We start from the raw sequence: 114,343 nt of genomic DNA on the forward strand, positions 1-114,343 counted from the left end.
GCTGAACAGCAAATTGCAAATATCCTGCTTCTGACTAACTTAGCTCTGCTTTGAGTTACTGAATCTCCTGGGAACATATCAGGATTTTTTTTGGATGCTAAATGCTCCTCTATGTTCACCATCTTGCATCTAAATATGTGAGTGAGCTTGATGTTGGGCAGGATTCAGATCATTTTAAGTTCTTTTTGCTTGAAAACTGCCTCCAGGAATAATGCTAATGAGAACAGTGAGAGTGACAGAAAACAGTAAAGTTAGCGTACAGCCAAAGCAATTAGCTGCACGCTGCTGAAGAGCTCCATAGATCAGAGGAAAACTGCTTTCGTTTGTGATAATTCTCTGTGGGTCTGACACAACAAGCAGCTCCTTTTCACATAAGACATTTTCATTTGATTTACTATTCATTTTGGATGATTCTTTAGAGCTGCTTTAAAGCCATAACTACCAATGTGGGACCAGCTGAACCTTTAACTTCAATCAAAGTAAGGAGCATACTGTAAAATCTACAGCTCTTAAATGAGATGGATGACTGGAGAGATCCAATTAAGCCGGTCAGAGACAGAATAGACGAGGGGCACGGCAAAAGCATGAAGGACAGAAGAGAGGAAAGAATGACAAACATGAAATGAACCACAGAGGGGGGGGGGGGGGGTGAGAAAAAAAGAGAGAAACAGAAGGAGGAGAGGGGGCTTCGTGCCCTGGGGTCGCAACATCCAGCAGCACTAATTTAATTGGCTCGTCAGGAGAGATTGTGGGATGCTTCCTCCCGATTGGTTGAGTAAGCAGATGATGCCTGCAGAGACAAGAAACGCAGGAGGGGGCGTTTAAACTTTTAACACACACACACACACACACACACACACACACACGCACGCACACACACACACACACACACACACACACACACACACACACACACACACACACACACACAAGCACATACACACAGTCAGTTGTACTTGTCCGTAATGGAGGTGCAGAACATTTGCCCACAGTTCATCCACAGAATGCATTTGTGAGTGTGTGTGAGTGTGTGAGTGTGTGTGTGTTGTTATTATCATAGTTTGTGCACAAAGCCATTAGAGCGCAATCGAAGACAACAGAAACAAGCACAAATTCATACACACAGCAAGAACACACACTCATTTTTTTTCCACACAGATTAGCTTATTCATGCATGCACTCTAGTTTATTAATGAGGCCAAAGACCAACATCAGTTGTGTCTGCATTGTTAGTGTGCTGCACGCAACAGTTTACTTATAGTATGTACACTGTGTGCCTGAAGAAATGTGGAAATAAATGCTTTTTGTTTGCTGACACTTTGGAGTCAATTTAGTCAATTTAGCTATACTCTGAGTGCACAAACACGCATACAAAGCAAATGGCTAGTTGTGTGACCTCTCTGTCAGTCCACCCACGCTCGCTCACTAGCCGCCCATGGATTCGTCCATCCACAAACCTACAGATTGTCTTAATTTCCCATGGGTCTTTGGTCCTCCCTGTTTATCTGTCAGCTCTTACTTTCCCCCACATTTAAAGATTTTCACCTGCAGATATTTGAATATCTAATGCAATCAAATGTATTACTATTTCTGTCCCTAATCATTTAATATTTGTACTCATGTATGCTCCATTAACACTGATTAGTGTTTACACAAACAACTCCTTGGTGACCTCAACATTAACGCTATCTGCAGAGCACGTCTCAATGTACCAAAACATTTCTATTATGCACAAATATCCAATGAAGTCTCTGATTCAACTGATTACATTTCTGCTTATATTAATCTGGAATGAAATTAGAAACAAACATCTGCCGTCAAAAATGTAATCCACAAAGTTAATTTTACATTTAATTAAAATGATTACATAATGTAGTTAAATGTCATGATATCACACATGTCCATCATATTAATACTGTACTTATATAAGATGGTAGAGATGATAAATGTTAGATGGCTCATAAACAGGAAAATGTGTTTAATCAGTGGTTTCGTCCCCGTTCATAGCCAGATAGTAACTTCATCTGGGTTCTGCATTCAGAAATTAATATTTAATCATGGATGTGAGTATCTACAACTGCTATCAATAAACATTTTTTTGTCATCTTGTTTACTGTAAATTGCTCTCAGTCTGTGAAATTAAATTGGCAGAAATTGAAGTTTAGCCCATGGTCAGGGGGGGAAATACTGATGAGTTGGATGTTAAATTTTTTATTTTGCTGGGGAAATATGTGAATATTTTTCCCAGTGGTGGAAAGAGATCGAGTTCTGAGTCCGTCAAACTTGTTGGCCAAGATTCTCCCCTAAGAAATAGAGCTTTATTTTTTGTGTTCTGGTATGTATTTATGCTCAGATTTGCCATGAACTGTTTCTATTTTTGTGGAGGTAAACTTATTTTACTTAAATAATAAATATCTGGTCAGGCATGAAAGTATAATTTCACATTCTGGACATCACTCCTATCACTCACACAGTGTAATGATGCTCATGAAAGCTGAACTCGTATATTACAGATCTATTATTTATTCAGATTGTACACAATAACAATTTTCACTTTTTTTTATTACACTTGGAAACACAGTTTTTGTTTTGATCTGCTATAAAATACACCATCCAAAGACCTGGAAAACCGATTTTTTAAAAATGTTTAAGCTGTTTCAATGACCGGTTGACAGAATCCTAACTGTTCAATTTTGAACTTTGACCTCTCTCTCTCTCTCTGTCTCAGTCATTATTTGAGAGAAACCTGTGTTGACCTGTTCAACTCTCAGGTCTTTCAGTGAAGTTAATGCAATATCTGCAGTCTGAAGTGCTTGGTTGTTAACAGAGACAAACTTACAGCTGTTCTTTGGGGGGGGGGGGCTTTTTGTGCCTTTATTGAAGAGATAGGACAGTGGAAATTGTTAGAAATCAGGGAGCAAGAGAGTTGGGCAATGACTTGCGGGAAAGGAGCCACAGGTCGGATTCGAACCTGTGTCACCCGCTTGGAGGACTACAGCCTCCAGACATGGGGTGGCAAACTAACCACTTGCGCCATCAGTGCCCCGTCTGCAGCCTCCGCAGAGAGAAGATGTGACAAACACCATCGAGCGAGTCATCGAACTATCCAAAAACATGAACGGGCTGCATCGAACTGACACAAGAATCTGTTCTGGTGAAGACTGTATTGACTTGAGGAGTCTTTGCTGTTTTTATTTGTAAGTGGGTAACGTTGATATTCCTCCTACTCCTTGAGCAAATCTCCACTCTCTGACTCTGGCTTCAAATGTCAGCGCTAGTGCAAGATGGAATTGATATTTTGGCTTTACCTTTCTACAGAAAGAGGAGGCAGAGATGCGTTGTCCATCTTTATATGGTCCTGGGGTTATGGTGGAACTTGATGGATGTCTAAAAATGTCCCTTAAGATATCATCAAGGCCATCTCAGATTAGATTCAGAGCTTACATTTTACAAACTGGAGTTTAAAATAAATTTGCCTTTACTTGTCGAGACTGGTTAAAGAAAAGGTGTTGTTGAAATGTCTGATGGGTAATGTGGTATGCAGTACTTTTGGATTTACTAGTCATTCCCCCTTTTACCAGATGAGCTATTCACATTCAAACAACATTTTAATCACAAATTTAATTTGGGTCTTTATTTGCTTTGATAATATATTGCTTATATCATTTTTGGGACGAGAGCTCCAACTGCGACAGAAAAACAAGAAAGTTCAAAATCATGAGCAATTCATAATTGAGCTAGCGCTGCTCTGGCAGTTTTATCTGTTTCTCTCATTTGAACCATTGTAATCTCATAACGGTTCTCTCATTAGCAGCTCTCTCTGCACCTGCGTGTCAGAGCAACACTCACTGTGAAATATTAACACAGCCTGCCTTGTAGCTCACAGTTCATGTCAGAGCTCCCTCCTGTAATGTTCATACAAACGCAGAGAGACGGAGAGTACAGAGAGAGAGAGAGAGAGGGGAGGAGGAGGAGGAGGGGATTAGAGCAGTACAGTAGAGGAAGAAGAAGAGAGAAAATAAATCCAGGAGAATACGCGAACAGGGCAGAGACACAGAGGGCAGACAGTGCATGGAGAGAGGAAATAGTAATTGAAAGGCAGAGAGGAGGAGAGGAGATAAGATGATGAAGGTGGTGACAGAGCGTGGGGGAAACAGGAAGGAGAGAAAAGACCACGAAAGAGGAAAGAAACTGAGGGGCGGGCGAGAGGAAGACATAGACTGTATTTAGAAAGGAATATGGAGCAGATGTAAAATCCCACCGGTGACTCACCTGGTGCTGTCACTGTCAGTGTGTGTGTGTGTGTGTGTGTGTGTGTGTGTGTGTGTGTGTGTGTGTGTGTGTGTGTGTGTGTGTGTGTGTGTGTGTAAAATGAGCATCACTGCATTGGGTTCCCACAAAGTTCCATTAGAGTATTTTTACCAATCCCTCTATCACTGTCAAAATAATTTGATATAAAGAATATATATAAATAACTTTAAGTGCAGAAAGTAAAATACACAAGTGATTCATTATTAAAAAAATAACAATATTTATGGTTGCAACACTGAAGTATTTCACACCATCCTATCCAAACTCTTTCCATGTTATTGGTTCCTCAACTTCTTCAAGTGACCCAGAGCCAAGACTTGCTACAAGGATAGTTTTTATTTTCTTAAATAATCATGGACTGAAAATTTGACTACAAATAAAAGGATAATATGTTCGGTGCGCAAACTTTAATAACTGCAACAGCCACCTTTGAAAGAATATTCTCTGACACCTTGCACCTCAGTAAAGTTCAATGACAAACAGAGGCAACGTAAATATGTATTCAAAGGTCAAATGTGATGTAGCAGAGGCAGATCTATCCTGACGTTTTATTAAAAACATACAGGAGACGCAATGCAATGGCTCATAGGCAGGAGGAGGAGACAGTAGCTAAAAAGTGCAACTCAAGGAATGAGAGCAAAGTCAACACATCTTAAGGAGCAACTTAAAGGTTCTTTTTTTTAATCAATACAAAACCTTTTTTGATTGGTTGTTAAATTAGCTAGTTATGATTGTATTTGTTTTACAGCAAAAAAGGGCTCAAATTTAGAGGAAAAAGTGTTTGTTTTTGGTAAAACTGCTAAAACAAACCGCTTTTTTCCCCACAACACCCAGTATACATTTAAATAAATAAATAAATTCATTCTTCCAGTTGATATTAGTTGATGGTACAATAATGCGTTTCTGCCGGCTGCTCAAATTCTAGCTTGATAGGACATTAAGTCATTTTTTTTAACTTGAAAGGGAAAGGAGCCAGCCATGGTGCCTCGGTACGGTTTGTGCAGGTCTAGAGACAGAAACAGGGTTGGAAATAAGCAACCAACAAATGCGGGTGTTGTTGTACAGTGTCGGGTGAATTTGCAGCTCTGACTGCCTGGCTCAGTGGTCTGTGTTTGTGGGGCATAGCACTGAGTGTTAATGCGTCATCATATAATGGCTCCCACACTTTTGAGCAGCAACATATATGGCTGGCTGTGATGACCTTTCATTAAGACTTGTGTCATTTTAAAACAGTACAAAAAAAACACTATGAAATGTGGCACTCATTTTGGACAGGAGGATTATGTTCCTGGCGATATGATGGAGTTCAAGACCTTGCAAGACTGATGTACACTCTTGTCATACACACAGCATCAGGTTCACTCACTACTATTGAATATTTGTTAAAGCATTTTATATGTGATAGTCTTTACGATGTTGTGATATGAACACATTGTTTGATATCCCTAACTAAGGCTGGTAACTCACCACAACACCTCATTGGTTCTCATCCCAACGCAACTCAATATCTCTCCTGATGGCTTTATTTCTTCTAATCCTGACCTGTTCCTAGTCTCTTTGATGCATAGCAGGTTCATAATTATAAGGCTGAAACCGGGCGGCCCGTCTGGGGGACTGTAGCCCGCATACACAGGGCGCATGCACCAACCTCCAGGCCATGTGCCCCTAGTTATTTGTCTTTAATGTTGAAGTTAAAACAAGTGTACAGAAATCACTACAGGAGTCATTGTACTGTATTAATTCATTAATTCTGTAAGTTATTTTCCTATACATTGATTCACTGGGGTCTCCAAACTGCAAGTTGCTCTCTAACATTAAGAAATACAGCCACAGTATACATCCTGAGTACAGCACTTGACATTTACTGGCAACAACGAGACACACGTCATCTCAGGTTGATGTATTTCAGCTGGCAGCCAGTGTGCAGGCTTATGTAAAAAAACAATGGTAATGTTCTGTGTTGACCTTCTTCCAAAAATGTGGAAAGTTTGGAAATGGAAAAATAGAATGGAAGAGATAAGGAATAAGGAGTAAGAAATAAGTATTCTTACCTAAGCTCTGTAGCCCGTTCCTCGTATCTGGTAAAGCAGTGGATCTCAACTGGTGTAGCTTCAGGACCCACTGATACCTCCTAAATGAGAAAATTGCGACCCATATTTCTGAAAAGTTTCAACCATTAAAATGTTCTTAATAAAAAATGTTGCACACCTGTGTTTTTGTCCTGAGTTTAAAAAAACAGGTTTTGGTGTCATCCGGATGACATGCTGCTAAGGGACTGGACTGAAATTTGACCTTGAGACCACTGGGTTAAGGACCATAGACCTTGTACATGGGGTGCTCACTGGGCTCCACCAACAGAGCCAAACTGGGGCCCCCACAGAATATAGTATTAACCTATTTTCAAGCTGTGCTGTATTTCCTGAGCGATATCATTGATGATGATGATGGTTGTGACGATTGTTTTTGTTTGATAAACGATGACTTATAAGATGGTTTCTATACTGATTAGAGCTCTCAAGAACTGCCGTCAATGTTGTGCTTTGCCTCTGTGCAATGCCTGTCAGCACCTGTGTGTCCAATCGGACTCAAAGCTGATCGTTTGCTCTTACTGACATTGTTCCCCTTTTTTCTAGATCCTTGCTTGTGTTGTACTTACTCTCTGATGTACGTCGCTTTGGATAAAAGCGTCTGCTAAGTGAATTGTAGAATTGTAGATAAATATGAAAACTGAAATACTTCACTCCTGCAGTTACTTTTGAATGTTCTAAAATATGGAACATAAACTTTGCATCGTGAACAAACACAATATAATGATCCGTTTTCATTCGAAGTTTAGACACTAAAAGCCTTGAAGAAGAAGCTGTAAAGGTCAAACCCAGTTTTAAAACTTGAAAGCTGGAAGTAATACAACTGGCTTATTTCCATAATGCTGTTATCACTGAGGACATGACACTCTCTTCTGCGCTTCTGCTTCCAACATCATGTCGCCGCTCTGCCAGCAGAAGGAGACTTAAAGCTTTTTATTATTACCCTGTATCCTGCAGCAATACTTTCTCTAGAGACTCACAGCCTCACACAGCAGCTGTGTATTAGGTATGGGGAAGAGAGGATATTCTTCTTTGTCTACATTTAGAAGAGATAACATTTCTTTAATGCTCTTCTACAGTGCTTGTTTTTTTTGTTTTTTTTATCCCCCTGCAGCAGAGACCTGACCAAATCCAGGTCAAGTGCAGCAGATAAACAGTGCTGACCTTACCTGATCCGTGCATTATCACCACAGGACAGAAGAGCAGCCAATTAGATTAACCCCAGATTTGCAGCTCATTCATTTTATTAGTATTTTATCTTTTTGCAATGTCCAGTGGTTAGAGATTGTATTTTTTTTAAAATTGTAGTTCATGTGTGTGAATTGTAATTATGTGAGTAAGTGAGTTTCCTCTTCACGCAGGGGTCCAGAGCACATTTCATGCTGCTATGGCAACTAGGCTGGCACCCCCACTGCTGCCTCATGGCATGAACACACAGATAGACACACACACACATACACACTTACTGGAATTATCGCCACAAGGCCCTTTCAGTGACACACACATACTGGAAGGAAGCTAAGTATGTTTGCTTAATTACTCCGAAGGATTCAGCGCAGAGATGTGAGGGAAGACTGGGAGATGGATTATTGCAAGACACATCCAGTGGCTCAACCTTGTACTGTACCGCGTTTTGTAAAGAAATAACCAGACTATAAGAAATGGAGGTAGCCACTGTGATGTCATCCAATGAGTTTTTGACTGTTTTATTAAGGCTGAGTTCAGCATTGAGTCCTTGTCATTGTTGAATTTTCTGAAGCCAGAAGGGATCGAAGTTGAGTGAAGGACTGGAGTTAAGCCTGGATTATACATCTAAGTTGAATCTATGCCGTATAGTGGCCTATGCCGTTGTGAGCACTACATGTGAGTTTGTGTGTCTGCGTAGCTCTGCAATACTCAGCCTACAAACGCTAGTTGGCAGTGTGATTTCTTTAATAGTTATATCATGTTTGTTTGTGTACAGGAAACCATGGCGACTGAAACCGAACATATTATGTTGGAGTTGGAGATCATAAATATGAAACAACAGTTGATTAAAGAGCTACTATTGCAAAAAAAAAAAAAAAAAAAAAAAAAAAAAAGAGAGAGGAGACCTTGGAGGGGATGAAATGAACAGCAGTCAAATAAAAAGTTGAACTAGATTCGATGCAGAAGTAATTTATATATCAGGCTTTAGAGAGGAGCATGAGGTAAGCAAACATCAATTTAACAAAGCAAAACAGTCCACACCTGGCTAATGAGCTAGTCAATCCTTGTATTCCCAATCAAAAGAGTCATAAAATGTGCTTTCATACCAGGATGTAATCATGTGGAGGAACTGCAGTTTTAAGTACCTTTGTTTTGTTCAATTCTCAGCCCTAGACTGACTCTCGCCTGCCATTAGGGCTACTTAAATACTTTTTTTGGAAAATACTTTACACAGAATACTTTATAAAGTAATACAATATTATATTTAATAAAACAGTCATTTTCTGTTCTTTTTCTATGGAGAAAGGTAAATAATAGAGTATTAACAGCTCTAGAAAACAATATGTCACTGGATGACTCACTTCCATTATGAATTCAGCACTGCTCATCCCAAACCATGATGCATTATTACCCTCTGCAGCTGTGCTAATACAGTTCTCTCCCTCTTGGCAGCCATTCTCCTCGGCTAATCTGAACACCACTCAGTTTAGCCTCCAGATGTGTGTGTAATTAGTCTGTCCGCTGATTATGTAAGTAAACTGCCCACATCACTCAAAACATGCAACCTCCCTTCCTATAAACAGAAAGAAAAATAGCATCTGAAATCAAAGTCTTTTGTTACGGAGGGAGAACGGAATGAATGAATATATAAAAAAAGCAATCCTCTCTGTCTCCTCTGGGTGCTCACCTGTGCCTCAGGACTTCAAAGTAATTCCTTTCTATTGATGTGAATATAAATATGTGATCTAGAACGAGTCAGTGATGTCATTTTCATCTCTGAGTCTGTGTGTATGCTCATGCACATGTATGAGCCAGATTTCTTCATTACAGTCGAATATCTTCACTCACTTTTAATGATGAAATGATTTCAACACAAACTGTGTTGCTGCAATATTTTCTTTTGTGTGTCGTGTCTGTCCAGATCCAGACTGACATTTTTTTCCATTCTGTAATGTAGGCAGAGTTTCTGTAGATGGTTCTTTGTCTGTTCAGCCTTGGTGGCATTCACTACTCAGTGTATGACAATGTTCCTGTTGTGTTTCTGCCAAACTGCTATGACTGCTCCTGGAAATGCGAAGAGTCAGTCTGTATTAAAATGTTCTTAGAGAGAGAGAGAGAGCGAGGGAGACTCGAAAGCAGACAAAACAACATGTTTTAGCCGATTGGTGTTTCACAAATTATCACCGCTTTAGTCTACATTTGTCATTTAGCCGAAAACAGAACCAACAATGTATCTATCCATCTCTAGATATTTGCCAGCCTACGCTGTCTTTGGCATTCAGCTACCAGCTCAGTTCTTCTTTCTCCAGACATAAATCTTTAAAAAGTAGAAGCTTTTCAGAAAAGATAACAGTGTGGCTGTGTAGGTCTGTTGAAACAGGCGGCAATATCTCGACAACTATTAAAGTGTTTGCCATGATGACCATATGTTCTGCAAGATGAATAATACAGTGCCAGGCAATATCCTGCTTATCTGGTTGTTTGGTTGGTTAGCGTGCAACTCCCTCCAGCGAGCTCTGGGTCTACCTGGGGTCTCCTCCTAGTTGGGGCGTGCCCAGAAAACCTCCAAAGGGAGGCATTCTAATCAGATGCCCAAACCACATCACCTGGCTCCTTTCATATCGAAGGAGTAGCGTCTTTACATCTGAAATCGGTATGGAACAACGTCTGCAGTACTGCCAACGCTGAACCAATCTGCCCGTCAATCTCAGGGTCCATTTTACCCTCACTCTTGAACAAGACAATTCACCTTTTTCTAGCAAAGTACCATGGACTCGGACCACACACTGAGCTGCAAACCACCCCAGTGCCTGTGTTGGAGTTTAAAAGAGGTCCCAGCATGAGGAAGCCAACAAAACTACATTATCTAAATAAAGCATAGAGGAGATTTTGAGGCCCCCAAACTGGAAACCCTCCTCCCCCCGACTGCACCTTAAGATCCTGTCCATGAAAATCTCGAACAGAATTGGTGACAAGGGGCAACCCTGGCGGAGGCCCCCCACTCCAACAAGAAGCCCTGCGAGGTTGAAGAGCTGGTCCACTGTCCCACGGGCAGGACTTAATCCGCATTGTCCAAGGTTCAACAATTGGTCCAGCACACTAACGTAAACTTTCCCCAGGAGGCTGAGAAGTATAATACCCCAATAGTTGGAGCACATCCTCCAGTCCCCCCTTTTAAAAAAAAAATGGGAACCACCCCAGTCTGCCACTTAACAGGCACTGTCCAAGACCTTGAAGAGGCATGTCATCCAGGAACTTTGTCCAGAGCCTTAAGCATGTCAGGGTGAATCTTATCCACACTGAGGAGCTTTTTAACAACCTCAGTGACCTCTGCCAAGGTTAATATTAAGGCCTTTAACACGAATGCTAAATGCAGAGGGTTAATAATCAAAAAAAAAAATGCTGCAAATTTCTTCATAACTTCATTAGGCATCAAGCTAATACAGTGTGAAATGTCAAACCATATAGATGCTGTCAGTATATCTTCTCACTCATCCATGTCATGGTAATTTAAAGCTTGATCCAAAAGGCTGTTGTTCATTTGAAATGCCCCCCCCCCCATGAGGTGATCACTATGTTGGTCTTTCAAAGTATAACACAAGTCGGCATTTAAAAAATATATAAAAAAATGAAAGACGGTTTCTTAAACTACGCTTTAAGGCTTCGGACAAGCAGAAAAGACTTTGATGTCTTTGTTTTTATAATGTTTCCGATCAGAAATATATGTATCATCACCCCTTATTTGCCAACTAAAGATGTTACAGTCTTATCAATAGAACATTTGGAGATGTAGCCTCATGCATATCTTGTTAACTCACAGAAAACTGCAGACTGTGTGTGTCTTCCAAACAGACTCGCAGTCTCCCAGCTAACTGCAGTGTGTCACACATCCTTTGAGGTGAGAAGGAGCGAGCTGCCTCTTTATAACACATTGGCTGGGAGTGATACCCAGATGACACACAGTGATGGAGTGTGTTTGTGTTCCTGCTGTGTATGGTTTCCCTCTGGACAAGGAAACTAAGATTTGGATACATATCTTATTTCCAAGGATTTCCTAGAAGAGACGCTTACATTTCCATTATCTGGTTTTATTTCCGTGCTCACAGTAAAAAAACATTTGGAGAAATGGTTTCAGTTGCTTAAATTACCCAGCCATCTGTCACTGAGAGATTTGCTTAGCAACCAAAACGTAGTTACAGAAAGTTCTGTTTCCCAATTTTCAGGGAAACAATGCTTGTCTTTAATCAAAACTAGAAGGTCTGTAGCATTGTAGCAGCTCAGTTTAGTTTATCTATGCGAGACTGATGGACTTTATAAAAGGCACGTAAAGGTTTTATCCTAGCAAATAAATCAATAGTCAACTGCTGAATGCAGCTTGCAGCCTTCATAATCATCTAAACATCAAATTCCTGAACTAGGACGAAATAGGAAAGTCTCCCCAGGACTGTGTATACTTTTATTTTGTTTTTATGTTAACAGGATGCGACATCATTCCTCTCCGCTGTCTAAATATGTTTCTTGCCTTCAGAAAGGGTCAGGATTGTAATCTGTGCCCTCGGTCACACAGTGGATGAGACAACATCCTCAGCCATCTACTTTGAAATGCATTTCTGTTTGTGTGTGTGTCTGCGTTTGAAATTGGAGGAGGAATATGCTCTCATGCAAGTAAATGATTGGTCCTTGGGAGTGTGAGAGTGCATGTTTGTTTCTGTTTGTGTGTGTGTGTGTGTTATTCCCACCAAGCTGCAGAGCATATGGTAATTGACTATGACTCACTCAGACCTTTTGCGTATTTTATATGCAGGAGATGGAGAGAGAGGGAAGAAGAAAGAGAAAGAGAGAGGGATAAGCAATGTATTTGGGAAGTTGTGTTTAGAAGTGGGGTCAGTTTGTGTTGCTAAATGTCTGTGTGTGTGTTTGTGTATACCCAGGAGACACTGCTACCTCCCACTGACCCCTTAATAAGGCACTAGAGGAGTTGCTCTGTGTGAAACCCTGTGTAGGAATCAGCATTGGTTAAACACACCCATTAGGACAAAATCTGTTTCAGAGAAATGTTTGTTTATTTAAGGAAAAGGATAAAATTGGACATTGACTCATAAAACTGCTGGGAACCAGTTAATGAAACGCGCTGGCAAGATTCCCGCACCCACTGTCTGGCTCAACACATATGTGGTGCTGATGATTTATCGTTCATGTGTGTTGCCTTAAAAGTAGCACAGAATGTGTTATAATTGATTTATTAAAATGCTTTTAGGTCTGTTAAGGTAGCAAGCAGCCAAACCAAACCGGATACAGAGATTTTAAGCATAATGAAGGAGTCATATTTGCTCATGTAGTGTATGTCTTCACACCCTGTCAATATGTTAATAATAAATAATTGTGAGACTGTATTAGTATTTTGCTATTCTGCTGAAATTCTTAATTCAAGTAAAAAAATAAATGTTAGAGGTGTCTTTAAACGTTTACTGTAAAATTAAGCAGCATCACTTTTATTTTAAAGTCCTACTGAAATCACTTAATTGTCTCTTATTGTAGGTAAAAAGTTGAACGTGTTTTTTTTTAAAGGTATTTTTAATAGTGTTTCTGTAGATAAAAGGCCTCGGAGAAGTACTAGGTTTGTGATTTTGCAGATCAAGAACATCACCAGCATGTAACTGTACCAAAATGACATTAGCAGGTCTGTTTACATGCTGTTTAATGAGCTGCAGCTGAGCAGCTAATTAGCTCTGTAGCCTGCAAACTGACATTAGCGGAGCACTTTCCCCCCCCCCCCACACACAGAATGTTTTAGTCACTCTTTGAACAAGATAAGGTGCTGCATGAACATGTGTGTCCATGTCTGTAAGACAGATAAGAAGACCTAAGCAGAAGAGGTAATGTCAGATGTTGTTAATGAATAGAAGATGTGAATGCAGCCAAGCAAAGATTTAAGTTGGATTTAAAAGTCCCAGCGTCCTGGATGTATGCTTATATAATGTTGGCTTGATTGACAAGTCCTCCTTGTGTGATACCAATCATTTATCAAGCATTCGTCAAGAAGAAGTGCTTCAAGTTTGAGTATCGGCTTTAAAATGTAAATCATTTAGTGTTTTTTTTATGACTGAGAAATGTTTGGCAGCTTAAGACGGGTATACTTCGTTCCCTGGTGAAGATGTGCCTTCATTACTTGAAGCATTTAATTGGCAGTTAAGTGTTTAAATAAGCATCATGGATGAACTGTATAATCATTTGTTTAAGCCTCAGTTTGTCATACTTCTGGTCTTCTTCAAGTCCATAAATATTCAAATATGGGGGATTTGTCTTATAATGAAGTTTGTTTATATGTATATTTATGGGCATATCCTGAGATAACAGTGTCCAGTCTTTTCTACCAGAGTATGAACTTTAAACCCCTCAGGCAGAGCCATGGACAGACATTGTTACTTCTTTTTTTCATTAGCATAGTAAAACTTGTTTTACTCTAGCATTTGGTAAAGGGCAGCAATATTATGACTGCGAGGCAACATTGACTCTGTTATTGTATTTTGTAGTCTGGCGTCTTCATTTTAACTCGATTTGTTTGACTTTGGTCTTTGTGTGGATCTCTACATCTGTTACAATCTGAAGATCAGACACTCAAACAACAAACAAAACCCAACCTTAAAGCAAACACCACGTCTTATATTCATATCTTTTTAGAGCTTTTGGACTGTGTTTACTCTTGGAAAGTGTAATGTCTTGTTTTAGTCACTGCAGGTTTCTCTATGTGAGGTCCGAGCCAAACCATCATTTTTTAGTATTATACAGATACTAGATAACAGTAGCTACATTTTAAATAGGATCCATGCACTGCAATTTATTTTTAAAACTGAATTACTTGAAAATAAAACACCTTGCTAAAATGAGAGATTAAATACTAAAGAGCTTTTAATTGGAAACTAATTTAAAAAATATTACATTTGTATAAAAGGGTAATGCTGTAGCTGTGACAGGGCACATGGGAACAAGTCAAAATAAGGTCTTGCAAAGATGACCTACTATGTTGATCACAAAGCATCACCTGCATTATCCCATCACCCCCCATCCCATTTTCAAGCCTGCCGCAGTTTCGCCAGATGGCTGTTCATCATGAACCTGGTTGTGCACAAGATGTCTGCTTCTTAAAACGAAGTTTTTTCTTGCCGCTGTAACTTTGCTAAATGTTGCTAAAAGTGCTGTGCTCATGATGGCTTAACGTTTGGTCTTTGTAAAATAAAAAAGAGTAAGGTCTTTTACCTGCTTTTTAAAATGTCTCGAAATATTTGTTATGAATTGGCGCTCTACATATAAAGAGCTGATTTGATTGATAAAGATTGATATTGCAAATTAGAATAGAAGGCCTGACTCGAATTCAAGCCTGAGTAAAAATAAAGGCCTGGTACTTTCTGCAGAGAACTGAAGAGTTCTAAAAAGTCCTGGTCACTATTTAAGGAAATACTGTATTTGTTTTTGTGTCAAGATCAGTCGTTTAGTGGAAGAGAAAAAAGATAATTATCAGCCTCAGTCTCTTTATAAAGCCTCATTGCACACTTTATTTTCATCTCTGGTGCCCTCCAAGCAAAGATTGTTAATATAACTATTTTTGAGCTTCTTCTCCTCTGATATTAAACCGACCGTGCTCGTTCCTCAGTTTTTTACCCTCTACCTTGTTTTAAAAGATTCACCTTGGTGTCTCTGTTTCCCACTCAGAAAGGAACTTGCTCAAAGCAATGACGGTGTGTCCTTGATTTCACCAGCAGCTTTTCAAGTAAAAACCTTGAAACACTTCACCAAAAGCAATTTTCAAAACCTGTTATAAGGAAACAGCATCAGCCTATACTGACTGTCAAGGCTTGAGATCATGTTAAATCTTTATTAGAACTACGTTTGTATAAAGCAGACGGGTGATGTAATGTCATTTATTTATTGATCCCTGTAGGAAACTTGTCTTTCCACTTGCCTCACTCAACAGAGGTCAGGGTCAGGTCTGGACCTGCTGCTGTAGCCATTTAGTGTCTCAGCATAGATCGTCCGACACTCACTACTGTCCTTCCTTCAGTTCAGGAAAAAAAAACTTTGAAGCAACATTTGAGTGTTTCTGGTAAAAGAGTGGAGCTGTTTAAGTCATGAATTTAAAGAAAAAGAGGAAACCACCATACAACCATTGGTCCATGACCTCAGAATCGAGTCTCTGAGCTTCCCCTCTTCAGCGTGCTGCTGTTAAACTCGTCGTGCTCAAAGCTCAGATTATTATGCGACCTCGATATCATCAGTAGCTTCTCCCGCTTGCTGTAGTCGCGCCTTGCAGTCACATCCAACTCCAACAGCCGCTCCCCCCCTTGCTCCTCCCTGTCCTCCAGCCGTGTGTAGCCTTTACTGCTGTTACTGCGACTGCTATTGCTGCGGTCGAGGCGGGGCCAGCTGGGGTGCTTCCGTTGCTCCGGGTTCACACTGAGCATGCTCGGCCGACGCTCCAGGTCCAGAGATTTGGAGTGGCTGCTGAGCATGTGCAGTGAAGAGTTGGAGCCAAAGTCAGTCCTCGCTGCTCCAGGGGAGAGCCAGCAGCCTGAGGGAGCAGGGGAGAGGGAGGAAGAGGAGGAGCAATGGGAGGATGAGGAGGCGGAGTTACTCCGGTGGAGGCCTGGAGGTTTGGATGCCTTGGCAACAGATGCTACAGGAACCACCAGAGACTCCATCGAGCTCAGAGGCTGTGACCTTTCCCTGTCTCTCCTCTCACCTCCTCTTTCCTCCTCAGTAATCGCCTCCATCTCCGGCTCGTCAATAACACAGTTGTTGAGTTTGATGACAGGGAGCGTAAATGCAGAAATTGAGGAGGAGACAATAGAGCGAGCATGGTGTCCTCCTCTCTCACCATCTCCATCCACTGACCACTGGTGACGCACAGAATCCGAGTGAACCAACCCAAGTCCGTGATTGTAAAAGGGGCGATCTTTGTAGAGCGGTGCCAGTAACCCAGCAAAACTACAATCCAACTTCACCTGGGACCTGTTTCTGTGAAGCTCCTCATCCCCTAACAGCACCTCCTCCTCCTCGGTTGAGCCCCCAACCCCTCCGGCGATGCTTCCGGCCCGAGAGGAGAAAGCGAGGAGGGAGTTGCTGGCTAACCGTGCTGCGCTATCACCTCCAAATCCTCGAAGATCCCCGACGTCTCTCGAGTAGATGCTGTTGCGGTGATAGTGTTGCTTTTGCTCCTTCTGCCTGAGGCGATGGATGTCAATGACGGTGGAGTACATGTCTCTCATATGGATTATCTAAAGCCAAAGAGAATAGGTTTAGTAGAAGCAAAAGTGTTTACCTTTGGATTACCCGAGTGTGTTGAATGTGTTCAATAATACATTTCATTACATGGCTGTGGTGTTGAATACTCCACTCTGTTTGGTTATTAAAGGTCTATTATTTTATATCAGACCTCTTTTTTAAAAAAACAGATTGTTTTTAGGGACTCAGTTCTTACCCAGCCTCATCAGAACCACATTTAATCATATTTGTTTGAAGAAAAAGTCTTGAGCTTGAACTCCAACTTATGAGTCAACAACTTTGCAGATGACATAAATGAAATAAAAGACAGAACACAGTTTGGACTGTTCACGTTTTTCAGGATTTGTTAATAGAAAAGAAAAAGACCACAGATGACTTTACAGTCATAGGGATGAAAACCTAAATCAGTTATCACGCTAATTTGTGCGGCCCCATTTAGCTCACTTGTTCAACAATGGAAATATTTGCCTGAAGGTCTAACAGCGAAATGGACTATTTTTAAGTTAACCCTTGCCATGGAAGACGTTCTAACTGAGTGAGTTTAGGGTTGGGACAAAATATCAATATGGCAGTATATTTTCATCCTGACTCATCATGTAATGCAATTATCAAATTTCTAGGTTTCAAGTATCAATATTTTCATTAAGAAAAGTATGACGCTCTAAAGATTTTTCCTGCCAGTTTGACAAATCGTATGACTGTACGGTGGGGTTTACGACATGACTGAGGGTAATGTGTAAAGAAGCTGACAGCAGAGTAAGAGAAGACGAAGAAGAAGCAGGATAATGTCAGACAGCAGTGAAAAGAAGTTAAAGCATGATAAGAGGTTAAAGTTGCTGTAAATATATATTTATCCAGCACTTTACCTTTTAATGGGCATTTTTTATTTGTCAATTAACCCAATATCACGATGCATCATTATATTTTTGTCTTGCAAATATTAGTTATCGAAGAATTGCTATATTGTGATATTGTTATCGTGGGCTACGCATCGTATCTTATGATGATATACCTTGAGATTAGCAACCCTAAGCAACCCTAAGGGACTATTTCTTTTGGCACAAGAAACGTCAATAAAGCCATTACATGGTATAACATTTTGTGTAGTTTGAAGATCATTTTCAAAGAGTATTTCTTTTGAAACTTGCTTTATATTAAGCTGGATAGTTAACACTTAGTTTTATTGTAGAATTGAACCCAAACAGGGTCATGTAGGACCCAACGCAAAGCAAAAACAAACTGTATATTTTCCCCTTAAATAACCATTCTTACTCCATTGTTGGGTATCTGTATGTGTGTTTTCTGGATGGATTTGACCTTGGAATACATGGATTACCTGAAAGTGGAGAAGGGAGGAGGAGGAGGAGAGGTGTAATCGAATCAAAGAAGAGGGCATGAGAGTAGAGGAAATGTGATCAGGGGAAAATTGCAGAGATAAGACGGGCTGGAGGTTGGCAGAAATATGATTTGCATGTTAGTTATGCAGGGATGATGAATAAAGATGACTGTCTGCTGTGTGCATGCCTCTCATTTTGTAGGGATTGGAGGAGGAACAGAATGAGAATACAGGGTGGGGTAAGAATATAAACTACTTACTGTAATTGACTCAAGGTTAGTTTCTGTATAATTGAAAAATGTGTTCGAAATATTTTTCATAACTTTTTTAACTCTGTGTTCTTCAAACACAAGATTCTTAAACCCTGCAGGCAATACTAATTCTGTTAAGTGTTATCTTTTTGGTAAGAAGACTCAAAAATGATTGGAAACTCGAGCATTCAGTTATTGGACACCTCATTTGAGCCCTACCTTAGTTTCTCTGTCTCTGTTTTCGTGGAGAATGGCGTTGGCACAGATGAAGATGAAAATCCCAATGCCCATGGTGAAAGGCCCGAACATCTTCATCCTCTCAGAGTGACGATGCTGTTCCAGAAACCGCATCAGAGCCCCCCCTGTCTGCTTGGAAGGCGTATCTACATGCAAAAGTAATAGAATGTGTGAGCAGTTTAAGGTCATCACTTTGAGACTATGACTATGGAAGCAGAAAGAAAAGGAATTCCATCTCAACTCAATCTGGAAAGTTTTTTTATTTCAATGTAGGATTGTCACCTTTGAGATGAATGGAATAAGATGACCCCATTTCACACTTCTCTCACGTCTCTTACCCTGCACATGACTAGCATTGGAGTTAGCTACATCTCCGTCCATCACGGCCATATTGGCTCCATTTCCTTCAGATGTTCCTCCCGCTCCTCCAGCAGTTGCTGTCTTAGATCCTCCTCCAGTTGGGGATTTCGGAATGGTTTGACTGTGCGGCCAGTAACCGAGTGTGGCCATCCCGATCCCCACCGCCAAGATGACCAGTCCCAGGAGAAGGAAAAACCCAGAGGCAGAGTAGAGACGGAGCCTACCGCGTACCACAACAACATCAGTGCGTCGTTTCCGCTTCCTAAAAAATGAGTACAGTATTGAAGGAAAGCAATACCAACACATGGTAAATTAAAAAATGTTGGCGTACAATGGCATACAACTTAAGAATTCTCATAAACCTTAACACACATTTAAGCTAGTGTTTCTTGTAAATCAGTTTGAGACTTCAACCAGCTTCCTGTTGCCCAAAGTAGGTAACAGTTGTAGGTGAAGCTGATTTTGGATTTTATTTCTAGATAATTAATATTTGCAAAAATAAATCACCTTGGGGCAGACTCTGTTGCAGGGTTCCCCAGCCCTGGCGATGATGGTATGGGCCGGTGCTGGGAGCGGGCAGAGTCCTGGCGTTTAAGCTTAGCCAAGCCTGTTAGCACGCCTGCTGCTGCAGTCATTCTTTACCTGCAGATACATATGCAGAAATAATCGAGCAATGCGTTTAACATTCATTTTGTGTTCAGCATCTGTTGGCGTTCTGTGTGTACTGCCAAGTCACTAAACTACAAGAGCTTCTGAGCGGGTTCTTGCCGTTTTGTTTGGTCGTTTGTTCACACATTCAACAAGAAACAACTCTCAAACAGCTGCAGACATCCATTCGGTAGAGGCTGATTTGCACATAAAACATTTTAAACAACATTTTTAAAATCAGGATAGGGAGGCACATCTTCACTTTAGTATAAACAAAGTCTCTCAGGAGCTCTGAATACAGGAGGTGTAAGTCAGATAATATTCTACATCACTCACAAATGAGCAGATTGAAGCAGTTCCAGAGATCACAGCTCTATTTGTCTCAATTTACACAGACGTGCCACCTCGTTCTTTTTTTGTACAGGGAAAGTGTGTCAGACTTCTGGATGTTTCTACTGCTTGTTTGAGAAAGGGCTGTTTACAATACAGCATTGATGAGGATCTGAGCACAACAACAACAAAAATGTACACACTGTACAACATCTCTGTTTACTGGTGATGTTTTGTTGTTACCTGTCAGCCCTTCAGGGCCACGAGGCGTGTGTGGATGTGTGTGCACACTGCACATAGTCATACATTCAGCCCAGCAGAGTGTTTGTTTACTGAGTTCTTCCTGTGTGCAGGGGAGAGAAACTCAGGAAATAGGGATGATGAGAAATGTAGGAATAGAAGCAAACAGACACAGAGACAAACACGCACGACTTGGGCTTATTTTCAGTCTTTTATAGATTTGATTGCATGTCTGTTGTAATTTATGCAGTTTTGGTTGTTGTGTACATCATTGATATTAATATGGAAATATAGTGCTGCTATTCTGACATAATACTAAAATGAATCATAGTCTCTGCTCACCAGCTGCTTAGATGTCTATAAATAGTTATTAAGATGAAGAGGGCTTAAACAAACACAGGCTTATTTCAGGAGCCTCATTTATGTTTAAATGCCTGTTAATCTGGGCTCACATGAACATTAGCATTGTCCTGTTGAGCACTAAGAGGATTAAAATGACTGTGTTTGATGCTGAATACCCAAGGTACATTGTTTGAATGGAATTTAAAGTATCCCTCTGCGGAGTTATTACCGTCAAAGTAAAGTTCTCTTAGGGTCAGGGGAAAGACAGTAGAACACAAAACGAACAGCCAATGGAGCAACAGTGTGTTGAAACTGTAAAACTTCTTGCTCCCTATAACATTTGACCCACTGCTGTCACTAGACACACTACAAGCAATGTCTTGTTATCTTGAGTGAACATAGAAAGTTTCAATTTGAAGTAGACGAATGAAGAAAATCACAACTCTGTCTTATCAAATCGAACGATATTAAGACTCAAGTGGGAAGTTTTCTCCCAGATAATTGCCTGCTAAGACACTAGTTTCACAGCTGCATGAATTTTCGTAAGAATGAGATTGCAATGTAATAGTGATAATAGATAATAGTTTCAGTTAGAAGCAAATTAATGCAGTTATTGTGATGTGTCATTTTCTGTTGAAACAATTCATCTTATTTTCATCGTCTGGTGGCTCGATAAACACGTTGATAAAAAAGTGTCTGAGAAGCAGTAACAGGGGAAAAACACCTGTAGGTTAAATGCAAACACCTCATCATAGAAACCTTCGATCTTTCAGATTGAGCCATTAGGAATGGGCCTTATATTCACAACATTTGGCCAGTCAGATGAAGCTTTAGCTTCAGCTAGCATGCTACCCTCAGATTACTGGATGTCAATTTGTTTGCAACTAAACTATTTGAGCTTGATTATTCACTTCTGCAGCACTTTATTTGACTTAATGACCTTATCTGTGTTGTCTCTGAACTGTTTCAGCCGCTCATGGCTCAGTGTTGAAGTTCCTTTGATTTTCACTTGAGCTGTGGATTCTCAGTGTCTATATTTCGGACATTTTCCTTTGTGTATCTGTAGCGTCTTAATGCCTGCTATATATACTTATTTTAATATTTGTAGCTGCTTATTGTCCCCCCCCCCCCCCCCCCCCCAACTTTGTAAGTTAATCACTTATCGTAAGTGTTGAAGGGAAATAAAAACTACAAGGATGTGCAGATTGATGTCGACCTCTGAAAATAGGTAACAGGTGGCTTAAGTGTGATATGTTTTTTTTTCTTCAATCAAGCTATGCACTGACATGGAGCTAGATAAAACATATTCATTAGGAGAATTTTGATGAATGCTCATTTGCATTGCTTCCATTAAGGAATCAGTTTCATCATTTGTCTTCGCTTTCTCTTCTCTTGGCAAACAAAATAAAGCGGTTGTATGTTTGGATATCACTCTGGCAGCATATTCTCAACACAGCTTTATTAATTAAAGAATATTTATTTGGTAAACAGTGAACGTAACAGGATAAAACAGATTCAGCATGGGAACGAGAACACACCCATGACCTTCCTCTTTCTGTTTTTACATTTCTCTCTCCCTCCTTGCTCCCGCCTCTCACTCTCTCTCTCTCTCTCTGTGTCTCTCTCTCTCTCTGTCTCTCTCACTCTCTCTGTCTCACCCTCAGTCTGTGGGCTAATACATTCTGGTTGTGACCCTGAATAATTTTATCTTGCCTTCACTTCCTTCTTCTCCAGCTTTCTTTGTCATCTTATCTCTCTCTGTTTGTCTTCTTCCTCCGCCTTCCCTCCATCCTCCCAGATCTATTTTTAATTTGTCTCTAATTTTAATTTTCTTTTACTTGGTCACTCGCCTCTCTCTCTTGCTTCCTTCTTCTATTTTCTTCCACATATCTCAAAGCAATAAAGCCTACTTTAAGATTCAGAGTGAGACAAAGCTTTTAGTAATCAAAGTAAGTCTGAATCACACACACACAGCCAGACGCCCTCTCCTCCCACCCTCTTTTCTCCCTCTCACGTCTTAATGTATTTTTCATGTCAATCATCTTTTTTCGGTAATACCACTGCAGAAAAGTGCTCGACCACAGATGGTGAATCACACAGGGACAAACACAAGCAGACACTTTTTCTCGGGCTTTCTCAGCGTTCCCTCTCGATCTGTCTCTCGCTGCTCTGTGTGCGTCAAACAGGAACCCACACAATGTTCGAGAGCAGGGGGGAGAGAGTTCCTCCGTTTACTAAGAGGGATGGATGGAGGATAGAGGCAGGGAGGAGAATAAAATGAGAGGAAAGGATGACAGAATTTACATTATTGCACCTACCTGGGCGCAACACTCAGTCATCAGCAGATATTTAAAAGTCTACAGAGTTAAAAACAAGTGGTAGATGGAAATAAGATGAAAAAGACCCCACAATAAATACGTTTACAGCGCTATTTCTGTCAAACAAGACGGGATAGAAGGCGTAAACAAGCCAAGTGCATCTGTACTTTTAACAATGGGAGAAAGACTACAAACACCTGCATTAACAGACGCCCCAGCAGCCCCTAATGAGACAGCACTCAGGCTCTGAAATGACAAGGCTTTCTACTTAGGAGACCGTTACTATTCTGTAACCCTGCTCCACATCCAATCAGTGGGTCTGAACTGGGTGTGAGCCAGGCCTGTATGATATAGGGAGAACTTGTGACCTGAGAAACGATGTTCAAAAACTGAGATGACAATAAGTTGTGCAAAAACAAACATACAAGAAAACATTGAAGTGCATGTGCACATTAGCTATCAAGTTACAGTGCTTGTGTCTGACTGCAGTTCTGCATGATTAACATTATGTTTGTGACCTTCATACTTAATCCAAAATAATGCCAAATAAAACAGTATAGTTTTTTATTTGATTTATATTCAAACAATCTTTTGTAATGTCTTCACTGCACAGTCAGTCGGTTATTGCATGATGATGAGATTGTGGTTTCTAAGTGCAGCACTTGCAGCAAATCTCTGCTCTTGCATGCTGAACATGTTCAAAAAGAGATCATTCCGAATCAAATTTGTGCATTGTCTTTTAATCTGTTAAAACATCACTGTGATCATGCACAGATTGTTGAAATATTAATGATTCCCTTTCCTCCTCAAATCAGATAAAACTTATAAATAATGCGACATCCTCTGCTCCATTTTCCCTGTTGCTGCTTTAATGAGCAGTCTTCTAAATGAGTGTTTAATGATTTATGAATTAGCCTCCATGTGATCACCTTAATGTTGTAATGACTAAACTGCTTTCGCTGTTAAACATTACAGCAGGAAAGCTTTTAAAACGATTAAATGTAACTGTCCCCCACAGGGATTACATTTATTCTGTTACTGAAGAATTTGAACATTCAGAGCAGCTCTGAAAAATGAATTTCCTTTTTTCAAAAACATCACATCTTTGCAGCAGAGATTCCCCCCTCGCTGCACTGTAACACCTCCTCTGTGATTTCCTCTGAATGTGTTGCATCTTTCAGAGAGGAGATGCCTTTTGTAGCACGATAACGACAAGTTACCTATCTATAGGCGACATCATGTGATGCATTGTCCCTATAGCAACTACTGTACATGTGCTGCTGCTAGGTGACATGTTTCTATAGCAACTACCAGCTGTGTGCAGAGGAATGTCAGGTATATCATTCAACACAAAATTTGAATAACAAAGGGGCGTTTCTCATGTGTGTTTTCAGATTATTTTGTCCTTTTTTAAGTGCAGATATTGGGTAAAACAAAAACACCTTTAGGCCAAATTTTAAGGTTTAACTCGGCCTCTACATCAGCTAACGGAGGTGTCACTGTGGGGGATGGGGAGAAAGGAGGAGGAGAAAGCAGAGGATGCCAGAGTAGGATTGATAGGACACTGGCAAGAAGAGGCGATGGACGAGGGAAGACAACATGGAAGAAGTGAGAGGGTTAGAGCAACAGAGGGTTTGGCAAGAAAGGTGTTTGCGAAGAAAAAAAAAAACTACATTTTATGCACTTTCAAAATGAATGCGTTAGCACCGTGTTCAGGGTGTTAATTACACCATTTTCTGCAATTTCTGTAAAAGCTCTATTATTGTCTTTTAGAGAAATGATGGAGAATGTGGATAAGGAAAGCGATCAGGACAGGTGAGGCTTAAAGGATAAAAAGAGGAGCATAGTCAGGGGATGCTCAAAGAGGAAATAAGTGACAAATCAGGACCAGAGGAAGTCAGCAGGTGGGGCAAGACAAGGAGGAAGAAGAGAGAAAGTGCTTTTATCCACATGGAACAAACTCTAGAGGCTTTAGAAAAACACTGAAAAAAGTCAACTCAAATGACTCACTTCAGTGAACTGCATGCCAACACGTCATGGAGATAGGCGTCTAGCATGGACTGAAATGTAAAGCAGTTTTTAAGCAGACATATAAGAGAGGAATGAGAAGGAAGAGCAGGAAGGAGCTGGATAGAGTACAGTAACATCAGGTCATGTGTTTTTCTTTGCGTCATGAGCTGCTCAGTTAAGGTTAGCTGAGGCCAAAGAGCTCGTATTAATGAGAAAAAATGTACGGGAGAGCGAAAGCCCCCACCACCCCCAGCCCCCCTGCTGCTGCAGTTAAGGTCAGCTGCGATATTGTGAAGAATGAAATACCACGCTCAAAAAAACCTCTCTTAAATTATTTTTTATTTTTATTTTCTTCTTCGGAAGTTTTCATTGTTTTCCAATTATTTATAGTTTACAAAACACTTAAACACACTCTACATTCTGCCATATCAAAAACTGACAGAGATAATCAAGGATTGGGCACACAGTGAACATCACTCAGCATTGGTACATCCTGTTCTTGACACTGTTTCTAACCTGTTATGCTGAAACAAAGAGACCGTCAAGTGTTTTAATGCCCGGGTCAAACGTAAGTATACTTCACTTCAAAGTACACCTACACATCTGTCAAGCACTATGTAACAGACAGAGTGCAGGCTGGTGGAAAAGAGCAATAAGGGCAATATTTGACATTTTATTTCATTTTTTTATTCAAGTCAAACCTCACATCGCAATCATTCTTGGCAACAGATGCCATATCTGCCATGTCAAGAGAGTTCATGAATGTTTGTGTGCATTACAAAGCTGTGCAGTATACTTAGTATATTTCATTATCTAATATGGTTTATGAACTGTATGTTTTGCATGGTTAAAGTACAATGTAGAGCTTGACTGATATCAAAATGAGCTGATATATTTTTATTAAAGTTTAAAATATGGCAGACTTATAACACCCCCCTAAAAAGGTGTCATTGCATGCCTTGTACAGCAAAGTGAACTCCATCATCTCCATGCTCTAAGTGCTGTCTCCAGTGCAAGTAATAGAGCACTGCAGCTGAACAGAAGGTGGTCTATATTTACATTCATTGATGTTGTGTTGTAATGTTAAACATTCTTTAGTAAAGTTATTTAAAGCAACAGCATGCAACGCGATTTAATCATATTTAGAGATAGTTTAAAAAACAAACATCTTGGTCTGAGTCAAACAACCATTCAGGGTTAGCTTTCACATGACTACTAGCCATTCAAAGCAATGACTTGTGACAGGATTTCTCTCGCGCGCTCTCCTCGCCTCTGTGGTGCTAAGAGCAAAACAGCAAAGCGGCACGCACCTGTTGCTACTTTTTCATTTTTCTGAGATGTTTATTGATTGGCTGTTAGTGTTTCTAACCTTTGAGCCTGACACAACCAGCTGAGTGGTTTGCAGTGAAAACGGCTGGCATGCATGCTTGTTGCATCATTTGGTTGGAGGGACGGCGTGCTAAGAGCGAGAGGTGGAAGATTTTTTAACGTTCCTTTCTGCCACTTTAAGAAAGAAATGATGTATGAACTATTATAGGAGGCTACAGCAAAATGCATAGTTTAAGATTTGACAGAATAGTGGACTTAGTACTTAAAGATAGTTTTTGAATGTTTGTGATAATGGCCTACACGGTTGTTTTTGCAGGTCTCAGCCCATTGAACACAAATTGTGTACAATTTGTTACTTTGATCAGTCATTCACTTTATCTAATGAGTTCTAAGAGGAAATGCAGTCCTAATGACAGCCAGTTTGAGGAAATCCTTTTAAAGTGTGCTCCAAAAAAGCCACAAGACCAACGAATTTAAATAGAAAAAGTTGACACGATCTTGTGAAATGTGTTTCTCCTTTCGGCCCTTCTGGGTTTTATTTTTCAGATGAAATAGCTAACAAATGTGATGCTTTTGGCAGCAGAATCTGGATCATGGAAGAGTATTCCAAACTCACACTGTTGTAATTATATTACCACGCAATGATATCTCAACTAGGACAAACATTAACAGCTTCTGCAAAGGATAATCTTCCCCAGAAATGTCAACAGGAAGTGAAGATATGAGGCCCATATGGAAGAACTTCACTTGATCCTTCAAAGATCATTTTTCTGCTTCACACAGCCATATGTGACAAGAAATCTATAATTAAGAGATGAGATGATCTGTGACACAAAGCATGGACATGGATCATGACATGCCTTACAGCAGGAACTGTTTCTTTTTAGATCACACTACTGATTTACTCTGTTGACCCCTGAAGTGAAATTCTGTTTGCTGTAGCAAAAAGGTCAGAGGTCAGAGTCAGCTGCAGGGAAACAACCCACAGTGTCTTGATGAAACAAGACAATGGATAACTCTACTGTCCAAATGAATCCTCCAGTAGAAGCTGATTGTTTTTCTTTTTGTACTCCTTATGTAACACCGAGGTGCATTGAGTTGAGGGTGTAATTAATGTATGCAGAGGTTGATGCTGTGTTCCCCAACAGATCCCAGCCCACATGCAGCCACCTTCACAAACCAGTACATGAATCCTGACATGCTCCTCACTGACCACAATTTAATATATTGGGCAGGAATCTCCATCTTGGATTAACCTTGAGGTCTGCATTGAACATTCATGTTTGCTGGAGGAAAATAATTCTTACTGGGATCATTTTGAGTAAAAAGAAAAACTCTGTGAATAAGACTAAACAAGAATGCAACATTACTGCTTTCCTACATACATTCCATAGACGGCAGCCTGGCATGTGTTGATCTGTGTCATTTTGTTGTGAAGGGTTTTGTAGGAAATAACATGTCTATCATGCTGCTCGCTTACAAAACAGCGACAAAAACGGCTCCTCCTTACTTTAACTCTCTCATCCAGGTCTACACTCCCTCCCGCCCACTACGCTCTGCCAGTGAAAGGCGTCTGATCCAACCTTCACAACAGGGTCCTAAGTCTCTGACTAGACTCTTCTCCTCTGTCGCCCCCCGGTGGTGGAATGAACTTCCAAACTCCATCCGATCTGCAGAGTCCCTCTGCACCTTTAAGAAAAAGCTAAAGACCCAGCTCTTTATGAACACCTACTAACTTAATGATGATGGTCTCAATATTATTGATGATGATGATGGTTGTGACGATTGTTTTTGTTTGATAACGATGACTTATAAGATGGTTTCTATACTGATTAGAGCTCTCAAGAACTGCCGTCAATGTTGTGCTTTGCCTCTGTGTAATGCCTGTCAGCACCTGTGTGTCCAATCAGACTCAAAGCTGATCGTTTGCTCTTACTGACATTGTTCCCCTTTTTTCTAGATCCTTGCTTGTGTTGTACTTACTCTCTGATGTACGTCGCTTTGGATAAAAGCGTTTGCTAAGTGAATTGTAGAATTGTGGAATTGTAGATCATTGAATTAACTGTAGATACACTTAACAGAGATGATCAATAACACTATAGGGAGTTACAGTATTTACGACGACTGCTTTCAGCACAATTCAGAGCCTCGGTACGCTTCTTTTAATCATCTTGGACTTAGGACAAGCGAGTCATCAGTTGAAACACACCTTTAAGCAGCAGATGCGGTAAACACAGACACCAGCTCTGACACGAGGAGCGGGCTGTGCTGTTTGTTCAGTGAGCGTGTAGGTCTGCCTGGCTCTGCTAAGCGGCAGAGTGAACCGTGCAGAAGAACAGGAATCAATCTGAGCTGATGTCTGTCACAAGTCACTCTGTTACTACTTCTATTTACATTGCTACCGCAGCGGATTGAGCTATCGGTGGCATCAGTGTTGCCTTGTGCATGAATTACAATCAAACTTGTGTGTAAACCAGTATTAACGGTAAGGCATAAATCAATGTTGTGTCCGAGACTAATACCAGTGACAGTATTTGAAGCCAGTTTACCGCCCACCACTACAATACGACACCCTAATGAGTGCAACAGAGCACACAGGAAAGTGAGTTCAGTCAGGGGACACCCACCCGAAAGAGGCTTTATCAGGAAAATCACATCTATCTAGTTTGGTATTTTTTTTATGCATTCTCCAGTGTCCACAGTGTTCAGAGTATTGTCTCCTCTAAATGAACCTGATACAGCATCTTGACTGAAGTTATTTTTACGCACAAGACTGCAAGCTGTTTTTTTTTCATTTATTTAAAAAAAAAAAATGTTGATTTTATAATTTGATCACAGGCTCTTCAGCTATCGGAGAAGACCTGAGGAATGGAAGGATCGCTGAGAAAGAGAAAAAGAAGCAGCAGGTCTAATCAACAGATAAACAGATAGTGAGCAGTGTTCGTGCATTACTTCACTCCTGCAGGCTCTCAGTTAGGAGTGAGTCATCTGTCTGCAGAATATGTCACTTTTATGTTTTCTCGCTGACCTTTATACAACACTTTTTTTTGATGCGATCACTCAAGTGTTAAATCCTTTACCATCTTGTTTTTTTTTTTTATCCCCTCATTATTCTGATGATACATACTGTTCTTCTTTTCTTAAGTCTCGCATCCTTCACGCCTCCTGTGATCAATCCAGCCTTACTCAACCTTATTAAGTTTTGAATTGAATCATCGGATGCTCATGCCAGGACTGTGTGCATGTTTGTGTGCGCTCCTCTGCGTGTGTGTGTCTGTGTGTGTGTTTACTGGAGTTAGCCCCCTTTTGATTCTCACTAAATGACTCACTTCATCTTCCCTGCAGTCATTGTTTTTCAGTCAGTCACCCACACTCATCCTGTGCTATGTGTCCCCAACTACTCTGAGGATCTTGTGCCCAAACTGGGGACCTGGGACCATTTTAGGGTCCATGTTTGGATTCTAGGGGCCCTTTTTCACACCCAAGTAGATTCCATTTATATTTTATATTCCATAATGGTTCTTTTTCAATTTGGCCTTGAAAAACAGTCTCAGTTGAAGCAGGAATTCTGTCACAAACTGATCACTGTATGTTCCTCACATGTGGTTCTCTGGGATTAAATCGAGTCAGTGGTTTGCAAGCTCTCTCTAAGGGAGTGACAAAGTAAAGGAACTGCTGACCTAGAGGGGGTTCTAACAGGATTATCCATTTAGAGGTTATCTGTGAGGGATTAGCTCATACATTCCCTGACTTCTTAATGATTCCAAAATTAAACTCTGATAATTTCTGTGAAGATGTTTGGCAGCGACACATGTCTCACTACCAGCCATTTGGCTCAGAGACTTCCTCGTTCTTCAAACAGCTCTCAAGGTGAGAGTTACTCCTCGTTCACTAACATTAGACAAGAGACAGAGTATCTGTACTAAAAACTGCCTCCACTCACATAATGTGTTTGGCTTGTTCTATCTTTAATGTGATGTTTGACCTTCACATGTGCACGGTTTAACACTAGAGGGCTGTTTTTCACATTTAGCATGTTTCTGTGTGTTCACATTATATCTTCAGCTTCAAAGGGTTTTTGTACAACCCACAAATTTGTTACAACCCAACTTGACACCAAGCATGGTTTATTATGTGATTGCAGATAAGGGGAGAAATAATATAACAGGCCAAGACATTTCCATGAGAAGAACTGAGGTTGAGGTTTTACAAATTCAGAAATGTCTTCAATTTAGATAAGACATTTGAAATGAAAGAAAAACACTTCCTGCTAAAAATCATAGTAGTAATACATTAACACTGCAAAATTGCTGACAATAAAGTCAGAATTTCTCCTAAATAACAAATGCAACCGAAAAGCATTGCAACATATCCAGTTATCACAACAGAAAGGCTCCGGGCCTGTAGGGGGAGTGTCGTGTGAAACTGCTTAATTAACGACTGAAGAGAAAGAGGGAGTAAGCAATGCAGTCATTTTGATACTTTGACTTTTTATAGCATCACAAAACTAAAGATGACTCCCAGCAGAGAGTTCTGAGGGTCTGACCTCAGCGACAACTTTTATAATCTAAATCTATGATATTGTTCAAATTTGGTCAATTCCACTGAACTGACTGTTTCTACAGCTAGTGTTACTTTAAGTTGACTCTTGGTTTGGAAGCTTTTGGCTTTTAGGTTTCAATAGCTAAGATAATTATTTCTCCAGGATGTGGACTCTGTGAATTGCAGACATGACGTGCATGGAAGAGGAGCAGGTACACTGACCTATACCTCTGTTGGTCTGTGAGCTGCGTTCACTGTCAAACAGCACACTTCCATTCCTCTAATGGAAATCCTTTTAAACCATGTTTGCCCTTGTTGGCAACTATAAAGTTACACAATATGGAAAGTTGAAGCTCTCAGTGCCCACACACACTAAAAATAGACTTTACAATTAAGTTAGAGAGTCTGGAATTTTTGGATTATTCATTGAAACTTAAAAAAGTATTCTATCAATTGCAGTTTTTTAATGTGCTACGAAACTTCTCGGTGGTATTTTTGAAGCATTGTTAGCATAGATTTGCCAAAGAGATTATTGACTTTTAATAAGTGAAATTCGACCATATAGTTAAAGGCATTAATGTAAAGAAGTCATGCCTCATGGGGCTGCTAAGGTCACCATAACACAGAGAAAGAAAGCAGGCTGACAGAAGTGATCACCTCAAACTAGGCACAGTCCAAAATCAATGTTAATAACACACACACACACACACACACACACACACACACACACACACACACACACACACACACACACACACAGCATAGTGGCTTAACCTATCTACTAAACATTACATTTAGCAGATTAAAAATACATGTCACCCTCTAGTTAAACTTCTTCGTTGATCAATTATTAAACAAAACCTCATGATTTATAGATGAATATAAAGCGACTGTCGAGCTGTCAGCTTGGATTGTTTCATAGAGACTGTTGGTAGAGTTTGATAGGAGGTCACAGACTAGCCTACTTCTTACCTTCGGAAAAAGCCGACTTTCACTGTCACTGTCCCATTAGGCATACAGGGGGATTTGGCTGTAACCCGGGGAGAGAGAAAAAGCCATCCTCCAATTTGAAGGCTACTTCCATAGAGATGCCATGCCAGAGAAAATTAGGATGACAGGAGACAGCTCAGGTCCCATGCAGTGCTTCGTAACAACAACACAGTTCCTTCTTACAGCCAAGATCCTTAATGGAGACCTTGTAATGTCATTAGAACAGTTAGTCTGGATCAAACTGCGACTCTTTAAGTGTCCACTGCGCCGACTTTGGTCCGTGTTAAGCACGTTTTACGCCTTTTGGAGAGTATGCGCGCACAGGGCAACGACGGCTGAGAAACACGCTCCCGATTACGACTGAAGGGAAATCCTTTCACACATTCGGCCTTTTTAATTTACAAAACGCTCAAGATCTTACTCTCCAGCTGAAATTATTCCACATCATCGGGGGGAAATAGACAACAATAGTCGCTGCTCTGATCTCCCTCGTGGCTGTAATGCGTAAAACTGTCGCTTATTCGCGACAAAAAAAAAAACAAAGAGAGAAAAAAACTTGGTTTCCCTTTAAAGAAAAGAGTCAAAAATCAATTAAAAACAACTCATCAGGACTTTGTTCTGATATAATAACATTGGTAGAAGCGCAAAGCGAAATAAAGCGGGATTTTAAGTCCTGTGCGCTGGAGAGAGAGCGAAGCGCCTCCATCCAATTCCTCCAAAGCGCTTCTACGCTTGTGGGAATGTGAGAGGCTTTCACTGAAATGTGTGTGTATGTTTGTGTGAGAGAGACGGGGCGGGGGAGGGGAGGGGGTGGGGGCCTTGTGCGCTCAAGACAAGATGTATGCATGCCTGTTTATTGAGGGAAACAAGGCATCGTGCCATGCTTTTCTTGCGTTTGCAGGGCGCGGACGATAAGAGGGTGCCTGGTTTTAAGAAGGGGGAGGAAGAAGCCTCGTGATGCTTTCTACAGTGGGAAAGAAAAACTGATAATAATCTTGAACACATCTCAGTGGGAGCAGCAGGATGCTGTATTCAGTATCAACTTAAAAAAAAAACCTCAGGACATAACATTCCTGCAGCCCCAAAAGCAGTTTAAAAAAGTCTGTTTTGCTGTTATATTGGCAAGAGGAACTGTTTTTATGTTTATGTAAGATATGCAAGAAAAGGCCCAGATGTTCAGAGTTATCAACATGCACAGGGTGATGTGTTTGATGTGCCAAGAGAAAGAAAGAAAGAAAGAAAGAAAGAAAGAGAGGGGCAGCAAAAACATTGCAGATGTTGGCATGCTGATCATTTCCTGTATTTACATGCTGGGATTGATTCTGTGAAATATGCCAGCTGGGGAAAAGTGAAGACGGAGATTAGGGCAGATATTTTGAACATTAAGACTTAAGTGTGTGAGAGCAAAAAGAGAGAGTTTTATTTGTTCAGGTGGCTGAGATTACGTTAGAAATACAACACCCCTTAGGGTAAAGCTCAACAGCTGAACATACACACAGTCATAACGGCGTTCTTCTAGCGCCATCCTCAACCTTAGACCTGACCATGGCATGCCTGACCTCTGACTCTCCTGACTCCTATTTTAATGCTGCCTCTGTTCATACTGGCACTATACAATACAATAAAAAATTACCAAAAATGACATCAAGCATCACAACTCCGCCCCCCCTCTCCACCATGTGCAGAAATCTGGAGCCCGTTAGATCATAAAAATCCTTATCTTGTTCACACCCAAACCCTGCGTTCTTCTCTCAAGCTCATAGCTCACTTGGGAGTCACTTCCCAATGGTCGGTCAGCTGATGTATTTAACATTCCCTAAAAGCAGAAAGAAAACAAGCTGTAGAGGGCCAGAGAGAGCAGATGCGTGCGAAAATGGGGAGAGGACAACCAAACAAAGCCTTACATTGTTGACTGCTGCATTTTGTGTTTATGAGTCCACCTGGGATTATGGGATTTACAAAATGTGTCGACTTTTTGTGTTATTCTTATTGTAAGCAGCTGTGGACAGGAGTCTCCAGCTCGATAATTAAGGGGGGGCTGTAATTTAATTGAGGAAAGCGTTGCACAGTGAGGAGGTGGAGGAAGGGAGGAGGTGAGGGTAAAAGGTGGAAAGAAGAGAGAGAATTTGTAATTCTGTCCATTTTGATTTCTTTAAATGAGAAAATCATTTGGAAAATGGAAATTTTGATGGAATGGTGGAAACCTTCAGGGGCTATTTTAGGCTCAATGATTGGGTATTTGGACAAAAGTGGGAGGGACACATTTGAAAACTGGGGAATAACTGGGAGCAAGCATTACATATTAATATATTTTTTTAGAAAAAAAGGGAAAAACAAAAGACCATCACAAATCCCAGAAGCAGAAGGATTTCCTCATGTTCCTTAATGTCGTCCAACCAACATTTTGCAATTTAACAATTACTCAATTCGCTGTGATATGGAGCGGAGAAACCCAGTAATCACATTCAGATGCCTTCGTTTGTCTGGAACATGGCTGCAATTATTAACAGAACACTTCTTATCCTTTCTGTCTCCCCTCATTTGTCATGCAAATCTCTTCCTTTTTGTCTGTGCGTTTGTGTGACGTCAAAATCTTCACCACAGACACATTCATGTACACACTCAATGATTATTACAGCCTCTCCGCTGCTAGAAGACGCCTTGTTACCATTTAGGTCAATGAGCCTCAGTGTCGTCATGAGTGTCTCTGTCTCTCTCTGTGAGCTGAATTGATTTTTTAAACAATGTTATTCAGATCAGGAGAAAGACTGGTTTGGTTTTCATGACTCTCTGGACGCAGCAGAGTGTGTTTTAACTCGCTCACTTTCACGAGATAAGAAAGTTCTTTCTTGAATGTTCTCCATCGGCCCCATTTTTCATACTCGCTTATATCAGGTCTGGAAATGATAACATGCTACAGTATATGCTGATATCAAAATGTGCTGCAGCTGTTTCTTTTGTTATAACTGTACAAAAAAAGCTTTCCAGAAATATAGCTTGTCTTATCTTCACTGTGCTCCTTGCGAGATATATGTCTTTGTTGTTTGTGGTTTATTTTGGACTTAATATTTCATAGTGCCTTGAAATCCATCTGACATACTTTGAAGCTTCAAACGTTTTGCAGTTCTTGTCATTTTCAACTCTGCTAAGCTGTTTCTGGGTTTGGCTGAAACAAAGATTTAAGGTCCCCTCTGTGGAGTGGTAAATGGTGAGTTGTTAAATTAATTATGGTCACTTAATTGTTCTTTGTCTAAGTTATTCATATAGCTCAAATAAAAAAGATTAAAACATTTACTTTATCTAAACAATTGACATAAACATTGTGACATTACCTATTAGTTTCTGGACTTCCCTCTTTGGCAGTTACCATCTAGTTTTTGGACTCTACATGGTGGACACAAAGACTGTAAATATTAATGGACGAAGCCTGAGTGACGTTAACCACTCCGGCTTCTAAGGCTGAGGCTCATCGGAACCGAACCGACTATAACTAATCAGACCTATTTTGTTTTTTGTACAAAGCTTTAAACATGTTTATTTATGCTGTAAAATCTGCTTTTTTTTTTACCAGTCGTGTGTTTGTGACTTCTGGTGTTCCTGGAGCCAGCCTCAAGTGGACACTCGACAAACTGCAGGATTTTGCACTTCCACATTGGCTACATTTTTCAAGAACGGAGGTTGCCGCTTGGGTGGACATGGCTTTTGTCCTGATTGACATGAGACCAAATAATGCTACATCCTTAACAATACCCTCTCGAAACCAGAAATCTTGACTGTAAACAGACTGAGATAATACAGGCAGAAGTAGTATTGTTGGATAGGTAGTCTCCCCCTGCTGGCCTTTAGAAAGAATGCAAGTTTAATGTTTGCATTAGCTACAACTATCAGACCTAGACGCTACGTGCACCTCTTTTATAGAGCCTCATGTGGCGCTGCTGGAGTTTGTAACCGTCGGACAAAGAGCTTGGCTAGCTGTTTCCAACTTTTTTATTCTGTAACCATGAGTTTAGTTCATAGGCTGCGTGCTTTAGCTAAATGAAAAATGTTCTAGTCTTTGTCCGCCTGTTTGAAAGCATATGTAGAAATATTCCTTTAATCCCTTGTGGCGATTGTGTGCAATTGTTTTAATGTTATTTGCTTTTCGATATAATTGCAATTTTCACAAATAACAAATAACGGAAACTTTAAATGCAATTCATCATATATGAAGCATGAAGAAATGAAAAGAGAGATCTGTATGATTAGTTTTGTTGTAATAAAAATGTACTACCACACCACACACACACACAGACACACACACACACACACACACACACACACACACACACACACACACACACACACACACACACGCACACACACACAATGGGGGATGAATGGTTATGATGCCTACCTTCTCAAAATGCACCCTACCTCCCACTCCCCCACTCTCCATTGCCATGGTTACAATGATGCAGGTTACCGTGGCAGCCAAGTAAACCCCACGCTCACTCAAAGGCGCACGTGCATCTGCTACACAGACACACAGACGGACATACGCAGGCTGTGACGTTGATGGTTTGAATGAACAGTATCTTCAGATATCAATCTGGAGGGAGGAGGGGAAAGTTGAACTGTCGTCATTCCTGCATTCGCCCCAACTTCAATCTTAACATTTCTATTTTTGATCTGCCTCTAGATGAATAGATACAATGTCAGGGTGGAAAAACAGGAAAAAACGATCCATGACACAATTAGGCCTTACACAAATCTATAAATAGACATGTTGCATCAAGAAGCATCTTGTCTTCTGCTTTTAGTCCTCTGCATGTGGCTCTTATCTCTTCTTTCTGTACTGGTTCTTCATCGGTGGATTGAGTGCTTTGTGCGTTTGAGGCTCTGCTGCCACCTAGTGTTCATATCGTAAGAATCCAGCCAAGATGTCTCTTGTTAAATATTTATTTCCAGGATGAGTCAGGTATCATAAGTGGGATATTTTTTTAACAGACCATATGATCTAGATTCACGAGCAATACAATTAAAACTCAGACCAACAAAAAACAATAAATAAACATGTTTATTGTTTTTTGTGTGTGTTAGAATCAGGAACCCAGTCTGCTCATTTCACTGTAATGGTTTTTATTATTTATTATTATGTGATTATTTTGTCTATAAGATAATGTGAAAATAGTGATAAATCAAATCAGATCAGATCCCTGTAAGTGCCTTGAGACTTTTCCAAAATGCATATTTTTGTCACACTTGCAGACTGAAGCCTAAAGATGCGATGTTCTCCCTCACAAAAGACGAAGAAAGGAAGGAAAATCCTTGATCCAGAAGTCGAAGCCAGCAAATATTGAAAAATGTCATTCGAGTGAGGAGAAGCAACAATAAAACATGAAAGGGAGAGGAGAAATGCAGAATGTGAAGAGGGGATGAGAGAAAACAAAATAGGTTAAATGGGAAAATGGAAAGAAGGATAAAGAACATAGATATTGGTAAAAAGCTTATAGGGGACGCTAACTGGTAAAAAAAAAAAAAAAAGAGGGAAAAGGAACAACAATACAGAATTAAGACAGTTGTGTTTTTTTAGACTAATCAGCACAAGAGAAAGGAAGAAGAGATAACTTAAAGTAATAAAAAATAAACATTGTGCCTCAACTTCAAGTCCAAATATCAAAGAGTCCTTCCAGTGATTTTGCGTTAGTTACCTGTCTTTACTATGGTACGCACTATATGTTCTTATTAACCTATATCCCTTTTAGGATTTACTCAGACTTCTTAGTAGTAATCTCATTTCTCTCTAATCCCACCCGTTCGTCCCTCCCTCCTCCCTTCCTAACATGCTCTCTCTCACACACAAACACTCACATGTAGCCTACATTCTCACATTTAGACCAGCGGCCATTCATGTTGTTGGACTACTGCTGTCGTTGTTGTGGATTCACACTCATAAAACGCCATGGACCCCTTTCCCTCAAGGCTACACCCAGTGACACCTGGGTAAGGAAGCTGTGTGATGTATGGTGTGCTCGAATAGAGAGCTAAGGGCTGTCTGAAAGAAATCTAGGTGTAATGTGTACAGTATGTCAAGAGAGCTTTTCTGACTATTTGTTTTGTCATTTCAATTATAGCATCCTCGTTACAGTCTTAATTGTTGTCTGACTTAATAGTTTTTTGAGGTGTTTAATGTCTCAATAAAATATCAAGCATCTTCTCTGTAATTAAAGCTTTGCAGACAGAAGGGATTCATTTGAAGTCTCTAATCTGATTTCTGGAGCAGTTTTATGTTTTTTACAGCACAGTCTTGTCTGAATGTGACAAACAAACCAGCAGCTAGACAAGGTGTTTAGCCTCTGAGAGTATTAGCAAAAGCTCAGCCAGCCACTTCCCTACCTTCAGACACACCTTCGTTCTCATTTCTGTGTGAACAACAATAAAATACACATGGGAGGTTACAGTAAAGTACATGTGGCCCATGACTACATTAGGCTTTTTACAATTATCCTTTAAATGTGTACACTCAGAGCATAGACCTGAATCTTCCCTACTTTTAAATGTCACTTTTATCTGATGCTGTGGAGAAAATAAGGTGGAAGAGATAGCCTAAAGAACAACAGGAGGTTAAACTAGGGCAGTTATTGCACTGTCACGCCATCAACTAAATCTCCACTAATGACAAAGTCATGCAAACAGACAACCCTCTAAATATGTTAGAGACTTATTGTAGTTAATTACTTGTTTAAATCATTAGTCAAGCAATAAGACAATGCTAGCTGCTCTGTAAGGCTAATGTAGGCTAATTAAAATGTGCAGCATTAAGCTACAGTTAACTTGAGAATATTAGCATGCTTACATTAGGGGGCAGCTTAAGGCTAATGTAGCATGCTAACATTATTTTAATAATGACAGCACTTTTGATATCTGGTGTGTACACACAGTTTTGTTCCCTAAAAATAGTTCTGTCATACTTCTAACCTCAATGTTGCGTTAAGGCCTTGCGTTTTCTTACCTAAACCTTAAACTTTACATAAACTAATCTATGTTGGTGCTTAGACCGAACTAACTCTATTTTAAAACTTAAACAAAATACTTGGTAATGTAAGGCACCAAAACTTTGCCATGTTCATGTTGTTAATGTAGTATTAGCATGCTAACAGTCCTCAATAAGTTCTAAAAACAACATTTAAAGCTGATGGAGGGTTATTAGTTTGGCATTATTATTCATAAGTGAAAGTATTTGCAGGTATGTGTCTGCACAAAACATTTTGGCAAACTGCTGAATCGGGATCAACATGATTAAATAACCATTAACGATGCTAGCCAGCTTGCTCGCTTGGCTATAAAATGCCAAGGTGTCTGTGATTCCAGCTCTTACAATTTGAGGATAAGCCACTTTTCTCGGTTTTATAGTGCAATGAATTCAATATTCTTTATTTTGGACTCAAAGGGCAATCACAAAAATTGAAACAGACATAGGTTTATCTTTAAGATAATTGTTAGTAAGTTGTAGTTCCCTCTGTATCAGAAAAAAACACTCAGACCAATAAATATTACTTTGACCGAACTGTGCAGTAACAGTAGATGTATGTAATAGTAGATGTTTGGATTGTCACATCAGGTACAGTACAGGTGTAACTTTTATTAAAGATAACTCCATTTCAATAAGGTGTACAGTTAGCCATCATGCAAGGCTCTGGAAGCGGCGCACCTCACTGGGCCACAGCCTTATATTAGTGTAATTAGTTTCACCTGTGTTTGACAAGTCTCAATGTCAGCTGTAGAAAGGACCTTTTTATTTCTCTTCAGAGGTGTGTCTTGTAACCCATTTTTCTGTATGTACTGCAGTTAATCATCTATGAATAGAGACTTTAGCAAGAATCTGTCTGCTGCTATCCTATGTCATCACGAGCACTTATTTTCTGGATCATGAAGGAGAAAGCGGAGAAGGGGAGCGGAGATTTTCTGCTGCTTTGGGAGGCACACAAGGCATTAAATAATGATGATGCTTTCCAGTAAATATCTCCACCCTTAGTGTTTCCTTGTCATATTGAAAGGTTTATGTTTCTCTTGGTATTTATAGTCTTGCCTGGTTCTTTACTCCCGCAGTGTGTCGATGGAATACTTTGAAGAGGATGCAAACATAGAATTGCATGCACTCATTGATTATGGCTCCCATATACTTAATTGATTTTGTTGCTTAAAATTGGCTTTTGGTTGTAATTTAAGCTTTTCCCCAGCAGTCTTATAAAGGAAGAAAAATGAAATGACTATGTTAAAATGCTTTAAGAAAAGTTCTGCATACACACTAGTATTTTATTCAGCTGAAACTACAAGAGCAGATCAGACTCTTTCTCCTCCTTCTGTCCTCCTCAGGTTGTCCTGCAGAATCTGTTGATGTGTATGGTGTGCTTCTACTCTCTCTACTACATCGCGGTCAGTCTCTGCATCGGACTGCTCAGGTACACACACCTTCAAGAGTTACATATTGTGAAGTCAGATTTTCCTTACAATGTTTTGCTTTTGCTGTCATTTTCTTTGCACATCTTTATCATCCTCTCGCTTCTCTCTAGGGTTCATGAGATCAACAGCTTGTTGACGCCGTTCGACTACACAGCACAACCGTCATGGCAGAACCCCAAATACCTAGGTGAGTAATAGTGGAATTTAACAAGTACCTGTAATCCAAGTTCTGAAGTAGGATTTCAATGTAGATATTTTTTTGTATTCAATTTTAGGTTTTATGCTACTTTTCATGCATTCTACTTTGCACCTCTGAATGTTTTTAATTTTTTCATCACTCCACTAATTTGATAGTTATAAACTGTATTCCAGTAGATTTACACAAAACATGCCAAGTTTATTTAAAATGAGCCACTGGTATAAATAAATCTGTAGTAACTGAAATATTTAAAGGAAGGAAAAGACAATGAAAATAACATGTTGGGCTTTTAAAAAAAATATTTTTCATGTGAGATTAATAAAAACATTTAAGTCAATTTAACATTGGCATAAACATAACCAATATGTAAAGAAAACTATAATCTCCTTTTTTGTGTCCAATCTCTCTTTCTTTCTGCAATACAGAACGATTAGATGTGATACCAATGAGTGTGAATGTACTCAGGCCCTCAAGAAAAAAAAGGAAGATACAAATGGTTGCAGATTTCACATGTTAAATGTTCTGTGTCCCTCCCTCCAGTTGGTGTAATCTCTACAGAAGTCACCTATGTTTTGGGAGGGCTGGTATTCGCCTGGATCGTAGAGGAGTGGGTTTGGGATTACGCCATAACTGTCACACTGCTGCATGTCGCCATGACTGTAGCAGGTAAACACACACACACACACACACGCACACACATTACATTAAACACAAAGTAGATTGATAGAGCAGAACTCCTGATTGGATTTGGAGGCCTGGTTATATAACTGGATAGTGCCTTCAGTTCAATGATGTATAGGCACTCTTACACAGACTTTATCCATCAATTGCTTTAGAATGAAGAGGACCAGCATTCATTTCTGGCTGCTAAATTGACCCGAGCTAAGAAAAAAACATCCTTAACAGGCTTCTTTTTGTCTTCTAACTTGTACATTTGTTCTGGTGGGTTTTCTGTCTTTTTGCAGTGATGTCAGATTTCCCTTCAGCTGAACAGTGGTGGATTGCTCTGGGTAAGATTTACTTTCTTTGTGTTCAACTTTCTCTCAATCTCTCGTGTTTGGAGTTGTTGACAATGTCACTCTATTCCTCCTTGTCTCCTTTTCTTTCCAAGCCAAGACATTCCTTTTTCCCTTGAGGCCTCACTATAACTCACTCTCTTCATTCCTCCCTTGTGTTCAAACGTTTGATTGATCTCTTTTGTTCATATTTGTTGGCTCTGTCTCTCTGCAGCTTCAGGCCTGGTGATGATGATATTCGGAGGACAGCTCCTGGCCTACAAACTCTTCAGAAGCAACTTTGTTTATCCTACTGAACTACAGAACTTCTAACAAACACAACGAGGAAAGCTTTTAAATGGCTTAACTGTTAATCTCATAAAACCCGCTGGATTCACTTTCAAAGATTGCACAGCTAGGTTCATCATAACTATTAGCATGAGCAACTTCATTCTATCTATAAAGTGTATATTTTCTATAAAAACAGTTTCTCTGCTAGATAACTCTATTAATCAGCCCATAGTCAGGTCTCTCCTTGTACAAATGACCCAAATCTGTCTGTATAACTCCAATGTTTTATAAATCTGTACAGTTTTAATATCGTTTTGTATTGTTTCTTTACAAACTTCACGCTGTAAGCCAAAGATAATTCTACAACAGATGACACCTGTAGCTCTCTGTAAGACTGTATGCACGGCTGCTTAATATGACCAAGTAAAAAGACAACTATGGTGTTTATATTTAAGTTGAGTTGAATGTTTTTAGTTTCAGTGTTAGCTTGAAATTTAATGTGCTTAGTGTACAGTGCAGTTTGATAAATAGAAATAACTTATTGAGACAAAAAGAAAAATATGTGCTGTGTTGTGACAAAAATGTTCTTCCAAATCTTTATCCTTTTGGAGCTTTACCTGAATAGATAGATTCTTCAGGTTTCATGTTTAGATGCAACGAAGAAACTTGACAAATCCATGATGATTTGAATACCTGTTGTATATATTAGTTAAAATTATATCTACATTAAATACTTTAAGCAAAGTTATTTTTGTACTTGTGTATTTTAAATGTGTATGCTGTGTCAGTGGCTTTTTCCCCTGGAAAGCTTGTCTTATTTTCCAGAGGAGACACATTCAAATGAACATGTTGGTCAAGTAATAGAAAAATCTGTAGTATGATCCTCAGATCCTTTCATCCACATGTTGCAGTGTCCTTGGGTAAGACACTGAACCTTGAGTTTCCCTGGAGGCATAGCCATCGGTGTGTGCAGGTGTGTGAATACAGATGTGTAAATTGGCATAATGTATGGTAGCATCAGAAAATCGCTCTTTTAATGCAAACATTTACCTTTAACATCACCATTTACAATCAAAACACTTGTTCCAATATCTCACAAAGTCATGTATGAAAAACAGAATTTGACATATCCATGTTTTTGATCAAGACTTGCTTCATGCAAAAAAGGCTGATCAAACTGGGTGCATCTTAATGTATGATGAGTTCAGTGTTAGTCAGTAAACAGGAGTACTTGGTAAGCAAATATAACATTTAAACAAAACACTATCAATAATTATATATTAGATATCCATAAAAGCATTTCTCCTTGTCAAAACTGTACTCTGACTATTACAAACACATTCAAATTAACATTCTTACTATTATAAAATTGTATTTCAAGATTTTGAAGACTTTTTTTCGCCAAGTCAAAATTCAATTGAAGATTTAATCATCAAAAGGTTTTAGTTGCCCTTTTTTTTTTTTTTTTTTACATTTAATAGCTATATTTGATTTAGCCTGTAAAAAAAAAAATCTATAAGAATTTCAGATATTCTTCCTATCCATAATTGTGCCTTCAGATATCAACAACGTCATAAAATAAGTCCTGGGAAGACTCCTAGGACAGACCTACTATTTTAGATATCTACAGTTAAATTGATATCAGCTGTAGGCCTAGTTCAAATTTTAGATATCCAAAATTACATGAAGGTTAGAATGATTTATAACTTTAGATATAAGGAGAATATACTTGGTTAGCCCATGGGCCTGCAAAATACAATTTCTTACAAGAGAGAATATAGTCTTATAAGGAGAAATGCTTATAAAATGTAGGCCCACTGATACGTGTGTTTGCTCTGGTCTAAATGTTCACACTGCTTGCCATAGCAGTGTTTTCTGGCCGCCCACGTTGCCTCACTCGTCATCAAAGTCAACTATCTGACTTTCAATTGAGCGACACAAACTGTGCGCCAAAAAAAAAATCGAAAGGCAACATATTTAATTTCAGTTACCGTACAAGAAAATAAAACGGTCGTGTACGTCAAAAAAAAAAAATGTCTGGAAACGGGTTGATATCCAGCATCAGGAGGTTAATACACGCCGACGAGCGGCTGGGCGCTCCGGTAAGTTTACATGGTGGATAGCTTATTGTGCTAACATGCTAACTCAACTAGGATTGTTAGTGAGTGAGTGTTAATGCCTTGTTAAACTTTGCATGTTAAATTTTACACTTTAATGTATTCACTGTATGTTGAAATGATTCATGATCAACAGACATTAATTACATTTTGCACTAACTCCATTAACATAAAATATTCCTGATTTTAGTCAAATATAATTAAGATTTCAAATGTAGTAATCCATGTTGCACTGTTGTATTAATTATTATGGGATGCATACAACAGGAAAACCCATGGCAGTTTCTGACAACTTCTAAAAAAGCCCCAGGAGAGGGAAACTAGCATTCCTCTGGACATTTAGTTTATCTTTATTCTTGTGTTTTAATTAAGGATAACAGATGTACATAACAAATGAATTGATTTATTATTCATAGGAATTTACTAACAAGTTGAATTGATTGAAATGTCTTCAAGGATATTTCTTGTTCCTTAATCCATAGAGTCCTTTTGAACAGCTTCGACAGCAGATGGAGGATGTTTTGGGAGACGGAGGGATCCTTAAAGAAGTGATCCAGCATGGAGATGGCCCACCAGTTCCCCGCAATGCTTCAGTATTGAGTATATTTAACTGCATTTTTTTGCTCTAAAAACCCCTGCTGCAGTAATTATTTGTGCATTTTTTTGTTCTGCCGTAACTTCTCCTTATTTTCTTCGTCCCACAGTCCATTACTCTGGTTTTCTGGAGTATTCCGACCACCCTTTTGAAACTACCACGCACCTCAAGTACCCCCAGATGATGAAGCTAGGGAGAGGTCTGTGATTCAATCTTGACTTGCCCGTTGCCCTTTTTAAGTACTTTTGCCTCTATATATATCTGTTCACCTGTAATGATTGTTCAAACAGATGTGACACTGGCGGGCCTGGAGCTGGGTCTGTTGACCATGAAGAAAGGGGAGTTCTCTCGTTTCCTCTTCCAGCCTCAGTATGCATACGGGGACATGGGCTGTCCCCCCTTCATTCCCACCGCTGCCACAGTTCTGTATGAGGTTCATATCCTCGATTTCCTCGACTCAGGACAAGTGGACGACTTCATTTCAATGAGTCCAGTATGTGCACTGTTGTTATTTAGTACTACTACAGGAGCACTTTAATACTTCAGAAGCTACAACCAATACATTATATTCATTTTATAGCCTTATTGACATGCATTCAGGAACACTTTTGACAGCATCAAGATACCAGTCCTGAAATATTTAGAATAAAGAAAGTATTATGGAAATATAAAAAATATAACCAAAACAAAATTGAGACATATAACATAAATGTAAAATACTTTTAACTGTGTGTTTGTTATGATTTTGTTTTATGCCATTGTTTGTTTTTTTGTTTATGTTAAGTCCTGTTTCTCCTCTCTCTTTAGGAGGAGCAGAACACAGTGCCTCTGTCCACTCTTCTTGAAGTTGTCAACACTGTCCGCAGTTTTGGCAACCGTTACTTCAACATGAGACGCTACGACAATGCCAAAGATCGCTATAAACAGGTAAACAGTCAATAAAATAAAATAAAATTTCATGGTTTACATTTTTTATATCAGTTTACTAGCTGATAAGACGAGTCATTTCTGTGAATAAGTGTACAGGTAAAGGTGAAGATGTGTTTTTACCAGATTTTGTGTTTTGGCAAACAGGGAATGATGCTGCTGGGGAACAGGGACGCACAGAGCGATGCAGAGACGGAGAGGATAGATAAAGCTCTGCTTCTTTTCTATCTGAACCTTTCTCTCACTGAGCTTCGCTTGGACAGCCCCCACAAAGCCCTGAAATACGGCAACAAAGCCCTGGAGATAGACTCCAACAACACAAAGGCTCTTTTCCGATGTGGACAGGTCAGATTTTGCTTATGTGTTCCCAAACTGACAGAAAAAGCTCTACAGAACTATTAAGTGCATGATTCAAACGGCACTTTAAAGTATTTTCATTAGCTCACTATAGAGAGATGATGCCAGAAACAAAGGGTGATAGAGATAACAGCACAGTTGGAGCCAGATGCAAAGGTTTGACACTTCTTCTAGCTTGAGTTCACTGAACATAAGGAGTGTTTAAGAAGTACATTTTGGTTCAGCATTTAGCTACAGTATACTTCTTTAACTTTATACACCCTGTAAGCCACTCTGTAGTCAGCTTTTCCTTCCCCTCCCGGGTTAAATATGTTTGTAATTGTTCACACTCAAGAGAACAATTAGTCCATTATTTGAAATGATGCAATCTCCATCCCGTCAGGCGTATCTGGAGCTGCATGAGTACGACAGCGCTCAGGATTGCCTCATTACTGCCCAAGCAAAGAAACCCTTTGACAGTGATATCAACAACCTGCTGAGGAAAGTGGCAACGTAAGAACAACTTTGGTTTCACACATTTAAGAAGTTTAAAATGAATCGAGTCAGTTTACTGCAGTCTGGGCTTTTTAATCTGTGTTCTTACTTTGTTTCAGTGTAACTTAGCAGAGCTACCACAGGACACAATCACTCAGTGTTTTTCATGTTTCAGGTGCTACAAAGAAAGCTTGGACAAACAAAAGGACTTGTACTCTAAGATGTTCAGACACCTGAGGAGTAAGTGAAGCTGCAAATATGAGTAAAAAGGTAAGAACTAGCCTGCTCACCAACTTTCCCCCGCCTTTAATATCTGATCATTTCTACATCTGTCTGCGGTATACCCATCCAGTTTACTAATATGTTACTTTCATGAAAATGTTCATGTTGTACGTCTAAGCTTTTCAGACAGACTGATCTTATTCATACAATGTTTGTGTGTTGCAGATAAAGGAGAAAAGAGCATGTTTCTCTCAATGTTAATCCTTTGGCGTTTTTGCAATGTGATGAGAGGAATAATGTAAAAAAAAAAAAGAGTTCTTTAAAATTGGTTCGAGGTTTTGGTAATAATGACACTCAGCAGTTGTGTTTTTGTTTGGAGATGCTTTGCAGATTTGCATTAACAGTGTTGGATATTGACACAGGGTCACATCACTTTGGTAATGAAAATAAAAAAAGATGGTACACTTTCAATATATTTTGTCTTTGTTGTTGATGATTTAGATTTGATGAGTTCTCATCAGGGTTAAGCTTTAAGGTCAAATGAGCCACGTTGAGCTGGCTATTTTTAAACGTTATACTAACATAATAATTAAGTAGATGATCCGATTTGTGTTTTTGCATGTTTTTTTCTGTGTTGATTCAGAGTGAAATAAATGACCTTCTGCTTCACACTGAACAAACACCAGGTGGCGGGCTTGTACAATCTCAGCCTCTAGAACAGCAAACTGCTCTTTAAGAAAATATCATTTAAATTTACCTAAAAGTTTAAACATTTAAGTCAAGTGTTCAAAAGCAGAAAAGACTCCAAATACAGCTTTAACATAGATTTGACTATTGACAATACAACAATAATAAAACCTAGATAGTTGGAAGTCTAGAGGCTTAGAGGTAACATCACATGCACCATAAATTGCTCGTATGTTGTAAGTGGAGCCGAATTTAAGCTAAGTGCAGCAGCAGGCGGGACAAACAGTGATGAGTAGTAACTGGACAGACAGAGGTATTTGGAGGAGGGGGGTAAGATGATGGAGGATCAAAGGTGGGGAGGGGCAGATGGAAGAGCACCAGAATCTGATTGACCTCTTTGGCTAATCCACTTTTCACAGTGTGTGAGTGTTATAGCATCATCTCCCAGCAGCACATGGCCAGCAGGTCGTGCTCTGTTAAAGACCGCTTAGCTGCACGAAGGCAAACACAGACACAATGGTCTCCAGACTCGTCTACTACCTTCATCTCAGGTGAGGAAACGAGAGAGTAAGGCGACAATCTGTGTGCTCTAATACTGATCCCTTCATAACCCCGCTCATTTCTGTGCGTATGGCTGCTCTGCTGACATACCTATGTTGCTGTTTGAGTGTTTGTGTGTTTTACCGTTGGCATCCGTTCAGCATTCAAGTAGCAGAACTTTTGGAGCATTTTTAACATCTTTGTCAGAAACACCTGAATGTTTGTTAATTAAAATGTGTCAATTTCATGTAATGCTGGTTCATATATCAACTTTTAGAAATATTGTAAATGATGGTTTTTGGGTCAAGGTATGATATTCCCTAAAGGGCTAATGTTCAAACTATCCAGAGCTGTGGTTTCATAAAAGGAGTTCAATCAAGCGCTAAATATCTTCAGGTGTGTACACATTGAAATTTATGTTGTTGAGGCAAAAAAATGTACAGGTTTGAAGGTTTCCTTTTTGTACTTTTAAGGCAATTATTTTTATTAAATGTGCATCATACCTGCAAGATACACTCAAAGTACATGATCCATGGATATATGTTTAGGCCCAAAGCAAATAAAGTAGTTGTGCCAAGATCCACATTGACCATCTTTTAAAAGAACATAATGCACAACAATGCGAGTGTAAGACTTTAAAAACAAAGACTTTTTCATTTGAAGGGGACTTCCATTTTATTTCTAATGCAGCAAGGACCAATGTCATTTTTTTTTATATTGTTGTCTTAAAGATGTATTTCTTAGAAAGGCACATGCTGTTATTTGGATTCAAATAAAACATGGTTTGGAGTCAGTATCAAATGAACTAAATTGGGAGAACAACAGTAGTTTGATATTTCAGTTTACAGCACATACATTTTTCATCCACATACAGCCTAAAGTATTTGGCCTTTAGATCTCAGATCTGTTCCTGTTGAGGCTTATGCTTGTGTTTTTTGTTTTTGTCTTCAGTCTGACCTTCACTTATTGTTGTCTAATGTAGTCAATGATCATTTGGATTGACCTGGCCGAGCAGTCACGAAGATTACTTTGTCTCCTTGGGTGTTTTGGCTGTGTGTTTGTGGTGACTGTCCAAAATGTTCCTTATCTCATCAACTATAGGCCCCTTAGAGCAGCTAGCCTTAAGGCCATAGTTACATGTAAAATATGTCACAGATAAAAACAATATGTACTACTTTCAATAAAGTGTAGGCTCATTTAAAGAGATATAGGCTATTGTGTTAAAGTTACAAGTAAAATAAGATACATTTTTGAAATATCCTCCAAAAAAACTATTATGAATATTTTTTATAGCCTCCATTGTAATGATGCACCAAGGAGTATTCAGTACCCATTTCAAGCAGAAGGGGGCGCTACTATCTATGAAACTTTGCCCTGTGTTTCAGCCAATCCCCGTGCTGTTTTGTGTATGTGGTCCAGCCCCTGTCCGGCTGCAGTACTTCAGATAAACACTCACACAAGTTGTAGAGAAAGACGAGAAGAACAGAGAGTCGGAGGGAGAGAAAGGAGGAGGAGAGTTTGTCAGAATGAGTCGGCAACACAATGGCTGTTATGGCGATGGAAAGCATAGATAGGGTAAATAGGTGAACATCGTTGTGGTTGAAAGTCAGCTGTGTGTGGAGCACAAGAAGGAAGAAATAAGAACCGGAGCAGAAACATGAGTCGGCAGCAGCAGGAGTCACAGGGAGTGGTTTTAACGGGTTACCACAGCAACGCCGAACTACTGCCGAAAACTGGACCGTGTGCCTCGAGCTGTCCGTCAGCCCAGGACCACGAGCCCAACTCGCACAGGTGGGACATATCAGTGTTATCACTTTAAATGAGGGCAACAACAACAACAACGGCTCAAGGTTTCTGCTGAGTGTGTGTGTGAGCAAAGGTCACTGTGTTATTCTTCATTGTATAAACGTGAGGAGTGTGGAGCTCATGAACAGAACATTATAGCTGAATGAAACCTAACTAGCCTACTTGTGTTATGTGCATGTTCCAAAAGATACAGCCTAGTACCCATCAGTCAGTCTACTTCCAAGTAGAACCTGGTTAATTGCATCCAGGCTGGTTCCTTTTTTTTTTTTTTTCTTTAGCTCAGTGGAAAAGACGAGCTCTGTCCTTGGCCTTGGGTTACGTTTTTCCTTTATGCACATTCCTCATCAGCAGGTTCACCATGACTTAGTTACACTGGCCCAGATTTTACAACAGTGTAAACATTGTTGCATATCTAACACTTAAGTCAATCAAGCTCTAACGTAAATATTAAATATACCAAAACATTACGCTGAAACACTGTCAAAATTAGATAGACAGCTATAGTCCTTTTACTTGCACAATTAATATAATATATTCAAAAACATTAACAGCTTTTTTTGGAGAATTGATCAGTCGTCAAGACTTGTTTTAAAGGGGACATGTTATGAAAAATCTACTTTTACAGTGTTTTTGAACATATATTTGGGTAACCTGAGTGTCTACCGACCTACAAAATGTGAAATAAACCCATCTGGTCTGCAAAAGTCTGACAACACCGAGAAAAGGGCTGGTTCAATTTTGCTCAACTTGGGATGTTACAAGTTGGATTCTGGTAAAAAAAAAAAAAAAAAAAAAAAAATCCTGCTTTTCATATAACTGTCTCAATGTAGGAAAGTTATTCTTTAGCCTATGACATGTCAAAAGACTATTAAAGGCCTGTGAATGTTCTCACAGCCAATAAGAAGCCTTGAAGTGTAATATGTTGTCACTAACAATCCAAAAGTTAAAGATTTTCAGTATACAGAGAGAACAAAACTTGAAAAAACATGAATTTATTTAGTCTGTTTTGCTTTATTAACACGGTGATACATTTCTGTATGCCTGTCGTGAACATGTTAAGTGTGGGCACAAATGAAAGGAAACAGCAAAAGAAAGCATTTTAATAATTTTTTATAACTTTATGATGCTGGGCCACTTCAAGTCTAAAGGACAGCATACAATCTTCGCATTACATCTCAACCTTCCCTATAGCTTCTTACAGTACCATTGGGGAAACTACAGATTTTGAGTCACTGTCACAGGGGAAATGTTGAACATGAACTGTGCTCAAATACACAGTCACAGTCTTTTATTTATAACACATCACATTTTTGAATTCCTCCACGCCGAGCTGTCTGTGTATCCAGTTCATGTTTAGTTCTGCAAACTACTGCTGTCAACAACCACGGTGTGCTGAAAGTAAATAACCTAGGGCTGCTGGCATTTAGATGGACACACCTGCCTGTGTGTGTTCCAGATGGCTCGTCCAGTTTGCTGGAGAAAAACAGCATCACATTACAGCCTGCCTTTGTCTCACCTCCTACAGCAGAGTGTGTATGTCCTGTCTAAGCTGACGTTAAGGCTTCGTTTTATGCTCATTGTTTCCCCTGGTCAGGAAATGAGAGACAGTGAGAGACAGACAGACATACAAAGAGACAGACAGGAAGCTGCTGGACTTTTTCCAGCAGTGGCCATCCAAGCTGAAGAGCCTTACGATTAGGGTTACGTGTCCGCTGGGAGCTGTGCACATAGATACCTTTTTTTTATTTTGTGTTTTGATGCTAGGAGTAGAAGTTTGAGCATTTCTGTGGTGTGACTGGGCAAAGAAGTAGTCATTGGACACATGTGGTTTGGATTAATTCTCTCTGTGATGCAACTAAGATGCAGCAGAAATACAATGCCTCACAGGAAATGACATCTGCAGAAAGGAAGACAAGCTGTGAAAGGTAACAAGATGTCAGACTGGCAGCAAAAGAATTAACTCTGTGTGAGTGCGACTCAGATTAGATTATTCTTCATTATCATGACATGTATCAGACAGGCTTGGGGAAAAAAAAGAGACCTAACGCGGAGGAGAAGATGTAGAAGATGGACAAACAATTAAACAATTTAAGACAGCAGATATATGGTCCCAGTCAGAGAAGGAGTGGCAGACAAGCAGGCTCTCATTTCGCTATAGCAATAAAATATAGAGAAACAAGAACATATAGTGTAGTTCAATCAGTGCTAAAGAGGTGTGATTTGTGAGCCACTGTGTCATTGCTGAGACCAGTTACTGTGTGTGAGGAAGAAGAACACAGTCAACCTCTGTTTTCCTCACAGGGCAGCTGGCACCTGTTGATGTGAATGGGAATACCACTCACACAATTGTTACCCTCCTTCCCCCTCTTGTGCTGGTTGCAAAACATCCTCAGCTGTTCATTGATAAACTACATCCACCTCTAGGGGATGAAGTACTCACATCCTTAAAAAGTTATGTCACACTTAGGAAGTGCATTTTTTTTTTTGTGCCTGGTGTTGGAGATTGATACAATCTCGTGTTTTTAAACTAAATACAGAAATAAGAACACAAGCATATCTTTAATGACTTTTAAAAAAACAGATTTGGCTTAATTTCTTTTCCAGACTTTGTGCTTAGCTAGGCCAGGCTAGCTTGGCTGTCACTTCATATTTACTGCACAGATTCCAGAGAGGTGTCCATCTTAATGTGACACTCAACGAGAAATCAAAAGTGTGTCACACAAACTTCTCAAGAATTTAAGAAGTAGTAAGTGACGTCTTCATATTGATGTTTTTGTCAACAGCTCAAAACTGAATGATATTTGATATATACACAACGACAAAATGTTTGCGAATTGTTCTTTTTAAGAAGCAAATAATTGACAATTTCTGATTGAAATGAAACTCAATTTGGACAGCAAAATATTTGGTGCTTCATTTTCTGTTGATCAACTGATCAAAATATTAATTGTTGCAGCTCTAATGGAGTGATATCGCCCTCCATAAAAAAGACCTTTATGTCAAGAGTGACATAACATAGAAATGCTCTTGTCAACTCCAAGTACTTCATATTTCTGTCTGTTGAAAACTATTCTTTCCTTTCCCGCTCTTGCCATCTCTCCAATATAACATCTGTCATAGTTCATATAAATCATGCAGAGGTTAATGCTGCTCTTAGTTTGGAGCTGAACATTTAAAACCACTCAGGTCTTCTATCTAAAAGACTCGCGTTGAGTCAACTTCCTGAGATGTGAACTCATCAGTGCTGAAGTTTCTCTTTGCTGTTTCCTTCTATTCCTGTTTGCACCTCTCAGTGTGGATTTACTTCTGTAAGCTTTTTTTCTGTCCACACACACACACACACACACACACACACCTACCTACATGTCGACAGCTCTGTGCAGGTGATGAAAAGGTGTGTGGATAACCATACAAAGAGTACAATGATAACACACACGGCTGGAGCACTCTTTTTCCTTTAAAGGTCGGGCCACAGATGTATGAACGTGTGAAAATGTGTTTGTTTTACTCACAAAGGCAGCCCACCTGACATCAGTGAATGTGTGTGTAAGAGAGCAAAGCCATGTGTGCTATTGTTTGTGCAACTTTAAACAAGTTGTTTGCATTATTAGGGGTGTTTTTCTGCCTTTACACATATTATGAACTGGGATAGCCCCACTTCAAATGACAGGAAAAAGTTTATCTGTATCTTTAAATAAAAACCTCAGTATCATGGCTTATTCTCTAAGAGGAGCATTCCTGTCATACTTTTCCTTTGCACATCTCAAGTGTTCACCTGTGGAAGCTATAAAATTTAATTTTTAACATGTTGTTAATATGTTACCTGAACTACAGGATCATTTAATTGTGATTGAGATATGAGCATTTGCAATAAACACAGTGCAAATGTCATCGCAATAAATCAAAAAACAACAAACATAAAGAAAGCAATGCTTTCTCTCTCATCATGCATACTGTTTTATATATTGGAGAGAGGTTTAGGTATAATGGCCATGCCATGCTTTCACACTCTTTTGAAACGGGTAGATGAATCCAAGGTAGATGAATCCAAGCTAGCCATCAACTACCCTCTAATGAACTAAATCTAAATTTAGTACTCATCCCTAGACCTGAGCAGAACAGACAACACAGAAAAGGTAGCAGCTCTGGAAGTGAATGTTCAGACACAGTAGTGCTGTGAGGTAATGCTAAAGCCAGTAGGCCTAACATTCCTGCAATGGAAATGCTAATATGCTGCAGTTGCAATGCTCACTATGTTCACCATTGTAGTTCAGCATTTTTGCATGCTTGTATTTGTGAAGTACTGGCAAAAAAAGGTGGATTAGGTGGATCATTCAAACATTATATTTGTCCTCTGGAGATGAGGAATGTCTGGAAAAAAAACTCCCCAGCAATCTATCAAGTAACTGTCTAGATATTTGTGTTTGGACCAAAGTGATGGAGCTTCACTAGCATGGCTAAACATATGACTGAAGTAAAGTAAGTGTGAAACCCTCAGCTACAAGTATCATATTAGGAACTGAAGCCAGTATGTACAGATGGATACATTGTTGAATGTATAAACCATAGTTTAACAACTGTGAAAAACTAATATGAGTGTTGTAAATATGTTTGTATGTGTGTTTGCTAATGTCTAATCTCTGGTCTTGTTGTTGTGCATGAAGGTCAATGATTAACTCCTCCTCTGAGTCCATGTGTGCTCCCAGGATAAACAAATCATCCCAACAGCTTGTGAAAACAAGAACATTTCTGCCATACCTTATGAATGAAAACATTTCAGCTTGGTGAAGTAATGAAGAAGACCAACCTGCTGAGTGTGCTGTGATCTCCAGTAAACAAAGAGGAGTTGGACTGCATGTATTGGCTTGTGTTATCATTCAGTGTTTGGACTCAATCTTACGGAGAGGAGGAGAGAAATTTCAGACAAGTAGGAGGAATGCATGGGGAAAAACATGAGGTAGAGTTAAAATGCAGAGGTGAGACACAAAGTCCCAAGTGGGCAGGAAGTAAAGTCACAAACCATGTGGTGTATGAGGAGAGGAAATAGGGGACAAGAGGAGGATGAGAGAAAAGAGATTGTTTGTTGGAGGAAGTAAGATGTTAGTGAAATACCTGCTGTTTGTTGAAACCTGATCAATGCTTTGTGCCTTTCCTTGTTGCTGTGTGTGTGTGTGTGTGTGTGTGTGTGTGTGTGTGTGTGTGTCAGGAAGTCTGCTGTGGTATGTGGCCTTAGCTCAGCAGGATCCCTCAGGTTAATACTCTGGTGTTAATTCCAAATTAATTAAATCAGCACACTTACTCCATGCTGTTCAGTCTGACTGCACAGTTGGCTAAACCGTTACCTGAAATTTGTCGTGGTTATGTTTGGGATTATTTACTTTAAGTTATTTATATTTGACATTTTGCCTCACAGTAACCCTTCATGTTATCTTGTTTCCCTTTTCATAAATCTTCCCTGCTTTCATCCTACTTTCACATGTCTTGACTTGAACCTTGTTTTGCCCTCACAGTAACTGTTCACACAGCCTGTTTCCACTGTTACTGTGGTAAAGTTATCAACAGTCGGACCCGCAAATATACAACTCTGTTGTTTTTTACCCCACAGTGTGTTTGTGCGAGTGAGAGCAGACTGATGATTGGAACAAGAGGCAGAAACGACAGTCAGATATGTTTTATATCTCAGTCATGATAACTCCACAGCTTGTACTGGGGGATAAACTGAGAGAGAATGTGCTGAGTTGGATGTTGCCACTTCCTGTCTCAACAAAGCCAACATTCAGTCAGATATTGTCCAAGCTAAAGAAAGGGAGCCTTGTTTTAAAAGACATGTAAATGTTGATGTTGAGATTTATCAGCAGCTATTTATTGATCACAATTACCAATATCTGTTACAACCATGCGAAATGCCCTGGGGGTTATATATTATCGTGAGATGATGCAGAATCATGTCATAATCGAGCTGAAAGACCACGCTCCTGAACAATGACTGGAAAATAAAACATTAACAATCATAAGACAAGAAGGAGAAGATAAAATAAGCCTTTTCGGCCATGTCCTTTTGATGAGTGTGCATATTTGTGGAGTTAATGTAATTTTTAATTAAATAGACTTTTTATACAGCAAATATGAAAGGCGTGGCATTTGTGTCACACTTAAATACAGCTCATAAGGCCATTCATCCTATATATTAAAAGAACACAGAACAAACAAATAGGCATGTTGTGTTAAGTGATCATAACTGGAAAAAAACAAATAAAGATATTCAATCACCTGTCAGAATCAGTTGTTCAACTGACTCTACTTCTTGTTTAATAGGATGTTTGTTTTTCTTTTTACATTTATGATAGATTGTACCTTTAAGTTAGCATTTTATTAGACAACATGTTCTTATTTTTTCCCTTTTAAAGGGGACACGTTATGAAAAATCGTCTTTTACAGGGTTTTTGAAGATATATGTGGGTAACCTGAGTGTCTACTGACTCACAAAATGTGAAATAAGTCCTTTGATTGTGGTCAGCATAAGTCTTACAACACAGAAAAAAAAGTGCTCCGTTTCAAATTTGGTCAACTTGTGATGTCACAAGCTGGATTCTGGTTAAAAAAAAAAAACCCTCCCCTCCCCTGATATCTCCACCCATGGACTCCACCCCCAGTCTGGAGCACAACTTTTACGCAGGTCTGCTATTTTTATTCTCTCTACAGAGGAGTGATTTCTACTGGGAAAGCTCAGGGGGAGCTCAATTTAAAGAGACACACACCAAAACGGAGCGTTCTGAGAGAGCTGGTTTATACAGGGTCGCAAACCTCCTCTGGTGCTTGATTCATGTTATATTTTGACCAAAGCACAGCACAGATGTTTCATTTAGACAACAGGGGACTATTTGAAAAGGTAGAAAAGGGCTATAATATGTCCTCTTTAAATCTCAGGAGAGAATCCCAGTTGTTAATGTCCAAGTTTCAGTTCTTTACCACACGTCATAGTTGCACATACTGTAACATAATTTGTGGTTGCAATAGGAGTCACTGTGTGCCTGTTTATGAAATAAATATGACTTTACAACCATATAATGATTAAAACCTGTATGAGGTCATTCTTACTATAAGACGCCCTCAATCTTAACTAGGCTATAGGCCAAACAGCACCGTAATAAAACTTCATGCTGAGATGAGCTAGCTAACAGAAGTCCAGGCTGAGTGAGGGAAGCTATTCTTAGTCTCTGGCTGGAAATTCAACACACTACTGTCTCTCCCTTACTGACCGACTTCTGTCCATCTGACTCACTGTCGGCCAAGAGTCACGAGCTATCTGTGTCTTCAGTTGTGCCATAAAGTCAACACTTTAACTCACCTTTTATACAGAACACAACACACATTGATCACAGGTTCTCAGAAGAGCCCAAGTGTTAAATTACAGTATAAGTTTATAGATGACTGAGAGAGAGAATCACTCAAAACTTGTGAGCAGCGCTTGCAAATAAAGGATGTCGGACGTGTTTTAACATGTTTTAGGAATCGTGGAAACCTTTCACAGGATTTTACATCTTTCTTTTTTGTCATCAAATTTTTGTTTTTATTTTTGGGGGTTGCTGGTGGCCTAGCGGTAAGGTTGCGCCCCATGTACCGAAACTATAGCCCTCTAAGCAGGCGGCCCGGGTTCAAGTCTGACCTGCGGCTCTATACATGCAAGTAATTTCCCACTCTCTCTCTCTCTCTCTCTCTCAGATTTCCTACGCTATCCAGTGTCCTCTAAATATCTTAATATATCTTTTAAAAGAAGAGATTTGGTTACAAATTCTCTTTTAGTAAAGTATAAAAAAATATAATACTAATTTAGATGATACGTCCCTACTACGTATTTATGAAAACATACAAACCCTCATGCATACAAATATAAACATTATATACTTTACAAAAGGGTGCAAATCATAATTTCAGACTTTCATAACTTTCAAACTGTCCGACTCACCTGTCTCCATCTGTCTGTGTCTCTTAAGCCGCAGAACAGGCCACTATGCAGTTCAGCAGAGCCAGAACCATGGAGACAGATATGGACCTTCCACTGCTGCCTCCTGTACAAAAACCACAGGTCCAGAGCCATCGTCACAACCAAACCCAAATGCAGCTGCCTGCCCCAGATCTCAGCACTCCTCCAGTCCTAAACCAGGCTCCAGCCCCAGACACAGCCCCATCTCCAGGTCAAGAGCAAAGCCTCCATGCCAGCGCTGCAACTCTCAGGTAGGCTGACATGCTGAAAATTGTCAGTGCAGTAGAAGTTTTCTTCTTAATTCATTTCATTTCAGGGCAAAGAAATTAAAGTTTTGTCACCTTTAATTTCTTCAGATTTTTAAACAATTGATGCCCAGGGATGATTAATATTTCAATTTACTCACTAAACAAACTTGTAGATAGATACAGTACGTCTCAGAAATCTTGTCAAAAAGAAAAAAAACAGGAACTAATTGAATGAGTCAGACTTCAAAAAAAAGATCCTCAGCTTGTTTTTAGTATAATTAAATATTCAATTTTTACCACTTATGCTAGCATTAGTTATCAGCCAAGTATTGTGGAAGTTCAGTTAACATGCAATAACCTTTTTCTACTTCTGTGCAGGCTCAGATTAAGACTGTCTGCTGTAAATGTCTAAACTGTTAAAATGTTTGATGGGGTTTGGTTGGCCAGCACACAGTATGTGTTCCTCATTTGTTTTAAAGTAATCTCAGCTCTCAGAGAGGATGTCTTTCAGTCACTGGGGACACTGTGTGTGTGTGTGTGTGTGTGTGTGTGTGTGTGTGTGTGTGTGTGTGTGTGAGAGACCTGTGCAGCCATTTGTGACCACTTTGGAGACGTGTTCAGACTGGTTATGAATTCTTCGTGTGTTAAGAAATGCAGCTTCAACCTTTTAAATGTTGAAGTCCTGATCTCTGTGTTGCTGTTGGGCACATTTTGCAGGACTCTCTGGATGAGCTGGAGATGGATGACTACTGGAAGGAGGTGGAGAATATCACTCGCACGGGTGGAGGAGCAGGGAGGGGAGAAGGTGGAGGAGAAGGAGAAATGCCAGAGGAGGAGCAGCAGAAAATTTCTGAAGGTGAGATACGATGTTTCCATGGATAGACCTGAAAGCGACATATGAAGAGTCGACTCATGGTGTGTATTTAAATACAGGATTCAGAGGGTACTAACAAAAGAGAGAATGAAGTGTCAAATTTGATCACAGACTAGTTTGAATATTTGTTAAGTTATGAGACAATCCACCCCACAGCACAGACTTGTCACTTATCCTACATAGGAAAGAGACACCACAAACAAAAGTACTTGTCTTTTTTTTCCTGTTAGTACTACTTTGCATCTCCTCTAATTCATTTCTGCATCTTTTTGTAGTAGTTCAGCACCTTGTGCTCATTTTGTGTTTCTTTATCATAGTTTTTGCTTCTCTTTGTAGTGTAGCGTGTCTCTCTTTAGTATATTTGCTTTATTGTGTGGGTCTTTTTGTCTCTTTATGCTAATGTTGCATTTCTTTTAGTCCTTTTTGAATGTCTTTGTCGTTTTGTAACTTCTATTTGTGGTTGTTCAATTGACTTTCAAACAACAAATGCAACCTTTCCCTTTGTAAAAAAAAATAAAATTGTAAAATTGAGGACTCAACCACTTGTATTTCTTAAATGATTACGGTTCAAAATGAAGCTTTGCGCTCATGCAGGACACATTGATCACTTTTCACCGTAGATGTTTTTACTTTTTCTGGCATACATGCAATCAGCTGTTTGTTTGATCTTTGTGTCTTTAATGTCAGTATTTAAGTGTCACATGTTATGGAGCAGAATGATTTTGTGTATCTGTAAGTAATTGTAAGCTGTTGATCAGAATCACAATGCCTGCTCAGACTTACACCAACCGAAATAAGAGGTAGTCAGGTCTGGTGTTTATTTCTGTGTGTCTCATTGAGCATGTTTAGGAAGGCTATTGTTCTCTTCGGTAAACACAATCTTCCTGTGTTACAGTGTGTACAGTTTGTCAGAGGTTACTCCTTTCCCTTTCCTCCACCTGGAAAATTGCCCCGAGTGTCTGTTACAGGGAAACATTAATGCTTCTGTATCCATTTTTTTCAATTCATTAAAAATCTAATCTCATTTTCTCTCTTAGAAGGCGAACAGGAGGAAGCATGGCTAACAGAGGCGGGGCTGGCACGGCTGTTTGATGATTCACTGGCAGCTGACCAGGATCAGGTGTCATTCATCTTTCCCTAAATTCAAACACTTAGTCATAGTTTAGCAGCTTTATGTTTACAGTTCGGTGTTCCGGTGCATGCACTCTGTATTGTTTGTGTGTGTCATGCTTTACAAAAAAATCTTATACGAGTGAGAATGTGTTTATTTAAGACTGACTGAAGAAGGCACCAGATGTATGATGAAGTCTGTATAAATATCATTGATTATGCTTGTCTCTGATTGGTTGATTGACAGGAAGAAGACAGTGCTGTGTTCCTGTCCACACTGACAAGAACTCAGGCGGCCGCTGTCGAGCGACGTGTTGCATCTCTACAGCAGACGCTACGACGGCGCAATCGGCAGCACGTCCCTGACGTCAGAGACATTTTCCGACCTCCTGAAAAGGTTAGCAGATGTATAAACAGACACACTCAGCACAAAGTCATTCTATTGTATTGACATAAAAGAGACAGAGTTAACTTGAAAAACAAATAACATTGGACACAGGATACAATATATTTAGCAAATTAATTTTTTCTATTGAACATTTCGAGCATTATCGAAGCAATCTGTGTAGTCTGTGGTTACTTTTAACTTAACTTCTGCTTCCTCTCTTACAATTCCTATCAGCAGAATAAACCGCTTTGAACCAACAAATCACGATGACGCACGCACGCACGCACACACACACACACACACACACACTGTCCATTAATTAACAGACAAGATAATATGTAACATGAAGAATGTTACAAGGAGGAGGCGGTGTGTTTTAATTTGTGACAAGTTGAACATTACACTTTGTGCAGTCCAGTTACGTGTCTCTGTGTTGCAGGATGATGATCTCAGTAAACTCAAAGGGGGAAGTGAGAACGGACAAAAAGATGTCACTTCATCTGGTATGTGCCTCACACTCCTACAGACTCACACACACACACACACACACACAGTTTGAGTCAGAATGCTGAACCGAGGCCCAAATAAACTTCTGCCTAGCAACCCATACAAACATCAGAAAAATAATAGCGCAGAAAAATAAATCGAGACCGAAATGCAGTAGAATTTATAAATATATTGTGCGTTCCTGTTAAATCGATAAAAACAAAACAGATAAAACATCAGGTGTGTGTTCATTCATCCAAAGATAAGTTAGAGTTAGCAGCCCCTCTCTCTTTCTCCCCCCTTTAAGTTCAGTGACTAAAACGTTTGAGCATTAATGAGAGAAAAGCACTTTGAACTTTCCATCGCTGTGTTTATAAAACTGCACTTTACCTACATAAACACACTCGTCCTGCACTACTGGTGCGACTGTATCTCTTATTTCCTTTTATGTCTGTGTCTCAACAGAAACAGAGACCGAGCTCAACGTTGAAGTGGCTTTTTCAGAGCAGGCGCTCACTTACAGGGACAACCACCAAAGGTTAAAGGTCAACACAGGCCCCAGCTCACCTGACGACAAACTACCGGTGAGTCACGTACCTGTAAACACACACACACACACACACACACACACACACACACACACACACAAACATTAAATGCAGACTTACTTCCTCATCTGTATTTTTTTCACAGGGGAACAACGTATGTTGTTGTCAATAAAAAGATAAATGCATTGGTTTAAAATATTGCCTGTATGCATATACAATACAAATGCTATACTATACACTTTACAAAGCCACTCTGTTGCTGCATGTGTTGTGTTAAATCAGCGCTCGTATTGATTAATGATTAATTATTGTGGGTCAATGATTACCAGAGATAGAGATCTGACAACAGAATTAAAAGAATATACTGCACACAGATGTTTTTTGCTGCTCGCTGTGCATGCAAGTGTGACAAAATGTTTGCCTTGCATCTTTACAAGAACAGAAGTATTTACTTTATCACCCCAAATTTCAAATTATGGCAAGTTCTCAGTGTGTTTTTACAAGGAAATGAAAGATAATTCTTTTAAATCTTGCTTTTCATTTAAAAAAAAAAAAAACATTAAGATTTGAGACTCATTGAGCTTGATGTATGGCATCGACAGCGCTTTGAGAGCTGATCTGCAGTGCCACCTGGTGGTTAAAGTTGGCAACACAGGCAGTTTTCACTAGTGTTCATAAATAGGTCTCTTGTCACTTCTCCTACAAACCAATATATTTTCCATTACACCCTTGAAATTGATCATGCAGTGTGAATGTAAACACAGTCAGAAATGTGTTTACTGTACTGTCCTTGTCATTCAAGCCTGTCTGTCATCCTCTCTCTTCTTTCTTTTTCCCTTCAGAACTTTAAGCTGCTCCGGGATAAAACAGGTCAGACCAGAATAGGAGATCTGTCTCCTCTGGATATGAAAAAGGTAACATGGTTGGATGCCAATATCTGTTTGTTTAAGTCATGTTGGTTTAATGCTAAACCTCTAAAGAGTAATCGCCTGTCAGATGAGTAATGAGTGTTTGAGCGTGTAGTTACAACAAAATATTTTCTACATAAGGATAATAAAGAAGCACCTATTCTGATCCAATCCAACTTAAAGTTATTTATAAAGCACATTTAAAACATCTAGTCACATTCATTCATATATAAAAAGCAACACAATAGAAAGATTAAGACCAATTTAAAAAAACAACAGGAATTAAACTAATACAAATAAAGTCTACTAATAACAACATATTTCACTTATTTGTCTGTCTCTTTAATGTTTTGTCAGGTGCATAGAGTGGTGCTGGTGGAGATGACGGCACTATTTGACACAGCAGGGATCGACCTTAAGGCTCACAAAGCTGTCAAACTCAAGACTAAAGGTATAACGCATACACCAACAAGGTCTTACCACCGGCATATAGAAGTAGGAAAGTACTGCAGATGAAAAAAAACTGAAAGAGATTTTGCTAACACGCAGACAGGAGTACAGTATATTCCAACACCACAAGACACAATGGAGCAGTCAACATAGCTAAAAATAAGAACATGACAGTTTTGTTTCCAGGTAAATATGTGAACTTAGTGTCCTGTATTAGGCTATTTATGTTAAACTAAATATTTGTGTTTGTGTGTGCAGAAAGTGGTCTATTTGGAGTTCCCCTTGCCACTTTATTGGATCAGGACCAGAGGCGGGTTTCTGGGACCAAAGTGCCATTCATACTGCAGAGGGTGAGCACAGCAGCTTTTTATTTAACATTTACTATAAAGCAGTACAGCTATGATTAGAGGAAGTTTTACAATAGTTATTCAGTTTGTCTCGACGTTGGTGACCCCTGTTGACAGGCGTCCTCTTGTCTCTCTGCTGATCTTGTCCTGTACATGTGTAAGTTGTGTTAAACAATTTAAATCTCATCCTGCTTTCTTTAAACAGTCAAATGTTTTTACCCATTGAGAATCTTTACCTTGTGAAAAAAAAGGTTGTTTCTGCGGCCTGTTTTAAATGCCTTCATCTGACACCGTCCATGTGGCAGTATGTCTTGATTATAATGTAACTCAAACATCAATGGTTTGTAAAAGAAGAATGTACAGCAGCACTGTGTTCATCATCACTAGTATGTCCAACTTAAATAGTTGTCTGACACTTTCTACTTTTAACTTGACTGTGATCACTTTATTGCTTTTTCTAGCTGATGAGTCATATTGAGGAGGAGGGATTAAACACAGAGGGGCTGCTACGGATCCCTGGAGCTGCAACTCGAGTCAAGGTTAGTTTTAGCGAATTAGCATGATTGTTGATACCATTAATGACGTGATTTGCTATTAAAGTAGAGAAACAATCTGACCCCTGTCTATCTATCCCAAACCCAGTCGCTGTGTCAGGAGCTTGAGTCCTCGTTCTATGATGGGACGTTCCCATGGCAACAGTTGAAGCAGCATGATGCGGCTAGTCTTTTGAAGATGTTCATCAGGGAGTTACCCCATCCTTTACTCACTGTGGAGTACCTCAACGTGTTTCTTGCTGTCAACAGTATGTTAAGAACCTGTTCATGAAGCATTCTGCTGATTTGCTGGAAGTTTGCAGACAATTTATGTGATGGAAAAAAGGATCAACTTTGCATTAAGGATTGTTGTGTGTGTGCACGTGTGTGTGTGTGTTTACAGAGCTCCCTACAAAGAAGCAGCAGCTGCAGGCTTTGAACCTGCTGGTCCTTTTGTTACCTGAGGCCAATCGGGACACTTTAAAAGTACATGAGAGCTGCTTCCTGTTACATTTCTATTTCAATTTGAAAAAGTCTCAACTTTTTTTTTCTTTTTTTTTTTTTTTAGTATATCTGATTTTTTTATTTTTGTTTGCTTCCACAGGCTCTGGTGGAGTTTTTCCAGCATGTGATTGACCACCAGGCCAAGAATAAAATGACTCTCAACAATGTCTCTGTTGTCATGGCACCCAACATCTTCATGTTCAAAGGTTTCCGCTCCAAAGTTACAGAACAGCAGGAGTTCTCCATGGCAACCAGCACAGCCAACATCGTCCGGCTCCTTATTAGATACCAGAATCTTCTCTGGACTGTAAGGATGAAAAATACTCCTCTAGTTTGATATATTCTCCTTTGAATCCATGTGTTGCACAAAAACATCAATTTGTTCATGGAGTAGGGAGGATTGGGCAGTGTATAAACTGAGGCCATGAAATCTCCCTTTTGTGCCCCTCCAGATCCCGAAGTTCATTGTGACCCAGCTCAGACATCAAAACATGGAAAGTCAGCGGAAACAAAATAAAGAGAGAGCTGTAAGAAAACTCTTGAAGAAGATGACCACCGAAAAAACATCTGAAAAAGCTATCCCAGAGGTAAGAGATGAACTTAAATAAACAACAACAACTACTAAGGACTGTGCGAATGAGAAACTGTAAATCTACATTTCTTTAACTGTTTTATTATTATTATTATTATTACATGGTATTGCAAGAGCTCCTACTCCAGACTACAAATTGATATGTAATGAAGCCGAAGCAAAGATGTGCCTACATATTTGAACACTGAATATATATGGTAGTTAAATTTTGATACCAGCCTTTCATACAGTATAACTGTGTTGTGTTTATAATGTACACTGCTCCTCTGAAAAAAACCCAGAAGATACAGTATATTGAGAAACGGTGACATCTAGGGGTGTGGAAAAATAGCAGTTTTGTTCCTATGGGAGTATATTTTACCTTAACTGCAACTTGTAGGCATCAAGAGACAAATACTATTACTAATATTCGATCGTTAAGTTAATATTTCTGTCACAATGTATCTACTGCTTTACAGAATATTTATATTAATTTGATCTATTGATTATTTATAAGTATCTTATGACCACAAATTCAGATATTCTGAGAATTTGAAAAATCTCCCAAACTGTCTGTATCATTATTGGAGCTGCAAATTCTTGCCTACGTATGGACACTCTTGGTATTTTTTGTAAGTCAAGGGAATCTAGAGTAGCTTAGTACAACATCACATTTAAAAAATAGATTGTTTCTTTCTGATATGGTGATGGGCGGCTGTGGCTCAGTTGGTAGAGTCGCCTTTCATCCGAAAAGTTGAGGGTTCAATCCCCAGCTGGGCAACATGTCCGATGTGTCCTTGGGCAAGACACTTAACCCTGCATTGCTTCAAAGCGTCTGCTAAGTGAATAGTAACATTGTAACATTGTTAGTTACTACAGCAACCTTTGTCCATTCATGCTACGTGCTCCAAGGTCAGACAGTGTTTGTATCTTGTTTATCAAAAGACCAGGATTTTATCCAACACCACATTTTTGTTGTCTGAAGTCACGGTCACATCGAGTGTTTGTGTAGGATGCAGACAGTGTTTTGACCTTATTTTTGTGTGTGTGCTTATGGCTGTGTTGTTTGTCTCTGTGTTTATAACCAGGAGGGCTCACAGGGATTTATCCGAGTCCAAGCCCCACAGTTCAATAAAGTGTCCATGGCAGTTCAGCTGACCGAAGAGTTACTGGCTGTTGATGTGCTAACACGCTTCCTCAGCCAGGACTGGTAATGTGTACACCAACAGCTCCGTAAACAGTATTTTTCCAGACTACTTAAGGCCTATATTTATCATTTATTTTTTCCTCCTGCATCATTTTTGCTCTTTCTCTCTTTGCCGTCCCAGTTCAGTGGCAGTGAAAAAAGAAGAGCTGTGTCTCTATGAGATTGGTGGAAACATCAGTAAGTCCTGCACTACCTAAATATATTAATCAAAAGTTTAGATTTAGTTTTTCTGCAGATAATCCCGTAATTGAGCTGGAAGGCCTTACGATTATAACTCAAACCTGTTGTTGTGACTGTAGTTATCAATCAGAATGATCTCTTCCCTGTCTCTCATTTCTCTTCATCTTTTGTCCCTCAGAGGAGAGATGTCTAGATGGGGAAACGTTTATGAAGGACCTCTTCCAGCTGAACCCGACTGCAGAATGGGTCATCAAAGTTGCACAGAAATAGTCATTTGCACTTGCCGGATGCTGGGCTGCCCAACCCTGTGTCCTACTGAGAAGAGACATAACCTGAATCTGTGGTTTCTGCTGGTTCAGGACATTCTTGGACTCTTCATTTGTAGCAGAGATTTCTGAATACACACAATTTGCTTGCCCTGACCACAGCCTTAAAATACAAGTGGAAGTCCTCTGACTGAAAATACTGCTTGCGTTTCCCCCCACAGCCAGACTGTCAAACAAGAACAAAAATTGTGCTTTGACAGACGTTTCCATTTATTCTCCTCCTCGCCGTGTGATGCAAATTTGAGTTTCAGGCCTCAATAACCACTAACCTGAAGTTTCATTTGGGTAGATGAATGACGACTTATTTTTAGATGACCTAAGGTTATCTCTCGAGTTCTGACAGACTGCTGTTGAACTACAAGTTTGTTGAAGCACTTGAGCCACAATATTGTGATTTTAAACACTTAGTGATACTGAAAGTGTTGCAGTTGTAATCTTTGATTTATTGCCACTCATGTTTTTGCATCTGCAGTGAAATGTTGAGATAATATAGGGAGACCAAATATTAACATTCTCTTCCATCAACAAGAATCATTTGAGAATTTTGGCTTTTCTTATTTATATTTTTATTTAAAGCCCTTTAAAACACAAATGTGATTTTATTATTATATGTCAGTGTATTGAAGCACTTCACTGTAATCAACAGGGAATGAACGTTGGAATAAATTGATGTTTCGGGGGCTTAATGTGGAGTTCTAGTGTATGTGATGGAGTACTGTGAGGGAGGGGCCCCTATAGGTGGCACACCTCAACATTAATCAGAAATACATTCATAATGATGTTGTCACTGACAACTAACCTGGGCACGCAATGATGACATCACTGTTTTATGGTACATTAATAATGCTGTACTTTCTAACTGTATAAACCATTGATGTTTGAGTGTTTTTATGGGTTCATATATTTTTGAAAAACTGATTTACCAATTTGAACCAACACAGTCACGACTGTGAGTAAGCTCACATAAAAGTCACCAAGTCAGTTGCCTTACAAGTTTTGTACCAAAGACTCATTTTGAAGAACTGTTTGATTCTAAATTGACAAATTCAATAAATCAAAAGCTGACTGTATGATTGCCTTTTTCAATGACACACCCTAAAATCATGGGCTGCAGATGTATCTGAACACTTCTGGCTTTACCTGTTTTGATTTTTTTTTTTTTACTAATTACTATACAGTCTGAATATGAGTTTTTTTTATAGCCCACTGGTAAAGCAATGTTAGTCAAGAAATGGAAGAGAAGAAAAAGTATATCATCTGTTGCACACATACAGTATCTGTACTTTGCTTGACTTGTAACAAAACCTTATCTGATTATGTGTGATTCATTACATTTTGGGCGGCCTGTGGAGAATAAAACATTGCAGCTGTTCGTCTTGTGTTAAACTGAAAAAACTACAATTAATGTGACACTACCTGCCTTGTATTGTCTCGTTTTTACTGTGAATATTTTTTCTGAATACTGATTTGTCTTATTAATGTCCCTTAAATGACCACAAGACTGTAAATAAACACATAGCTATTAATTACCAAGTGTGTTGTTGAGAGTGCTGATTTATGCGTCCAGGTTACATTTGTTATAGGGTTTTATTATGAACCTATAATGACCACTGTTTAATATGCAGAGTGCTGCAGAGTAATTCCTTCCCTTCATCAGGCAGCCGACAGCCCTGACCAGGTGCTTGCTCTAATTTCCTTTGAGAAGTAATTGTCCTCAGTTAAGGTGTATGGTCACAATGCTAATGGAGTTAGTGGGTCTTAAAAGGCCTGAGCCAGACTTCATTGGTTTACCAGGGTCAGAGACTGACACAACATGTAACGGTAACCTTGTTTCTCCTCTCTAAGAGCAGACCTCGATCCTTACTGCAAAAGGATATGGTCGACACTAGTCTTTTTTTGTTTTAAATGAGAAGCAACAGTCGGAACCTCCCGAGGATCAAACAGTCAAATTAAAAAGGACAATTGATATATTTATTGAATCAATTTATTTTTAAACTAATGAAAAACACCTCCATATTTTTTTCTGATGCATGGCATTTAATGAAGAAAGTAGATGTTGTGATCTACCAATTTAAAATACTTAGAAAAATTAACTAGAAGCTACAATACTGTACTTATTATTTCATTATAACAGTTAATAGGAAATTGATTTCAAGACAAGATTTAAGCAGAATCCTCAGTATTGTGCATTACCCTAGGCAAATACCTCATAAAACAAGTGGTACAATTTTGAATTTTTTGTATGTATTAACCATAGACTGTAAGGCAGAGATGGGCAACTTTGGTCACAGCAAGGGCCACATTCATTTAATTCTCACTGCCAGGGGGCCAAATTGTAGAATACAAAACGATTACAGTCAATTATGGCTCAAATGTATCTCAACATATACCAGTGATCAAATATTATTATGGACATATTTCAGATTTTCACTATTTCATGGCAGATTTTGTCATCTTTTCTTCATGTTTCCAATTAATTGATATGTCAAAATTGACCTGAGGGCCACATTGAGGGTTGATGGGGGCCGCCAGTTGCCCACCCCTGCTGTAAGGTATGGTATTATGGTATTAACACATCTCCAATTCACTTGTGAGATCATGTAGTCAACAACTTTGTTGAAATGTCTGCGTTTAAACTTCAAAAAGCTCATATAAGTATTGCTACTATTTATGAGTTCAAAACATAGGCCTAGACTGTAAATATTAAAGCAACCACTACACCGTCCGCGACTATTATCTTCAGTGTTTTGATGTCGTGGACAAACCCATCAACGAGAAACATAACTGTGTACGCACCTGATTGGTTGACATCACTTTGGCCGCTTCTCATTGGTTACTGTCAAACCAGACGCGTTGTGATTGGTGGAAATGCGAGAATAGGAAGTGTCGATCAGTTGTAGAGGCTTAACATGGATAGCTGGTATTAGCTGGTTGATAACAATTTCAGGCAAAAATATTTTTCATTTCCCCGGTGTGTTATAGTTTCAGGAGGTGCAAGACAACCATTTTTAGACCGAGGAGCTGTGTCTCTTTAAAATACTGCGCTGATTGGAAGGTGTTTTACGTGGCTGTAGTAGCCTGTCAGCTAGCAGCGAAACGTCAATTCAGCCTGTTACTACTTAGCTAGCGTAGCTTTGAACTGAAATGTGTTAGCTCGTTGGACAGCTACAGTGACTAAATTAACCAGGTTGTTTCCCAGTGAGAGTGCCGTTTCGTGTTTCTTAGTGTGTGTGTGAGTTTATTTATGCTACGTGTAATAGTGTGACTCGACTGTAACTGGATGTTTAGTCATAGACACAGCAGCAGTCACAGCTAGCACATAGTTAGCTTGTCAACAATGGGCTATAAAAGGTATTTAAAGACGGCAAGATCGTTTTATTTGTTGATCATTCTGATACTAGTCGCTGCCAAAGGAATCACAGCTGGTAAGTGTGTCAGTTTTCGTAACAATTGCATGGATTGAAAGGGATACTTTGCAAGCAGCTGTTTATATTTGACAATGTCTGTGTGAAGTAAACACTGTTTTTACTTGTGTTTATACTTTACAGATGAAGAGCAACACGTAGATGACGGACCAGAGCTAAAGGTATTTCTATCAAACTCTGAGAATAGCTGGCTGGAGCTATACTTTTGAAATGAAGATCAATAATACCTTTTATAGTTTGGATCTGAAACATTTAACTTTCTAACCCTGTGTGAAGTTTTAAGCTTTTGTCTAGAATATATGTTGACATTGCAGCAGACAGAAACAAGTTAATACCTACCTGTCTGTGTTAAAGTAACAATTAACTATTTCAATAGTCTGTAGAACAGCTCTACATCATGCAGCTGATATTAAAATGCTGTACGACTCCCCATCCTTTGTAATAACTTCTTGATTGTGTCTCCAGTCTTACCATGACCCAGACTCTGATGAGGAGGATGTTCGTCTGACAGCAGAAATTGTAGCTGGCGCTTCAGTGACCTCTGGTCATGACGTCTCACAGCCAGAAGAGGAGAAACAATCACCTGAAGATGGACTGGAGGGAGAGGAGAAGGAGGATCTGCCTGAGCAGCCTCCTCCAGTTCTAGAGAAACCTAAAGAGGGTAAGGACTTTTATTCTAATCACAGTAAGTGCAGCCAGAAATATAAAAACACAGGACAAATAGCAAGTCATTTAGCTTACTTTAGGGCCTTCTTGGAGTCTAATCTGGTACTCAATATCCTTAAAATGCCTAATTTCTTATTTGATTTTCCTGAAGGCTAGGTATTTCGTTTTGAACTCCGGTTTATAGCCACATTCAAGCCCTTTTTTCTGGCTATGCATTGATTTTTTGGCTCATGTTTCTGTCCTTGCATGTCTGAGTGAGAAAGAGATGACGGATGGTCATATTTTATGACACTGAGCAAAGCGAGCTTTAGGTAATATTTTTAATTTAACAACTAAGGCTAGGAATGGAAGGAGTAAAGGAATAGAGCCAAGACAGCAGGAAATTTGGCTCTGGCCACATTGGCAATCCTGATCCTGAAATGAGCAGTTGCACATCCTAACCCACTAGGACACCACTTCCACTCAGCATATGGAAAGCCTATTGTTTGATTTTTTTAACATGTAAAGCTTCAAATAGACATTTGAACAAGGATAAGTGACACACCAGGCATCTGTTTCATGTTAGGTTTTATGATGATAAGACACATTTGAGATATTGAACTGAAGACCTTAAATCTGCGTTGGTGTGTTTAGTGTTTGGACATTTTAGTGGTATATTTAAAGAGTGTCTAGTCTGGACCTTGAAAGCATTTCTTGTTCATGCAGATTTTCTATGGGTTGTCTTTCAGTATCTCTATTGAGTCCTTGATGCGTTAAGGTATAAACTGTGTCTTGGACAACTCAGTTTTTTAGAGCTGAAAAAAAAACTACAGCAAATAAACTTTAAGCTTCGCTGAGTCTTGCGTGTTAACTGTTTTTCAGTTTAGCTGACTCTGAGCAAAGACGCGTGTGGTTTCAAGGCGGTGCCAGGCTGGATAAACGGTTAAACCCCCTGAGAAATTAACAGGGCTTTGCACCTGTGGCTCCTCTTGCCGTCAGTTACATCATTTTACTTGGGGACTGTTTTTAAAGAGTTAGCTGCTTCCTGCTGACCTGCTGCTGTTTTGCACAAGTATCATATCTGGATTCAATCAGAAAAGAGATGTAATAGTTGTTCTTTTTAAAACAACACTGAATGCTTTATTATTATAAGTTGTAAATCTGTAACTGTCACAGAACAAACAAGATCACGGTAGTGTAGCGTAATTAAATTATTAAGATGTTATGTCTTTATTTAACCTCGGATTAAAAGAAGGGGGCACCACTTCCTGTTAAAGGAAGAAAATAACTTTAATGGTATAAGTTAATTAATGAATCAGTCAGTTTCATATCTTGAAAGAAGTAAGTTCTGGAAATGTTAAACAAGAAAACACACAGACAAAGTCCTGAATTTTATGTGTAAAATTTAATATAAAAAGGGGTAAACAATAATGTATAGATGAAACAGATAAAGAATATGATTATTATGATCAGGATAATGCAATTATAATGTATGGTGACATTATATATTTAGTAACGAGATAAGACGCGGTATTGTTTGAATGACTTAATCAGAAAATGGTCAAAAAGAAAAAGTTGATAAAGGAATTTTGGGATTCTATTTGGATTTAAAGGAGGGCTCTGAATAGACGCGACTCAAGACTTAATCTTCCAACACCCCTTGCCACCAGCAGTCTTACTGTGAGATGTGTTCAATTGAACTCCGCCGACTGGTCCCACGTTTCAGTCTCTGGCAAGCGGTTCTTTTCAGGCCCAGAGAGGTCCACGGGCCAGATTAGATACCTTGACAACTTGGTCGGAGTATGCAGCTGGGATGGAGATTGTATGTCGGTTCAGCCGTCGTCTCAGAAGCTCCAAGAGGATCCAACAGGGAAAAAAGTATTAAAGAGTCTTTTGATACGTCGATTTCCAATTCAGATTAACCTGATGGCCATCTTGATGAATCCAAACTAAGGAATTGGCGTTCAAAATTGAAGAGCAAAGACTTTAGAGAAGAAAGTTCAAAAACCTTGCTTGAGCCAGAAAGAATTGATGTTTCCAAAAATTGTGCGTGAAAAGGAAAGTTTGGCTGAGACTCGTCTCTATGGCACAAACTTAAAAGAAGTGATTCGGACCGAAGTCCGAAGAGAAGAGAGCAAGAGCTGAAGCTCTAAACTTCAACAAACCAAAACTATAACTAAAACTACTAAAGATCTGAGCTGAGTATGAACTCTTATCAGCTGCGGGAGAAGGAGGGGGGCCTGCATGAGAAGGGTCACTCCCATTCTGACTGGAGGACAATTGTTTAAACTAAACCGAGTTTACTCAATAAGATTAAGAATAAGAATCTAAACATATATACGTCACCATACATTCATTTTGATATTATTTCTATTAGATCCACGTTGATGTACGTTCACGTCATATATTTAGACAAACATTTCTATCAGATTCATGTTGAGATGAAAATCACACCATCTGGGAACATCCTCAGTCAATCCCAGCCTGTAGGTGAACAAAAACATGTTATACAGTCAACATTCTTAATAAGACATATTAATAAAGTAGGAAAAGAAATTGGTGTCTTTAAATAACACCTTCTATAGCTAATATCAAAGAGTATGCTTTATAACACGTCTAAATGTATAATTATGAAGGTTACGTATTCATGGATATTCTAACACTAGATGGCAATAGCGCTCCACGTCAAATTCCTATGAAAACTATTATAACTCTTATTCCTATTCTGAAGATCAGATTTTGAGTTTAAAAAGATGATTATAATACATTCAATGTGACAATTACAAATATCTAGATGAAGAAAGACATAAATGTTCATTTGATGCAGAATTGAAAGCTGTGTATTGAATTCAGTTCTTCAGCAGTCCTTCAACAGATGGTCAATTTTACGACTTTGCAGAGACTGGTTTCAGTCACAGTTCATGTCTTTGGGGTCAATTCGTAAATAGCAGAGTTTTCTGTTTCCGCTCGATTGTTTATTCCAAGTGTTGTAAAAGTTCATAATATCCTGTCTTCCAGAGCCTGTCTGAGAGGGAGACTTAAATCATTGATCAGTTCCTTTGTTTCTTGGTAAAATAAACCCAGATGTTAATCCACAGTCCTGAGTCCTGCAGGAAGAGAGGTTGTAAAACGTGGCTGCTGATAATGGCTACAGTAGACAAGACATTTTTGATTACTTTCAAATGATTTGAGTTACTAAATAGCTCTAACAAAAACTCTCTTTTTCCTCTAATACAGTTCCTGTTGTAAATGGAGGTACAGCACATGGAGAGCCCTGCATCTTCCCTTTCCTCTTCCAGGGGCAGGAGTACTCAGACTGTTCCACTGATGGACGGGGGGATGGACGTTTGTGGTGCGCCACATCTTATGACTATGACCAAGATAAGAAGTGGGGATTCTGTGAAAGTAAGTCTTGAACCTAATACCTTGATTGGTATATACCGGTAGTAAACACTTTTTGAAAGCAAATGTAGCAGGATTGCAGTATAACAACATTAAAGATGGATTTGGTAGGATTTGTTTGTTGCAGATTGTAAACACTGCATTCAATCTGAGCCCCTCCTCCTGGGCTTACTACTCCCAGAATCACATACTCACTGCAGGACGTTGGTGTGTACATTTACTGCTTGCACCTACACTGCAAGCTAACACATGTTAGCACAAAGCTAACCGTCTGTGTTTGGCACCTGCCTGTCCAACAGGAAGCAGACCAACTTGGCATCTGCAGGTGAAAGCTAACCCAAGGTTCACCCTCGTTTTCTAACGAGCTTTTTCCACTTGGCGTTTAGCCTCACTATGATTCTATTTGCTCTTCTTTGCCTCTTCATCCACGTCTGTCAAATTGGTCAGTTTGAATCATGTCTAATTGCTGAATTGTATCTCACCTGCATGCTGTCATTGGCTGGGGGAAACAGACCAGCTCTCTGCCCAGAAACGTCCCTTGACAACCAACACAACACAGAACATCAAAATCCAGGCAGAGGACAGGGTCTCTGCAGACACAGTCTCCTGTACACATGTACAGCGCCCCTTTAAGGGATGATTGAACTGCATTACTTTTGAATAAGTCGATATTTTATTTTTTAAGAAAAAGCTGCTGACTCCATTTAAGTGTCAAATATTGAAATGCAGTCATTAGTTTTCATTAAATTGAAGTTTTACTAAACTGTCTAAAAACATTTACCTATATGATTGCTTTGGAAAAAGACCAACATAAATCATCATTATCATAATTATTATCATTATTTGAGTATCAAAGTAAAAGCCTTCAGAAGCTCCACAAACTAAAGATGAAAATTACCCTGAGGTCGCATCATGGTTTCATTTCCACACTTATCTACACTCACTCGCTGCTTCAACATTTAATCAACCATCACCTCTTTTTCAGCGGAGGAGCAAGCGCAGCTGAGATTGCAGGCGGAGGAGACAGAGGAGCAGTATCTGTCTATCCTGCGGGTGCTGAATGCCACGACCAGGAAGACGCAGAAGAGAGAGTGAGTTTCTCATATCGGATTTATATCATTGCTTTCAATCTTCTTTGTTGTTACACAAATACATTTGATTTGTTAATAACAAACGGTAGAGGTGGGGGGAAAAAACGATGTAAAAATTGAGATTCTTCTAAGATTTAAAATCGATTCATAACTTCCAAAAATTGATTAAAAAAAAAAAAATATATATATATATATATATATATATATATATACTGTATGCAGTGTTTCCCCTACCATTATATTAGGGATCAAGTGAACAATCAACAATTTTTTTTTTTGTCTGCCACCCCCCCAAAGCTTTAAACCTAGGGGAAACACTGGTATGTATAGATGTGTATATATATAGTAGAATGCCAAATAGAGCAGAACAAGAAATTCTGCCAGTCTCACAGATGACTGGAGTAGATCCTGAAGTATGTACTAATTAATAAATAGACTTTGAATCCACAATCGTTTTGAATCGAAAATCGATTCTGAAGCTAATTGTGACCCCAAGAATCGAAATCGAATCGTATTGTGAGGCACCCAAAGATTCCCAGCCCTAAAAAACGGTGTATTGGAAAAAAAAAATATAATTCTGGTTCTGTAAAAGAACGTGTTTATCTTTTATTAGGTATTAGCTTTTTTGAATATGTCTGTAAAGAAACTTCCCAATTCTCTCACAAACATTAAATGTAGTTTAGAGCCTTAAAACCTGACAAAAATGAAAACAAAAAAAAGATTACCAGATAAAGAAGACGGAATCAAAATGAAGATTCAACTCAGCTGAAAAAAATAAACATTTCTTCTTCATTTAGAAGCACAGTAAATCAAAACTTATGAAAAGCAATGAAGCCCTCGGTGCATGAACAGTCATTTATCATGTCGCCAAAAGCAGACATCCTAATTTCATCAGATTCAGTTTGAGCTGTCTTTTTTTTTTTACTGTGCTTAGTTTCCATGTAACTTTGTTCACCACATCCTTATTTGCTTAAGGTGTCATGTGGATGTTTTGTTGTGTAAGTGTAACTTTTTTTTAAACGTGTGTGCCGATCTGCTTGCCCACCTGCTTTTAGATTATACGAAAAGCTGCAGAAAGTGGCAGACAAAGGTCACCAGAAAGCCATGGAGAAAGTGGCGTACGCCATGTTGTTTGGAGACTACATGAACCAGAACGTCACCAAGGCCAAAGAAATGTTTGAGAAGCTTGCTGTGGAGGGCTCGCCTAAAGCTCAGACGGTAAAGATAGCACCCAAAGTGTTCACGTGTCACATAAGGGAGTGTTGAAACAATTTCACCTTATCAGAAATGCTGATAATTACATATGTTTACTCTTCCACAGGCTCTTGGCTTTTTGTATGCAGCAGGACTTGGTGTTAACTCAAGTCAGGCGAAGGTAATATCTTATTATGTATGACTTCTGTTTTGTCTTCCTGTTACTTGTTGTGAAAAAAATGTTGTGTCTTTTTTCTAAACAATTTCTCACATATCTTTCAGGCCTTGGTTTACTACACCTTTGGTGCCCTGGGTGGAAACTTGATCGCTCACATGATTCTGGTGAGTTGATTTGTCTGTCAGCAGTGCAATTTAACTGCAGTTTAATTTTAAAGCATGCACATTAATATGTCCTCCTGTTGGCCTTTAGGGATACAGATACTGGGGAGGTGTGGGAGTTCCCCAAAGCTGTGAGTCAGCACTAACACACTACAGGCTCGTGGCAAATCAGGGTGAGCATTTACTTCCGAGTCTTTCAATATGTATAACGTGTGATGTTTCAAATCCTCTTTGGCATTGAAGATTTTTTTTCTTCACTCTATCCTTCAGTGGCCAGTGACGTGTCCCTGACAGGGGGCTCAGCGGTGCAGAGGATCAGGCTGCTGGATGAGGTGGAGAACCCGGGATCAACCAGCGGGATGCTGGAGGAGGACCTGATCCAGTACTATCAGTTTCTAGCTGAGAAAGGAGACGTGCAAGCGCAGGTAAAGTAGCATCTGTATCAAACAGTGTGCACCACTCACATTTTTATTCTTTATTTCACAACAGTTTCTGCACTAATGATCAAAGCACTTCACCTTCAATACAAAACATCAACAGTCAAACACAAGTTAGTTAGTTAACCTGGTTATGTGTTTCCCCTGATAGGTGGGGTTAGGTCAACTACACCTGCATGGAGGACGTGGAGTTGAACAGAACCACCAGGTGACATATTTAAAAAATAGTAAAGTACTTACTACAATCACAGTGTTGTGTTCTTGTATTAATAAAATGCAGCATTAAAAATATTTGTGATGCTTTTTTTCTCCAACAGAGGGCGTATGACTACTTCAACCAGGCTGCAAATGCAGGAAATACACACGCCATGGCTTTCCTTGGAAAGGTAAATCAAATGTGTTTAAAGTCCTTTTCTCTCCATTTCTCCACAGGGAGCTGTGGTATTAGTTACAGGACAGCATCCAGTTGCAAAATACATTTTAACTTTTTAATTTCTACTTTGTTTAACCCAGACATTGCTTCTGCCGATGCATGTTGGAATATTCAAATGGGTTATTTTTTAATATCTGTTTCTTCTTGTGTTCGTATACTTAATCAACGTGTGTGCTATACTATGATAGGAATTGAGAGAAGCAGTATAAAAAGAATGCTAATAATCTGGCGTTGCTCTGTAACATAAGGCAGTGTAGTCTATTTTTTTATCTGAGCAAAATGCATCAGGTTTTTGATTTCTAAGACATTTCTCCGTCTGTCCTTCAGATGTACTCTGAAGGAAGCGAGTATCTCCCTCAGAACAACGAGACAGCCCTGCAGTACTTTAAGAAGGCCTCAGACCTGGTATGAAATAAACTGTACATTAATGTCTTTATCTCAAAGTGCACAACTGTTTATATGACCCTTCAGTTTTTGTGTCAATGTTTATAATCACAGTTATTCTTAAAAAGAAAGTGACACTTCTTTAACCTCATGAAAGGAGCAGTGCTGTCCGTTCTATTTATTTCTTAATGTTTTCATTCAGGGTAATCCAGTGGGACAGAGTGGCCTGGGCATGGCCTACCTATATGGAAGAGGCGTCCCAGTGGTAAGAAACCATGACTCATTATATAATCCTTCTTAAATCATGAATAAGTTTAAGATACATCCCTCTGAGTCTTACTTACATTTGCAGATTGCTCTGTGTTGCTAACATAGCAGTTAGAGTTTTCGGCATTTTAATTAAAATTTAGGTCTCAGGAAGGAGAATGAAAATCAAATTAAAACCTCAGACACCAGAGGGTCCCTCGTGCAGAATCCCAGCAGCAGTTTGAAATGTGTGTGTTTTGTGTCTTCAGAACTACGAGCTGGCACTTAAATACTTCCAGAAGGCAGCCGAGCAGGGCTGGGTAGACGGACAGCTCCAACTGGGAACGATGTATTACAGTGAGTGTGGAGGGATGAGTCTCTTTTTACACCTGCTTTTGAACACAACGTCTGCCTCCTGTGAACGTTTTTTTTTGTTCCTCCTTGTATCTGCTAGATCGTATCAATGTATCCAACTCTAATAATTCTCTTCACTAGCCTTCTCTCTTTATTTCTTCTCTAGACTTAATTATGTAATGTCCACTTAATGTGGTTCTCTTTTTTTTTTTCTCTCTCTTTCCTCAGATGGCATTGGTGTGAAGCGAGATTACAAGCAGGCTCTTAAATTCTTCAACCTGGCATCACAGGCGAGCCACATCCTGGCTTTCTACAACTTAGCCCAGATGCATGCAACTGGTACAGGAGTGATGCGCTCCTGCCACACCGCAGTGGAGGTGAGGCCCCCTGGAGCTGCTTCTTCTTTCCCTGTGTTGTGTTGAAGTCTTCCTGCTGTCAGTCAGCCATCACTCATGCGTTAAAGCCCATAATCTGCACACATGTTATGTAGCTCTTCATTCTAGTTAAACTAGTCATCATTCATTCCAGTTTTGCTCCAGTAATCTGTCTTTACTCTGCTGTTTTGTATTGTGAGTTTGAAAATGATCCTCTGTGTACCTCTGTCCTCACTGCAGCTTTTCAAGAACGTGTGTGAGCGCGGCCGCTGGTCAGAGCGCCTCATGACGGCCTACAGCAGCTTTAAGGAGGGGGACAGTGATGCCGCACTGGTCCAGTATCTGCTGTTGGCTGAGCAGGGCTACGAGGTTGCCCAGAGCAACGTGGCCTTCGTCCTAGACCAGAGTAAGAAAAACATCAGACTTTCATGTTCAAGTGAAAACCACATCAGCTTAAAATATCAATGAACAGTCTGAATTTACTCTCTGATCCTGTTGAGGATGTGTATGTTCGTCTAGTGTCCTGGTTCCAATAAATGATCCAGCAATTAAAAACTATATTACACTTATCTGCCTTAATTAATCAAATCAAAGTAAATCCCTTCATAATAGCAATTTGCCTTTGCCTCGGTTTGATCAGGGTTGGTTGACTTTCTTGGGAACAAGAGCCAAAATGTTTTAACCACACATTTGTTAAAATGTATTTATTTTTTGCTTTTCTGTGATGCAGTTAATTCAAAGAGCTGGTATAACCCACCAACTCTGGGAAAACTGAAAACCTAACTATTGAATGTTTTTTTTTTTTCTTCTGTCCTTGAACAAACAGAAGGAGCAAGGATCTTCAGTGATAATGAAACGTACCCGCGGGCTCTGCTCCATTGGACGAGAGCGGCAGCACAAGGTCAGTCTATTTTTAAACCTGTGCTAGATTTTATTAATGCATTACTTCTTTATATTAACCATTCATAAATGGATTACCCAGGTTACACCGTGGCTAGAATAAAACTCGGAGACTATCACTTCTATGGCTATGGGACAGATGTGGACTACGAGACGGCTGTCATCCACTACAGACTGGCGTCAGAGCAGCAGCACAGCGCCCAGGCCATGTTTAACCTGGGTTACATGCATGAGAAAGGCCTGGGCATCAAACAGGTGAGTTTTACTTATGAATACTGCTACAGTAAGGCTGGCCTCAGACTTCAGGAGGCTGATTTTGACCTGATTTGCCTCCTGCCCACAAACATATTTGATATTTGGATTTTTAAAGGAGGGTGACCTCTGGGGGAGCCCACAATAGCTAATGAGCCAGGTTAAACATTCAGCTATGAGACAAGAAAGGTTAAAGGTACCCAGCTAATGATTAGAGAAGAGAATATGGGTTTCGATTTGTAGTCTTGCCTAAGGTAATCTTTGGACTAAAATTCAAAAACTGATGTACGATATGGAATTGTTTCATTTCATTCTGCAGGACATCCATCTAGCCAAGCGTTTCTACGACATGGCTGCTGAGGCCAGCCCTGATGCCCAGGTTCCAGTTTTCCTGGCCCTGTGCAAGCTGGGTTTAATTTACACTCTGCAGTACCTGAAGGATCTTAACGTGAGTACTTCTCTCCTCAGCTCGAGCCATGACATTTTGGCTTTAAAGTAGAAAATCAGAATTGATTAGCATAAATTAAAATGACCTATCCCTGACTCTCCTCATTTGGTTTCCACTCCGTCAGTTGAAGGAGCTAATTTCTCAGGTGGACCTGGACCAGCTCCTGGGCCCAGAGTGGGACCTCTACCTCATGACCGTCATCGCACTGCTGTTGGGCACAGTCATCGCCTACAGGCAGCGCCAGCACCAAATCATAGTTCCCCCTCGCCCCCCTGCTCCTGCCCCCCAACCTGCTCCGGCCCCACCTCCGAGACCACCTCAGGAACAGACGCAAGCCCCCGCCGAGCCCCAGGGTCAGGGAGAAACACAAGCCCAGGGCCCGGCCCCAGAGGAGGAGGAGCAACAGTGAGATGGAGTTGGACCGAGGGACGTGCTAAAATATGACTGAGTAGGCTGCTGAACTGCAGTCTGACAATTCCCTTTCTTTAATTCAGATATGCTGGTCCTGTGGTGAAGACAGACAGGGGGGGACATGGACACGGACAATGTTACAGAACAGAGTGTAGAAAGGGAAACACAGACATGGACTCGCTAATCTGTGACTCAGGATACTGCCAGAATCCCCCCTTCCCCTCTCACCGTGGAATAACAGTAGTCTCACAGCTTCCAGATGAAAGGCTTTTTGGACTTCACAGATCAAAAAAGTCAACATGTTTGGAATCTGATATGTGCGTTAGTTTCTGCTCACGTTCCCTTCTTCTCATGAGAAAATCACACCCAGTCAAGCTGCTTCAATCCCAATCTTGATGTGTTCTCTCACTAATTTGCAGACTTGAATAGTTGGCACCTTTTGTTGATGACACTTTGAGTGAGCAAATTTTGCAATAATTTTTGCATTTATTAATGAGTTTGTTTAGTTGACATATCAGGTCTTCACCTTTTTGCATACCTGTAAAGAGAGTTAGATTTTTCAATTCAACATTAGTAACTTTACTTAACAGCTTCTGAGGCCATGCTGTGTCACTAGTAAAAGAACACCATACCTGTTTAGTGGTTAATGTTTAATAATAAAAAAAGAGGCTGGACTAGAGCGATAAATACATTTTAAACTCACAGGTTGATGTTTGTCCGACTTCCAACATTGCAGACACTTAAAGAAAACACGAGAGGTTGCTAAAGTCAAGAGCAATCTGTCAATGAAATCTCTGATGCTAATCCTGTTTGAAACATTTTCCATCAACAGTCTTTTTTGGGTCATTTTTGCGCTTGGATTTGGTCTTATCCCACAAATCCTGTGTTTTTTCTAAGCCGTGTGTTAGCTGAGGCAGAACTGGAGCAGCCTTAAATATAACAGGATCTCAAACTCTGGATTGTCTCTACATAAGAGGAAGTGAAATCTTTTTTTTTTTGTGTGTGTGTGTGTTGTCATTACGCAACTTCAGCTGTTCTTCCACTTCCACCCCCTCACCAAAAGTCCAAGTTGGAGCTGTTGAGCTCTGCCTACACTTTTCAGTTTAGATAGACTTAAATCAGAAAAAGTAGGTCTTGTTTTAGGCCAGACAGTATTTATGAAAACAATGATGATGAGAAATATCTGATTCTGCCACATGGAGACCATTTGTTCAGTTCCACAATATGTGCTCGTTCTATTAATTGAGAAGTCATCTGCTGATACATCTGCATGAAGTCAGAACAAACTGAAAAACTGTTATCTGTAGGAGGAGAAAAAGAAAATGTTTCCTGCTCAACATAATTTGTCTAAAATGAAACACTGGTGAAGATTGTCGAGCTGACTGCATTTTTACCATCGCAGATACAAGTTTATAAAGAAATTAATAAATGATATATGGATATTTAATGGCTGTTTTGTTGCTTTCTTATATTGTCAAGTTTTATTTGTTAATCACAAACAGTGTATTGTTCCAAACGTGAAATCTTGTTATTGTTCACACTTTGGGTTGCTGACATTCAGATTGGCTCCCCATTGGATCCACTGGGTGTCATTCAGCTTTAGAGGGTGTGTGACAGACAAAGCGACATTGCTGTAAAGCTGAGCATCACATTGTGCGGGTCTGTAGGGGGGACCCATTGAATGATCCGTACGCACTACTATGGAGTGGCTTTGGATCGCTGTGGCAACTTGTATGCTCACGTCCCCCTATGTCAAAGGTAAGTGCTAGAACAAGCAGGAGGGCAGAGCACATGTGAGCCTGTGTGCCTGTATTTGTTGTTACAACAGCCTCTGAAACTGGGCCTTTTTTACGCAGGTTGTTTTTGAGGCCTATAAGGTTAAATACTGGGAACATATTTCTATTGTCATGGAGGGAATTTTACAAATAGGATCAAAGTATAGACTAAATAGAGCTTTCAAAAGCGACTGCAGAGCCTACGATTTGCTTGAAATGACATTGTCAAAGAAAACTACCAGTTTAATTGATGCTCTTTTGAATAAGCGGCCAGTTGGGACATTTACTTTGGAAATAATCCTTCTCTTTAAGGCAACGACTGGTGGTGGGAGTATGAGGAAGGGATACGACACTACAGCCAGGAGGCCCTCAACAAGGTACTGCCTACACTGTCACCACTGGTCAACAAACTGTTTTAAACAAATACTTAAAAACAGTTCTCAAGACAGATCATGATCATGTAAACGTCAAACATGGTTTTTATTTTGTGCTAGAAAGAGGAAGGTACACCTAAGACTAACTACAGCCAAAATGCCTTGTTTGAAGAATTTCCCAGTTTTGTATTTTTATTGAGGGGATAGCTTATTTTGAGAAGCAAATCACCATAAGTGGAGGACAAACCACAACATGTGCCAACAGGCAGCTTGAAAATGTTTACTCTGTATCTAATTCAAGACATACAGAAAAACGAGATATTAAAGAAAAATAAAGAGAAGGAAAGGGAGAGTCTCCTTATCAAAGCTGTGTCTCTAACAAACTAGCTCTGTAACAGAAGACTGTCCTACATATTCAACCTATATCAACATTGTTTTTGTTTGAAAAATTTCCTGGCAGCTCTCTCTCTCTCTTGTTTCTTTCTCAGGAGTTTCCAGAGAAAACTCGACCAGTGAGCTTCAAACATCCTGAGTTTCAGTGCCCGGATATGAGTCCATCTCCCTCTGTCCCCTCCTCAGGTCTGTCAAGACCACATCAACACACACCCATAATCCATCTGGTGATAGGGTAGATAGAGTCTAAACATAATCTCTTTTATATCATCATCATCATCATCTTTCTTTCACCCTTTGCTGTAGTTGAATATGTGAAGGCGGCAGATATCAAAGTCATCGCAGCCTTAGGGGATTCACTGACAGTAGGATTTATTTTTTGTTTTTTATTCACCCTTTTTTCTCTGTGTGGAAAGCAAAAGTCTGACCTCCTATATGCCAGTTTATTAAAATTAATAACATTTCAAAAGGCTGAAATGACTGTAACTTACATGATAAAATGACCTCTTTAATTTAAACATACAATATTGAGTTTTTCTTATTTTCAAGAGGTCCAGATCAAATCTTCTTTGGATGTTGTGTCTTTCCTTTTTTCAGACAGCTATAGGAGCCAATGCCACCACTGTGCTCGGGATTCCTATTGAGTTTCGTCATGTGTCATGGAGGTGACAGAAATCATGTTATAAACCAGTCCTTGGTCTTTTGCACATATAATAACCCTGCTGCAAAAGTCTAGCATGTGTATACAGCTTATGATTTTATAAGCCTACACCATTTTCAACAATAAGGCACACTTTTTTTTCATCCATAATAACAGTCAAATTTGTTTTTATGAAAGACAAGAATGTCCTCTCCTCATCAACCTGTTTAAGACATTTCTATGTGTTTGTTTTATTAGTTTTGGCACTTAGACTCTCTTGTTTCAATTTCTTAATTTTTCAGCATTGGAGGCTACGGCTCATTTCAAGAAGTCATTACTTTGGCAAGTAAGATGTTTTAATCACTGAAGATAACTCAGCCATCCTATCACAAATATAATTTCCCCCAATGGTTCTTATTAACAGCATTTAAATTCAGAAATAACACAATCCATCATTCTTACACATTTCTTTCCCAATTGTGCTTTTTATTCTAGACATCATCAAGCTGTTCAATCCCAAACTGCTCGGTGCTGCTCCTGGAAAGACGGTCCACGGGATGCAGGCTCATATCAGTGAAACTGGCTTCAATCTGGCTGTGACTGGACACAACACCTTGTAAGTACTCATCCATGGGACATTACCTGTTTTTGGTTTAATTAAACATAAATAATTTTGAAAACGTTTTAGCAATATTTATGCTTTCTTTAAACGCATGCTTCGTCTATGTTAGTTATGTGTGATGCTTAGAAAGAAGTTCTTATTCTCTCTTTCTAGCAACCTCCCTGACCAGACAAGACATTTGATTGACACTCTGAGAGGTTATGAGGTACAGTGATGTCATAAAAGAGTTTATAGAGCTGTTTTTAAACCACACAACAGCAAATGCTGTCCTTGAGTCAGTTTTGACAGATTCACATTCTGACATTCTCTGGTGTCCCATCATTAAGGGTATAAACTTTGAGGAGGACTGGAAGCTCTTGACTATTCTCATGGGCATGAATGACATCTGTGACTACTGCAAAGATAAGGTCACTCTTTTAGTTTAAATAGCATCAGTTCAATAAAAACAGCTTTACACAGAATGAAAAGTATTTATTAATATGTGCAGTCTGCTTTTATCTCTAGGCTCTATTCTCAGTGGATAACTTCATTCACTATATGACCGTGGCCTTGGAAATGCTCATGAATGAGGTAGAGTAAAGGAATTGAGGACACGATTGTGGGAGTGAGCTTTCTGTCTGTTGATGGAATTTGCTATAGCCTTAGTGTCTCCTTCATGTTCTACAGGTTCCTCGTATGATCGTTAATGTGGTTCAGATCCTGCCCATGCACACTCTTAGAGAGGTGCAGAAACCCACCCCTGGATGTCTGCTCCAAAGGTGAGCCAAATTTAAGTAACTTTACATCAACATTAAAGAAATGTTATAGTCCCCATTTTTAATGACGAACGGGAGCATGTTCTGTTGTGTGTAAGCCAGCACAGCAATCAGTCTGCATTTTATTGAGCTAGCTGGGTAATCACTTGTAGTGCGAGAGATAGATGCATAGCATAGACGAAGGGCTCAAGTGTAAGGTTTGACCATGTCCAGGATGAAGGATGGGCCTGAGCTGCTTGCAGCATTGTACTGTAGGTAAGATTTAGATCTTAGGAGATATTGGTAGCAACAAATGTAAATTTCCCCATTGTGGGATAAATAAAGGATTATCTTATCTTATCTTATCTTAACAAGAGGAAAGACACATTTCAGTATCATCATCTTAATGTTGTAAGAAAATTAATTTAAATGAAAACATGACCACAAGACTTGATGTTGAGAGAATGAAGAGGACCCAAAACGGAACCCTGAGGGATCCCAGAAATAATGCCAATGTTCAGAAACAAATTTAATTTCAATTCAATTTAAAATGACTTTATTGGCCTGGAAAACATATGTATACATTACTAAAGTAAAAATAAAACACAAATTTAAATACAATAAAAGAATAACAATAATGAAATATTGAAGAAACAGAGCTGTGCATGATTGTAGTACATAATTATTATCCTTCTTTTATATTTTTCCTGCCAGAACAAGTTCACACCTTGATTGTTTGAAATTGTTTTCATGAAACATAAAAAGTGTAATCCCCCACCTGCTCTTTTTCTTTTGTTACTTTTATTCAGGTCTTTCTGTTCATGTCTGATTGAGCCAGTTCCCAGGTCTCCTGAACTGCAGGAGATGGTAGAAGTCAATTTGGAGTTCCAGGTATGGTTTAAACAACCCAATTTACAGAACATGCATGCTATCAATGAGGTAAGCAACATTATAAATCTTAATTATCATCCCCAGGAACTCTCTTTCTTAATGAAAATAAAAGTAACTGGTTCACAGACCCACAACATTACATTGGTTAAATGTTAAGAAATATTTTTCTTGACAATATAAATCAATAAAAATGGCACTTATATTGATTTTATTTTACATATGTCCACAGAAAAGACTTGAAAAGCTGCTGAACAGCGATCGCTTCTTCAGGGATGACTTTGCAGTCATTCTTCAGCCCTTTCTGAAACATGCTGACCCTCCCCGCCTCCCGGTAATCTATTGTCACTCCAAAGGCTACAACATTAACAACATGGCAGGAGATGAGTCAGTGTGAAATGACACAAAGTAACAATTGAATCATTTAGATCCTAGCGGTGACAGATGCAGCCTTTGGCTTTGTTAACACAAGGCTGAAAATGAGAGAGAAGTCACATTTCACCAACAACCTTTAGTAACGTTGCACTTGTGTATGTTTTCTCTCCCTGAGCAGAGTGGGAAGATAGATATGACCTTCTTCACTCACGACTGCTTCCACTTCACCATAAAGGGACACGAGGAGCTGGCCAAAGGGCTGTGGAACAACATGGTGAGTTAAATGCTTGTATTTAAGTGCACAGAAGGTCAAAGGTCAAAGGTCACCTCATTGACGCTCAGGAGGACTCATTGTGTATAGAAATGCCATGGCGCTTCGCTCTCTGGGGGCCTGATCTGACCTCACTCTTCACTGCTGTATAAATGCACTATTTGATATGTACTGGCATTATTACCACTTCTTACCATCTGTTAGCAGCTTCCTCAGTTAAAGAGACAGGAGGAAGGTTCTTTCATAGTCAGGCTAACAATGACTCTCAATGCAGGAGACATATGCTTAACTACACACAGGTTAAATAGAGCTGTCTTGATGAAATGCTTTGGTATTCTTATTTATGCTCAGAAATACAGGAAACATGCAAACAACATCCTGTATACACTGAAAAAAAGGGCATTTAAAAAACATAAACAATGAGCTTCACAAACAAAGTCATTGAGTCCAACACAAAGCATGATGGGAAATTATGCATGATTGGTTATCGCTAGAATATCTAATTTTAAACAATATTGTTTAATGTGTATTAAGTCATAAACACATTACCTTATTATCATTATTATAACAGTACTGCCTGGTATATAATGATAATTTTAATATTATATGTTTTTAATTGTATATTGTTGTTGTACAATAATCCTATACTCACACTTTAATTATAAGAAAATAGTTTTATTATTTTCATATAATCATAGTTATTTTATTAATTTGTTTTTATTACAACACCTTTTAATGTATTGATAACTTGAGTGACGTTATATCATTTTAAAGTGATTTATTCAATTGAAACTGATACATTCAATTATGCGCATACACACAATTATTATCACACATACCTGACTTCTATTTTTTCCATCCATCATCTCCTACATTAAAGTAACACCTCTATGTACATTTTTTTTGTCATCTTATCATGAAATCTTACTAGTAAAATAGAGGAAATGTCATGTCTATTCTTCCCATAGTGGGAAAATATGGATTACTCTAAAAGTTAAAAAAAAATCCAGAAATCAAATGCTTAGGAAAATAAATCAAACTACACTTTGAATATCTTTTATTCTCAAATAGAAGCACTATTTCTAAAACTCATGACCTGCATGTTTTAACGTGTTACACTAAAGACTGATAATAGTCTGTTTTGTTCTCTCAGTTTCAGCCTGAGGGAGGAAAAATGATTGTGAGCAGTTTCTCCGACCCCATCAGTCTCATCTGTCCTCCTATGGTAGGTTCATGCTTTTACTACACCAGAGCAGCACATATAGTGTGTTTGTTTTAGCCTTAAAGGTTTTATGTATCTCTGATCAAATATCTTCACCCAACAATAAAACGAGAGTTACGTATGTAACTACGGTTCTATGAATTCTGGATGACCGCCAGAGGCAGTTCTTAACACTGACGGAGAACCCTGGCGGTCAAGAAGAATGAAATAGAACAACCTTTCTAAAGAAAAAGTGTGACAATGAGGAAAAAAGGCTTTAAGGAAAGAACAGTGTTGATTTATTCAACCCATTTTTACCCCAAGGGAACACATTGATTCTTACACTTTTTGGTAAAAGAAATGTGTCTCATAGAGATTTAAATCTTTCTTAAGATAGTACAACATTTTAATTGTGTGCTAGTATCATGCTTCTTTTACTTTCTGAGTTCATATTTCCAGCTATAAATAAATCTGTAGTTTGAGGGGGTTCCAAATCAGTTTTCAGAATATCTAAAATACACTGACAAATACTTTTCAGAACTGTTCCCATTCAAATCCCCTGCAACTGCTTAACTATAAAATAATAATTTGGGTAGGAAAAAAATAAAAATAATGAAATATGAAGAAGAACATGAAATATAGATTTTGACCTAATTTAAAGTCTGCAAGTATATTTGTATTTAGTTTTTAAATGAATAAAGCAAAATATATAAAATATTAAAATCCACATAAGAATGATCCTTTACATGCTTTATAATTCACATAACTACGCTCTGCCAATGAAAGGCGTCTGATACAACCTTCACAACAGGGTCCTAAGTCTCTGACTAGACTCTTCTCCTCTGTCGCCCCCCGGTGGTGGAATGAACTTCCGAACGCCATTCGATCTGCAGAGTCCCTCTGCACCTTTAAGAAAAAGCTAAAGACCCAGCTCTTTCATGAATACCTACTAACTTAATGATGATGGTCTCAATATTATTGATGATGATGATGGTTGTGACGATTGTTTTTGTTTGATAACGATGACTTATAAGATGGTTTCTATACTGATTAGAGCTCTCAAGAACTGCCGTCAATGTTGTGCTTTGCCTCTCTGCAATGCCTGTCAGCACCTGTGTGTCCAATCGGACTCAAAGCTGATCGTTTGTTCTTACTGACATTGTTCCCTTTTTTCTAGATCCTTGCTTGTGTTGTACTTACTCTCTGATGTACGTCGCTTTGGATAAAAGCATCTGCTAAGTGAATTGTAGAATTGTAGAATTGTAGAATAACAGCACATACTCTCTGTGTGTCATCATCTGTAGGAACATCCGTATATCTTCACCAGACCCATTGCAGCGAACTCAGGCCAGTCTCACCAGCAGTCTGATGCTCGGTCACATGCTGTCACCTTCCTGCTGCTCTTGCTCCATGTGCCTTTGAGATGTCTTGGACTCGTGTAGCTCTCACTCTGATGAACTTTTCACGAATATGTCACCTCCACATTTGCTTCAGATGAGGTGATGAAGTGGATCACTCCCAAAGGCGAGTTTTAGAGCTACCCTCCTGAGTGCCCCTGAGAGCACCGTAGAGGATTTTTTTTTTAAGCTTTAAAGATGAAGAATGATTCCTACATCCCTAATGTCAAATGTTACGTGGCAGTTGGCGGTTTAAATATGAAAGACTTAAAGAATGTGTTTGTGAGAAACTTTTTTTTGAGACTGTTTCTGCTCTTAGCAGAACATTTTCTATATTGATTTAATATTTAAATACACTTTTCCTGGGGCAAGATTACTTTCCTACCCTGACCATACACTAACTGATGTGAGGGGAAGATCTTATGTGTTCCTCCCACAATTGTAATGAAAAGTAAACTTAAGGTGTAAGTTTTAACTACATTTACAGATAAAATGCCCAGATTCATTTTGCATAAAGTCAAACTTTTGAATTGTTCATGTGAAAATTGTACTTGCATAATAAAATCATTAAAAATAATGCCAAAAGTGAAGTCCATGTCTGCTAAGTTTTTTTGAAAATGATTTATTCGATGGTCGATTAGTTTCTCATACCTCACCAAATCCTGATACTTTTACTGTTTCAGTATTTGTGGTTAAATAATTTGATGTTATAAAGTATGTTTTTATAAGCTAACAGCGAGAAAGGACAGAATTACTAATCACATCAATTACCACATTCAAATTCCTCCTTCGGGAGAATGACAGAGGTCAGATTCTCCTTTCCACTTTCATGCATAGTCACACAGAGAGACATGGTTCTGGAAAGATCCTTAATGTTTTCAGCTACAAGATTGAAGTGTTTTTCATCCATATTTCCCACTGTGTGTTTTCAAACCAGACAACTTCGACACATGTCTACCCGCTCGGATCTCCAGGCTGCTGATGGCCCACTTTCACTACATGGTCCTTCAATAACTTCATTATTATGCACCGAGCATTAGAAGAGGAAAAGTAAGCCACCATAGGCAAACAATACTGCAAATATTATACATGATACTTGATGCTTAGCAAAGGAGTCATTCTTGTTTATCTGCACACAAATGATCTATATTCAACAAAAGTATTCATGGTATATGATCCCGGACTAAAGATGATGTTATCCATGTGCTCTCTGGTAAAGAGTAAACAGCACTGCTTGAATGTTCTCTGTTTGATGAGGATAATACACAGGCAGGTGCAGGCTATATTAAGAGTTCAGGTTACTTGGACAGGAACGGTTGTTTAGCACATGAAAAGAACTGAAAGCATACACTACGTACTCAGCATGGTTTAGCTCAGTTGAAAAGAACAGAATAGGACTGATCTCTTCAACTTGTATTCAGGTTAACATGTGGCACAGCAAATCCTTATGGATTATAATTATGAAGGGAAGAGATCCATTTTAATGTTAGCAGAATATTTTCTAGGATTAAAGCTCTGAGATTTTATATATATTTCTATATATTATTTACTTAAATCAACAGCACACTTAAAGATCTAAAATATGTATTTCATGTGTCCCCATTTCTACCATTTCTATTGGATGTTGCAGTGCAATAGAATTTAATCAGTCCTCAAAGCCCTTGGCTTTTATAAAACCCTTCATTATTGCATCCAAGGAAAAACTCTATTCATGTTTAAACAAAGCCTTTGCTGGTTTATGTGGAACAAATATGGATGTGACGCAAATTGGTCTTTATTGTGTCTCTGCGAGCATAATGAGATCTTTGGGATCTCAGTGGACGGTGGCGTAGGAAATTTGAAACAACAAACAGTCCAGCCCATCATGAGGAAACATCTTTGTCTTTTTTATATGATTGTGTCTGTAACAAAAGAGAAAATGTACCTTATAGAGACTTAGCACTTAGGAGTTAAATTGGAGAGCAAACAGTTTTACAATTAAAACATGTATTCCTTAGGGGGAAAAAAACATTTATGTAAGCATACAGTTACTCTGTACATTTCTTTTCATTCCACCAACTAAAAACATAATTATAAATCTCTGACTGTCACAGCTGTTAATGGACCTAACATGCCTTTTCTGCTGGATTCAATTAAGGCCAATAATTAAATATCTTACAATAAAAAACAACACATTCAAATTTTAGAATAAGGGGCCCACGGTTGCCTAGTGGTTAGTGTGCAGTCCCTATGTAGGAGGCTCTAGTCTTCCAAGTGGGAAATCCAGGTTTCAAATTCCTCTCTTTCCACTGTCCTATCTTTAAATAAAAGCACAAAAAAGCAGATTGAAACCTTAAAAATGTTTCTGTGCATGAAGTTGTATCTGAAACAGAGCAGAGTTTTCTGTATATTACATCAGATGCTGGATTCTTGTATTACTTATCAGACCATTAGTTCTATTCTATTCTATTCTATTTGCCATTAGTTTGTGTACTCACATACAGTGCTTTCATTTATTTTCATTTATTTCATTTTATTTGTAAAGGCACCATGCACAATATTAAACACAAATGATGCCATTTGATGTATTGTACCAGTCAGCTTAAAGCTTACATCTGCAGTCCCATATTATCATGGCATACACAGCATACATTTCACTTCATAGCCTTAGATTATGAAACGTGTAAAAAGGTCTGTTAATGTGTGTTCTCACCAGATTCAGATCACCTGCTTACATAATCAAAGTGGGCACTGAAACTACCATGAGAGCAGTCATCTTTCAATAACCTGTCACCTAGCAACACTTTTACTGGGTCAAGAGACATGGTCAGTAAGAGAAACCAGCAGGATGGAGGAAAACAATCATAAAACCTGTACTTTTGAAAATGTTTATAGTCAGATATTATATAATAATATCGCCTACACGTAATTCAATAAAAAATGTAATAAAAGGAGCTAAAATTTCAAATTGAATACGGTCTAAACATGAGCCATGATATCCATTACTAATAGTCCTAACCTGTTCACGCCCTGACAACCGCCGAGGTACGTTCAGGTACAATAAGCCTACAGTAGTAGGCTAATCATTTGTCCGCGGATGATGTCACTTCCTCGCTACATCTCGTCCTATAAAAGCGCGTGCTGTTGCAGTGAGGTGTCGGTGAAGAGACCGGAGAGGACGATGCAGCAGGAGATTAAGCTCTCCAGAAATACTAAAAGACGGTTAAGTTTGGTTCAGAATGCTTCCGTAACCCACCGACTTTTCTTTTGAAGTGGTGAAATCAAAAACCTTCTGATAAAAGCTTCGCTATTTTTTTTTTCTATTCCTGGAGAGCTCGTGTCAAAAAAAAAAAAAAATGATCGGGAGAGGACTGTTCATCCTGACAATACTGTCAAACTGCGGTGAGGAAAAAAAAGAGTCTTATTTAAGTTTATTTGTTATCTCTGTGCTATCAGTTTGCTGAGAGAAACCTGCATTAAGGGATGGAACTGCCTTGTTTCAGCACCAAGGACAGCGACAAACACGTCTTAAAATTGAGCTGCACCTTTGGCACATTCAGTCCCCTGTTACTAAAGCAGTGTGTTTGAGTAGCAGAGAGAATAACATCAGAGCTACTGGGATTAGAACGAGGTACGGCAGATAATGATGGGGAGATTACATCCTTTTTCTTTCTTCTCTTGCAGTTCTGTCATTGCCAGTGACTCCAAGTCAGCTGGAGAATGAGGATGCACAGGTAAACATTTTGTAACTATATGCCATATCTACATGTTTTTATGTCAATGTTAGTTGTGAGAAACGCTGTAGTTTAAAGTAACCTCCAACTGCTGAAGAGACTGTCTAGGTCCTCTACTTTCCAAGCAGTGAATAAAAATACTTAATCCAAACAATTTAACTCACATAAATTCCTTCTCCACTGGGGGCAATCTCATTGTGACCTTGTAGCAATCAACAAATCCCATTATGAGAGCAATGGACAGATTTGGTAGTACAAGATTCATTTCACAACTTGATGGAGAGAGAGAGAGAGACAGAGAGAGACAGAGAGAGAGAGAGAGAGAGAGAGAGGGTAGAGAGAGGGTAGATTCCTATAGTTGGATTTGAAGACTTGGGCATATAGCTGAGAGATGTGACAGTGCATAAAAGAGTGATGAGAGTTGTGCGATGGGACTATTTATGTTCAAAGATCTGGCAGGCATGACAAATAATATGAGAGAAAAATCATCAGGGATGCAGCATTGGCTTGAAATTAAAAGCACAATGGGAGTTGAAATTATTTTTGATCTCTCATCTAAGACACTCATATCTTTGAATTAGTGAGCGAGCGAGCACATGGGCTCTCTTCAAAGAGAAGCAGATGAATTTTAATCTACAAAACTGAGTTAGATGCAAGATGCTTTACTTATTCTGAGAGTAGCATCATCTTAGTTTACATTAACATCAGTGACTCACCAAAGAGGCAATTTTAACACTGTTTTGATCTTCTGAGGCGTGCTCCAGGCAAATATCTGACTGTAGCAGGTAAGGTTTGGTGAGTCATGTTATGCTCTCTCTGTTTCCAGGTAATGAAATGCATCGTGGAGGCGTTGGCTGACGTACTATCAAGGCCCCACCCCAATCCTGTCAGTCAGGAGTGTTTGGTCACACTGAGGACAGGTGAGTCTTGACCAGAGGATAACAGCTACTGTGGGTACTATATAGCCTCGATCACAAAGCTGAAGCCCTGACAGGCCTATGAAAAAGACACAAGAACAGGAAGTTAATATAAAACACAACATACTGCTATAGCAGTGAGAATCTGACAAGCCATGTTATAAATACTGATATTTGTGAATTTGTTTAAATTGATCATTTTTCATTCAAATTAATTGAAAATTAACATTTAATTTAAAACATTGCAGTAGTGGGATTTTACATGTAAATGGACTTGGACTTGGTAAAGCGCTTTTCTAGTCTTGTGACCACTCAAAGCTCTTTTTACACTCCATGTCCCATTCACATCAGAAACTCAATGCTATACAATAACTGAATTGAATTGATTATATTTAATAGAGACAATGCAATTTAATGTAGTTTCAATACAAAATAACTGATTTACTGCACAAAAAGTTTGAAGCTACTTATTTCCAACTCTTGTCCCTATTTTGGTCTTTGGTTAAACAAACAGTATATAAAATATACAACATTCAGTTACATTAAATCACACAGTATAACAATAAAACATTCTATAAACCAACGTAAACAGAATGTTAATGTAAATTTTACAATAAACTATATTTCTCAGCTCTGCCCCTTGAAGCTTTTATTCAAAACTTTTTTAAAGCTACTTTTTAAATCAAAAGATGATGCAATACTCTGATTTATATTCTGTAATGTCCTTCACTTTGAATAACCTACTTACAGTTATTACATTATGGTTAGAGATGATATAATAACCATAAAGATTTGAGCAAATAACACTTAGGCTGTCATTTGATTTGTAAGGTGTTAGAAGAGCTTAAAAACATTGAGTGAAGTAAACCTGTAACATGAATTTAAAATGTGCAATTGTTAAAAAAATTTGACAACCTAAGCCTTTTTCATATTCATCATTATTATCATCATCAACATTAATATCTACATTCTTCTAGCAACTTGCTAATAACCCCTCTCTGGAATAACAACACCTCCCTAAGAGAACCAATAAGTACTCTCCTTCTTTATCGACAGCAAAGAGTAAAAATCATAAGGTTAATGGATTTATGCAATGGCTGCTGGGTAAAAATAAATGCTCGGTTATATACAGCAGGGCAGAGGCTGTTCAGCAGAGGCTATTCAGTTACATAGCAAGTGTATTACCTTGAAGCCGTCCTTGTTGTAAAATCAATCAGAGCATTACTCACCGAGTGTTTGTTACTGAGAGAGAGGGAAACTGTACACCACCAGCGGGATGAAAAGAGAGACAAGGAGAGGATAGAGGGGGAGTCAAAGTCAAGGAGAGAAAGGGGACAAAAGAAGGAGACTGCAAGGAAAGAAGAAAGATCACGTACTGATATTACAGACCAGTAGTTGTCTTTTTTTGTTGCTTGCTGAGTACAGTATGCAGTGCCGTTTGTGGGTCAGCAGAAAGTCCAGTGCTCACTGCTGCGGGGAGTCTCTGTGGGCCAAATGATTAATCGTGTTCGTGCTTTGAAAGCAGTAAATTTCAGGGCTATTAGCTGTGACGATCCAAATTGCTGAGTCCTTTTAAAAAAAAAAAAGGTGAATGGGAAAGATGTATACTTGTGTTTTACCCCCTGCAAGATCCCATTATCACATTTTTGCCCTTTTAATTGCTCTGCATTGACGATTATTCAAATGGTGGGAAGCTGAAATGCTGTTACAAGGTTATACCGCTGTGTTCCAGGTTGTGTGTTTTATAAATGTAGTGAATCTGACTCATTATTATCATTCCCTTATTGACCACCAACTAAAAAGACAGGATAAATACAATCTTGTAGGGCCTCAGGCCAATAAGTTTAAGCAATATAGAACTATTTGATACCTTATCAGCTACCATCGGAAAAACGCTAACAATAACATTCAACCACTTCGTAGCTAGCACTTATTCTATAAAGGGTTTGACTATTTTCCTAGGCCTAAATTCCTTCCTTACAGCAGTGTTATCTAGGAATTTACGCTTTTCCTATTGTCTACTCTTATGGCAAGCTAATGTGTTAGCATAGCCTATATGGTAAGCAAGCTAACACAGTAACACTGAAGTAGCTTACAGTAATGTATGTGAGCTAGAAATGTACGCCTTTTCTATTGAATGGTGGAGGTATAACATACAGTCATGCTAGCCAGGTAGCTAAAGCTAGCTAATGTCTATATTAGCTTTGCAATTTTTTTTGACCCCTCATTAACGACTTGAAATATGGGCTCTTATCCCTGAAGATTTTCACTATCCATTGTTTATCAGTCTGGAAGCAGGAAACTGATCTTTACTTTCTGATAAATTACATTTATACAAGTTACAACCTGGAATCAAAGCAGTACATTATTCAATCATCTGAGCCTCCAACCCTGAGTTGCTATTTCCACCATGTGAGTATGGTAAACTGAACACCTTGTTTGTATTCATTTTGCTATGTTTTTTATGTGCGTGTTTTAATGCAGATGACAGACTGGTTTCTATTCTTCGCCATCATAACTTTCTAAAGGAGCTGCAGGAGATTGCTGTTCAAGGTGAGTCACAGACCTCATACAAGCGATGTCTGTTTACTGTACATGCTTGTTTACATTCTGATGATGAAAAGAATAATTCATTGTGATTTTTAGGGGGTCATGACAGAGCTCAGCTGCAGAGAGAGGCTACTACACCTGCTTCAGCAACACAGAGTCTTCAGTCTTCAAGTGATTTTGCTGGTAAGTTTCTTCAGTCTTTAGCGGTTCAAAGACCTAAAAACACAGTCTGCACATTCCTTGCATAGTTTATTCTTTTTAAGGATACTTCCATTATTTCAGATTTTATTATACCAGCGAAACAGGTCTGAAAAAAGGGGGGTATCATGTTCTTTATGGGGATAATCAGGCCATACACAAGGTCCTTTAAAGTCAGTGCAGGAATTTCTGCAAGTTGAGGTAATAATGCAAAAACATGTGGAGCAGAGAAAAAAAAGGTGAATTTCCATTGGTCCATGGTATATCTGAGCTCTTCGAGAAACTAAACAATTGTGAAATTATCTGAAATAAGTTAAGGCATATAATTAAGGCTGCATCTAAGGATTAATGAACAGTAAGTAGATGATGAAAACATACATTTCATTATTATAACAGAGTACAACTCATATCATTATCTTACAGGTAAGAAACAGGGAATGAAGAAAACATTCTAAATTCAGAGCCTAGGACCATTCCTTCAAAGCATTTTTTATGGAAAAAACATTGTTATGCATTTTTGATGAGAGAAAACGAACATGTCTATAATCATGCTCATGTGCAATAAGGCACATCACATTTTACATGCTGACCCAATACATAAGTAAAAAGGCACACATTTTTTATGGTTGCAGTTAATGTCTGTGTTTTTGTGTAAGCACCATCCTTAAACATCACTGAAAAATCAATGACTTCTAGTAAATTAAATTTCTCCCCCTCCCTAGCGATTTCAGATCGATCCATGTTGGAAGCTTTAGGAGGCCCTGGTGAGAGATCCATCCTGTCTCAGAAAAAGAGGACAGGACATGTTGACAGAGGGGAAGAAAAGGATGAAAGCTTGGAGGATGGAGAGCCACAGGAGGACAATAACACCAGTGAAGAGGTGCAAGTGAAGAGGGAAAATGATGAGAGCCCTGGTAGTCATGCCTCTGAGGATGAGTGGAGTGAGGAGAAGCCTGGAAAGAGGGAGGAGAAAGAGGAAGAGAGTGATTTAAATTCAAACGAGAAATCAGCGGAGGGAAACATGGCTAAGGAAAAAAAAGGCAAGTGGATCTTTTTTTTTTCACGCATGTCTGCCTATTGTTTGAAATCTTAGTTATAGTTAAAGGAAAACACCAGAGAAATTAATAAAAATATGGGCATTAATATTCAAGACAGCCGGCAGGTCATATTTTTCATTTTTTAATTAAAATATTGAATCAAAGTCTTAAGATAGGGAGAGTGCAAAAAGATAAATGGCCTTTGCAGATAAAACAGTCTGCCACCACGACTGGGTGATTGATTGAAGTGCCTCCATCTATATGATGAGTCCGCCCGCCCCACAGTGAAGCTGGGCCAACATAACTGGCAAACTGACAGCACACCAAGAGAAAGGATTAAATGTGTAAATGTACCAGAATACAAATAAGCTAGTACATTGTCCCTGTCGCAATAACGGGAGTCATCCTGTATACACAGGGTCCAATTTTCAACAACATAGGAAGTCATTGGTGAGGATCTTTGTAGGAACTGAATATTTTTCTTTTAATGATAGGAAGTATAGTTGTCTGATACTTGTATTGATAATGCCTTCAATACAGCCTTGAACATTTATTGGGTATTAGTGACTATTTTAGTCATTGCCCTGATCATTTTTTTGCCTTTGAAAAATCTTGTTTCTTAGCTTTAACATCAAAAGCATACTAATGTCTGCCTGTAGCATTCTGTTTTTAGTGGAGTAAATAAGAACAGAATAATCATAAATTACGTGACAATAAAAAAAAAACAATCTCATGCTGGCCATGGAGGTTAGTCAAAACAAAAGCTGGCAAAATATCAGTAATCAGTGTTTTCATAGTAAAAAGTAAAGATAAAAAAAGAAGCAAAATGCTGTTTCATATAAAAAAAATCAAGGCTTCTCTGACAACCTTTGGTGGAAATAGGAATTTAACCGAGGCTGTTTAAGTTAGCTCAGATTGATTTTGTTTTATAAGGATTTGTTTCCTGAGTCGAGCATAAAAGCAAAAATAATAGCTGTCACATAAGCAATTTCAATGTAAGAAATCAGTAGAGATAATGTAAATATCAGTGTCTAAAATAAAGAAAAATGTTTTGCCCACAGGAGGGGCTGTGTCATAGGATGTTAAACTGAGCTGAATCACTTACCATAATCTCAAACTTTAGATCAAAATTGCAATTAAGATTTTGACTTTTCTGTCTCCAGACCTCTTAACAGATCGATGATTTTTATAGCTGAAATAGCAGAGCACAATGAAATATGCAAACCTGCTCTACTAAAGGGAGCTTCAGTCATCTCGTTGCTCTGGCCATGCTGTCAACTCCCATAAAGCACAGCTAGCAATACAGTGAATGAAGCTGCCAGCTGGCACCAAATATTTAATTACAAGAAGTGGATTCTTGCTGATGGTGGAGAATATTCTGTCGCTGGACCTGTGGATATGTTTCAGTTCAAATATAATAGAAAAAAATCCTTTTTCTTTTCTGTATTTCCAGGTGCAAGGTCGGATGAAAGGAGAGATGCTCACAGAAACAAGTCAAAAGAGAGGAAGTTGGATGAAGAAGAGAAAGATAAGAGGTCTGTGTTTTCCTCCCATAAACAAGAGCAGAAACATCCTGGAGAGGAAGAAGAAGAGGAGACAAAGAGAGGGAGTATAGAGAGCATGAAGCGATGGACCAAGAGAGGGAAGGCCTTGTCACTGCAGAAAAAAGCAGCCAAAAAGGATGTACAGCAGCTCAACAGCCAGGAAGAAGTGGCACATCATTCGAAAGAGGTGCCAGAAGAAGTGGAGGAGAAGAAAAAAAGAAACACACAGAGGAGTCCAGAGGAGAAGGAGCTACAGATGATCGCCAGAAGCGGAGCTGAGGAGAGGAGGGGGTCGGAGGAAGAGGGGAGCGCCAACCGGAAGACAGAGGTGAGCTATCAATCTACTGAGATTGTAACAATAGTTCAACTTTGTGGAGTAGTTTTTCTCTATTTTTCTTGAACTAGATAATTTGACTGTCAGGTAAATATAAAGAAAAAGCTGAAGCACATTAGCTTAGCTTAGCATATTTACATAACGAATGGAAATGTGGGGAACAGCTAGCCTGGATCTATCCAAGGGTAACAAAGCCTTCCCCATTTAGGCAAACTAATTAATCATAGGCTGTTTTTAAGAAGAGGACCGAGCTGTTTGGTTACAAAAGTAAAGCCAGTGCGGAAGTGCCTTAAACCTGTGTTCTTTCTAATGGCCAGCAGGGAGAAACTAAGCCATGTATACTGTTTGAAACAGAGGGGTTACTGAATTGCTTTTTCTAAGTCTTCTTTAATTAAGTGTTAGTTTTGTTTTGTTCTTTGGCTGCCGCATTTTAGTAAAATTAATGATACCAGGGTTTGTTGTAGGGCATTGCTATATGTTTTTGGCATGCCGTTACCTCCCGTTCTGTCAAATAGGACAAAAATATAACAATAAGTATATACCCTGTTGCCATCATATGGTCCCCTATGGCTTCAAAAAATAAACAAAGGTGACATCATTTTTCCTAGTTACTATTTTTCTTTTAGGATACTGAGTTAGGCCTCTGTTTTTCTTTAAAAAATAATGAGGCTGAGTCCGTACTACGGCTGGAATCCCATCGACATGCAAATAAAGCAGCTGCTGCTTGGCAACACGTTTAAAGGCAACCACTAAGACATGATAGCTTTACTGGCCATACACGGTTTCACAGTAGTTCTAACATGAGGATAATAGAGGTCATTTTGTTCATAATGTGAACCTGCTTACAGCTAAAACAGTTTTAAAACAAAAAGTATAAAAAAACATTTGTCTATGTACAATAAGCAGCCTCTCTCTCTTGCTGTTCTCTCATCATATCTGCAGGAGCCAGAGATTGAGAGCCTGGCAGCCATCGAGTCAGAGCTCGAAAATGTTGCCCAGAAACTCCACGAGCTGCGACGAGGCTGAACAAGAGATCGGAAGAAAACTTGACATGGCAACCTCCTCTGCCTCTTTCTCCTCCTCCGCTTTACCAGCTGCCTGGTTTCCACAGATAGAGCTTGTGAATATGTGACAAGATTTTATCTTTTGCTTTTTTTCTGGAAGATGCCCTCTGGCACCAAACTGCTGCGGCCTCCCTTGTGACATCCTGTCCTCTACATAGATTAGTAAACAGTAGATGCACATTGAAACTAAACATGCAAACTGAAAACAAAGAACTTCTGGAAGTTCAGTTACTCGCATAAAAAATTCAGAAGACATAGCAAGGGTCCTCAAGAAAAAAACATTTCTGTCAGTGAAGGTTGACAGCTTGTTTTCCTCTTTTTCTCTCTGACAATCACCTCCTCTGTTTATAAAATGTGTCTTGCCTGCTTTAAAATCATTTTAACACTACGCTGAATCATGTAAAAGGTTGAGGTCTATCCAGATATACACAATCCAACAAGGTGGGGTTCTACGATAAAGCATGTATACATGTACAAAGACTTTCTGTTCGGCTTAGGTACGCAGTAGAAGACATAGACGCTCGCTACTGCAGATACAGTTGGCTTGAATAAAGTCAAGGCAATAATTGAACATGTTTAGCAGTTAATAGCTGGATTGTAATTTTAATCTGTGATTAATTTATGTAAAAAATAATAATAAATTGATTTGAGTTTATCTGGAAATCTCTGTCTCATAAAATCTTTGAATGCTTAGAAACTTAATGTTTGTATAAGGGAACAGGTTTCATGAAATGTGCTAAAGCTGTTTTACGTGTTTTATCCAGTAAATTTAGCACAGAAGTAGCCCTCAAATTAGACATGTTAACGTGGTAAAGACATGAATTACTGGACTTCATGTAAAGGTCACATATTATACTCCTTTTCAACCGTTAAAGTCTCAGAGCTCCCTAAAAAAAACGTTGAAGACACAAATGAAGTTTCTTGTTAAATAACCACTCTGATCCTGTATTTGATCATGTTTATAAACCCCTCTATTCCAGCCCTGCTCAGAACAGGCTGTTTCTGTGTCTGTAGCTTTAAATGCAAATGAGCTGTGTCTGACCACACCCTTCTCTGGAGGGGCTTTGGTGGCTCAGGCTTTCTGCACCATGCTCTATTGTTCACGGTGGGAAGGCAGATCAAACACCTAGCTGTGGGAGTGTCACCCACCTGGGGGAGGGGTTACTGCCATTTGTGATGTCACAAAGGGGAAATCTCCAAGCGGCCTGTTTGAGCACACATTTTCTGAAAAGTGGAGCAGGTAAAAGACGCAGAGTATAGACTTTTCTCATAAATGGGGGGTTTGTAGACAGACTAGGGACAATATGAATGTTAGAAAAACATGGTTAAGTGTATTTTGCATAATATGTGACCTCTAATGCTTTATAATATGTTTTATTCCCACTGTTTTTACTCATACTGTCCACATGGGCTTAGTCTCTGACTGCAAGTAAACATTTATTATTATTGTAGATGCAGTCTGCACATTTAATGCTGGTGTCTGTGGGCGAAGGAGCCAGGAACATGAATCATCACTCTGACATACAAGCTGTTTCATTCCATTCCAAGACTTTCACACTCTAACCTTAAGTTTGGCTTCAGCATTACATTGTTCTTCAGTTGTTACTATTAAGAAGAAGAGCCAGACAAGTGAGATGTTCACAGTTTCCTACATATCTGCTCTATGAATCTGTGAGCAGCAGAAACTGAAAAGACACAAAATTAGAATATGTGCAGAATAGAAACTGAGAATGAAAGGGGTTTTCTTTCCTTGTAGATACAGCTGAATTATGAAACTGTGTCTGCATTTTTTCCATCCAGCATCAATATGCAAATACAGTCATAAAACGCCTGAATACCAGGACAGCATTTTAAATTCATGAAGTTTCTCCCTGTATGAGAAGCTCAGTATTGTTAAAACCCAAATATTTGAAGGTGGTTAAAAACAAGTATAAAACATAGGAAGAGAGATCAAAAGCACCATTTGAATTTAATTAATTGAATTAATTGAATTGAACCATTTAAGACACACAATAAGACACACAACTTGCTAGAGAAGTCACACTTAAAGTATTCTGTAACAAAACATCAAGCTGTTTGAGAGGACAGACAATTTCACAGAAGATCCCTTGTGAATGATTTGTGAAATTTAATGATACTGTTGCAACAACCAACCACCCTTCTAAGCATGTAGTAACCCTATGATGTCCACAACACTTGCAATTAACAGGAAAGGCTCAAGTTGAGCCAGTGTCTGTTTTGTCCATTCTGGGCTCCTGTAGAAAGTGTTGCTTTGCAACATTGTGCGCTCAGTGGACGATTTCGCACTCCCTCTGTAGATATTCTCAGCTCTAAGGGAAAAAGAGGAAAGAAACAACACTCCTCATGTTAAGCTTAAAATGCACGTATGAAAACACGCTTCATTGGATTAAAATCTATTTCTTAAAGAACACACTGGTTGTTTAAGTAGAATGTAAATAGATGCCAAACAAGCGAATAGTGTTCATGACAACAAAATGAAAAGGGCACCAGATGGCAGCATTGAGATAGACTTTCTTTTCCCAAATTGGTTGGCAACACCTAAGGGTATTTGAAGAGACAGCTTGGTGACCCTGCAACATTGACATTTTATTCTCCTGGGCCTGGATTTATTTCTTTAATTCATTTTTTTCTTTGTATAAAGTAGAGACAAACCAGCAAGAATGCCTTACCATAACCATGCATTTTAACAATACTCTGGTTGTTTCTGTGTGATTACAAAATAAAAACTACAAAAACAAGCAGGACAACATCAATCTGAGAGGAAAATGAAATATGAAACAAACATTTAAAAAATCACTGCATAAATAAGAGCTCACATGATGGTTTGTCCTCTGTCCTCCTCTGCTGCAGATCTGATGTAACCACTGAACAAGTTTATTTATCTTCCTCTGGCTCTGACAGAATGATAATTGAGTTCATAATTAATAAATACCTGCTGTGTTTGATATGTCAACATGAATAAATGATGCCCCAGTTATGCAGACAACAAACATGCGACCCCTGTGTATGCTGTGTCGACGATGTTAGTGAATAGTTCATTTATTGCAGTTTTTTTCAGTCGATGTTTACATCAAACACTCATCAGTGAACTCATATTTTAAGAAAAAAAGTCAGAGAAGTCGTGTTTGTATAAAAAATATATAACATTTTATTTTCAGCTACAAGGAAAACATGTAACATTGTTGTCACACTTCTCAATAAAATAATAAAAAATACACTATCGATACATTTTGAAGCACAGAACAAATTTGGCTTTTAAATTAACTTAAACTGTACAAATATATACATAATTTACACACCGACAATAAAAAAGGAATGAAATCATTCTTCCAGTCTTTTTCTTCTATTTCTGTACAAAACAGACACTGTTCCTTGGTTTCCTCCTGACCTGAATCAGTAAAAGTCAGTATGTCTTTTTTTTTTCTTTCTCAGTGCCATGGCCATGCCCACTGTGTCATTTCTAACCCTTAACTCAGCAAGCTGCTCACTTTCTCATCCACTGGGCGGAAACTCTGACCTTTCCTCTACTCTGAGAGCAGAGACAAGGCTGACATTCAGGCTTGTGCTAACATACATACACATACAAAAACACACACACAAGGACACATTCAGACCTATTTGGACAGGGAAACACTGGCCCGCTTTGGTCTGCGTGCTCCGTCTACAGCTGCTTAGAGTTTGTAGGTCTGGTCTGGGCTGGGAGGTGGGAGGGAGGGAGGGAGTGGGAGTTATTAAACACCTCATTTAGAGAGGGTGTCATGGTTTAGATAAGGTACAGAGACACATACAGTACAATGGACGGGTCTGTAAAGGATATCGAGAGGGGGAATGGGCGGAAACCTGACAGTAGGTTCGTCAAACATACAAGTTATAGTGCAGGAATCTCTTGGAGCTGCTATGCAACCCTCTGTCTGAGTCTATGCGGCTGATGTCAGCCAAACGAAACACACAGACACTTACACAAGTGTCTTGATTACTTTTAAAATGAGAAAATGAGAAAATGAAACATTAAACGTATATACTGAGCTGCAAAATGAGATGGAGTTCTGTTTGTTTTCAAGTCTTAAGCTGCGATTGTCCTTGAGTGGCTTTTCATGCCATGTCTCCCATCATCTTCTTGTAGTACATGGACTCGAAAATGTCGTTCTCCCCGGGGCAGTTGTGGTGGCAGGCGCAGGACTTGATGAACATCATGTGCTTCTTCATAACCTGTCCGTCAGGGCATTTGAACTCCATGGGCAGGGTGGTGGTTCTGTGCGGGGTGCAGCAGCGGCCGTCCAGGCATACGCCGCAGAACTTGGGCCTGTAGGACTTGGTTGTGGTGCAGCCAGAGATCTCAAACTTCATTGGCTTGGAGAGCCTGGGAGTGCGGATGCATTTTTTTCCTTTCTGCAGGAGGAAATTGGAGAAAAAAGATTATTAAGCATCCTTTGGTTGTTATTATCCATTACTAGAGCTTAAGAGTTCTTTAAAGAAGTGGTCTTCAACAAACACTCACCCTGATGCTCTGCTCCAGCTGTGACTCGCATGGTCGCACCATACACAGCCGGGTCTGTTTCTCCAGGCGGCATTCACGGTTATCGTTGGTGACCCTGGTGGAGATCCCAAGGCCACAAGTCTTTGAGCAGGCGCTCCATTCGGTCGTCTGAACCAGGCAGTTCTCCCTCATCATGGAGGGATCTGGGCCATAGGTCTCCTCCTCTCTGTAGGCTGTAACATAGGAGCAAACACCAGATTAGAAGGACTATCCAGATTATAGCACATTTCCAAAAAGCTACCTTTAGATGCAGAAATAGAGACTAGCTTACCAGCCAAAGCAGAGCCCATGAAGCTGTGTCTGTTGGGAGAATCACACTCCCACTCTTCGCAACACTTCCCAGGGACCTTGACCCGTCTTGGCATGGGGCAGTCAGGGCTGGGAAGGCGGATGTCCATGGAGCAAAGAGGCACGCAACCCAGAGCTCCGTCTAAACAGGTACACTGGTACTTGCAGCTGCTTTGGAAGGACTCTCCGCTCTTGTACACCATGCCTCCGAACACGCAGGTGGCTCCATCGCGAGCTGTGGAGGGAAAGAACAAAGGAAAAGGTCATGATTTGGTTCTTAAATTAGGGATGTTAATGGCACTTCTGAAATAATACCAAAAGGTGATTTTTTTTAATGTCTCACCTGTGCAAACTCCTATGCGTCTGTTAATGGGGGCTCCGAAGTCACAGTTGAGGCCTTTGTGGGGGTCACAGACGTCTTTCTCTGTGCACAGTTCCCCCATCTGTTTTGCGCACACCCTGCAGCAGCCACAGCCGTCCAGCACCAGGCTCACTCCTGGGGCGCACTGAGGAGGGGTGGAGGGGCATGAACACTGGCTGCTGCACTCCTGACCTGCAGCCTGAACACAAGACGAGCAGAGACACATGCTCAGTTACATATTATCGCTACAAAAGTGTGTTAAAGTTGAACATCCAGCACGTTGGAGAACACATTATGTCACGGCATCACACAAAGATTTTAAGCATACACCACAAAAGTATGAAGTTAAATTTGTTTTTGACTTACCATGTTTGAGAGCATGATGCACAGGATAGGCAGTAAAATCATCGTCTTCATCCCAGCAGTCATCTTTTCTTCCTTGTAGAAATAGATTCTAGTTTTCCTTAAGTTTCGTAGAAAAAGTCTTCCTTTAGTCTCAGAGTTTGAGCTTGAGAAACCTCTCCTGATCAAGTTGATCTGTAGTCTGGTTTCTTCTTATAGCGTTTCTTCGCTGCTCCGGTCACAGTCTGTCCTTTCTGTCTTAGTGAAAGCTAGAGTTTAGCTTCAGTAGAGGAGTTGATCTGAGTTCTGACTGCACAGAGAAGCTCCTTTTATACCCGCTGGCCCTCTGAGCACGTCACTGGGGGCTGAATGGAGAGCCAGCCCTGGACAAACATGGACATGCTTGGCATTCTTTCCTCGCTTCCTGACCCCCACTCCAGACATCCCACATTCCTGCTGTCTGAAGGCAAGGCTCTGCTGCTCGGGCCAAACAACACTGTCTCTCTCAGAGCAGCTTTCATCTGGAAGGGGAGGTTTAGTCTGGTTAGAGGCTTGGGACCCCACACTGGGAATTCCTGAAGACTGACTTCACAAACAGACAGCCGGTACCTATAAATATTATTTCAAAAAAAGAAAAAAAGGGAAGAACAGAAAACATCTTCACTTGAAAGAGGACGAACGGTTCAAAACAAAACAAGTAGATGCTCATAAAAATGCATCAATGTACAATAATTAAGTAAACCGCTTGATGTATAACGAGTAGTTAAGACTTTAAGCCCACAACAGCATTCCTCAGCTTTAGTTCAAAGGCGCACACACAGGCTCTGCTTTGGTAAATTAGCTTCACGCTGTAAGGAAAAGGAAATACATTTGAGTCATTAACTTGAGCTGATTATCTATCAAGTTCCTGAACACAGACTTGGCAGCCACTGCAGTCTTCAGTACTCATGTGGTTACATCTGTGACACTGCAGCTGCATTTTTGTGCTCTGACATCAGTGGCTGAAGTGCAACTCTCAGCAGTTCACATAAAAATAATATTACAAGGACATTATGATCTGTTATGTATGACAAGAGCAGTATGATCAGAATTAATTCATCCAATCCTATTTATAATGCCAGTGAATATCTGCCCAAATTAACCAAAGAACATATTTAACCCAACCATCACAAGACCCATAATAAGAACCATCATAGGAACCATCATCAGGACCATCATAGGAACCGTCCTCAGAACCATCATAAGATACATCATAAGATACATCATAAGAACCGTTATAAGAACCATCCAAAGAACCATCATAAGAACCATCATAAGGTACATAATAAGAACCATCATAGGAACCATCATCAAAACCATCACAAGACCCATAATAAGAACCATCATAAGAACCAGTATAAGTCCCATCATAAGAACCGTCATGAGACCCATAAGAACCATCATAAGAACCAGTATAAGTCCCATCATAAGAACCGTCATGAGACCCATAAGAACCCTCATAAGAACCACCATAAGAACTATCATAAGTCCCATCATAAGAACCAGTATAAGAACCATCATAAGAACCAGTATAAGTCCCATCTTAAGAACCATCATGAGAACCATCATAAGAACCAGTATAAGTCCCATCATAAGAACCATCATAAGAACCAGTATAAGTCCCATCATAAGAACCAGTATAAGTCCCATCATAAGAACCATCATAAGAACCAGTATAAGTCCCATCATAAGAACCAGTATAAGTCCCATCATAAGAACCAGTATAAGTCCCATCATAAGAACCAGTATAAGTCCCATCATAAGAACCAGTATAAGTCCCATCATAAGAACCAGTATAAGTCCCATCATAAGAACCAGTATAAGTCCCATCATAAGAACCAGTATAAGTCCCATCTTAAGAACCATCATAGGAACCCAAACAACACAAGCTGCTGAGAGGTCATAACCAGCTGAAACCCAAAGACTTAAAATGATGTAAGACACTAAGAGCTTAAAGAAAATAAAAAACAGATACAGTAACAGCAATAAAAAGGTAAAAGCAATGAAGAGGTGAGAGCACTAGAAACACATACATATTAATAATAATATTAAAAATAGATAAAGTTAGTAAGATAAAGCATTACTAAATAAGAACATTAAACCCATAAGAGCAATCAAAGGGAATAAAACAGTAACTTGAGATAAAAGCATAAATAAAGAGACAGTACAAACAACAAAAGGGAATCAGAGCCTGTAAAATGCAACTAACAGGAAGCCAATGTAGGGAAGCAAAAATTGGGGGTGTTGTAATGTCATCTTTTAAAACCAGTAAGAAGCCTAGCTGCTGTATTTTGGACTAGCTGGAGGCGAGACACTGATTGGTGATTCTGGAGAAGAGGGAGTTATCAAGTAATAATCAAATTGGGAGAAAATGAAGGTGTGGAGGATTTTTTCAATTTCTGGCACTTGAGCATTGTTTTAATTTTGGAGATGGTGCGTAGATGGAATGAACATGATTGTACAACTGTTTTTATGTGAGGTTCAAAGGTGAGGTTACGATCAAATGTTATTCCAAATATTCTTTTTGTTTTTACAAAAATGCAAGAATGACCAATGTAACTTCTTGATTGCAATAATAAGGCTTCAGCATCAAATAATACTCACTTTATTCAGATTTCCTTTGATGCAACAAAGTAACCAATGTCATTAGACATGGCAGTAAATTTGATACTCTTATAACTCACAGATTTGGCATATTGTTGTAAAAATATGTTGGCTACATTTCTGTTGGATACTGCATGATGATCCTGATGGTCTCATTCCTCAGTTACCTGAGCTGAATGTACTGCCAAGGTATGCAGGACAGAGACTAATGTGTTCAGGTAATGGCACTTCCCAAAAATCGTTTGTTGATTTGAGCTTTGGGCTTTTCTTACTTCTCACAAAGAGGACTTTATTGAACACAAAGACTGGAGGTTTTATTTCACATCTGACGGGAATTTTCACTCCATCAGTCCTTAGTCAGGACAAATCATGTTTTAAAAACCTGAGTCGACTTAAGTGAAAGTGCAGCCCAGCCCATGAAGACATGATGGGAACAAAGGCTACACGTTCACTGGCTTCCCACCTGCCTGACGAGGTTTAGTCTATGACGAACTTAAAAAGGCCAGGTGTGCCCTGTCCCTGTCCAGGCTTATTTTACTACATCAAACCCCAGAGTGGAGGATTGCAGGAAAGGGGCTAGACGGAGGTTTGTGTATTTTTTTTCAGTAAAAAAAAAGGAGATCACACACCAGGCTAGACTCTTCTGAAAGGCAGCCCTGCTCCTTCTTCAGCCAGCAAATCGGAAATGAAAAACTCCCTGAGAAACCTGGAGCTGGAGGAATGTGAGGAAGAAGCCAGCAGACAGAGCTCTTACTACAGAGGAAGCTGCACCATATAAGGGCATCTGCTCCTTTCCTAATATGGATATTTTCTCTCTGTGTGCTGGCTCAGTACAGTAGGAACTCCTGTTAGATTGTCTGAGAGAGGAAAAACAGCAGAGAGTGAAAGTTTGGGGTGTTTGTGTGGAGTTTTCTGTCTCTCCAAATAGACCAGAGAGAGAGAGAGAGAGAGAGAGAGAGAGAGAGAGAGAGAGAGAGAGAGAGAGAGAGAGGGTGTGTGTGTGTGCGTGTGTGTTGTCATTACAGCCTCAGGGCTCAATCTTCAACTCCATGATATCTAAAGGAAACAGCTTGAAAGAGGAACATGCTCCGGCCACGCTGCAAAACAAAACTCGAACTTGGCTGAAAACTTTATCTTAGATGTAGAGTAATCCAGTCAAGTTGTTTATTAAGTCAATATATCTTATGTAACATGCAATGTCTGGGCAATTTCTTCAGGAATTATGTAAAATACTGCTTTCACTATTGCATGTTTGTTGATATATGTGATCTAAATGCCATTTGAAGTAATCTTAATGCCATTTGAAGATTACATACAGTAGCATCTTATTTAACCAAGAATACAGTGTACCTGAGTTTGATGAAGAAGTTTATGAAGTCGCAAGATTTTTAGAAAACGATGTGAATGAAACATTCAGGATAGTTTTAAGGTCAACAGAAAGGTGTCTCCATATATACTGTTATTTTCCTGTTTGTTGTTATGCTGCTGGTTTTGTTGCAGAATGAACGTTCATTGAACTCATTCTGTACCTCTCATGGTTTCCTGTTATAAAAATCAGTAGTCTGATGAGCCATGTGCTCAATGTTCTGCAGATCTGGAGGGTTGAAGTCCAAGGGATACATATTGCTCTGTGTGTGGTAGGCCCAGACATGTTGATGCTAAGTATAGAATAAGCTATTTGTCCAAGAGAGTAGCTGTGGGTTCAGATCAGTAATAATGTGATTACCAGACTGTGGTGGTGATATAGTGTCAGGGGAGTCTGCTCAGCTTTGTACTTGTTGGCAGCAGTACTGTTAAACATACCTGCCTGCAAGCTGTCTGTCTTTCACACATTGGGAAAATTGTTCTTCGGGTAAAACTACGCATGAAAAGTCAAAGTATGCCGGCTTCCACGAAAACTACTAAATCACAATGAAATAGTTTTTAAAAATATATATATATTTCCTATAAGTTGTAGAAGATTTTTGTGGAGCAACAGAAAGAGGATAACAAATTGAACACTGATTCATTGACAGCTTACCGTACACTCAGGGTGGGAAGTTCAATCACTGTTATAATGTTGCACTGCTGTGTTTTAGGTGTTAGTCCTAAATATATGTTTGATTATTCAGCAACTGACAAGAACGTTTCAAAGTCAACCAATGTATTTCAGAACTCATTAGCTACAGTAGACAACTGCTAATGTTAGCATCCAACTGATTTCTAGCTAGCATTACCAAGCAAACAATGTATTCCTTTCTTTTCGTATTGTGTTGTACTACAAAACATCCAAGTGGCATAAGGCTAACATTAACCATTGTCTGACGTTAGCTAATGTAAACAAGTGTGTTGTTTTACTAAAAATAAGGCCGGATTACTTTTTGCTATTTAACTTTTCATCGTCTTTTCATCGTTGCTGATATGAGTTTGTTATTTTTAGTTATTTGTCTGAATCACAACATTTATGTAATACAACCTGGATCACAGCACTACAATGTTGTAACATCATTTGAGCTTCAAACACTGAGCATGATGTAAAATGTCCAAAATGGAACCATCATCAATCATCATGTCTTAGCGTGCGGCTTTGTTCATGTACCTTTTGATTTTTATGCTTTCCTTTTATAATCAACATTTTCTCTTGTGTCTGAAAACTACTTCCTGCCATTTTGTGATTTTCCTCTTGTGTGATTGTGTCCCGGTGCCCTCTATGTACTAAGTTCAAAGTGTTGAAACCATATGTGCTTGGCCTTAGTTTATTTCTTATCTTTTTCTAACATAACTTTCCTTATTTTCGTTTTTGGATTTTCATCCCTCCCCATAGAGTTGTGTGCCCACATTGGATTGATTTCCCGACACAGGGGACCCACGTCTTCTACATTTACCGTAAGCTTTTGGTGTTTGCTTATTTCCTATAAAATAATTTGTATTACCCCAGCTGCAGTTGCGGTAAGCCTTGGGGCCCACTCCCCTGTGTTTCTGTGTCCCTGTTGGAACCATACATGATATTATGATGTGCATATGGTGAAGTCGTTAGCAAACAGTGGCCTATTTTCACATCCAGCAGACACAGAGCAACATGAGCTCCATTTGAAGTTCTGTTCTAGTTCAAATTGATAGATATAAGTCCAACATTGACTCTTTAATTCACTCTGTTTTAGTCTATACTCGCGTCTGAGGGAAACTACAGGCAAGTTCAACCTTTAAAGTAGATAGCTAAAAGATCAGTTCACATAGGATAAAAATGAACTTGTTCATGTTATAGTTAAATTAACTAGTTCAGGTTCATGTATTTGTTTTCTTTTTTGTCATCACAGAGCTACTTCGGTAGAGCTTCCAATATTATTCCATTGTCACCAGTCACTTGTAGATATTTCAGAAGACTGGTTGGATGCTTCAACTCGATGTGTTGTTTCAAATTTGTTCAGGATGCGTAAGACTTTCTGATCAGAGATTTTCCTGTTTGAAACTGAACTGATTTGTTCATAGAACTTCTTCACAAGAGTTTGTTTTAGCAGTACTCTGAATTACAAGAGACATGCTGTAAATCAATAAATCTTGGTACTCAGCAACTCTTAGTACCTCTGGGAATGTGAGAGAGGTCATTCACGGTCTCCATGGAGATAGTGAGTAACTACGCTTTATTCATGAGGATCCATGCAAATTTGTTCAGTTAACTGTTTACCAAAAGTAACAGCACATTCACATTCAGGTGTAGGCAAATGTTGACAGATGTGTGAATTAACAAACTGTAACACAAATAATTAGCTCCTGGCTATAGTCATGCCAACATCGCATTAACAGAGAGTTGACTAAACATAAAACCAAACACACTTCATTTTATAATGTTTGTTATTTCCCAAATTGAAATGTTCCTCAGCACATTCACCCTTAAAATGAAAAAAAAAAAATACTGGTGATGTGATAATCTTAATTTAGTTATGAAGTCATTCTGACTTGAGGTCATGTGACGTGTGTAGTTATTTCAGGTCAAGGCCTGCTTTCTATCTTGGTGCAGATTTACGCACATTGCAACCGGCCATTTATAGTCTCATTATCTCACTGCTGCTGCTTTCATAGATGCTGTGTGACATCACAAGGCTACCGAGCTGTGTCAGCTGGGACATTTCCAGCTTTAGGATCAGTGGAGATGACAGGCTCAGTGTCTCACCGGGCTGCATCTTCATGTGCCCACATCAGCCTCTGGTGTCGACACTGTCCTCGTCCAGTCTCTCCTCCTGCTGTGGAGACTGGAAATTATTCCCAGTTTTCAAAGCCTCAAGTGTGAGTAGTTCCATCACATCATGGGTGAGGATGTCATACCTTTCGGTGATGTCACAGAGAAGGCCTCTGTGTCCTGTGGGACATGCTGTTTCCATGGTTCATGCACACTGCTCATATTCAGTACATACAGTCATAACTCCCCAGCATTTTTAGAGCTGAACAGGAAGATAAACATCAAAAGTAAAATAAAAAAGTCCGGTCAGGCACACCAAACACTGAGGCTGCAAGTTTATGACACACTGGGAAAAAAATAGACTCTATTTTAATAGTGAACATTTTTAGTATATGATGTGTTACTTAATACCTTTTTCGTCCTTAAAGAACTTTCTTGTACTTCCATTAAATGCCAGTTTTCAGGTGTTGTGGAGACATGCAGATCATGTTTTAGACGTTTTTTTTAAAACAACTAACAACCCAGCAATATATCTGCATAAGGGTCATTTTGTACTTTCAATAGCCTATCTATATAATCGATAAATATATATATATATATAAACTATGTATGGAGACATCCAGTGTTTTTCTCAAACCGGGTAATCTTTTGAAGCTTCAGTTGTGTTCTCTGAACTCAGCTGTCCATTAAAACTAAATTCCATTAGTGGTAGCTGGCAGGCTATTTGAGGAATGTTCCCTGGCTTCAGCCTTCAAACCGACCATCATATACCACTGTGTAAACTGAACATAAAACCAGCATCTCCAAATTATTTTCCTGCCCGAATATTTCTACTACTTTGAACTTTCTGGCTGGCTGCAGAGACTCCATGATGGTTGAGAGGTTGAAAACAACACGGTCCCAAATACTTTTATTTAATAATTCAACAACATTTAAGTAATTTTAGGTAATCTCAAACCATTGCAGAGTAAGAATAATCAGATATTTCAGTTACGATATTACACATTGCTATGGAAAATGAATGATAGATTTAGGGCATGACTGTGCTTTTTCGTCTGTAATAAGAGTTTCATAAGCGAAGCAAACAGGCTAATAAAGACGTGCTCGGAAAGTCTGAGTGCAAAAACACTCATGGGGAATAATAAAAAAAAGCATTGGATGATGATCTCTGGACATTTAACAGTCCAGAAGGAACTGGTCTCCAACTGAGAGATTAAAGAGTTGGAGACAGACAGAACCTTTTTTGCAGCCTGTCTATGAGGAGACAAGCAGTGGAAACTAATAATGGATCAGGAGCCTGGAATGATTTGTCGAGATTTAACAATGGGGTTGGTGGGCAGATGAACTGTCAAGATGGAAACGGTGTCTATTTAAAGGCCGGAGTGGTGGAAAATGTTCAGACTGGAAACATACATGAGACCAAATCTTATTCAGGCACGGCCAGTACGAAATAGTTGGGTTTAGGATTACTTGAGGTAATGGGCGGAGGTGTAATATATGGAGCGTTTCATGCCAGAGG

The 114,343-nt window shown here is 39.2% G+C and overlaps 8 protein-coding genes across 13 annotated transcripts; 6 read left to right on the forward strand and 2 right to left on the reverse strand.

Annotated features, from left to right (window-relative positions):
* Positions 1 to 13,669: 13,669 nt before the first annotated feature.
* tmem200a (transmembrane protein 200A) lies at positions 13,670 to 36,327 on the reverse strand. Of its 2 annotated transcripts, none has more exons than XM_061052342.1 (5): positions 36,192 to 36,327; positions 19,557 to 19,691; positions 19,028 to 19,311; positions 18,672 to 18,835; positions 13,670 to 16,858 (listed from the first exon to the last, which is right to left on the reverse strand). In XM_061052342.1, the coding sequence occupies exons 2-5, from the start codon at positions 19,682 to 19,684 to the stop codon at positions 15,764 to 15,766; spliced, it is 1,671 nt and encodes a 556-aa protein (XP_060908325.1). In that variant the 5' UTR covers positions 19,685 to 19,691; positions 36,192 to 36,327; the 3' UTR covers positions 13,670 to 15,763. The 2 variants fall into 2 exon arrangements, with proteins under 2 accessions (XP_060908325.1, XP_060908324.1); XM_061052341.1 differs by lacking the exon at positions 36,192 to 36,327 and adding an exon at positions 31,781 to 32,547.
* A 1,301-nt stretch (positions 36,328 to 37,628) lies between these two features.
* Positions 37,629 to 42,469, forward strand: tmem244 (transmembrane protein 244). Of its 2 annotated transcripts, none has more exons than XM_061052345.1 (6): positions 37,629 to 37,780; positions 40,154 to 40,239; positions 40,351 to 40,427; positions 40,980 to 41,105; positions 41,405 to 41,449; positions 41,670 to 42,469. In XM_061052345.1, the coding sequence occupies exons 1-6, from the start codon at positions 37,688 to 37,690 to the stop codon at positions 41,765 to 41,767; spliced, it is 525 nt and encodes a 174-aa protein (XP_060908328.1). In that variant the 5' UTR covers positions 37,629 to 37,687; the 3' UTR covers positions 41,768 to 42,469. The 2 variants fall into 2 exon arrangements, with proteins under 2 accessions (XP_060908328.1, XP_060908326.1); XM_061052343.1 differs by having other exon boundaries at positions 37,646 to 37,798.
* A 1,105-nt stretch (positions 42,470 to 43,574) lies between these two features.
* Positions 43,575 to 46,888, forward strand: fkbp6 (FKBP prolyl isomerase 6). Of its 2 annotated transcripts, none has more exons than XM_061052349.1 (9): positions 43,575 to 43,827; positions 44,325 to 44,442; positions 44,547 to 44,636; positions 44,728 to 44,930; positions 45,245 to 45,364; positions 45,512 to 45,709; positions 46,104 to 46,213; positions 46,371 to 46,465; positions 46,643 to 46,888. In XM_061052349.1, the coding sequence occupies exons 1-8, from the start codon at positions 43,759 to 43,761 to the stop codon at positions 46,441 to 46,443; spliced, it is 981 nt and encodes a 326-aa protein (XP_060908332.1). In that variant the 5' UTR covers positions 43,575 to 43,758; the 3' UTR covers positions 46,444 to 46,465; positions 46,643 to 46,888. The 2 variants fall into 2 exon arrangements, with proteins under 2 accessions (XP_060908332.1, XP_060908333.1); XM_061052350.1 differs by having other exon boundaries at positions 44,340 to 44,442.
* Positions 46,889 to 49,085: 2,197 nt separating this feature from the next.
* On the forward strand, positions 49,086 to 66,793 carry arhgap18 (Rho GTPase activating protein 18). 3 transcript variants are annotated; one of them, XM_061052346.1, is made up of 18 exons: positions 49,086 to 49,435; positions 57,445 to 57,685; positions 58,400 to 58,538; positions 59,594 to 59,676; positions 59,914 to 60,063; positions 60,494 to 60,557; positions 61,006 to 61,124; positions 61,931 to 62,002; positions 62,354 to 62,447; positions 62,705 to 62,796; positions 63,255 to 63,332; positions 63,436 to 63,595; positions 63,730 to 63,812; positions 63,931 to 64,137; positions 64,283 to 64,417; positions 65,490 to 65,611; positions 65,730 to 65,785; positions 65,967 to 66,793. In XM_061052346.1, the coding sequence occupies exons 1-18, from the start codon at positions 49,302 to 49,304 to the stop codon at positions 66,056 to 66,058; spliced, it is 2,121 nt and encodes a 706-aa protein (XP_060908329.1). In that variant the 5' UTR covers positions 49,086 to 49,301; the 3' UTR covers positions 66,059 to 66,793. The 3 variants fall into 3 exon arrangements, with proteins under 3 accessions (XP_060908329.1, XP_060908331.1, XP_060908330.1); XM_061052348.1 differs by having other exon boundaries at positions 60,494 to 60,532; positions 61,005 to 61,124; XM_061052347.1 differs by having other exon boundaries at positions 57,451 to 57,685.
* Positions 66,794 to 68,978: 2,185 nt separating this feature from the next.
* sel1l (SEL1L adaptor subunit of SYVN1 ubiquitin ligase) lies at positions 68,979 to 81,896 on the forward strand. Its single transcript, XM_061052351.1, has 21 exons — positions 68,979 to 69,539; positions 69,663 to 69,700; positions 70,005 to 70,200; positions 73,422 to 73,589; positions 74,572 to 74,677; positions 75,733 to 75,895; positions 75,999 to 76,052; positions 76,154 to 76,213; positions 76,302 to 76,383; positions 76,481 to 76,635; positions 76,799 to 76,855; positions 76,965 to 77,033; positions 77,408 to 77,485; positions 77,667 to 77,729; positions 77,980 to 78,067; positions 78,293 to 78,441; positions 78,679 to 78,844; positions 79,265 to 79,339; positions 79,421 to 79,593; positions 79,910 to 80,038; positions 80,163 to 81,896. The coding sequence occupies exons 1-21, from the start codon at positions 69,452 to 69,454 to the stop codon at positions 80,445 to 80,447; spliced, it is 2,442 nt and encodes an 813-aa protein (XP_060908334.1). The 5' UTR covers positions 68,979 to 69,451; the 3' UTR covers positions 80,448 to 81,896.
* Positions 81,897 to 82,105: 209 nt separating this feature from the next.
* LOC132985136 (phospholipase B1, membrane-associated-like) lies at positions 82,106 to 89,862 on the forward strand. The gene is made up of 16 exons (XM_061052352.1): positions 82,106 to 82,207; positions 82,537 to 82,601; positions 83,087 to 83,177; positions 83,298 to 83,356; positions 83,589 to 83,656; positions 83,934 to 83,977; positions 84,127 to 84,247; positions 84,407 to 84,458; positions 84,580 to 84,660; positions 84,758 to 84,823; positions 84,920 to 85,011; positions 85,797 to 85,878; positions 86,108 to 86,209; positions 86,429 to 86,524; positions 87,675 to 87,746; positions 89,027 to 89,862. The coding sequence occupies exons 1-16, from the start codon at positions 82,150 to 82,152 to the stop codon at positions 89,162 to 89,164; spliced, it is 1,287 nt and encodes a 428-aa protein (XP_060908335.1). The 5' UTR covers positions 82,106 to 82,149; the 3' UTR covers positions 89,165 to 89,862.
* A 2,382-nt stretch (positions 89,863 to 92,244) lies between these two features.
* Positions 92,245 to 101,131, forward strand: chga (chromogranin A). Its single transcript, XM_061052743.1, has 8 exons — positions 92,245 to 92,500; positions 92,783 to 92,832; positions 93,659 to 93,752; positions 96,234 to 96,302; positions 96,396 to 96,482; positions 97,220 to 97,565; positions 98,824 to 99,406; positions 100,355 to 101,131. Exons 1-8 carry the CDS (start codon positions 92,455 to 92,457, stop codon positions 100,436 to 100,438), a joined length of 1,359 nt encoding a protein of 452 aa, XP_060908726.1. The 5' UTR covers positions 92,245 to 92,454; the 3' UTR covers positions 100,439 to 101,131.
* Positions 101,132 to 104,174: 3,043 nt separating this feature from the next.
* ccn2a (cellular communication network factor 2a) lies at positions 104,175 to 106,341 on the reverse strand. Its single transcript, XM_061052354.1, has 5 exons — positions 106,050 to 106,341; positions 105,666 to 105,882; positions 105,306 to 105,557; positions 104,996 to 105,207; positions 104,175 to 104,886 (listed from the first exon to the last, which is right to left on the reverse strand). The coding sequence occupies exons 1-5, from the start codon at positions 106,110 to 106,112 to the stop codon at positions 104,590 to 104,592; spliced, it is 1,041 nt and encodes a 346-aa protein (XP_060908337.1). The 5' UTR covers positions 106,113 to 106,341; the 3' UTR covers positions 104,175 to 104,589.
* Between the last annotated feature and the right edge of the window lie 8,002 nt (positions 106,342 to 114,343).

This window comes from Labrus mixtus, chromosome 12, assembly GCF_963584025.1.
Source record: "Labrus mixtus chromosome 12, fLabMix1.1, whole genome shotgun sequence".
Taxonomy (NCBI): Eukaryota; Metazoa; Chordata; class Actinopteri; order Labriformes; family Labridae; genus Labrus; species Labrus mixtus.

Bases quoted from the DNA above. Each gene is read 5' to 3' on its own strand.
- tmem200a (XM_061052342.1), bottom strand. From the start codon at position 19,684: ATGACTGCAGCAGCAGGCGTGCTAACAGGCTTGGCTAAGCTTAAACGC. The intron at 19,312-19,556 runs GTGATTTATTTT...CTCATTTTTTAG, and splicing joins GCAACAGAGTCTGCCCCAAG to GAAGCGGAAACGACGCACTG. The intron at 16,859-18,671 runs GTAGGGCTCAAA...CTTTGGCTTTAG, and splicing joins ACAGAGACAGAGAAACTAAG to ATAATCCATATGAGAGACAT.
- arhgap18 (XM_061052346.1), top strand. From the start codon at position 49,302: ATGAGTCGGCAGCAGCAGGAGTCACAGGGAGTGGTTTTAACGGGTTAC. The intron at 59,677-59,913 runs GTGTCATTCATC...GTTGATTGACAG, and splicing joins TGGCAGCTGACCAGGATCAG to GAAGAAGACAGTGCTGTGTT. The intron at 61,125-61,930 runs GTGAGTCACGTA...TTTTCCCTTCAG, and splicing joins CACCTGACGACAAACTACCG to AACTTTAAGCTGCTCCGGGA.
- chga (XM_061052743.1), top strand. From the start codon at position 92,455: ATGATCGGGAGAGGACTGTTCATCCTGACAATACTGTCAAACTGCG. The intron at 92,833-93,658 runs GTAAACATTTTG...CTCTGTTTCCAG, and splicing joins TGGAGAATGAGGATGCACAG to GTAATGAAATGCATCGTGGA. The intron at 96,303-96,395 runs GTGAGTCACAGA...TGTGATTTTTAG, and splicing joins GCAGGAGATTGCTGTTCAAG to GGGGTCATGACAGAGCTCAG.
- fkbp6 (XM_061052349.1), top strand. From the start codon at position 43,759: ATGTCTGGAAACGGGTTGATATCCAGCATCAGGAGGTTAATACACGCC. The intron at 44,637-44,727 runs GTCTGTGATTCA...TTGTTCAAACAG, and splicing joins GATGATGAAGCTAGGGAGAG to ATGTGACACTGGCGGGCCTG. The intron at 44,931-45,244 runs GTATGTGCACTG...CTCTCTCTTTAG, and splicing joins ACTTCATTTCAATGAGTCCA to GAGGAGCAGAACACAGTGCC.
- sel1l (XM_061052351.1), top strand. From the start codon at position 69,452: ATGGGCTATAAAAGGTATTTAAAGACGGCAAGATCGTTTTATTTGTTG. The intron at 70,201-73,421 runs GTAAGGACTTTT...CCTCTAATACAG, and splicing joins TCTAGAGAAACCTAAAGAGG to TTCCTGTTGTAAATGGAGGT. The intron at 77,034-77,407 runs GTAAATCAAATG...TCTGTCCTTCAG, and splicing joins CCATGGCTTTCCTTGGAAAG to ATGTACTCTGAAGGAAGCGA.
- LOC132985136 (XM_061052352.1), top strand. From the start codon at position 82,150: ATGGAGTGGCTTTGGATCGCTGTGGCAACTTGTATGCTCACGTCCCCC. The intron at 83,178-83,297 runs GTCTGTCAAGAC...CCTTTGCTGTAG, and splicing joins TCCCTCTGTCCCCTCCTCAG to TTGAATATGTGAAGGCGGCA. The intron at 85,012-85,796 runs GTGAGCCAAATT...ACTTTTATTCAG, and splicing joins CCTGGATGTCTGCTCCAAAG to GTCTTTCTGTTCATGTCTGA.
- ccn2a (XM_061052354.1), bottom strand. From the start codon at position 106,112: ATGACTGCTGGGATGAAGACGATGATTTTACTGCCTATCCTGTGCATC. The intron at 105,558-105,665 runs GTGAGACATTAA...TTCCCTCCACAG, and splicing joins ACGCATAGGAGTTTGCACAG to CTCGCGATGGAGCCACCTGC. The intron at 105,208-105,305 runs GTAAGCTAGTCT...CCTATGTTACAG, and splicing joins CATGGGCTCTGCTTTGGCTG to CCTACAGAGAGGAGGAGACC.
- tmem244 (XM_061052343.1), top strand. From the start codon at position 37,688: ATGTTGTTGGACTACTGCTGTCGTTGTTGTGGATTCACACTCATAAAA. The intron at 37,799-40,153 runs GTATGGTGTGCT...TGTCCTCCTCAG, and splicing joins GGGTAAGGAAGCTGTGTGAT to GTTGTCCTGCAGAATCTGTT. The intron at 41,106-41,404 runs GTAAACACACAC...GTCTTTTTGCAG, and splicing joins TGTCGCCATGACTGTAGCAG to TGATGTCAGATTTCCCTTCA.